This window comes from Loxodonta africana, chromosome 18 (genome assembly GCF_030014295.1).
Source record: "Loxodonta africana isolate mLoxAfr1 chromosome 18, mLoxAfr1.hap2, whole genome shotgun sequence".
Lineage (NCBI taxonomy): Eukaryota > Metazoa > Chordata > Mammalia > Proboscidea > Elephantidae > Loxodonta > Loxodonta africana.
In genome coordinates this window covers 12,025,473-12,144,433 of record NC_087359.1, presented here as the reverse complement: position 1 = coordinate 12,144,433, position 118,961 = coordinate 12,025,473, and the positions used below count along the sequence as shown (strand labels likewise).

General features: G+C 54.8%; 4 protein-coding genes and 1 long non-coding RNA gene across 12 annotated transcripts; 2 read left to right on the top strand and 3 right to left on the bottom strand.

Annotated features, from left to right (window-relative positions):
- Positions 1-4,410: 4,410 nt before the first annotated feature.
- Positions 4,411-37,133, bottom strand: CEP131 (centrosomal protein 131). 4 transcript variants are annotated; one of them, XM_064270572.1, is made up of 26 exons: positions 35,452-36,904; positions 34,621-34,812; positions 22,686-22,780; positions 22,154-22,268; positions 21,748-21,875; positions 20,044-20,157; positions 19,156-19,314; positions 18,436-18,553; positions 17,978-18,091; positions 17,728-17,878; positions 17,196-17,290; positions 16,567-16,737; positions 16,000-16,182; positions 15,448-15,573; positions 14,895-15,020; positions 14,274-14,390; positions 13,555-13,657; positions 12,280-12,481; positions 11,548-11,655; positions 11,351-11,468; positions 11,022-11,096; positions 10,518-10,660; positions 10,232-10,409; positions 9,942-10,087; positions 9,099-9,159; positions 4,411-9,007 (listed from the first exon to the last, which is right to left on the bottom strand). In XM_064270572.1, the coding sequence occupies exons 2-26, from the start codon at positions 34,795-34,797 to the stop codon at positions 8,933-8,935; spliced, it is 3,198 nt and encodes a 1,065-aa protein (XP_064126642.1). In that variant the 5' UTR covers positions 34,798-34,812; positions 35,452-36,904; the 3' UTR covers positions 4,411-8,932. The 4 variants fall into 4 exon arrangements, 3 of the variants coding, with proteins under 3 accessions (XP_064126642.1, XP_064126643.1, XP_064126641.1); XR_010318264.1 differs by having other exon boundaries at positions 4,412-6,612; positions 6,751-9,007; positions 34,621-36,904; XM_064270571.1 differs by lacking the exon at positions 35,452-36,904 and adding an exon at positions 37,049-37,133 and having other exon boundaries at positions 4,412-9,007.
- A 420-nt stretch (positions 37,134-37,553) lies between these two features.
- Positions 37,554-40,868, top strand: LOC111752596 (uncharacterized). The gene is made up of 4 exons (XR_010318263.1): positions 37,554-37,638; positions 37,947-38,041; positions 39,155-39,270; positions 40,723-40,868. It is a non-coding gene; the product is annotated as an uncharacterized LOC111752596 (long non-coding RNA).
- Positions 38,779-46,553, bottom strand: TEPSIN (TEPSIN adaptor related protein complex 4 accessory protein). 3 transcript variants are annotated; one of them, XM_023556803.2, is made up of 13 exons: positions 46,506-46,553; positions 44,496-44,568; positions 44,170-44,261; positions 43,990-44,083; positions 43,730-43,797; positions 43,385-43,463; positions 43,210-43,281; positions 42,735-42,938; positions 42,198-42,375; positions 41,803-41,916; positions 41,601-41,679; positions 40,860-40,994; positions 38,779-40,580 (listed from the first exon to the last, which is right to left on the bottom strand). In XM_023556803.2, the coding sequence occupies exons 1-13, from the start codon at positions 46,551-46,553 to the stop codon at positions 40,002-40,004; spliced, it is 1,815 nt and encodes a 604-aa protein (XP_023412571.1). In that variant the 3' UTR covers positions 38,779-40,001. The 3 variants fall into 3 exon arrangements, with proteins under 3 accessions (XP_023412571.1, XP_064126640.1, XP_010595199.1); XM_064270570.1 differs by lacking the exon at positions 44,170-44,261 and having other exon boundaries at positions 46,506-46,541; XM_010596897.3 differs by lacking the exon at positions 46,506-46,553 and having other exon boundaries at positions 44,496-44,667.
- A 310-nt stretch (positions 46,554-46,863) lies between these two features.
- NDUFAF8 (NADH:ubiquinone oxidoreductase complex assembly factor 8) lies at positions 46,864-48,033 on the top strand. Its single transcript, XM_023556807.2, has 3 exons — positions 46,864-47,001; positions 47,207-47,317; positions 47,785-48,033. The coding sequence occupies exons 1-3, from the start codon at positions 46,918-46,920 to the stop codon at positions 47,809-47,811; spliced, it is 222 nt and encodes a 73-aa protein (XP_023412575.1). The 5' UTR covers positions 46,864-46,917; the 3' UTR covers positions 47,812-48,033.
- SLC38A10 (solute carrier family 38 member 10) lies at positions 47,515-91,316 on the bottom strand. 3 transcript variants are annotated; one of them, XM_064270567.1, is made up of 17 exons: positions 90,821-91,316; positions 86,914-87,031; positions 79,995-80,040; positions 79,068-79,161; positions 78,255-78,371; positions 77,523-77,666; positions 77,310-77,434; positions 74,380-74,482; positions 73,281-73,463; positions 70,781-70,892; positions 69,373-69,479; positions 61,262-61,415; positions 58,223-58,390; positions 57,344-57,808; positions 56,350-56,469; positions 53,201-53,356; positions 47,515-53,040 (listed from the first exon to the last, which is right to left on the bottom strand). In XM_064270567.1, the coding sequence occupies exons 1-17, from the start codon at positions 90,917-90,919 to the stop codon at positions 52,088-52,090; spliced, it is 3,264 nt and encodes a 1,087-aa protein (XP_064126637.1). In that variant the 5' UTR covers positions 90,920-91,316; the 3' UTR covers positions 47,515-52,087. The 3 variants fall into 3 exon arrangements, with proteins under 3 accessions (XP_064126637.1, XP_010595198.3, XP_064126638.1); XM_010596896.3 differs by lacking the exon at positions 78,255-78,371 and having other exon boundaries at positions 90,821-91,315; XM_064270568.1 differs by lacking the exon at positions 86,914-87,031 and having other exon boundaries at positions 90,821-90,906.
- Between the last annotated feature and the right edge of the window lie 27,645 nt (positions 91,317-118,961).

Here is a 118,961-nt window from a genome sequence, read left to right as displayed (position 1 = left end):
TCCAGAGTCCGTGCTGTGTTGAATTCCTGCCTCCCTGAACGCTCCCCTCAGCCTCCTGGGATGGTCCCCTTCTTCCCCCGACCTTCAGTCCCCACCTGGTGGTCCCCATGCACCTGTGCACTGGGGGCTCCCTCTAGACCTGCGACCTTCACCCTGCCCACCTGCCATCTCCCAACTTCACCTACCCTCCTCCCTTCCCCCCAAGACTCAGCTGTGACAGCTTCTTACTTCAGGCTGCTCAGACCAAAATCCATGGCAGCAGAGCCGTTAACTGTTCCACAGGAGCCGCGCACTCCCTCCACCTGGGGCCACCCTCCCAGCTCCACAGTCCACCTGTGGCCCCAGGCTACCTCTCGCCACAGAAGTAGCCCAGAAGAGGGCCACTCAGGCCATGGTTTGTAGTGAGTGGGGTTCCTCCTCCAGCCGCTCACCAGCACCCCAGGGCTCAGGCCTCAGGGACGGAAGGGCCGCAGAGTGGACAGAGCCCCCAAGCCCCTATCACTCCATAAGGTGCCTGCCAGTCAGGATCCACTGACGGACTATTACACCCCAAATTCCCCCCACCCCCATAAGTAAAGATGGCTGCAGCCTGGACCCCCTGCTGGGCTATTACAAGTGAGAGAGGAGCTCCCCTGGGGCCATCCGCTCTTATCTGCAGGGGCAGTTTTAATCCATACATCCCACACTCTTTCACAGCCTCCTGGCTCTGCCTTCAAAGTGTGCCCCGAGCGCCCAGCCCTCCACCTTCCCCCACCATTCCGGCCACATCACCTCTCCCATGGGTGACAGCCAGAGCCTTGCAATTGGTCTCTCTGCCTCAACCCGTGACAGAGCAGCCAGGGGCTCCTTCTGAAGTGTTGTTATGAGGTGCCTCAAGCCAATCGGACTCATAGCGACCCTGTGTACAACAGAATGAAACACTGCCTGGTCCTTCACCACCCTCACAATCATTGCTTTGTTCGAGCTCATTGTTGTAGCCATCTTGTTGCAATCCATCTCACTGAGGGTCTTCCTCTTCTTCACTGACCCTCTACCAAGCATGGAGCCCTGGTGGCGCAGTGGCTTAAGAGCTCGGCTGCTAACCAAAATGTCTGCAGTTTATATTCACCAGCCGCTCCTTGGAAACCCTATGGGGCAGTTCTATTCTGTCCTATAGGGTTGCTATGAGTCGGAATCAGCTCGACAGCAATGGGCTTGTTTTTGGTTTTTTGTCTACCAAGCATGATATCCTTCTCCAGGGACTGGTTCCTCCTGATAATATGTCCAAAGTACTTAAGACAAAGTCTTGCCATCCTTGCTTCTAAGGAGCATTCTGGCTGTACTTGAAAACAGATTTGTTTGTTCTTCTGGCAGTCCAAGGTATATTCAATATTCTTCGCCAACACCACAATTCAAAGGCATCAATTCTTCTTCAGTCTTCCTTATTCATTGTACAGCTTTCACATACTTATGAGGCGATTGAAAATACTATGGCTTGGGTCAGGCGCACCTTAGTCCTCAAAGTGGACAAGTGGTATCACTTTTTAACACTTTAAAGAGGTATTTTGCAGCAGATTTGCCCAATGTAATACATCCTTTGATTTCTTGACTGCTGCTTCTGTGGGCATTGATTGTAGATCCAATTTGATGTTGCTTAGTGGTCCAATTGTGAGGATTTTTGTTTTATGTTGAGGTATAATCCACACTGAAGGCTGTGGTCTTTGATCTTCAGTAAGTACTTGGAGTCCTCTTCACTTTCAGCAAGCAAGGTCGTGTCATCTGCATATCACAGGTTGTTAATGAGTCTTCCTCCAATCCTGATGCCCCGTTCTCCTTCACAGGGTCCCACTTCTCTGATTATTTGCTCAGCATACAGATTAAATAAGTATGGTGAAAGGATACAACCCTGACGCACACCTTTCCTGATTTTAAACTACGCAGTATCCCCTTGTTCTGTTCAAATGACTGGCTCCTGGCCTATATACAGGTTCCTCATGAGTACAACTAAGTTTTCTGGAATTCCCGTTCTTTGTAATGTTATCCATAATTTGTTATGATCCAGTTGTAAGCCTTTGCCAAGTCAATGAAACACAAGTAAACATCTTTCTGGTATTCTCTGCTTTCACCCAAGATCTACCTGACATCAGCAATGCTATATCCATTGTTCCACACCCTCCTCTGAATCCAGCTTGAATTTCTGGCAGTTTCCTGTCAGTATACTGCTGCAACTATTTTTTAATTATCTTCAGCAAAATTTTACTAAAGTGTGATATTAATGATATTGTTTGATAATTTCTACATTCTGTTGGATCACCTTTCTTTGGAATGGGCACGAATATGCATCTCTTCCAGCCTGTTGGCCAGGTAGCTATCTTTCAAATTTCTTGACACAGATGAGTGAGCACTTCCAGTGCTGCATCATTTCATTGAAACATTTTCATTGGTATTCTGTAAATTCCTGGAGCCTTTTTTTTTTTTTTTTGCCAATGCCTTGAAGCTTGGACCTCTTCCTTCAGTACCATTTAATGGTTCCATGTTACCTCCTGAAATGGTTGAACATTCACCAATTTTTTCTGGGACAGTGACTTTTATGTATTCCTTCCATCTTCGTTTGATGCTTCCTGTGTTATTCAAATATTTTGCCCATAATATCCTGCAATATTGAAGGAGTCCTTCTAACCTAGAGTTGGAATTGTTGCTCTGCTCAGAACCCTCTGGAGGCTCCCCTCACCCTAACCTCTCTGACCTTGGACCCCACTCTGCTCCAGCCACTCTGTCCTCCTCACTGCTCCTCAGCCAGACACATACCTGCCTCAGGGCCTTTGCACAGCTGTCCCCTCAGAGATCGTGTAACGTGCTTCTCATCTCTGGAAGCGTTTTCTTCTAATGTCCTGTCTCATCGAGGTCACTGTTTACCTGCTTGGTTCTAACTATGCCCAGTCCTCCCTGACCTGGGCTGTTTTCCCGTAGCACTGACCGTCATCTCACACACTGACAGTCACTTATTTGTTAGCTTTATTTGGTGAGAAAGCAAACCAGCAGGACATGAGGCTCTGAGATCCCAGAGAAGGGAGCCTGAGAGGTGAGCCTGACACTGGCGTTGGTTCCTGTCAGGCATCTAACTGTTGGTAGCAGTAGCTGAGAGCCTGGGCAGTTGGGGAGGGTGTCTGGCCTCTCGTGTGCTTAGGACCTGTCAAGGAGGAGGGCTTTGGCTTCAGCTCCTAAGGGGCCACCTGCTCAGAGGACAGACGGGGCATAAATGGGTCCTCATAGAGACCGAAGCCCAGCTTCACCATCGGCCAGTCCCAGGAAATCTGCCCAATCTCTACCCTAATGGCCTCCCATGAGCAAAAGTAAACTCTCTAGAAGAGGGTCAGCAAACTACACCCTTAGGGCCAGATTCTGCCCAGTGCAGGCCAAACCTAGCCTTGCCCATTCGTTTGCATATTGTCTGTGGCTTCTTTCAAGTTAGACCACAAAAAAAAAAAAAAAAGTTGCCTTCGAGTTGATCGAGACTCATAGCAACGCTATAGGGCAGAGCAGTACTGCCCCATGGGGTTTCCAAGCTATAATCTTTATGGAAGCAGACTGCTACATATTTCTCCCACACAGCAGATGGTGGGTTTGAACCACCAACCCTTCAGTTAGCCGCCAAGCACTTAACCACTGTGCTACCAGGGCTCCTTGCTTTTGAGCTACAACCCTTAACTATAAGGCAATAGAAAGGTTGAGAGTAAAGAGAAGGACAAAGATACAGCTGCAAACACTAAGTAGAAACTGGTATATGAAACTACTACCAGACAAAGGAGATTTCAAGGCAAGAATCACTGAGAGAGATCAAGAGGGACATTCTAATGATAAAAGGGTCAACTCACCAGGAAAACACAATGATTTAAAATGTGTATGCACTTAACAGCCTCAAAATGTACAAAGCAAAAATGAGCAAGCAAAAATAAGAAAAAGACAATGCACGATCACGGCAGGAGGTTTTAACATTCCCCTGTAAGTAATTTATGGAACAAGCACAAAGGAAATCAGTAAGGATACAGAAGACTCAAAAAACACAATGAACTAACTAATAAACAAATAGAACTCTTTATCTTACTACTGCAGAATACGTTATTTTTAAATACACAGATGAAGCACTTATCAAAGTTGACCAAATACTGGGTCATGAAGCAATTCTCAAATCAAAGGATTGAAATAATGTAGGTAGAATATATTTTCTAGTTGAGTTAAATTAAAAATCAAAAACAAAAAGATAAAAGCAATACAGTTCAAAACAACCCATGGATCATAGAAATCACCATGCAAATTAGGAAATATTTCAAACCAAAGAATAATGAAAATACAATATACCAAAACTTGTGGGGGTACAGCTCAAGTTGTGCTCTGAGGGAAATTCATAGCCTTAAATGCAAATACTTGAAAGGGAAAAGTGCTGATGATGTAAGTATACTTTTCAAGAAGCTATAAAAAGTTTAAAAAATTAAACCTAAACAAAGGAGAGGGGAAGAACCCCTGGAGTGTTAAGTTCATTGTTGATTATTGGTCTCCCCCGCTAGAACAATGGAAAGGTATTTGGTCTGTTTGTTCACGGTTATATCACAAATTATATGCCTGGCACAGAACAGTTAAATAACTTGTTTGACGCTGTCACCTGGCTCAAAGAAAAGGAATGTGGATCAGAAGTGCATTCTATTTGGGAGAGGACAAAGCTCATCAAAATGGGCTGGACCATGGAGAGAGGTGGAGCAGGGGGGTTGCATTAACCCCAGGTAAAGTGAAGATCATTCAAAAGCACCTGTGACAGTGTATCAACAGGGAACTGCCAGAAATTTAGGCCGGATTCAGAAGAGGATGTGAAACCAGGGATATCATTGCTGATGTCAGATGGATCCTGGCTGAAAGCAGAGAATACCAGAAGGATGTTTACCTGTTTTTTACTGACTATACAAAGGCATTCAACTGTGTGAATCATAACAAATTATGGGTAACGTTGCAAAGAATGGGAATTCCATAACACTTAATTGTGCTCATGAGGAACCTATACATAGATCAAGAGGCAGTTAGTTGTTTGGACAGAACAAGGGGATACGGAGTGTTTTAAAGTCAGGAAAGGTATCCATCAGGGTTGTATCCTTTCACCATACCTATTCAACCTGTATGCTGAGCAAATAATCCACGAAGCTGGACTACATGAAGAGCGTGACGTCACGATTGGAGGAAGACTCAATAACAACCTTCGATATGCACATGACACAACCTTCCTTGCTGAAACTGAAGAGGACTTGAAGCACTTACTAATGAAGATCAAAGACCACAGCCTTCAGTATGGATTACATCTCAACATAAAGAAAACAAAAATCCTCACAACTGGACCAATAAGCAACATCATGATAAACGGAGAAAAGACTGAAGTTGTCAAGGATTTCATTTTATTTGGATCCACAAACACCCTTGGAAGCAGCAGTCAAGAAATCAAAAGATGCATTGCACTGGGCAAATCTGCTACAAAGGACCTCTTCAGAGTGTTGAAAAGCAAAGATGTTACGTTGAAGACTAAGGTGCGCCTGACCCAAGCCATGGTATTTTCAGTCACATCATATGCATGCGAAAGCTGTACAGTGAATAAGGAGGACCCAAGAAGAATTGATGCCTTTGAATTGTGGTGCTGGAGAATGTTGAATATACCGCGGACTGCCAAAGAACGAACAAACCTGTCTTGGAAGAAGCACAACCAGAATACTCCTTAGAAGCAAGGACGGCGAGACTGCGTCTTACATACTTTGGACATGTTGTCAGAAGGGATCAGTCCCTGGAGAAGGACATCATGCTTGGTAAAGTACACGGTCAGCAGAAAAGAGGAAGACCCTTAACGAGATGGATGACACAGTGGCTGCAACAACAGCCTCCAGCATAACGATTGTGAGCATGATGCAGGACCGGGCAGTGTTTCGTTCTGTGGTACATAGGGTCGCTCTAAGTCAGAACCAACTTGATGGCACCTAACAACAACAAAATGCCTTTTGGTCAGTAGTTTAAATTCACCATTCGCTCCTTGGAATCCCTATGGGGCGGTTCTACTCTGTACTATAGGGTCACTATGAGTTGGAATTTTTGGTAGAGTACATTTACGACCCTGTCGCAGCCTGGCTAGGTCTGACCCCTCCCCTAGGAACCGTGTCCTGCCTGGGGGCCGAGACTTGCCCCCACCCATCACCTGCCACCCACCAGCCTGGACAAGGAAGAAACCCACCCACTGCCATTGATTCTGACTCATAGCGATCCTACAGGACAGAGTAGAACTGCCCCCATAGGATTTCGAAGGCTCTAAATCTTTATGGAAGCAGACTGCCACATCTTTCTCCCACAGAGCAGCTGGTGGGTTCGAGCTGCTGACCTGTTGGTTAGCAGCCATGAGCTTTAACCACTGTGCCATGAGGGCTTCTTGGATGAGGAAGGGGCTTTGAGAGTCACTGAGCTGCTGGCAGCTGGGTTCCTCGATGGTGGAGACTCAGGGCATCTCCCTCCATGGGTCACAGACTCCTCCATGCCCCGAGGAGCACACCAGTCCTCCAGCCTCCTTATCCTTTGGGTTTCTAACCACCTGCAGCAGATGGCGCTGGAAGGCTGAGGGGGCAACAGGAGTGGCTTGGGCCCTTCCTTGGGATGCTGGGCCTAACAGCTGACCCTTAAAACACGTTGTCACACCCCCTAAACCCCAGGAAATGGGAGTGGCATCTCGATCCCCCCTTCTTTGTTGCACACCTGTACAGGTGAAGCGGCAGCCCGGCAGGGCAGTCAGGCACACCCTCTGGGTGCCCCACCAGCCCACTGGCCACTTCAGCCTTTCTGGGCCATGTGCCTCCCAGCTAGGGCGGGCAACCGCAGCAAAGGACACGTAAGCTGCCACCACCGCTGCATCGGCACCGGCCTCGGCCGCAGGCATGTTCGGGACAGAGACCCGAGAAGTGATGGGAGGCCTGAGCCCTTGACGTCAAGGCCAGTGGTCTTTATTATGATCCGTGGTAACTAAAACTGGAGTAGATACAGAAATGGAAGCCCAACCAGGTGATGAAGGGGAAGGTGTTGGGAGGGGGTGGGACAGAGTGACTGGGCACAGGAGGCGCTCAGTGTCTGTGAACGGACAAGTGCATACGTGTGTGGATGAATGAAGGGGGCGCCTGTCAATCAGGGCTCAGGAACCCCTCCCTTCCTACAGAGCCACCCCAGAGCTTGGCTGTTTTCCTGGCTGTAAAGAAGCCTCCCCTACCTGTCCCTCTCTGAAAAAGCCCCTGAAAGTCTGTCTGCTCCTCCTTCACACCTGACTTGTGAAAAATACCTCAGCTTAGTGATCCACAGCCGCTTTCTCCTAGCAGCTCCTAACAGCTTCAGATGAAAATATATTCTTGTTCAGCATCAAAATTTGTGCCAGGACAGGAAAGCCCAGTGTCTTCCAGATTTGGTTCCCTGTCCCTCCTGGGTGCCACAGCTTAAAGGATGCGAGCAGCCAGCTCCCTCCCCGGCCTCAGCTGCAAGGCCCTGCTGACCCAGACCTGCCACCCTGTCTACTCTGAGCCCCTCCGGTTTGAGGCCTCAAAAAAAAAAAATAATTAATTAATTATTATTTTTTTTGTCTCTGGGGCGGGTGCAGCCGAGGCAGGTGAGAGCAGGGAATCGAATGTGGTCAAGGAGCCCTCCCAGTGCCCCGAGCAAGGCAGGGCCCCTTCTCACCTCAGCCCAGGACTGCTAGCTATTAGGGAGAATCTGCCTTCTCCCCATCCATCATTGACAGGTGGGGAGCTGACGTGGAGGGAGGGCGCTGGGCAGGGGACCAAACACTCTGCCATACCCTGGATGGTGCTCCTGCCAGGAGGCCTGGGCCAGGAGGGAGCCTCAAGCAGGTTCAGAAAGAACCCAGCCAGCACAGGTCTGCTCACAGGATCCCAGGCCCCAGGCCGCACCCAGGGAGGCTCCTGCCTGGTCGGAGGAGACTGAGGCTCCTAGGGGCCTGAGCCCAGTTTCTGCATGACTCCAAGACCCCTGCTGCCTCATCCGGGGACTCTGCTCTCATGGACATGCCTTCTCATTTCTGTCCAGGGCCTCGACTCTTGTGGAGATGCTGTAGTGCTGACCCAGGAGGGCCACCTCCTTTCAGGCCCCAGGAGATTGTCTGATGCCCTCCCCTCTCCTGGTTTCCCTCAGAGGCCCCAGAAAAACAGGGGTCTGACCCCAAGGAGAGCCCTGCAGCTGCTGAGCAGACGGTGAGCAGAGGGGCTGGGCGTCTGAGAGGGAGGGGAGACCCCAGGGGACGCCAGCTGCTGCCCTTCAGAGCGCTGCGCTGCCCTGCCTGGAACCTCCGTGGATGGGCTGGCGCTCTGGGTAGGCCCTCTCCCCATGGGCAGGCCATCCAGTCCCCCTTTCCTGGGCTCCCTCCTGTGGCGACTCTGGACCCTGGACTCTGCAGCACCCCTCTTGCTGGGGGCCCTCAAGAGGGGACAGGGTCTCCTCGGAGGGCTGTCTGCTTACCCTGGCCAGGGGACTGTGGGCACCTGGATGGAGGGGAGCCCCTGAGCTCTGGGTTGTGGGGAGAAAAGGAGTGGGGGAAGGAATTGAGAAGAAGGCCAGGAACAAAGTCCCATCTCTCTGCTCAGAGCCTGGGGGTGAGGGGAGACAGGACGACAGGATAGGGGATGGAGGCTTGGGGTGGGGCCGGTAGGGGAGGGTGAGGAGAGGGAGGAAGGACAGCCTAGCTGTTCACATTCAGATCTTCTCTCCCGCCCCACCAGGAGTGCCAAGCACAAGGTCTGCAACAGCTACAAAACGACCTTTTACTGTTAAAATACAGCCCGGCAACCCCCCCACCCCCAGCCCAGGGTGAGTCAGAGGGGTGGGGCTTCACACAGGTAGGTGTCCATCTTCACAGAGGCTCCCACGTGAGTCCCTCAGCTCACTTGGCAGTCAGGGCCGGCTGCCTGCACTGCTTCAACAGCTCTTCCAGGTGGTCGGCCCGCTTCACCGCAGCCTGTGACACACACCACATGCACCCTCAGGCCAGGCTCCCCTCATTCCAGCACCAACCCCAGGGCGGCCGCAGCCCCAGCCCCAGGACCCACCTCGTGCTGCTTCCGGAGAGCGCTCACTGTCTCCTCCTTCCTGGCCAGGGCTGACTTTACCCTGTGGGCGAGTGGGCAGTAGGCTTCTGTGTAGTGCTGCCCTTTGCCCCCGTCCCCCCACCACCCTGCAGGCCACCTTCGACCTTCGGGTACAGCAGGGGCAGCTATGAGGCAGGGTCCTCCCAGGGGTGCAGCCCCACCTGGCCCAGGGCAGCTGGCCTCCTGAGGGACGGTGACAGGGCTGTGACCTCATAAGCGCTCCAGGCCACTGCCACAGAGCCAGCCTCGAGTCAGAACCCAGAGTCAGAGCACCCAGTGCAACCCACAGTGTTTCGTGTGAGCCTAGGGGGCAGGCCCTGCCCTGACCCTCAGAGCCGCCCGGGACCAGAGCCCAGGAGCACTGGGACAGCACGTGGGGGTGCCTGCTCACGGCCAGTCTCCCTCCAGACACACCCTGCTCCCATCCCAGGCCCTGGGGCCCCGAGGACCCCCAGCAGCTCTGGCTCTGAGAACAGGCAGAGCATTTTCCTGGCTGCTGGGGGGGAGGGCCCTCCTGATCACATGACCACCCCAGTTCCCGCCATCGCCCATGTCCTCTGCTCATCTTTGTCACCTGAGGCTCCCTGCCCCTTCCACCATTGTCCTGTCACCTCCCCAGCCCCTAGCAACCCCCTGCTCACCTGTGGTGCACTTCCCCCTCCCCTGTGGTGTGCCTCCCTCACCTGCAGCATGCCCCCCTGCAGTGCACATCCCCCTCCCCTGCAGTGTCCCCCCCCTCCCCGGCAGTGCACCCGCTCCCCTGTGGTACACCCCTCCCCCTCCCCTGCAGTGCCCCACCCTCACCTGCGGTGCACCTCCTCCAGCTCCTCCTGCTTCTCCCGTGTGAGCCGCTCCAGCTCAGCCCTGAGCCGCTGGTTCTCCTCCTCGGTGGCTGCCTGCCGGACCACCTGGGCCGGGCTGCTCTGCTCACCTGTCAGCTGCTCATTCACCTGGGCAGGGGAGGGGAGCCGTGAGGGGAGCAGTGGAGGTGTGGACGCCATGGGGCATGAACAGGGGCTGGGTGATGGGAGGCTGGGGGCGCTGTGAGTGCTGGTGGTGGTTGGGCTGTGGGGCCGCCCGGGCCATCTGCTTACCGCCCTGGCATCCTCCAGTGCCCGCTCCTTCTGCCGCAGCAGCCCCTGTAGCCGCACGGCCTCCCCCTCGGCCTCCCCGAGGCGGTCCTTCAGCTCCAAGCACCGCTCCTGGAGCCTCCGCTCTGACCGCTCCAACTCTGATAGCTCTGCTTCATACTTGTCCCGGAGGCGCTTGACTCTGCGGGGGCGGGAGGCAGGGTCAGCCCTGGGGGTGAGCGGGTGGCCCTGACCTGGAGGCCACGTGCCCCCCACACCCTCATCCTCCCCTGTCCCGATCCTGACTCACCGGCTCTCGGCGGCCCGCTCACTCTCCTCACGGGCCTGGGTCATGTCAGCCTCGAGCCGCTGAATGACCAACTCGATCTCCTTATCCCTGCCTTTCCGGATCTCCTCCTTCAGTTCTCGCTCCCGGGTCAGCAGCCACGCCTCCTGGTGGTGCGCACGGGAGGGGAGTGGGCAAAGCCGTCCACCCCCAAATCGGCATCCGCAGGGCACACTGCTGGGCCCAGTGGAAGAAGGGGAGATTCTCTCTGATCACAGAATCGGCCCCAGCTCCCACCCTGTTCACTGCATTTCCAAGATCCTTAATCCTTCAGAAGCCCACATAAAAAAAACACACTGGAGACAGCGTGCACACGTTTGCTTAGAGAACAGCACCAGGCCCCAAGAAACCCAGAGTGGAACGGAAACACACACATAGAGGCCATACTGCAGGACCTGTGTACCGCCCCCAGCCCCCACCTCCTTCCTGGCATAGCTGGTCCCCAGCCCCTGGCCTCCCAGCCCCCACCTCCTTCTTTGTGTAGCTGGCCTCCCACATCTGCCGCTCTGCCTCCAGCTGATCCTTCAGGGTCTGCAGCTCCACCTGGGGAGCAGGTGATAGCCTGTGAGTTCAAGCCCCACCAGCCAACCCTCACAGCCTGCTGCCTGTGCAGGTTGAGGGTCTGCCGAGGGGCAGGGGCCTAGCAGGCGAAGGCGGAGCCCAGGGCAGACCCCGTACGTGTCCCCCTGCATAGTGCTCCAGGCTGTGACACCCTGGAGGCGATGGCAGCCTGGTGGTGTGCCCCGATATGCTGCCCGCCCCCCACCACAGTGCCTGGCAGAGGAAGTGTGGGGGACCTGGTGCCGGTGCTCCTGCTCCTTGGCTGCCTTGTCAAACTCGGCCCGCAAGGCCTGGCCCGCTGCGGCGCTGCTCTCTTCCAGCTGCTGCCTCAGCGCCTCCAGCTCGGCGCGCTGCCTGCGGGCCAGGGAGGTCAGTGTGGCAGGCCGCGGGCAGGCTCGCCTCGCCACCCCACCCCACCCCACACACTGGGTACCTGGCTGCCTGCTGGCCCAGCCGCTCCCTCTCCTCAGCCACCTCGCCATACAGCCTGCGCCGCTGCTGCTCCAGTACCCGCTGCTCCTGCTCCAGGTGCTGCTCAAACCTGCAGGGATGGCACTGGGACACTCATGGGGTGGGGACAGAGGTGAGGTGCCATTCCGGCCACTAAGAGAACCCACCACACACTCTTCTGCCCCACCTAGGCCTGACTTCACCTGGGCACTGACAACCGTGGCCCTGACAACCATGAAGTCTGACCAGAGCTACCACGCCTGCCACAGAAACCAGTGGGTACACAGCCTGCCCAGCATTGGTGCCGCGGAGCTGCAGGCACAGTGTGATCCAGATGCCGGAGTTACTGAAGAGGGCAGGGCCTCAGAGCCCCCAGCTGGCTGGGGCTGGATCACTGATCTACCTCCAGCGTTCTGCCCCCTCCCTAGAAGGCTTTACCCCAACACTTGACTCTCCACCAGGATGCTCCAGGTCTCCAGAAAATGCAGGCCCTTACCCGGAGGCTCCAGGCCTCCAGAAAACACAGGCCCTCACTCAGAGGCTCTAGGCCTCTAGAGAACGCAGGCCCTCACCCGGAGGCTCCAGACCTCTAGAAAATGCAGGCCCTTACCCAGAGGTTCCAGGCCTCTAGAAAACGTAGGTCCTCACCCAGAGGTTCCTGGCAAACTCCAGCCCTACGGCCACCCCTCCCACCGGCCGAGCAGGATGGACGCACCGCTGTTGGGCCAGCTGGCACTCCCGCTGCCCCAGCGCCTCCTTCTCACGCTCCAGGCGCTCCCGCAGCTCCTCAGCCTGGCGTTCGCAGCGCTGAGCGGCCCTCGCATCCACCTGCAGCAGCTCCGCCTCATGCAGGCTCTTCAGCTTCTTGACCTCCTGCTTGTGCTGAGCAATCAGCTTCTGGATCTCAGGCTCCAGGCCTGGGTGGCGGAGGGGGGCTCCATGCTACAGAGGCTCAGCCTGGACCCTCGTCCTTACCTCCTGCTGTACCTCACCCCCTGCCCTTGCCCCGTGCTGCAGGGGCCTGGCCTGGACCCCCATCCTCGCCCCATGCTGCCCTGCACCTGGCCCCCCGGACCCCTCTCCCTCACCCCATGCTATACCTGGCCTCCCTGCCCTTATCCCGTCCCCTGCCCTGGCCCCATATTGCAGAGGGCCTGGCCCTGGACCCCCTGCTCTTGCCCTGCAGTGCTGTCCCACCAGCGCACAAGGCCCCAACCTCCTCCATGAGCTCCAGCCCCGAGTACAGCCAAGTGGATGAGTGTGCAGGTAGACAGGACATGGCAGACTCTGTGGCCCAGCCATGGCCCCCTGACCCTGGAGGAGTGAACCCCATGAGCCACCGTTGGGGGTTGGGGGATCCCAGGCTTCTTCCCCTGGGGCAGGCAGGCCGTGGTGCCCCCAGCCCCATCCTGTGCCTTGTTCTAACGTGAGACGGCAGTGACACTATCCGCTTGGAGGCCACTGGTGTCCCCTGAGCTCCCCTTGGGCTTGCTGCCCTGCAACCTCACGAGCTTGAGGTTGGCCCTGCAATGCCCAGGCCCCAGCCCACAGCCCCCTAGCCCCCACTGGCTTGTCCTGTGGGGCCAAGGCACCCAGCAGTCCCCGCCCTCCCAGCCTGTTTCTCCATGAGCTGGACCCACACCTGCTGGATGCTCGTCTGCTGCCAGACACGCCGGGAGAACTGACCTGCTTCCGCCCCTGCCTGGCCCCACCGGCCACCCCCAGCAAGTGGCTCTTCCCACGTGATGAATGAACCCTGCTCTGACTGATTAGGGGCTGGGACAGGCTGGACCACGGTAGCCAAGAGGGTCTGACTCCTTCACGGGGTGGGGGTTGGTGGTTGGTGGGTGTCTTCCTATACCACAAGTGTGACCAACAGCATGTCCTCTCTCTCCTGAGTTCGCCGGACCCATGGCCTCTGCCTTCCGCAGGCGAGGCCCATATCCTCTCCCTCCCGCACCGGGCCCACCAGTGCTGGGCCTGCCCCTACCCTTGACCGTGATCTCCTTAATCTTCTTGGTTTTCTCGTTGATCCACTTCTCACGGCGGACTTTCTCGGTGGCGCTCATCAGCTCTTTGAGCTTCTTGAGCTCCTGGGAGGGAGAAGACAGGAGAGTGGAAGGAATGACTTGGGAAGCCAGGAGAAAAGGTGAAACCACAGCCTCCACTCCCTCACCTTGGGGAGACTGGACTTCCGGGGCCACCTAGCAAAGTTGCAAGAGCATTCGGGCCCCCTGACGTGCACTTGGCACGTGGCCCATCCCCGCAGGAAACCCGTGAGTCCTGGGGTCAGCAGAGGGCCAGGCCCCCACACTGGGTGGCAGGACCGGGGCGGGGAGGGCTGTGCCTTTGGGAACAGCAGTCCTCAACCCTGACCCTCCACTACAGGCACTGGGGACTTTGAAAAGGCAGAGCCAGCCCACTCCCAGGGTCCTGGTCCTGGGGTCTAGGTGGGGCTCGGGCCAGTGCAGCCAGGCATGGGGAAGTGGGCCACAGGGAGTCTCCCTGGCAGAGCAGGAGTTGGCTGGGTCCCTGACCGACCAAAGCCGGGAGGGAGGAGACGTGAGAGTGGGGGTGGACGCGAGGGTGAAGTAGGCGGGGGAAAACACAGCAAGGGGGATGCGGGGTGGGACGGGGAGGATGCCGAGTGGCAAGATGTGGGGCAGGAGCGTGGACTCCAGGCCAGGTGAGGAGGCGCTGGTGGCTCACCAGCTCATGCTGCGTCTGCATCTGGGCTGCCCTCTCTTTCCACCTGTGGTCCCCCTGCCGCAGCTTGGCCACCACAGCCTCACACTTCTCCCCCAGTGCCTTCTTGTCCTCGATCAGCTGTGAGCAGGAGGTGGGGGAGGGGGTGAAGCTGCTAAGATGAGGCCCCTCCCCGAAGAGACCCCCACTGCCAGGGGACCCTGGCTTCCAGCTTGCTGAGAGACCAGCACCCCACAGAAGACCTAGCCCTGACTCTGGGCCCTCGATGGTCTGTGGACAGACCGTGGGCTGTGGGGTGGGGGACAGGTGGGCAGGTGTGGGTGGGCGGTACAGGTATGCAAGTACAGGTGAGCAAGGGCAGGTGGGCAGGTGTGCAAGTAGTTGGGGGCACAGACAGACCTGCACCCTTCTTTAGGCCCTCAGCCCCCCAGAGGAGGGGGCCCTGAGAGTGCCTGGCCCAGGGGACATCAGAGAGCCCTGGTAGGGGTGGCGGCCACAGCTGACTCAACCTAGCGGGCCTAGGCAGGTTCTAGGTTGGGGCTCACCTGGTCGAGGTGAAACAAGTTCAGGTTTACCTGGTAGTGGGCACTCACCGGGTTAAGGGGGGCCAGGTACAGGACTCACCTGGTCGATGAAGGCCAGGTGCCGCCGGATGGTGGCTTCATAGTGCTCCTGCTGCTGCCGCAGCTGCCTGCTCAACTCCTTCTCTGCCTCTTTGACCTGCCGTGCCGTGAGGGCCCGCTGCTGTGCCTGTTGTGGGGGGACGTGCTGGGGTCTGCAGGGGCCAGCAGGGAAGGCCCCTCATCGTGGCCCAACCCCAGGGCTGGGTGACCCCCTGGGTGCTCCTGAGAGGGAAAAGGTGTAGCTCTGAGCCACGGTGGCCTGCGTCCTTCATCAAGAACCAGGTGGCGGTCGGCCTCGGGAGCAGGCTGGGGGTGGCAGCGTCTAAGGGTAGTGGACAGAGCCCCTGGGGGCACAGACCCCCTTCCCCACAGGGCTCATGTCCTCTTCCCATCACGGCTGCCTCCCCCACCCAGGGCATGGCTGTCCCCCATGCCCCAGTACCACCACAGGGTCAAGGGAAAACGCTCTCAGCCATCCCTCCACTGGGCAAAGGACTGCAGACCCTGCCCTGAGTTGCCCACACCACACGCCATGCCAGCAGCGCCCACACTACCAGCGCCCGCTGCAGGAGTGCCATGGCCTGCCGCTTCTCCTCCACCTCCAGCCGCAGCCGCATCACTCCCGTGGTCCCCGTGGACCCGCGCTCCAGGCTGGCCAGCTCTGCCTGAAGCACCAGCCCCTATGGAGGGCCACGCATCAGGCAGGACCACCACCACCAGGCCCCCCTGTGACAGCCAGGAGTGCCCGGGGCTCAAGGTCCCCCTGCTCACCCCTCACAGGTGCCCCCAATGCTCCCTCCCCAGCCGCCCCTCCCAGGGAAGCTGTGAACCCAGTCTAGGGGGACACCCCGGGGAAGGCTGGGGCAAGGCACCGGGTGATACGGCCCCAAGTGACAAGGCGGTGGTGACAAGGCCACCTGGGGGGGTCATTCTTGTTCAGTGAGGGGGAATGGGCGTGGTCACCAGCCAGGTCATGCTGGCCTCTGACTTCTGGACACTGGACTCACTGCCCACACAGTGGCTTCTTGGCTGCCCTGCTCCACCCAGCACGGGGTCTCTGGGACATGAGAACTGACAGGACGCGTGAGGGGACCTGCCCAGCACACCTCCCACTGGGGGCCCATGGCTGGCCACTCCCGCGCCGACGGCTCCATTTCGTCCAGGAAGCTCAGGATGCTGTGCAGCTTGGCCTCCGAGAGCAACGTCCCATTGTCAGGGGGGCCAGCAGGCGCGCTGAGCCGCCCCAGCTTCTCCAGGTTGTCTGCAGTCAGGGAGCTGGCGGCGTCCTCCTGCGGGTGACCAGCCTTCAGGGTGCCACGCAGGTGGGGAGGGCAGCAGGGACCCAGGCCGTCCCTCCAGGAGCTCCTCGGGGTTCCCAGGGGCTGGGGGGATGGCGCAGCCTGGCTCTGGAGGGGCCTCCCCAGTGCCCAGAGCCTAGTTGCATTGCCCACAGGTACCCCTGGCTGAGAGGAGTCACCCCATCCTGGTGGCCAGTCCCTCCTTGGGGTCATTTTGAATGTCCTAACCAGAAGGGACCTTGGACAGGAAAAGAGCTGGGTAGAAAAGGGACCAGCAGAAAAGGCAGATGTCCTGGTCATCAGGCCCCTGACCCCATGAAGGACCCACTAAAGCAGTACAGCACCCCTGCTCCCCGAGCACCCCACAGAGCTCACCTCATCGATCCAGGCATACTTCTCCTTGTGGTAGGCCTGGGGCTGGGGCAGTGGCTCAGGCTCTGCCTCCAGCAGCTGCAGGGTGTCCAGCAGCTCGCTGAGGGTCACCCTAGGCTTGGTGGGGCCCGCCACCTCCAGATGCTCACTGGCCACGTCCTGGGCGTGGGTGTCCTGCAGAAGGTGGGGAGAGGCCGGCAGGCTGTCAGTGGGCAAGTGGCCCTGCGTACGATGCCGAGCAGAGCCGGGAGGGGCCCGGGGCCTTGCTCTAGACACATACGTCTGCACCCTGTGGCCACGTGAACTGCGCCTCAAAGGACAGGACCTTCCCTCCCTGGGAGCACATCTAAGACCCTCCAGGAAAGACATGGGCCTGGGCCACCACCTGACCCGGAGCTCCCAGCTCCTCCTCCACAGACGAGGCTGCTAGTACCCCAGGCTTGGGCCGTGGGAGGCCCAGAGGGATCTCAAAGTGACCTGTGGAGTCCGCTCAGCAACACTGCAGCCCAGAACAGATCAGCTGGGCAGCTCAGCTGCTCAGTCTGAGTGACCCACTGCCAGAAGTGAGTATTGGTGGATTCTAGGCCACCCTGAAACTGGAGTCAGGCTGGGAGGAGGGGCTGCTGCAAGACCTGCGGGGTGACTTCTGGAGAGGAGCGGGGTTCTGGAGACGGGTTGGAAGCTGGCTGGCCAGGCTGCTCGGGGCCTGCAGTGTGGGAGCTGGGCCCTGCAAAAAAGAACACAGCGTCACACCTTGAGGGCCACCTGGAGGACACGGCGCCCCCCACTGGAGGGTGACGTGTGGGCCCTGGGGAAGAGCCAGGCACAGCAGGAGGTGTCTCCCAGGTATGAGGTCGGGGCACTGGCTCTGAGCGTCCCCGCTGACTAGCACCTGAGGGTCACATCCAGCTCCAGAGCAAGTGGGCATGTGAGGAGGAGGAGGGCGCTGGGGGATATGCTCAACAGCAGGGGCCCTCCCTCTGTGGGGGAGACGCAGTGCAAGGCGCAGGGCAGGTCAGCTCGGGCCACAGCCCTCCTGGAGGTGGGTGGGGACAGGGGAGGGCAGGGTGCAGGCTGGCTGGTGGTGTACCCATGGTGAGCACAGGGAGCGGGGTGGCAGAGGGTGGGAGAAAGCCTGCATGGCGTGGCGTGGGCTATGCTCACCCACATTGTTGGCCTTGGCCTCGTGAAAGGCTGTGGACGCTGGTGTCAGGGGGAGCTCCTGGGCAGGCCTGGGCTTCCCCATCCCTCGGGGCTCCTGCAGTGGCCCGGCCTCAGCCTCAGCAGACTTCTGGGCATGGCTCTGCTGCAGTTCCTGGAAGGAGGGTTCTCTGAGCAGCTGCCCAGTGTGGAAGAGGGCCGCCAGGGGAGGAGTAGGCAGGGGTGTCCCTGGGGACCCGCAGGCCCCCAGCACCTGGATGGCCACCCGCCTGGCTTGGCGCGCCTTCTCCTCTCGGGCTCTCCTCCTGGCGGCCACCTTCTGCTGGTGCAGCTCCAGGATGTTCCCCTCTGCCTGCCGCTGTCGCTGCTGCAGAAGAAGCAAAGCTGCAGCAGGTCCGCTGGGCCCAGACCTGGGTCTTCAGACAACGCCCGAGGCCCCCAGAGTCTGTGGAGTCCACTGGGAAGGTGACCACCACTGGGGCCCCAAACATGCCCCAGTGAGGCCCACATGAGGACAACCTCCAAGTCTTCTCCTGGGACCCACTGAGGACCACCGCCCGGCCGAGTAGACTCTGGGCCCACAGATGAGTGTCCACATTCTGGGACACAACGGCTTCTATCAGTTGTCCTGGTCTCTGCCCGCACATGGCCCAGCCTGGGCTTCTGAGGCCCCACCCCCAGGCTGAGCCTGGGCTGGGCCCCCACGCTGACCTCTCGCTTGGATGCCAGCAGATGCTCCAGGCTGGCCGCTCCAGCTCGGCGCCGCTGCACCTGCTGGCGGTACCAGGACTGGATGGTGATGGCGGCCTGGTTCACCTGGTGAATGAACCTGTGGGAGAGCGGGCTCAGCGGCGGGCAGCGCTCTCTTCCACAGCCCCACAGCCCAGCCCCACAGAGGGGAGCTGCTGCTGCACACACCACTGGCCCAGCAGAACCAGCGCCACCAGGAGTCCCCAGGAGGAAGGAAAGTGCCATCCTCACAGGGTGCTCATGCGGCTTTACTCAGAACCGACCAGGCTGGACATGCCTAGATGTCCACCAGCTGGGAATGAGCGGGCAGCCCACCCAGTGGATGCCACTCATGGACAGAAAGGGGCCAGCTGGGCGCTTTTCTGGTCAGGAGTCCTTGGTAGTGCACATGGTGAATGCACTCAGCTGCTAACCAAAAGGTTGGAGGTTTGAGTGCACCAAGAGGTGCCTGTGAAGAAAGGGCTGGCACTCTACTTCCAAAAACTCAGCCACTGAAAACCCTGTGGAGCACAGTGCTACTCTGATACACGTGGGGTGTTCGTAAGTCAGAATCAACTCGCCAGCAACTCGTTTTATTCATCGTTGGGGTCTTTGGCCCCTCCTCCTGCCCTTGCCCCCCCCAGCCCTGTCCCCATGCTCTGAACTCCAGCCCTCCGTGTCCCCTGCCCAGAGCCCAGTCACCTCTCAGCCTCCTCCTCCGTCACCTCCTTCCTCCTGTACAGCCCCCCGGCGCCCCTGGCATTGTTCCCAGCCACGTGGCTGCTGCTAGAGATGCTCTCCTGGGGCTTCCTGAAGCTGCTGCCCTCGGCACCCTCAGTGGTGGCTGCCTTGATGATGTTGCTGACAGACACACAGACACGGGGTCACACTTACGGACCTGTCTCACCACCCCACAGAATGATCAGGCTCATCTGAGCTGCTCTAAGCCAGGGAAGCACCCAGGCAGACAGCACCCGGAGGGCACTCAGCGTGCCCTGTGAGGGCCACTGTGATCTGTGGGTTGCAGGGCCACTGACACCCAAACAGGTCCCATCTGTGGGCACCCTGAGTGAGGGAGCTCTTCAAATTTGAAAAAACAAAGAGTTTCTCAGAGTCACAGGATTCCAGAGTGGGACCATGACTCGGGGGTCCCGTGGGCATCCTTGGCTCTCGGTGGGACATACTCGACGGTCCTCTAACAGGCTTACCGTGCTGTGGCCCACAGCCCCTCCCAGCTCGAGACTCAGCCAGCAGCCTGGGCGCTGGCGCCATGACCCCAATCTCAGCTCTGCACTGGAGTAGGGCTGCCCCTGGGGCACAGGACAGAGGGGAGGGGTGCCACATGCGGGTGAGCCCCACCCCCAGCCTGGTCTATTTCCTCTCCCTCAGGAAGCCACCACTCCAGGACAGGAGGGATAGTACTGTGGGCAGGAGTCCTGAACACCAGGCCTGCGTCCTGGTGTCTACAGGCGTGTGCACACAGGCACCGGGCCCTGGTCCGGGTGTCTACAGGAGTGTGCACACATGCGCTGGGCTCAGGTCGGAGCCAGGCCATGGACGGGCCCCCTGGACGCAGGCAGCATGCCTTACTTGAGGGAGGGGGGCGTCTGGTTGGAGCTCTTGGGCGGGGGCGCCTTTTCCATGGGCGGGCAGTGGTTGTGCACCATGGTGGTGACACAGTTGCCCACAGCTCCCTTGTTGCTCCTGCCAAGAGACAAGCAGCAGCTCAGCTTTGAGGGGTGGGCACTGGAGCCCATGTCACGTCGGGCAGGCGCCAGGTGGTTGTGGACGAAGAAGTAGCCTACAGTGGCTGCTCCTGGGAGCAGGACTGGGCTGGGGAGGGAAGGGGCAGCAGGTTTGCTCCTTTGGTTATCAGCTTGTGGTGCTGTTGACTTGTTAGCTGTGTGCAGGTGTTGCTCTGATAAAAACACAAATTTTAATTTTAATTCTCGCACTAAAAGCAGGAATCCTTGGTGCTCGCAGGTGCAGACTCCCTCTCCCTCAGAGACTGTGGCTTTGAGAGGCAGCTTCCCCTGTGGGAAAGTTCTTTCTTCAAGATGCAAAGCATAAGGTCGCACCTTCTCGCCCTGTCCCCAGCTTCCTGGAGCAGGAGGACAAGCTGTGCTCATGGCTCAGGGCACTTGTGCTAGGTCTGCTTTCACCTTGGCCCCCGCAGGCCCCTCTAACCACGCTGACACAAGCTCAGCCATGGGCCCGTCAGGTGGGCCACGGGCCACGCCCTCCCCTGCCGGACGAGCTTTGGCCCTTGTGTCCTGGGTGAGCGGCCTCAGGGCTCTGCCCCACACAGCCCTGACGAGAAGCCTACCCACTGCACCTCCTGGCAGAGCCTGAGAAGCAGCTTGGGACCCCAAGTGCCACCTCCCCTCCAGAGACACCAGAGTCTGGGTCTGGAAGCTCCAGAAACTCCCATGAGCCTCCAAAGTGACCTGTGTCACCTCACAAGCTCCCCCGCCCCACACCTGAAACTTCAAGACCAAAGATGAGAGACTCAGGCCTCTGGAGGGAAAGGCTGGGGATGATGAGAGGAGGCCTGGGGGTCATCATCTGAGCCCCCCAGGCCAGAGGTCAGTTCCAGGAAGAGTCCACCCATCCTCAAACAGCGGCTCAGTCTCTGTGCAAGACACCTTGTCATGGATTGAATTGTGTCCCCCCAAAATGTCTGTCAACTTGGCTAAGCTGTGATTCCCAGTATTGTGTGGTTGTCTACCATTTTGTGATCTGATGTGATTTTCCTACGTGTTGTAAATCCTACCTCTATGATGTCAGTAAGGCAGGATTAGAAGCAGTTATGTTAATGAGGCAGGACTCAATCTACAGGATTAGGTTGTATCTTGAGTCAATCTTTTTTGAGATATAAAAGAAAGTATCGAGCAGAAAAGAGAGGGACCCCATGCCACCAAGAAAGAAGCGCCGGGAGTGAAGTGCGTCCTTTGGACCTGCTGTCCTTGTGCTGAAAATCTCCTAGACCAGGGGAAGATTGACGACAAGGACGTTCCCCTAGAGCCAACAGAGAAACCCTTCCCCTAGAGCTGGTGCCCCGAATTCTGACTTCCAGCCTCCAAAACTGTCAGGGAATAAATTTCTGCTTGTTAAAGCCATCCATTTGTGGTGTTTCTGTTACAGCAGCACTGGAAAACTAAGACATTCCACCTGGTCCCTCCTCCCTTTTCCTTGGGTAAAGAAAGCCACTCATTCATTCATTCATACACTCCAAACACCCTGGCTGGCCAGGAACCAGGCAAACACAGTCCCTGCCCCAGACATCAGCCGTACCTGTTGTTGGCAGTGAAGCTGGGAGCCAGTGTCACAGTGCACTCCCTTCTCCGCAGGCTAGCTGGTGAGTCGGGGGCACCGGAGCTCCAAGTGCCAGGTGGCAGGGTAAGCTCTTGGGGCTGGTCATCCTGTGCACACACGAGGCCACTCAGCCCCTAGCCCTGCCGCGCGTTTCACCCTTTTCTGCCACTCACGCCTCACCCACAACACAGGACGGGTGCCCAGCTTTCCACACCCGAGGTGGGGAGGATGGCCCCAGGGGCCAGAAAGTTCTTTCATTCTCCTGACACTGCATGTTACAGTGACACTTCCACCACTGGCCCTGGCATTCTGTTACGGAAGCAGGGAGAGGAGCGTGGAGATCGCCCCCTTTGCCCCCAGTCCCGGCTTGGCCTCCAGGGCTTACCAGGACATTCCATGCAGCCCCCTTCTTGCTCGGGGTGCTGCCCAAGCTGGCCAGCCTCTTTCTCCCCATGGTGCTGCTCTCAAAGAGTGCCAGGAAGTCAGGGGGCTCCACCATCCTGTGCCCAAAGAGGACAGCAAGCAGAGTGAGCAGACAGCCCAGAGGAGCTGGTTCCCAGCTCTGCTCTGACGGCCATGCCTGGCAAAGGACCCCAGCAGAGTTCCCCAAGGCTCACTGGCCACAGACACGTGGGAGCCACGTGCTTCAAACAGGGGTCACCTGCTGCCACCACCCTCTTTCCCTGTTGACAAAGAGCCGTGGGGGCCTAGCAGCTCAGAGTGGAGGAAAAAGCCCAGCTGGACGGCCTGAGTCCAGACCCACCAACCACTGCCCACGGACCCAGGACATGCCTCACCCCATTTCTGAAACTGAGAGGGGGCGAGAGGGCCTGCCGCACCTGAGCAGGGCAAGGTCTACCTGAGGGGGCCTGGGTACCTGAGGGGGCTAGGAGCTACCTAAGAGGGAGGAAGGTTACCTGAGGGTGGCGGCCCACGGCTGGTTGACTTGTGTGGCACTATTAGATCTTCGAAGGTTGTTGATAGCACGGGAGCCCCTGGGCCCTGTGGCCTCCTGCAAAAAGGGGGGCACAATCAATGAAGTGGCAAAGGTACCCGACCCTCTCCATCACCCAGGCCAGGCCCAGAAGTAGCAGGTCTAGAGGAAGGCAGTGGGCCTAGTAAGAAGACTTCTCCTGGGTCACGGACCTTTAAGCAAAAACAAGTAGCCCAACCAACATAAAACAGAAAGCAAAACCAGGAAACCAGTTGTCTTGACCAAACCAATGCCTCCTGAACCTCTTTTCTTTTTGGTGGTTTCACTGATAGTATTCAAATCTCCCCACATAAAGCTCTCCAGCCCATATTCTTAAACACACCTTTAATTTTCTTAGAGCCCTGGTGGCGCAGTGGTTAAGAGCTATGGGGAGCTAGAGCTGCTAACCAAAAAGGTTGGCAGTTCGAATCCACCAGCTGCACCTTGGAAATCCTATAGGACAGTTCTACTCTGTCCTGTAGGATCACTATGAGTTAGAATCAACTCAACAGCAACAGGGTTTGGTTTGGTTTTTTAAATTTTCTTAACATGTAATTATTTTCTGATTTATGGAAGTTTTCTGAAATTTTGAGAAACACAGAAAAGCATAAATAAGGAAATAAAACCCATCTATAACTCCAAAAATAACCACTGCTGACACTGTTTTCTACCTTTTCCATTTTTCCCCACGCCGATGGATATGCTTATATGTGGAGTCACACCACAGACACCGAGCAATCTGTTATGATTCCTTCCCCCACGTCGCTCAATAGTCTCCCCAAGTGGTAAAACAAACAGCAAGTGCACGCAGGGAAGGTCAGCTTGGCAGCAGTGTGGCTGGGCAATGGAGGCCAGGTGAGACACGGCAAGGTCCACAGGAGAGAATCTGACACGCACGTGAGCATGCACACTTTCCTAGGGAAGGGCTCACAGCTTTCTCACACTTTCCAGAAAAGGCAACAAATCATAAACTGGTTCCAGGAAGTGGTGTTCAAGCCACCTAATGCTCAGTACAGAAAGCAACGGACCAACTCCCCCAAAATGATATAGATTCAACGTGATCCCTTATCAAAATTCCAGCTGGCCGTTTTGCAGAAATTAACAAGCTGATCCTAAAATGTATACGGAAATGCAAAGATCTAGGCTAGCCAAAAGAACTTAGAAAAAGAAGAAGAAAGTTGGAAAACTGACACTTCCTGATTCCAAGTCTTACAATAAAACTATAGCAACCAAGATTAAGTAATGTTAGCTTAAGGATAGACATGTAGCTCAATCGCACAGAAGAGAATCCAAAAATAAACCCTCACGTTTACAGTCTATATATATTCCCAACCAAGGCACTAAGGCAGTTCAACGGAGAAGAGACAGTGATGCTGGGACAACTGGATGTCCACATGCAAACAAGTGAGCCAGAACCCCTACCTCACACCACATGCAAACAAGTGAACCAGAACCCCTACCTCACACCACATGCATACAAGTGAACCAGAACCCCTACCACGTACCGTAACAAAAACTAACTCACAATGGTTCATAGACCTAGATATGAGAGCTAAAACTGTAAGACTTCTAGAAGAAAACATAGGAGAAAATCTTTAAGACTTTGGGTTAGGGAAAGGTTTCTTAGACACGACATCAAAAGCAAAACCCATAAAAGAAAAAATTGATAAACTGGATTTCATCAAAATTAAAAATTTTTGTTCTTCAAAAGACACCATTTAGAAAATAAAAAGGTAAGCCACAGACTAGCAGAAAATATTAATATTTGCAGACCACATACCTGGTAAAGTATTATATCCAGGATATATAAAGAACTCTTACAATGAAAAAATAAGACAACTCAATTTTTTTTAAATAGGCAAAAAATCTGAATAGATAGTTCTCCAGAGAAGATAATATAAATGACCAAGAAGCATATGAAACTATGTTCAACATCATTAGTCATTGTTGTTGTTAGGTGCAGTCCAGTTGGTTCCGACTCATAGCAACCCTAAGTACTACAGAGCAAAACACTGCCTGGTCCTGCAGCATACTCAAAATCATTGTTATGCTTAAGCCCACTGTTGCAGCCACTGTGTCAATCCATCTTGCTGAGGATCTTCCTCTTTTACGCTGACCCTGTACTTTACCAAGCATGATGTTCTTCTCCAGGGACTGATCCCTCCTAACAACATGTCCAAAGTATGTAAGATGCAGTCTCGTCATCCTTGCTTCTAAGAAGCCTTCTGGTTGTACTTCCTCCAAGACAGATTTGTTCATTCTTTTCGCAGTCCATGGTATATTCAACATTCTTCTCCTACACCACAATTCAGAGGCGTCAATTCATTTTCGGTCTTCTTTATTCATTCTCCAGCTTTCATGTGCATAAGATGCAATTGAAAATACCATGGCTTGGGTCAGGTGCACCTTAGTCGTCAAGGTGACAACACTGCTTTCTAACACTCTAAAGAGGTCCTTTGCAGCAGATTTGCCCAATGCAATGTGTCTTTTGACTCGTTGACTGCTGCTTCCGTGGGTGTTGATTGTGGATCCAAGTAAAATGATATCCTTGACAACTTCAATCTTTTCTCCGTTTATCATGATGTTGCTTTTTGGTCCAGTAGTGAGGATTTCTGTTTTCTTTATGTTGAAGGGTAATCCATACTGAAGGCTGTGGTCTTTGATCTTCATTAGTAAGTGCTTCAAGTCCTCTTCACTTTCAGCAAGGAAGGTTGTGTCATCTGCATAACACAGGTTGTTAATGAGTCTTCCTCCAACCCTGATGCCCCATTCTTCATATAGGTCAGCTTCTAGGATTATTTGCTCAGCATGCAGATTGAATAGGTATGGTGAAAGGATACAACCCTGACACACACCTTTCCTTACTTTAAAACACTCAGTATCCCCTTGTTCTGTCCAAACAACTGCCTCTTGATCTATGTATCATGAGCACAATTAAGTATTCTGGAATTCCCATTCTTTGTAATGTTATCCATAATGTGTTATGATCCACACAGCCGAATGCCTCTGCATAGTCAATAAAACACAGGTAAACATCCTTCTGGTACTCTCTGCTTTCAGCTCAGATCCATCTGACATCAGCAATGATATCCCTGGTTCCAGGTCCTCTTCTGATTCCTCCCTGAATTTCTGGCAGTTCCCTGTTGATATACTGCTGCAGCCATTTTTGAATGATCTTCAGCAAAATTTTGCTTGTGTGTGATATTAATGATATCGTTTGATAGTTTCTGCATTCAGTTGGATCACCCTTCTTGGGAATAGGCATAAATATGGATTGCTTCCAGTTGGTTGACCAGGTAGCTGTCTCACAAATTTCTTGGCATAGATGAGTGAGCACTTCCAGTTCTGCCCCCATATGTTGAAACACCTCAGTTGATATTTTGTCAATTCCTGGAGCCTTGTTTTTCGCCAATGCCTTCAGTGCAGCTTGAACTTCTTCCTTCAGTACCATCAGTTCCTGATCATATGCCACCTCTTGAAATGGTTGAACGTTGACCAACTCTTTTTGGTATAATGACTCTGTGTATTCCTTCCATCTTCTTTTGATGCTTCTTGTGTCAGTTCATATTTTTCCCAAAGAATCCTTCAATATTGCAACTTGAGCCTTGTAATTTTTCTTCAGTTCTTTCAGCTTGAGAAATGCTGAGCGTGTTCTTCCCTTTTGGTTTTCTATCTCCAGCTCTTTGCACATGTCATTATAATACTTTGTCTTCTCGAGCCACCCTTTGAAATCTTCTGTTCAGTTTTTACTTTGTCATTTCTTCCTTTTGCTTTAGCTGCTCAACTTTCAACAGCAAGTTTCAGAGTCTCTTCTGACATCCATTTTGGTCTTTTCTTTCTTTCTTTTTAATGATCTCTTGTTTCTTTCATATATGATGTCCTTGATGTCATTCAACAACTCGTCTGGTCTTCAGTCATTAGTGTTCAACACGACAAATCTATTCTTAAGATGGTCTCTAAATTCAGCTGGGATATACTCAGGGTTGTACTTTGGCTCTCATTGACTAGTTCTAATTTTCTTCTGTTTCATCTTGAACTTGTACACGAGCAATTGATGGTCTGATCCACAGCCTGGCCCTGGCCTGGTTCTGACTGATGATACAGAGCTGTCCCATCATCTCTTCCCACAGGTGTAGTCGATTTGATTCCTGTGTATTCCATCTGGTGAGGTCCATGTGTACAGTCACTGTTTACATTGGTGAAAAAGGTATCCGCAATGAAGAAGACGTTGATCTTGCAAAATTCTATCATGTGATCTCCAGCATCATTTCTATCACTAAGGCCATATTTTCCAACTACCGATCCTTCCTCTTTGCTACCAACTTTGGCATTCCAAACCAAACACCAGTAATTATCAATGCATCCTGATTGCATGTTCGATCAATTTCAGACTGCAGAAGCTGGTAAAAAAAACCTCATTTTCTTCATCTTTGGCCTTAGTGGTTGGTGCATAAATCTGAATAATAGTCATATTACCTGGTATTCCTTATAGGCATATGGATATCATCCTATCACTGACAGAAATGTACTTCAGGATAGATCCTCAGATTTTTTTTTTTTAATTAATTTTTATTGTGCTTTAAGTGAAAGTTTACAAATCAGGTCAGTCTCTCATATAAAAAATTACATACACCTTGCTATACACTCCTAATTGCTCTCCCCCTAATGACAAAGCACAGTTCTTGCCTCCACTCTCCCTCCTCGTGTCCATTCAGGTAGCTTCTGGCCCCCTCTGCCCTCTCATCTCCCTTCAGACAGGAGATGCCAACATAGTTTTATGTGTCTACTTGATCCAAGAAGCTTGTTCTTCACCAGTATCATTTTCATCACATATGCCAGTCCAATCCCTGTCTGAAAGGTTGGTTTTGGGAATGGTTCCTGTCTTGGGCTAACAGAAGGTCTGGAGACCATGGCCTCCAGGGTCCTTCTAGTCTCAGTCTGACCATTAAGTCTGGTCTTTTCATGAGAATGTGGGGTCTGCACCCCACCGCTCTCCTGCCCCTCAGGGGTTCTCTGTTGTGTTCCCTGTCAGGGCAGTCATCAGTTGTGGCCAGGCACCATCTAGTTCTTCTGGTCTCAGGTGGATGTAGTTTCTGGCTTATGTGGTCCTTTCTGTCTCTTAGGCTCCTAATTACCTTGTCTTTGGTGTTCTTCTTTCTTCCTTGCTCCATGTGGGTTGAGACCAATTGATGCATCTTAGATGGCCACTTGGTGGCATTTAAGACCCCAGACACCACTCTCCAAAGTGGGATGCAAAATGTTTTCTTAATAAATTGTATTATGCCAATTGACTTAGATGTCCCCTGAAACCATGGTCCTCAAACCCCTGCCCCTGCTACGCTGGCCTTTGAAGCATTCAGTTTATTTAGGGAACTTCTTTGCTTTTGGTTTAGTCCAGTTGTGTTGACCCCTCCTGTATTGTGTATTGTCTTTCCCTTCACCTAAAATAGAACTTATCTACTATTTAATTAGTAAATACTTCTCTCCCTCCCTCCCCCCTCTCATAACCATCAAAGAATATCTTCTTCTCTGTTTAAACTATTTCCCCAGTTCTTGTAACAGTGGTCTTATACAATATTTGTCCTTTTGCAACTGACTAATTTCACTCAGCATAATGCCTTCCAGATTTTTCCCGGTTATGAAATGTTTCATGGATTCATCATTGTTCTTTATCGATACGTAGTATTCCATTGTGTGAATATACCATAATTTACGTATCTACTCATCTGTTGAGGGGCACCTTGGTTGCTTCCAAGTTTTCGCTATTGTAAACAGTGCTGCAATGAACATGGGTGTGCATATATCTGTTCGTGTAAAGGCTCTTATTTCTGTAGGATATATTCCAAGGAGTGGGATTGCTGGATCATATGGTAGTTCTATTTCTAGTTTTTTAAGGAAGCACCAAATCGATTTCCAAAGTGGCTGTACCATGAAATGTTCTTTTTGACGATGAATGCAAGCAACACCATTCCTCTTCAAGTTGTCATTTCCAGCATAGTTGACCATATGACTGTCCAATTCAACATGGTCAATACCAGTCCATTTCAGCTCACTAATACCCAGGATATAGATGTTTATGCATTCCATTTCATTTTTGATGATTTCCAATTTTCCTAGATTCATACTTCCTACATTCCACGTTCTGATTATTAATGGATGTTTGCAGCTGTTTCTTCTCATTTTGAGTTGTGCCACATCAGCAGATGAAGGTCCCGAAAGCTTTACTCCATCCACGTCATTAAGGTCGAGTCTACTCTGAGGAGGCAGCTCTTCCCCAGTCACCTTTTGAGTGCCTTCCAACCTGGGGGGCTCATCTTCTGGCACTATATCAGGCAGTGTTTCACTGCTATTCATAAGGTTTTCACTGGCTAATTCTTTTCACAAGTAGACTGCCAGGTCCTTCTTCCTAGTCTGTCTTAGTCTGGAAGCTCAGCTGAAACCTGTCCACCATGGTATCTAAATACCAGTGGCATAGCTTCCAGCACCACAGCAACACACAAGCTCCCATAGTACGACAAGCTGACAGACACGTGGGGGCATTAGTCATCAGAAAAATACAAGTCAGAACCCCAATGAGATACCACTGGACACCCACTACGACAGCTATCAAAAAGACAATAACAAGTATTTGCAAAGATTTGGAGAAAATGGAACCCTCATATGCTGCTTTGGAATACTTTGGAAAACAGTTTGGCAGTTTCTTAAAACATTAAACAGAGCAATTCCACTCCTAGGTATCTACTATGTTACTGTTGTTCTTAGACTTTACACAAATATTCACAGCAGTTATTCATAATAGCTAAAAAGCAGAAACAACCCAAGTGTCTATCAACTCGTGAGTGGGTAAGAAAAATGTGGTAAGCAAAATCCATTCAGTGAAATATTATTCAGCAATAAAAATGTAAAACATTGTACCTGATACAAAAGGGGAAAATCTCGAAACATTACGCTAAGTAAAAGAAACCAGACACAAGAGACCATATACTGTGTGATCCCACTTACAAGCCATTTCTAGAAAAGGCAAAACCACATAGACAGAAAGCAGCTCAGTGGCTGTCAGAATGAGGGGCCTTGGAACCTACTGATACATGTTCTGAACCTAGGCTGTGGTGATGGTTGCATAATTGTACAAATTTACTAAACATCATCAACCAGGCGCTTACAATGGGTAATTTCACAGTATGCAAAATACCATGTTAATAAAGCTGTCTTTTTTTTTTTTTTTAATTCTAAGCCAGACAAAGAAAACAAGCAAATGACAGGGGAGGGAAGGGAAGGCTCTCTTTAGAGGATGCCAAACTATAAGTGTAACTGGAACGGCAGGAACAGAAAATCACTGTTACCACCACCATAGTGACTCAAGTAAGGACTGTCACGGCATGACTGGATAAAAGACCATTGGAGGGAAGGCCTCGGAAGACATCACTCGCATGGTCTCAGAGTAACACCCAAAGAGCACCCGCCATAACAACAGGAATAATACATTTTACATGGCAGCCAGGACCTTGACTGAGTGATCAAACACCACCAACAAAGGACAGACGGATGTACACTGCAACCCCAGCAGGACAGCCTGAGAAAGATGAGATGTCACCTGTATGTACTTCCGCCAAATGGAGGCACCAGACAAACCCACGCTAGCAGAGTCTACGAGAGAGTAAAACCTTTGAAAGCCAGAACCTGTTGATGGCAGAAACCTGTCCGAGAAGAAAAACTCAAATATTTGTCACTAAAATGAACAACAGAAAAGTGGTAAGACTGTACTCTGTCAAAGGTAGAAAACTTGTGAGAACTGGAAAAACAAAGGCAGCCCTGTCGAGTTCTAGCTCTCACAGGTTTCCCTGTAGCTGTCCTGGACTCTTCACAAAGGTCAATGTCATGGGAGATCTGGAGACAAAGAGCCTGGGGAACGCTAATTTGTGAAGGAGCCTAACGATACGTGGTGTCTAAAGGAAATGGTGGTCCTGGGTGGATCCTGAATTTAAAAACACAAAAAACCCACTCTAAAGAAGGTGAGCAGGACAATTGACAACACCTAAATGTGGACGCCACTTAGTGACAGTATTTTAAAGGCCCTAATGTGATATCAGGAGCCCTGGTGGCGCAGTGGTAGAGAGCGCGGCTGCTAACCAAAAGGTTGGCAGTTTGAATCCACCATATGCTCCTTGGAAACCCTATAGGCAGTTCTACTCTGTCCTATAGGGTCACTATGAGTAAGAATCGATTCAACGGCCAGGTTTGGTTTTTTTCAGTGTGATACATTGAGGCGAGCAGGAAGATACCCTTACCCTTAGGGGACACACACTGACCTACTTACTGATAAAGCCTCGTGAGATTTCCAGTTGCGTCTCAAATGATTCAACACATTAACACAGAAAAGACAAGGCCAAGCACACATGGCAGAGCTCATCCCCACAAGGCTGGCGAGGCACGCAGGTGCTCACTGTACTAGGCGCGCAGGTGCTCACTGTACTAGGCGTGCAGGTGCTCACTGTACTAGGTGTGCACGTGCAGGTGCTCACTGTACTAGGTGCTCACTGTACTAGGCACGCAGGTGCCCACTGTACTGGGCGCGCAGGTGCCCACTGTACTGGGCGCGCAGGTGCCCTCTGTACTGGGCGCGCAGGTGCCCACTGTACTGGGCGCGCAGGTGCCCACTGTACTGGGCGCGCAGGTGCCCACTGTACTGGGCGCGCAGGTGCCCACTGTACTGGGCGCGCAGGTGCCCACTGTACTGGGCGCGCAGGTGCCCACTGTACTGGGCGTGCAGGTGCTCACTGTACTGGGCGTGCAGGTGCTACTGTACTGGACACGCAGGTGCTCACTGTACCACTCCTACAGCTTTTCTCTAGGTCTGACCGGTTTCAAAGCAAAAGCATATGCACTGTAACAGCCAAAGAAAAAGACGCCACCGTAACAGCACCTGCCCCAAACCTGTCCAGATGAACCAAAAACTTCCATGAAAAATGAAAGCACAAGATTCACACAAGAAACCTTAGCATGCTCTTACCATGAGTTCATAGTGAGAAACTTTATAACACAAAAGCCTGAAGATGTAATAGAAGAAAACGGAGACACATAGCTACACAGAAGTTACAACTGCCTGTGCCCACCCATTCACCACACAGTTGGAGAAACCACCGTGTGCTGGACAGCAGGGGGCAGCAAGACGTTTGACCTGCCCTTGGCAGCCTTCATTCTGGCCGGGAGGCAAAGAACCAAAAAGAACACAATAAACCAGAGAAAATTAAGGTATGTTAGACGCTGTGGGTGCTAGAAAAAGGGAGCAAAGTCGGGTAAGTGTGGAGCTCAGGAGTGTACGGGCGGGGAAGGAGGAGGGGAGGGCAAGGGCAGCGGGCAGCAGGCCCAGTGGGCAGGCGGATCTGCACAGAGGCAGAGGGAGAGGGATCTCAGTGCCACTGGGGCAAAAGGAACGGCACATGAGCGCTGTCCACTAGTTGGGAAGAGTTGTTTTCCAAGGGGGCCTGGGTTAACTATTCTGATACTATGTCTGTTTACTGGAACTGAATAATTTAGTAAGTGGATGGTGGGAGCCAGGTTTCTCACTGGAGTGAGAGTTTACAGACAAGCAAGAGGAGGAAGATAGAATAAGCCATGTGGTCATGGATTAGAGCTGGGGACATCAGGATGAACTCGTGTTCAGCTCAATGCAGACACACGGTGACATACAGAAATAGCTATAGGTCTATACACATGTGTAAGGGCTTATTCTGTCAGCTGAGAAGGCTACAAGCAATGACACCCCAGTAGCAATGAGCACATCTAGTACCCAGATCTTGGTTTCTAAACACCATCTGACCAAAAGGAACCAGGGCTCCCTGGAGAAATGGCCGATTCTAGGGCCTAGAGCATTGCGTAGTGTCAGAAAGTAAGGAAGTGCTTTGATGGGGGTGTGGCAAAGGGACACAGGAGCCAATGAAAGAGCTCCCAGTGGCCAAAGCTGGAGCAATCTGAACAACAAAACCACACAGTATTAGATTATAACCCAAAGCATAAAATAAATACCCAAGAGTCCATACTGACAGAAATGAATGATTGAATAAATACATGAGGGAGAACAGATTAAAAAAAAATCTCCCAACAGAACTCCAAACGAGGTGCCCTCACCAAGGTGAAGCCCAACTCCCCACCTCATGAGTGGGGACTGCGCATGGTGCCTTCCTCCCCAAGAGCAACATCACAGTGGAGAAAGTGGGTGCACATGGCCAGCACCAACATGGAGGTCTGTGCTCAAGGCCAGCACCAACATGGAAGGTCATCTGAGAGCGCGTACCCTTGATATGATGCCATGGGAAGGCATGTCACTTCTGTGCTCTTCTGCCCACAGACCCTTCACCCCATGTTACACATTGAATTGCGTCCCCCCAAAAATGCGTGTCATCTTGGGTAGTCCATGATTCCCAGTATTACGTGATTGTCCATGTTTTTTGGTATCTGATGTGATTTTCCTATGTTGTAAATTCTACCTCTATGATGTTAACGAGGTGGGATTAGCAGCAGTTATATTAATGAGGCAGGACTCAATCTACGAGATTAAGTTGTAACTTAAGTCCATCTCTTTTGAGATATGAGAGAAGCAAGCAGAGAGACGGGATCACATACCACCAAGAAACAAGAGCCAAGAGAGGCATGTCCTTTGGACCCAGGGTCCTTGTGCTGAGAAGCTCCCAGATCAGGGGGAAGACTGATGACAAGGACCTTCCCCCAGAGCCGACAGAGAGAAAAAGCCTTCCCCTAGAGCTGGCACCCTGAATTTGGACTTCCAGCCTCCCAGACTGTGCGAGAATAAATTTCTCTTTTTTAAAGCCAACCACGTGTAGTATTTCAGTTATAGTAGCACCAGATAACTAAGACACCCTGTCTACCACGAGGAAAACATCAGACAGATCCCAACTGAGGGACAGTCCATGCAATACCTGACGAGTTCTCCTCAAAACTGTCATGGTCACCAAAACCAAGGAACATCTGAGAAATGCCCCACCCCAGAGGAGCCTGAGGAGAGGCGACCTCTAAGTGTAATGGAGTCCTGGGACAGGGACAGGATGTGAGGGAAAAACTGAGGAGACCTGAATGTGGTGTGGACTTGAGTTAATGACACGTCCACATCGCCTCCCTAACCTAAGATGTCACTAAAAGGGGAGACTGGGTGTGGGCTATGGGGGCACCCTCTGTGCTGACTTTCCAACAGTTATGTAAATCTAAAGCTGTTCTGAAAAAAGTTTATTAAAAACACAGTACAAGCAAGTATCTAACTTATCTGATTAGTAAAAACCAATAAGAATTCGGAAATGTTTGCTAATGTCATCTGGCCAAGGTATACAGACAAAGGCTGTCATACCCTGTGGCCCAAGTGTCGAGTGGGACAGTCTTTATGGCAATGTTTATCACAATGTTCCATGAACGTACCCTCTGACCCAGACTGGTCCCTGGCAAACAGCAACTCGGGGAAGGGCAGCGGCCTGCCTGCCTATCTCAGCCAGCCCTGGCGGTGACCTGGGGCTCCCATCCCACCCATCCCTCACTGAGGTGGGCTGGGCAGGCAGCTTGGCCCCGAGATCATGGCCATCCTGCCACCTGCCCACCCAGCTTCCTCCAGGGCCACCAGGAGCTCATCACCTCCCACACAGGTCAACCCTATGTCTTTTGTTTAGGGCTTAAACAAATCCATACGGTGGAGGAGCGGGAGGGACAGGGTTGTGCTGAAAGAACCTAGGCTGCCCTTGGTCTCTGACCTGTAAGGCCAGCATCATCTCTGCCCCGGGCCAGCCGCAGGGATAGTGTGGAGCTGTACCAGGGTCAGATGCACCGTGAGCAACCCCGGAGGGAGGGGCCACACACTCCTGGGCGAAAACACTCACCAGCGCTTTCCTCCTGGGCTCGCTGCCTGTGGTCACAGAGACGGAGCGGGCAACGGGCTTGGTGGTGGAGGCGCTGTTGGGGCGCTGGGACATGGGTGGGGGCAGGCCGGTCAGGCTCAGGTCCATGCTGCTGGGGTTGCCCTCGGCAGGGCCGCTGGTGGCCCGGAAACCTTTCATCAAGGGCAAGACGGCCTGAGCAACAAATCAAGAGAGGCAGGGAGGTGGCCTATGAGGCCGCAGCATCCAGCATCCCCGCAGGGGCTACGTGCTCACTGCCCGGCCAGGACACGGGGGTCTGCTCCTCCATCCAGCCCCTCCTCTCCAGGGGGCAGCCTCCTTATCAGGAAAACACCAGCATGAGGCAGGACAGGAGGGTTCTAGCTATAGTTGGGCACACAGGGGCACCTCCCTGGAGGGTCCTGCCAGGCACAGCCATGTGCCACATGTGATCCCAAGAGCTCCTCCCCATCTGAGCCTCGCCTTCTTCACCTGTGACATGAGGACCACAGATGGCCTCTCCCAGGGTGTGACAAGGCTCAGACAAGGGGACACGAGGCCAGCTCATGGGGAACCCTGGCAGGCATGAGCCATTCTAACTAGGACCTGGTTCTAGTTAGAAGTTCTGCATCAAGCAACCAGTTTACCAGCCACAGAGCCTCCATCCCTACAGCCCTGCTCATTGCCATCCACAGGGTCCCCAGGTCACCTGGCCAGAGCCTCCATCCCTACAGCCCTGCTCATTGCTGCCCACAGGGTCCCTGGCTCACCTGGCCACAGAGCCTCCATCCCTACAGCCCTGCTCACTGCTGTCTACAGGGTCCCCCAGCTCACCTGGCCATAAAGCCTCTGACCCAAGAAGGTGCTCACACTCAGGATCTCCGGGATGTGGCATCCTGCTCTTTGCTTCCACAGTCCGGTCCTCTGCTGACCCCTAAGGCTCAGTCTCTGCCTCTCTCTTCTGTCCACACTCTCCTGGGCCGCCTCTGACCAGCTGGCTTCAGACACCACCCACCCGTGCCTCCACCCAGATGGGTCCTAACTGCCGGGTCACATCACCAACCCTGATGGCACTTCCACGTCAACGAGGCCAAGACATCACTCCCAAGGCCCATCTCAAACTTGTCCCCCCACCTGCCGGTACTCTCTATAACTGAGCCGAAGGGCTACTTCTCACCTGGCGCCCCCCTCCCGTACCCTATGCCTGCTCTCAGCACCTTGTCAGGGCTATCTCCAACCCATTCACTTCCTCCACCCCACAACCCTGGCCCAACCACTGTCCTGCCCACTCTGACAACTCACCGTACCCCCTCTCTCCCACATGGTAGCCAGAGCTGATCTTTATGAACTGTGTCTGAGATCACTCTAACCAGTTGCCATCATCGAGTCAACTCTGACTCATAGGGGCCCCATCCGTATCAGAGTAGAACTGTGCTCATAGGGTTTTCAGTGGTTGCCTTTTTGGAAGCAGATCTCCAGGCCTTTCTTCTGGGGCACCTCTGGGTGGACTCTAACTTCCAACCCACTGAAGACCCTCCACTGGCTTTCCAGGCCCGGCAGAAAAAAGTCCAAATTTCTAATGACCCACCTGATCAGACCCTGCCTCTCTCTTTGTCTGACCCCATCCTTTGCCCCCACCTCACGTTAGCCAAGCCAGCCTCTGTGCTGCCCCTCAAACCCAGCAACCACCGTTCTCTGTACCTGCCAGTCCCTCTGCCCGGAGGCCATTCCCTCAGACCTCAGAGGACCCATTGACTGCCCCATCCCTCTTCATTGTGTGGGACTCCCCTGTGAGAATGCAAGCCCCACAAGAGCAAGGAGTGTTACCCAACACGAGCAGGCGGGACACTGATGACCATAAGCAGGGTTCAACTCCTCTGTCCTCCAGGACTGTGATGGCCAGGGGCATCCACCCACTTATCACTTAAGACTATTCGGCTCTCTGCGTAGTGCGGCCTCCTTTAGCCTGACACCCACAGCAGGGCCGCTCTGGCCCCCTACACCCACCGGCCTCCACCTTCCAGGATGGAAATGGGCTGTCTGCCGTTTGGCCAGGTCAGTGCACTTGGCTATGCTCTATGCGTTTCCGGTGGTGCTAAAACTCCGCCCGATCTTCTCCTGGGGGCACCGGCCAACCTCGGACCGCCCAGTGAAGAGCTGGGCCCCGCTGCCCAGCTGACATGTGCAGCTGCCAGCTCTGGGGAAGTAAACACCGCGCTGGCCATGGAAACCTCCAAACCCCCACCTGGACGAGGAGGCGTCCGTCCCAGGCCCCTGGGCTAGGCAGGCGGGGGGCTCACTCGGACGGGGCAGGTCACGTCCTGCGCCTCCCTCGCCGGGCGACCCCCGCCCCCAGGCCCGGGCTCGGCTCCTGCCGAGGTCCCCGGTTCCCGCCGGTGGACTCCGTGTTCCCCCGCCCTGGCCTCCTCACCTGCGCGGCCCGGGAGCCGCGAGCCCGGACCAGGCCCCGGCCCGCACCCCGTGCCCGCGCGCCCCAGCTCGGCCTCTGCGGCCTCGGCGACAGGCGGTGGCCCAGTCGGCGGCGGCTAGCAACCAGCAGGCACCACCCACAGCGTCCGCCACGCGGCCCGCCCCCTGCCGCGCCGCGACCGGACTGGCCCTGCGGCCGCCCACTCCGGCTATCTCGCGGACTTATTGGACTGCTCCGCTGTCCTTCAGCATGCCCAGGGGCGGGAGAAGCAGCGGAGTGCTGGGGGCCGCAGAGGCGCTGGGCTGCCGATTGGACATGCAGAAGGGGCGGGCACTCTGGAGGCGGGAAAACGGGCCCGGCCCGGGCTGCCGGTTGGACGCGGCAGGAAGGGGCGGGCACTCTGGGGGCGGGGCATGGCGGCAGGCCCTGGCTGTCGATTGGACACAGCTGAAAAGGTCTGGTCAGAGGGGCGGGGCCGACGAGGCTGGGAGAATTGCAGGAGGAGGCAGCGTCGCCGGAGCTGTCCATCCGCTGAGGCCAGTCTGTAAGCACGGCTGGGACCTGCCGACTCACGACCCCGTGCAGACCTGGTACCTCTCCCCGGAGGGCAGGTGTCCCAGGGGCTGCGTGCCCTGGGGCTGGCGTGTCCCGCGGCCGAGTGTCCCAGAGTCTCGCGTGTCCGAGGCCGGCGCTCGCAAGGCAGCACCGGCCTCGAAGGCCAGGTCGAGGAGCTCTCAGCAATGGGAGCCCTTCTTACGCTCGCCCCCCGGTCCCTGGGACACTGTCCCGAAGTCCAGGGCCCGCTCCGTCCTTCCGTCCTCAGGTCTCAACACCGCGCGCTGGTTTCTCGCTCGTGTATTCTTTTTATAACCATGCTTTTTGTTTTTCCCTTCAAAAGCTTTGAGCCCGCTCAGCAGTCTCTTCTTGGGGTTGTTCTCACTTGTAACCCCACTGTCGGCCATCTGCAGGACTCCTCTCCGTCACGTCCAACAGGTAGGTCCCCAAGCGGGCACTGCACCTGCCTTCCCACACGCGGGTGGAACAGGTCCTCCACGCATCCACCGCCGCCGATGCCCGAGTTTCCCCTGCTGTCCATGTTCTTCCTTTCCTAGAAAGCCCTTCATCCCACTGCTCTCTTCAGAGCAGCTGAAATCCCATCTCCTCCATGAAGCCTTCCTGGTCTCTCCAAGTGAAAGTTATTTTTACCCTCAATATAGCAGGTTGTTCCCCCTTTTTAAAAAGATTTTTTTTTCATTTATATGCAGTAAAATTCACTTTTTGGCGTGCAGCACTGTTGACAGACACATACAGTCGCGTAACCACTAGTCAAAATGCACAACACTCTCCCACACCAAAGAAATCCCTTGCCCCACCTTTGTAGTCAAACCCTCCCTCACCCTCAACCCCTTCCTCCCGTGGGTCTGTTCCTCATCACTCTATTTCTGCCTTTTCCAAAAGAATGTTGTACAAATAGAACTGCATACCACATGGCCTCTGAGTCTAGCTTCTTTCACTTGGCATTTTGAGAGTCCCATGTGTGGTTGCCTGGTGTGGACTCACGGTGGCTTATCTTCGTCAGTGGAAGGCTGTAGGGGTTCATTTTGGGGCAGTTGTTACTAAAGTTGCTATAAACATTCACTTGTAAGCTTTGGTGTGAACATCAGTGTTCATTTTCTGGGGTAGATACATAGAAGTGGATTAAGAAAAAGGGGGTGGGAGGGCGAAAACTGTTCTCGTTGTGTAAACAACAGTGTTTATTTGCAAAGTGCTGATCCCAGAGGCCTCCTCAGGTGTTTCTGAGATGGGCTGGACACGTCTTTCAAGGCCCGTCCCTGTGACCCTGGAGAGCCGTCATGCCCCAGTGAGTGGAAATGGCTCTAACAGGGATTGACATATGTAATGGCCACAGGCCAGACTCCTCAGCCCCGGTGCACAAAACCTGCCTCCCAGCACCCACCCCACCCCACCACTGACAGAACCAGAAGTGGGGATCTGTGGCTGGTGATGACCTCCCTGCAGGGAAAGGGATTTTAGCTCAGAAATCACCACTCGAAGGAAGAACAAAGAAACTGCTTCCAAAGCCACACCAGAAATGTTTCTCTGCAGGCATGGCTGCAGGGGCCCCTCAGTGACAACAGGGGGGCTGACAGAGGTCAGCTGTCTGATGTCTGCCACCCATCCCCCACCATCGCAGGACTGCATACCCAAGCAGCCAGCTGAAGGTAAGGAGATGGGGGAGACGGAGGCAGCCCTGGGGTCTTGTTTCATTTCACATCACCTGGAACTGAGCTAATGGCCCACGCTTTGCCCTTATCCAGCCCCGGCCCACATGGAGATGCTGGGTCCTAGCCAGTGAGAGACAGGGTGGGGCCTCAAGGACTGGGGAGGTGGCCCCAGGACAGCTGGGCCTAGCCCACTCTGAGTCTGTGCTGCCACAGCACCCTGTCCCACCCTCCTACATGGACGGACGACGGCCCCCTACATGCAGCGGCTGCCAGTACCTCCCTTCTCCCGTGCTCTGGGATGGGAGGTACCAAGGACGCACCATATGTAGAAGAGACTAGCGGTGTCCCCAGGTGGGGCCGGGGGACAGTGTGACACCCACATCAGCTCACACTGCCTGCCTTGAGATAGCACAGCGTCGTGGTGTGCCCCTGCAGGGCTGTCAGGATGCACAGCCCCCCTGGGAGAAGCCATACCACCCCTCCTCTTCTGTGCCCATCCAGCTCCGGGTGGTTTGCAGCGGCACAAGGGCACCATCTAGGGTTTTATTGGTGATGTTCCCATTCCCATTCTGCTCAGGACAGTGCTTGCTCTGTAGGGGGCACTGGGGTTGGGGGGGGGGCGGCAGGAGGTCAAAGGATGGGCCGTCACCAAAGGGGACTGCTCCTCGGTGCACACAGGCGAGCCTGGGACAGGAGATCCCAGGGGTGGGCGGTCAGGACAGACAACATCACGTGTTCAAGAATGCAAAGGCCGACAGCTGTGAGGTGGGAGAAGCCTGGGCTGCTACTGTGGGGGCCAATGTCCGCGGGGCCTCAGGAGCTGAGGTCGGCAGGAGGGGCTCCCTGGCTGAAGCCCTAGCCTTCACCAGGCGGGGACAGGCTACTAACTCCATGCCCGCGAACAAGGAATTGCTGCCGTTGGCCACTGGAGCCCACAGGCAGCCTCCAGGGCCTGAGTTAGGCTCTGGGCCTCCGTCCAGGGTGTCAGACCTGACCCTTGGCTCCTGGGAACCTGCCGGGCCCATCTCAGCGTCCCTGGAACTCTCCCAGCCTGCACGTGTGTCCCTGGTGGCTGGGGTGGGCACAGGGCTGGGCTGTAGCTCCCCTGGAAGAGCAGTACCCTCAGGCAGGCACAGGGATGGACTCAGAGGCTGCAGGGATGGCTGGCTATCCGGAAAAGGTGAGGCGTCAGTCAGCAGGTCGGGAGGGCAAGCCTGGGCATGCACAGGCACTGTGGGGCTGGGCTCGGCCGGGAGCCTCCGTGGAGAGGGTTGGTGCCGGCAGGAAGCTTCAAAGTGCCTCAGGATCTGGAAATCCGGGAGAGAGAGGAGGCTGGGGCCAGGGGGTCAAGCAGAAGACAAGGCCCCAGCCCCTGAGTGCCTCTCCAAGTGCCACAACACAGAGCAGGGCCAGTTCTGGGGCACCAGTTCTGACGGCCGTCCCCCGCAGATGCCCAGGCCGTGCTGCATGCACCGCCTGCATTCTCCCTTCCACGGCCATCATGCCAGTGAGCGTGTCCTGACATCTTCGTTCTGACGACGTGACGTCCCGCAGAGCCATGCACAGGGCGACCCCCCGGTGCTCACCTTGGTGGCCTTGTTGGTCACAGGCCCGGGGCTGCCCACACTGAGTTCTTGCAGCCGTGGCCGGGCCAGGAAGAGCACGTGATCCTGGGATAGCAGGTCAGCGCCACCGATGGCGGACAGGGCACACAGGGCTCTCTGTGGGAGAGTGGGATGGGGGGGCTCGCACCACACACCTCTTCCTCCTCCCCTTCCCCAGCCGGCCTGGACAGTGAGGAGGGAGGGACCACCAGGCAGCACAGTCACTCCCAGAGGAGGACGGCCTGGTGGCTCTCTCCGGCTTCTCACTGTGGGACCAAGCACAGGGTCACCCAGGTGGCCACTGCAGACCCCACCCTGACCCCCAGCACAGAGTCTGGGGAGGCTGAGGAGTCAGGGTGGAGACGCTGCCCCTTCCCCCCCACCCCTCTGCATACACGCATGCTCTCACGCACATACATACACCCATGCCTGCACACGCGAGCATTCAGACACACACACTAGTACACACTCACACATGTACACACACACTAATACACTCACACATGTACACACACACAGAGAACATCGACACATACATATACATGCACACTTGTGCACATAAGCACTCATGTACACACACGCACATGCCCGTGTACGTAGGCACACTCACGTATACACATACACACATGTATGTACACGCACACTCACGCATGCACATCTACACACACACTTGTGCACACACAGGCATACGCCCCACTCCAGCCCTCCTCGCCAGGCCCTCACCATCTGCTCACACTCTTGGGCCCCAGCCAGGTGGCGGGTCAGCAGCTCCAGCACGGCCTCGCAGTTGAGCCGCCCACACCTGCACAGAGGGACAGCTGGGCCAGGGGCTGGCCAAGGGGTGACCACGGCCAGACCTGGGCTTCAGGGGAGCATGTGGGCCTGTGGGTGTCCCCCCTCCCCGCAGCAGGCAGTGGGTGCTCACTCCTTGAGGAAGTGCTGGATCTCCTCATGGCTCAGGAAGGCACGTGATCCCTGCATCACAGCCCTCACCAGGCTCGCCTCCTGCTGGCAGTCGCTCAGGGCCACAGCCTCAACCCTGTCAGACAGATGGACAAACAGACAGGCGGACAATCAGCTCAGGGAAGAGTCAGAGAGGAATGGCCCGTGCTAGACTGCAGACCCCTCCCTCCTCCCCAAGCTACAGTGAAATACTAGGGAAGGGCCAGGAAGTGGGGACCCAGGCAGGGAGGATCCAGGGAGGGGGAACCCAGGGAGGAGGGATCCGGAGGGGGGATCCAAGGAGGGAAGAGGGGATCTAAGTGGGACTGGACTAAAAGAGAAAGGGGCTGTCCCCTGATGCCTGGCCACGCCCCTCACCTCTCCGCCAGCTCGCCAGGCTCCCGGCCCACCCTTGAACAGCCATCACTGACACAGCCGCTACCAGAGTCAGAGGCCCTGCTCTGGCTACCATTCTCCTGGGAAGACCCTCGGGAGCTGGGGCTGCTGTCTGGCTCCTCCCAGCCGCCCCCAGGCTGCCCTGGCTGGTGTCTCACAGCTGCGAAAGACAGAAGGCAGGTCAGTCCCAGGGACCTCATACTGCCCCCTAGGCTCACAGACCCCTGGAGAGACCCGGGGACAGCCTGGGAGGAGCTGTCGCCCAGCTCAGTTGTGAGTCACCCTGTGTGGTGCTTTGGGGACAGGGCTTGGCCGACAACCCCACTGGGGATTCCCTTCATCTCTAGCCCGCCCTGGCCCAGGGGCTGTGTCTTCCTGCATGTGGGAACACTGTGGCTGTCCCATGGCTCTGATGCCCCTCCAGCCCCCAGAGGTGAAGGCCGCCCCCCTTTAAGGCTTGTCCCGCGCCGGGCCACAGGGAGGGAGAGCTAGACTCCAGCGAGGTCCCTGCCATGGTACCTCGAGTGCCTGGGCTGGCCCCTGGGAGCAGCCTCCCAGGGGAGGGGTGGCTGTGGCTGGCTGATGGTGTCACAGCGGGTTGGTAGGTGTCATCCCCCAGCGTGGACCTCTGCGCACCAGGCTGCTCATGCCCAGGACGCATGGCGTTAGCCACCACCTCTGCAGCCTTCTGGATCGTGGAGAGGAAGGCTTCCCCCACAGAGCCTGTGTCGGGAGGGGAAATAGAATGGTGCTGGTCCCTCACCTCATTCTCCGGGCATGCTGTTGCTATGGAGCACTTCTGTCCCCACCCCACCCTCCTCATGGCCCAGCAGAAGGTCAAACCCAGGTGGACAGAGAAGACGAGGGAGGTTAGCATGCCAGGGTAGAAGAGGCCAGCTGGCTGCCCCGGCCCTTCATGCCATGCCCTTGGGGGCAGCTGGGCCAGCCTGGAGCACTAGCTCCCATTCCCCAGGGGGGCAGCCACAGGACTCACCTGTACGGCCCCTCTCATGGCTGTAGCCGAAGCCCTGGAGGGTGCTGTGGGGCCGGGGCTGGGAGCCCATGCCTAGGGGAGGAGACCCTGGGTCAGCACTGTAGCCCCCCTCTGCAGCACACACGCATACTGGGGATGCAGAGCCCAGGATGGCAGGGAGGGGCATGTCACGTACCAGTGGGAGGCAGCAGCCTGGGGACTCGGGGGGCAGACAGTGGTGACACCGCATCTGAGAACAGGGCGCTGTCCAAGTCCTAAACAGGAGCCGGAGATTATTTAGGCACGCCGCACCACACCCCTGCCCCCCTGTCCCCCCACCCCTCCACGCCCTCCTCCCCCACTCTCCACAGTCCTAGAACCACCTGCACCTCCTCTGCACTGTACAGGCTGCCAACGGGGCTCTGGGGCGGGGGCAGGGGTTCCAGGCCAGGCAGAGCCCAGGGTACCCAGGTCGGGGGGAGGGAGAATGAAGCTACTGTGCAGTGTGGAGGGGAACAATGGCCCGGAGGAGGCGACTCACCTGGGCGGCCAGCCGGACCTTCTGGTACAAGCTGTTCCCGTGAAGAGGGTCGGGGGGCCCAGTGAAGACTGCAGACAGAGGAGAGGCGGTGCTCAGTCTGGCACCAGGTGCCCTGGGCACCAGGCGGGCACACTCTGGAAGCCCACCCCGGGGGGAAGCAGAGCGCGTCACCCCATCACAGCTCCACCCCCCAGTCTGGGCTGCAAGGCTGCTGCGCTTAGAGGGGGTGCTCTCAGCCCAGACGACACGCCCGCCCGCACCGGTGGCCTCCTGGATGAAGGCAGAGTTGCGCTTCAGGATGCCCCGGAAGGACGAGGAGCCATGGCTGCACAGGTAGAGCAAGATCTTCAGTACCTGGGGTTGGAAGAGCTATGTGGGCAGGCAGCCGGCAGCAGCCGCCTCCACCCTGGGCAGTTCACCCGCCTCCCCTCCCCTCCCACCTTGAGCTTCACGTGGCCCGAGCTGCTCTGCAAGCGCCTCAGGAGGTACTCCAGGAGGCACTGGCTGCTCCCCAGGGACTCGTGGGAGATGTCTGGGTGTGGGGTTAGGGAAGGAAGGCAGGCTATCCCGTCACTTCGGCCTGCTCAGCACATGCTCCCCCGAGGGCCCGTGTCATCGGAACACCACGTTCGGACCTGCCCGCACCTGACTATGGGTGCAAGCACCCGCGGAGCCCACCTCGGGGTAGCAGAAGAACCCCAGTAATCTCTGGGCCACTCAGGGCCCTGATGCCCACTCCCCCAACCCAGACACCCAGGAAGGATACTAGCAATCTCTTCAAACAAGTAGCCAGGACATGGGACGTCATCATCCGACGTGCCTTTCAGGAGGACTGGAAGCTGGAGAGAGCAAGAGGCCCTGCGTGAGGAGCCACCCACGTGGGTGAGCCCACAGCCACTGCAGGTGACGAAGCTCCGGAAACTCCTGAGACGTGCCATCCCAGTGCTTGGTGCTTTAGGGGTGCCAGCTTCCAGCTATCTCACTGTTGGCACACCCATCAGGGAAAGGATCCGGGGCAGTGGCTCTCCAAGCAGGTCGAAACAGGCACCGCAAATGGCCCCCACCCACAGCCGGGCAGCACAATTCAAAGTGCCTTTAATGCGCTGTCTATGGCCAAGCAGGAGAAACAAGCCTGGCGGCAAGCCCTTCCCACAAAAATACAGCACGCGGCTCAGTCTTTACAGAGCTTGAAGTGGCAACATTACAGAACTGCCTGGGCTGACAGACCCAATCACTCCACCTCCGCCACGGACCTCACAGAACTACCCTGCACCCAGCTTACCTTGTGTGTTTACGTTTGCCCATCAGCACAAGCGGATGTTCATTTACGGCACACACTTATCTATCAGCACCAGTACTAGTTGCCACTGAGTTGACTCTCCATTCGTGGTAAACCCACGTATCGGAATAGAAGTGTACTCCACAGTGTCTACAATGGCTGTGACCTTTCAGAACCAGGTCGCCAAGCCTTTCTTCCGAGGTCTTTCAGCACCCACTCAAAGGCCACTGCTGTAGTCGATTCTGACCCACGACCCTGTAGAATATAGTAGAACTACCCCATAGGGTTTCTAAGGCTGTAACCTTTATGGAAAAAGATTACCACATCTTTCGTGAGGATTGACTGGTGGGTTAGAACCCCAGCCTTTCGATTAGCAGCTGAGTGCTTTAACCAGTGTGCCACACACACACACTGTGGCTATTAGCAAGAAATGCACTATTTACAGGGATAGAACATCAACCTCTCATTAGCCAACGTGTCGTTCACCTGATCCTAAACACAGGAGAGTTTGGGATTGTTTAAAGCAGTGAGTACGTAGACCCCGTGGGTGCTAAGCACGTGACACGGTACAAACGGGCGCCGCTAGTATCGTGTCAGCGCACGATAACGTGTCTGGGTGATGCTAAGTGGACAAGGCAGGATGGGCCAATGCAAACACGGCTCACGTGCCAACCAGACCTGGAGAGAGCCTAGGGGGTCTGTATGTGTGGGTTCAATGCCCGCCACGTTTTTTTCTCCTTAAAGCTGTTTTAATTTGGGAAAGAAAGCAGACTTTCGCAGCCTAGAGCTCCCACTTTCCCGGCTGAGGTCCTTCAGAAAGAGATGGCTTCAACCCCAGAGCTGACACCAGAGTCGGAGTGATGCGCCTATCGGAGTGATGTGCCTGCGTTGTACACGGGGGTGTCCCAGCCTTCAGGAGAGACTCAGACCTCAGCAGGAGGCAGAACACGGGGGGCAGGAGAGGAGCTGGGAAGGGGACCGAGGCTGGGGGACCGGGAGGCTGGACACCAGGGAGGAGAGGAGGCGACAGACGGGACCGAGGCCGGAGGACCGGGAGGCTGGCCACCGGGGCAGAGGGAGACCACAGAGAGGACCGAGGCTGGGGGACCGGCAAACTGGCCACCCAGGCAGGGAGGAAGCGACAGAGAGGCCCGAGGCCGGGAGACCCGGAAGCTGGATACCAGGGCGGAGGGAGGCGACAGAGGGGACCGAGGCCAGGGGACCGGGACGCTGGACACCAGGGCAGGGAGGAGGTGACAGAGGGGACCGAGGGTGGGAGGCTGGCTGGCGGGATGGGGACTGAGGCCGGGGCCGAGGCCAGGGAGGGCCTGAGGAGGGGCTGTGCGGTGCGCGGCGGCTCCAGGCCCTGCGAGCACCGGGAGGGCGGGCCGGGCCCAGAAGCGGCGGCATGCGGTGACCCCGAGGCGGGCGGCCCGCGCGGGGAGAAAGCAGAGCAGGGGGAGGACCTGACAGACCTGACAGACTGCGGACACTCACCCGGTGCAGGAAGCTCAGGCGGTCCCGCAGCTGCGGCGCTGCCGCCATAATGCTGCCCACCTCCTGGCCACGCTGCTTCCGCCAGGCCCAGACCCGTCCAATCACCGCGCGGGGCTGGCCCAGTTGGCCAACCGCTCGCGGTGGGGCGGGCACTGGGCTGGCTTCGGTAAACAATTTGAGCATAAACCAATCCAAAGTCCCAGAGCAAGAACAGACAAGGACACAAGCCAATTGCAAGACTCTGAGAGACCAGCCGCGGCTCTGGAGGCGGTTGTGGAGGGCGAAGGTCGAAGTCTACCAATTAGAGAGCTCGGTGTAGGTCAGGGCGGAAGTGCGCTTCTCTGAGGCCGCTGGCGCCGGAAGAGGACGGACCCAAAATGGCGGCTCCCGCGGGGGCCCGGATCGGTCGTTCATGTCAGCGAAGGGAGCGGTGTGGAGTCGCGTGCGAGGCCGCCTCCGCGCTTTCCCCGAGCGCCTGGCGGCCTGCGGGACCGAGGTGAGGACTAGGCAGTGTCTTCGGAGCAGGAAGGGCCGCGCGGGGAGAAGAGCGGAGGGCGATGGGGCTACTCCCGGGCAGGAAGGGCCGCGCGCAGCGGAGGGCGGTGGGCGAAGCCGAGACCGGGAGGGACCCTGGGAGCGGGGGGCGGTGGGACGAGTCTGGCGCCGAGGACCGCCGCGACCCGCGCCCGACTCCTCTGCAGGCCGCGGCGTATGGCAGGTGCGTGCAGGCCTCCACTGCCCCGGGCAGCCGCCTGAGGAAGGACCTCTGCGCACAGGAGTTCGAGGCCTTGCGGAGGTGCTTCACCGCCGCGGTAGGTGGGCGCCGGGAGGCCCGAGAGGTCAGGAGGGAACCCGAACCGGTGGTCTGCCTGCTGCCCACCTGCCTGCCTCCCCAGGGGTTTCCACCCGGGGTTGTAGCCCTCCCTCTCATTCCTTCAGTGCTCGAGCGCCTGCTGCTGCTTTAGACGTCGGGACACCATAACAGTCAGCCAAAAAGTCCACAAAACTCTTTTGTTTTCGTGGAGTTTACGTGTTTATTAGAAGACGATGACATTAACCTGAGAAACCATCGGAGAATTAGCAGAGATGATGAGGGCGGTGGGGGGTCACCTTACCAACACCCTGGTGTTTTGGGGTTCACACAGCTGAGCCTCCTGCCACAGCCTCGTTTCTTAAGTCCAGTTTGGTCAAGGAAGACCTTTGTGGTGGGAGTTTTCTTGCTTTGGAGCCATATCTAACCTGAAAACTACCTGTGCTGACAAAGTACCTTCTCTTTCAGGCCAAGACCGTGAAGGGAGGCTGCTAGGAGGGACCAGCCCACCCAAGCTGCACAGAGCCAGGCCCAACCTTGCCAACAGCACGTGGCAGCATTTAACACTGAGGCTGAAACCTAGGCATGGAGACTTCGGCTCTCAAATGGGCCTGCGTCTCTGCAGGGAGAGCTGCAGAAAGAGGGGGAGTGGGTTTCCCAGCAAGAATGTACAACAGGGTGTGGGACAGAATAAAACATACTTGAACTAAAAGACAACCGGTACAGATTCTGTTTGACTGTGCAGGGGGCAGGGCAGGGAACAAGGATGTACCAGGAATAAAATTAGAAGTGCCACCTTAAGGGTTACAGTAATAATTGTGAGGATGGTGCAGGACTGGGCAGTGTTTCCTTCCATCGTACGTGGGGTGGTTAATCAAAACAAACTCCACGGCACCGAACAGCAGCAAACCATGAGGGGAAAAAAAATCCATGCAGTAGAGAATCCTACAGCTGACTTTCCTGGTCCCAGGAAAAGGTGGGGTCACACTTCCAGACTAACAATGGGCTATAAGGGGGACCCCTTACCCCTCCTTTTGCTACCTCCTCTTGGTATCAGGAGCCCAAGTTCATCACTGACATCTCTCTTGCCCAGTCCAGCTCCCCATCCTCTCGTTCCATGAGCTAAAAGGGAGATCAGAAGTGCAGAACCCGCCCCGGCCGTACATTTAAATAGTCTAAAGCCCACAGGCCATCGGGGTCCCAAAAATCCTGGGCACGCTGGGAACTGCTTTGAGTGGGCATCCCCTCTCATGCAGCAGCCTACTCCAGATGCCAGAGCATGGCTCACTAGGCCCAGTGAGCAGGAGTAGCCCTGCAACCCAGCGAGCCCAGGCCTGTTTTCAGGCCCTCACCTGGCCCATTTCTAAATTCTATTCCATAATCAGTCCCCTCTCCCCAGGTGTGGAGACCCTCTCGTCCTTGATCCACCTGAGGCTTTGTTCCAGGCACCTGACGCCCTTGGATCTACCCCACCAGTACTGGCACGTTTCAGAAAGCACTGGGTGCTCCCAGGACTCTGCCTGTCTCTCTGCGGACAGGTGAGAAACAAGCCAGCATGTGCCAGGCAGGCAGCGCTGTTCCAGCCTCCTGGGAGAGGAGGGGATGGTGGTACCTCCCAACAGAAAAGGGTCCAGAAAACTAGGTTAGCAGGAAAATCAAGGCAGAAATAAAATCCCACCCCAGGTAATATCCTCCTAGACAGCTGGGGGCTGTCTAGGGGGATATTACTGGGCACTGGTTCCTCCAGGGTCACTTCTAATGAAGGGCCGGAGGCACCCTGTGCTGGTGGAACGTGTCCCTGGACTCATGAACACCCAGAACCTGTGTGATCACACGGGACACGGGTCTCTGGGTGAGGCCAACCTGGGGTCGGGGGAGCGTCTTTCAGGTTGTTGTTGTTAGGTGCCGTCGAGTCAGTTCCAACTCATAGGCGACACTATGCACAACAGAACGAAACACTGCCGGGTCCTGCGCCATCCTTTCAATCGTTGTTATGCCTAAGCCCATTGTTGTAGCCACTGTGGCAATCCACCTCGTTGAGGATCTTCCTCTTTTCCGCTGACCCTGTACTCTGCCAAGCATGATGTCCCTCTCCAGGGACTGATCCCTCCTGACAACAAGTCCAAAGTATCTAAGACGCAGTCTCGCCATCCTTGCCTCTAAGGAGCATTCTGGCTGTACTTCTTCTAAGACAGATTTGTTTGTTCTTCCAGCGGTCCATGGTATATTCTATATTCTTCGCCAACACAATTCAAAGGCATCAATTCTTCGGTTTTCCTTATTCATTGCCCAGCTTTCACATGCATATAATGCGATTGAAAATACCATGGCTTGGGTCAGGCGCACCTTAGTCTTCAAGGTGACATCTTTGCTCTTCAACACTTTAAAGAGATCCTTTGTAGCAGATTTACCCAATACGATGCGTCTTTTGATTTCTTGACTGCCGCTTCTATGGCTGTGGATTGGGGATTCAAGTAAAATGAAATACAACTTCAATCTTTTCTCCGTTTATCATGATGTTGCTCATTGGTCCAATTGTGAGGATTTTTGTTTTCTTTGTTGAGGTGCAATCCATACTGAAGGCTGTGGTCTTTGATCTTCATTAGTAAGTGCTTCAAGTCCTCTTCACTTTCAGCAAGCAAGGTTGCGTCACCTACATAACGCAGGTTGTTAATGAGTCTTCCTCCAACCCTGATGCCCCGTTCTTCATATAGTCCAGCTTCTCGTATTATTTGCTCAGCATACAGATTGAATAGGTATGGTGAAAAATTACAACCCTGACACACACCTTTCCTGAATTCAAAACATTCAGTATCCCCTTGTTCTGTCCGAAAAACTGCCTCTTGATCTATGTAAAGGTTCCTCATGAGCACAATTAAGCATTCTGGAATTCCCATTCTTCACAATGTTATCCATAATTTGTTATGATCCACACAGTTGAATGCCTTTGCATAGTCAATAAAACACGGGTAAACATCCTTCTGGTATTCTCTGCTTTCAGCCAGGATTCATCTGACATCAGCAATGATATCCCTGGTTCCACGTCCTCTTCTGAAACCGGCCTGAATTTCTGGCAGTTCCCTGTCAATATACTGCTACAGCCGTTTTTGAATGATCTTCAGCAAGATTTTGCTTAAGTGTGATATTAATGATATTGTTCTATAATTTCCACATTCGGTTGGTTCCTCTTTTTTGGGAATAAGCATAAATATGTATCTCTTCCAGTCAGTTGGCCAGGAAACTGTCTTCCATATTTCTTGGCATAGACGAATGAGCACCTCCAGTGCTGCATCTGTTTGTTGAAACATTTCAATTGATATTCCATCAATTCCTGGAGCCTTGTTTTTGGCCAATGCCTTCAGAGCAGCTTGGACTTCTTCCTTCAGTACCATTGGTTCCTGATCATATGCATCTCTTGAAATGGTTGAACATCGATTAATTCTTTTTGGTATAATGACTCTGTGTATTCCTTCCATCTTCTTTTGATGCTTCTTGCGTCGTTTAATATTTTCCCCATAGAATCCTTAATTATTGCAACTCAAGGCTTGAATTTTTTCTTCAGTTCTTTCAGCCTAAGAAATGCCAAGCGTGTTCTTCCCTTTTGGTTTTCCATCTCCAGCTTTCAGACAGAAATGACAATTATTTCAGAAGGTGCAGGTGAAGAGCTGTGTGGTGAGGTTTCTGAGGAACGTCTCAAAGGCTAGTCCTCCTCACAGCTGGGCATCCTACATGTAGTCAGCACACAGCCCCCACGCCAGCCCAGCGCATAAGGTTTGGGGTGTCTCCACCAGGATAAGGGCAGGCACCCGTGCAGACACACCACCGCCTGGGGCCTCAGTGGACCTCTGCCACCGATGCGTCTCCCAGACGGCGTGTGTGACCACCAGCTTTTCTGAACCCTTAAAAAGCACCACCCTGCACCTAGGGAGGCTGTGTTTATGATGAGGTGCTGCACCCTCCTCCCAAGACAATGGACCACCGAAGAGAAAGGAAGCACCATCTCCAGTGGGGATGCCCTGGACTTGCTGCCCCTTCCTGTAGCGTGCCTACCCAACAGTGATATTGGGCGGGGAGATTTCCTGTGTTATCACCTTTATTAATGGTGTTCTCTCACCATTGCCCATCATGCTTTATGTTGGTGGGATCCTGAGCCTTTTTTCTAGGTAATTCACCTCAATACCAGCTTTACTATTTTCAGCTATCAGTGGTTTTTCTATTAGTTAAAAATAAACTCAGAACAGTTTCATTTGGGAACGCATGGGGAAGGTGGAGAGGCAGATATGAGGTCCCCCAGCAGCTCACAGCGACCCTGGGGGGCAGCAGCAGGCAGTGTTTATTGGAGGGTGCTGACCGTACTTAGAGGACTCTAGGTAAATAAGGGACGTCTGAGGAACCAGCTTTGTGGTCAGTTGGCTCTGAGAGGTCTCATGGGGCAGGGTCAGTGAGGGCGAGAGGGGCCACACTCCTGGGTGTGTGGGACTGGTCTGTCTCTGACACACAGAGGCCACCTGGAGTGGTGGGTCCCAGCTGGGGCTCAGGGTGGGAGCGGCCCTCTTCAGGCTGAAAGGACCCAGCACTATGTGGGACGTTGGAAGAACCTTCTAGTTACAGCCTCAAAGTAGGAGGCAAAGAGAAGGGCAGGCGGGGGCCACTCTGCAAATGATACCCCAGTGAGATCTGAAGACTGGGGGGACAGGGAGGAGATACTGCGCTCCCAGGTGAAGCCAGGGGAGTGAGCTGGGCAGACTCAGGCCCCGCCCTAGGGAGGCACTTACGCCTCTTCCATGGCCCCCAGCACCTGCTTCATCTGCCGGCTCCGCACCACCTGCACCGCCCCCTGCGCCGCCTGGTGCAGCTGGGCCTCCAGGGCACCGCGCAGGCCGTTGGCCCCAAGCCCCAGCAGGGGGTGCAGGCTGAGGAGGACGCCATCTTGCCCCAGGTCGGGGGCTAGACCCCGGCGCCGCCGCCGCCGCAAGTCAGCGCCTGCCTGCACCTTCAGGTCGCGGTTGGGCTTGGCCTTGTCCAGCTTCGGGGCCTCTGGGGCGGCCACCTTAGGCCCCGGCTCGGGCTCCAGCCTCAGCTCAGGCTCTTGCACGGCGGGGTTCCCTCCAGGCGCCTCTTTCCAGGCCTCCGGGTGATGGGCCTGGCCCAACAGCTGGCCCCGACCCCCGTCAGGGGCACCCCAGTGTTCGGGCGCAGACGGGGCCCAAAGGGCCGCTCCTCCCTTGGACTGGTGGGCCAGGTCGGCCACGGGCCCTGGGTCTTGCCTCACCTGCGGGGCCTCCACCCTGGCCCCAGGCACAGCGGGCTCCTTCCCAACATCAGTGCCGATAGCTGCCGCCTCCTTTCTAGGTTTCTCCCCTTCTTGGGAACCTTCGGCAAGGACTCCTCGACCTTGCCCAGGGGGATGGGGGGACACGGCGGGGTTCTGCACAGCGGGTGGCTCCTGCTCCCGTGGGGCGCCCTGCCGGCCTTTCCCAGCCTTGGCCTGGGCTGCCCGGGGCTCCATGTCTGCGCTGTCACCAGGAAGGCCAGCTGCGCCTCTTACCACAGCCCCCTGGGGCTCTCCCGCAGCCCGTGGGCCGTGTTCTTTGGGGGGTGCCGGGCGGTCTCTGGGCGCAGGTTCCACGGCCTGAGCCAGCACGTCCTGCCCCGGCTTCCGGGCGGGGGCCTCCCTCTCCTTGTCACGGGGTGCCACTGGCCTTGGCTCATCCTTTGTGTCCACTGCAAAGGAAGGTTAGTGCAGATGAGCGTGGCGCCCGACGGGAGCTGAGGGGACCCAGCTGGGGCACACAGGAACCCAGCCCCCGCCCCGCCCACACCCCCAGCCCCAGCCATTGGCTTGTCCCCCCACCCCAGCTCCACCCCTGAAGCCGGCGCCCACCCAGCCGTGGCCGCTCCTGGTGGATTTCCTTGTGCTGCTCCTCAATGACAGCCAGTAGCTTCTCCTGCTGGTCCAGGAGCCGTTTCTGCTGCACCTGCTGCTCCTTGATCACCTGCAGCAGCACCGCATGGTCCAGCAGCTCCACCTTGCCGGCGTCTGGGGGGAGGGGGACCTGCAGTCAGGGGCGGAGCTAGGACCCCCGGGGCTCCTCCCGGACATGCCCCGCCCCGTGCCTGTCCCTGTCCCTGCAAGGCTCAGGGAAGGCCGGCGCCCCAGACACAAGGAGGTCCGGGCAGGGCACCCCTCCAACTGTGCTGTGTGCTGCCCACCACGGCTAGGAAGCACCTGCGGGCTTCCAACCGCTCCAACCTGCCCACGAAAAAGTGCCCAGAGCCAAGTGGGACGAACTGCCTAAATGGCAACCCAGTCACTGGCTGGCTTGCCTATTTTTGAGCACTCGGTTGTCCTGTGACCAGTATGTAAGGAAAACGAACAAAATTGTTTTAAAAGAGTACTAACATTCAATGTGAAAAAAGTATCCCCAAAGTGAGGATGCTAAAAGCCAAGAAGAACCGTGTCTGCCTTAAGGAGCAAACGGTGAGCCCAGCCAGTGACACAGGCAGCCTCCCACACGGAGGTGTGCTGGCGTCGTTCTGGCAGGAAAGCCAGGGAGAGCAGACTGTCGGCCCTCCCCAGAACTCCCACCCACCTCGGCCTCCCCAGCGGCCAGCTCTGGGTGCAGGGGAGCTCAGTCTTGACTGTCAGCCCTCCCATACAGCTGTGAGGACAGCACAAAGCACAGGTTTTAAATCGCCAAGCTTTGGGAGACAACAGGTTAGGGCCGTCAGGTATCAAGGTTCAAATCAGAAGAACTACTGTCTTGCCACTGGGGGAGGGTGCTCCTGCTGGGGCGTCACTGTGCCAGGCCCCTATGGCACATGGCCCGCCCTCCCCATGGTGACAGATGGCCATCACCAGAGCAGGGGCTGGCATGCTCATAGTGGCTGTCACTAGGCCTCAGTGGACCCTGGCCTGGAGCCACCCCAGGGTGGTCGGTGAGTAGCTGACGAGGGACGCCTTGTGGCCAGAGGACAGGGCACGTGGCTGAGCCTACCCTGGCCCAGCCCCTGGCAGAAGCCCCAGTGTGGGAGGCACTCGGCACCATCCTCCAAGGGTCTCAGCCACCACTTCAGTGCTCTTGACCCAGTGCTGGCAGCCACGACCAGGGAACAAGGTGCAAGGACAAGGTCCCCATGCTGCTGCCCATCCCTGTCCCACCCCCAGGATGGGGTTCCAGAACATGAGGCCCGATGGCAGGGCAGCCCTGGACCTGGCGGGGGGGAGGAAGAGGCCACATCCAACCAGAAGTGACATACGGGGCAGGAGGCAGACACAGAGGGGCCCTTGCACACACACTGCCGCACAGGCCAGCACCCTGCATCGCAGAGAATGGATGCCTGAAGCCACCAGGGCCCAGGCTCCACCCACTGCCTCAATGACAGCCACACCCTGCACAGCCCTGCTAGGAAGGGACTGTGGTCAAAAGAGGGAAGGCACATTGGGGCTGGGGGCTGAGTGCGCGGCTCCAGGGTGGCCCCGGCCCATGGGCACGTGCAGGACTCCAGCAGTGACAGGGTACCTTGGCCTCTGCTGTGCCCAGGCATTTGCACCCACCACCAACCCGCCTTTTACCCTGACGCCACCCTCCATCCATACCTGCCACTATCTTTTTAATCTCGGCTGTGCAGTCCCGTTGAAAGGCACAGAGAAGAAAGACAGATTAGGAAACAGGAAAAGGCTCTTTCTCAGACAGAAAAAAGTCAAAGAATCAAACAGGTTTGATAACAAATTACAGGAATTGGAACTGATACAGCCAGAATAAAATCAGAAACACAATGCGTGCATATGACTTTTAAAGCAACTACCAGCTCAAGAAACACCCGTGCCCCTCTGCTCTGCCTCCAGCTGTTAGGCATTTGGAGGAGACTGAAGCCCTGGGCCTGTGTGTTGGAGGCTGTGTGCTCACATCTGGTTTCTGCCAAGGTGGACCGGCTGTCCTGAGGCACGTTCCATGGCAAAGAGAAAGCCTGGGTCTTATAGACCTGGGGGGTGGGCGGTGCCAACTCCTATGCAGGTGCCCCAAAGGCAGGTGCAGAGGCCTGGCCACCGTGAACCTGCTGCCAACAGGCGTGGGCAGAGAGAACGGGGCAGCGGAGAGCCTGCCACCCAGACCCCATCCCAGAGGGGACCTGCTGCGATGTCAAAGCACACACAAAACGCCCCCACCCAGTCAAGACCAAGTAGAGCTGAGGGTCCCTGAAGGAAGAACATTCCAGAATACTAGACCCCATGAAAGCACTGCTGCAGGGGCACTCGGCCGCACACCTCAGGGCTAGGCAGGGCCTGACCTGCGTGGGGAGACAGCTTGCTGTGGGTCACCAAAAAAAAGAGAGCTGGGGAATCAGGGTTCCAGTCCCAGGAGGGCTGTCCCCTGGAGATGGGGTCTCGTCTGTCTGGGCACGGGAACACAGGACCACAGGGCTTGTGGAAGCCCACAGCCAGAGGTGACCAGGGGCAGACAGGAGGGCTGGAGAGGCAGGACGACCTGTCTTCATCGAGGGAAACGCGTTCATTCGGGGACAGGTGACCACACAGTGCTCTCCTTATGGGCCGGGGGCACAGGTGGAGGGTGAGGAGGTGAGTGCCACCATGGGGGTGGCAAGATCAGAGCTGGGTCACCAGATGAGGCGTGTCCCTAAAATAAGCCCCACATTGGGTTTTGGGGAACGGAAGCCTCGCCCCCGACACCTGCTGCTTTAAATACCAGGAACATCAGGAATGCTAACCCATCTGCTTTTGGACAAAGCAAAGACGGTAATCACCAGCCCTGTGAAAGCGCAGTAAGCTTTTTTAAAAGGAAGCATGGGAGGCAGAGAATGTTCTGAGGGAGGTGTGGGACAGCAAGGCGCTGGTGGGAGAGAAGGGGCACCTGAGAGCACCTTCTCCGGAGAAAGACCCCACAGAGCAACAGCAGCCGGTGGGGGCCACTGACACCCTCTCCAGGTGTGACCTAGGGGTGACTGGCTCAGACCCTCCCCAGGGGTGACGGGGGGGCGGGCCCAGGGGCGCGAGGAGCCGGCCAGCCTCACCCTCCAGCTTGCTGCCGGCGTTGTCCTGAAGCAGGCCCTCGGCGTGCCTCTGCTCCCGAGGCTCGGCTGGCAGCCCTGCCAGGCGCTCAGGTCTCTCTGCTGGGAGGGCCACCTTCCCACCTGCAGACACAAGACCAGGACATGGATGATTCAGGACTAGTCAGAAGAAGGGTCTCAGAGGACAGGGGGCACAGGGGCAGGGGAGGCGGCAGGTGTTCCAGAAGTCCCCTCACACCCTCCCTCTCCGTCAGTGCGGTTTTCGTTCAACCTGAAGATTATCGGAGAAACAATCAAACAGTTAACCATTGCACAGACTGGTGGCGGCGCACTAGCGCTAAGTGCCTCTGCCACTCAGAAAGCAGACGCCATCCTAACCAGCTTCCGATGGCACTCAGCGGTGTCACTGCCATGCTCCCCGCCATCCCCGTGCACCCAGGCACCGGGAACAGCCCAGTACCTGACACTTAGTGGCTGAGCAAACAACCACCTGACAGATACACAGCAGCTGTCAAGGCTCCAGACTCCTGACCCCAACAGCTGTTGCCGCCACATTCCACACAGGCTGGCGAAGGAGCGCAAAGCCAGAACTGAGCCAGGAGCATCTACTCTGTCCCTTGGCCTCTCCCCTGTCCCCCCGCCTCTCACCTGTCCCCCGGCCTCTCCTCTGCCCCCCAGCCTCTCCCCATCCTCCCAGCCTCTCTCCTGTCCCCCTGGCCTCTCCCCTGTCCTCCAGTCTCACCCCTGCCCCCCAGCCTCTCCTCTGTCCTCTAGCCTCTCCCCTGTGCCCCGGCCTTTCCCCTGTCCCCTCGGCCTCTCCTCTGTCCCCCGGCCTCTCCTCTGTCCCCTCGGCCTCTCCTCTGTCCTCCCGGCCCCTCCTCTGTCCTCCCGGCCCCTCCTCTGTCCTCCCGGCCCCTCCTCTGTCCTCCCGGCCCCTCCTCTGTCCTCCCGGCCTCTCCCCAGCCCTCCCCAAGGAAGCCCCTCAGCTGACACCCACCAGGGCCACTCTGCCCTGCAGCAGGCTTCCCCAGCTCTTCTGCAGCGGGGCCCGGCGGCACGACGCGCTCTGCATTCTCCCTTCCTCTTGCGGCCAGGACCTCCTGCTCCTCCACGAGCCCTGCCTGGGGCCCTGGTTGGCCCTCCCTGTCGCTTAGCCCCAGGTCCTCATGGGCAGGCTGAATAGCTGGCTGGCTGTTGGCCTCTGGAGCCTTCTGGAGCTCCTCAGGAGGGCCAGCCACTTCCTGCAGGGCCTCTCCCCGCTCAGGTGCCCGCCTCTCCCTCTCTAAGTCCAGCAGGGGATGTGCGCCCGGCTCCATGCCTCCCAGGGCTTCCGCGCCTGCGTGTTTGGACACGCGTTCGCGCTCCTCTGGTCCTTCCAGGTCTTGGCCTTCGTCGACCACCACCTTGTCATGTGGGACAGGGGGCTCGTGACGGTGGGCCTCCCCCAGGGGCACAGCAATCCCTGAAAGAACAGAGCACTTTTAATAACCACAACCTTCACACGTAAAGCTCAGCGACGTTATTAGATTCATCACGTTGTTCGACTGTCGCCGTGAACTGTTGCTGAATTTTCCATCGCCCTTAACGGAAGCTTCACGTCCCCTCAGTGTTGTGTCTTCCCCTGAGAAGACAACGAGCAGCCCTGGGGATCTGGCTTGGGGGGAGGCCTCCTCCTGCATATCTGTATCCAGTTGAGGACACTCATTATTTCTAGAAGATTACAAGAACAGCAGCAGCAAGCAAGCAGAACAGGAACCTGAGGGAATGGGGAAGAAGATAGAAAGGACTAAGACCCAAGACTGAGCTGAGGGGAGAAAGAGGCACACCTGAGAACCCTGTCAGGGCGTCGATGCCTGCTCCCTGAGCCCCCACCCACCTTGGCCAGGGCGGTCAAGCTGTGCCTCCTCCAGCTTCTCCTTGGTGTCTCCTCGCGGGGGCATCTCCACGGGGCCCTTGATCTGGGCCTGCTCTGCCTCGTCCTTTATGCCAGGCAGTTTCAGTTCGTTGCGGGAGTCCTTGGCCACCTCCGCGACCAGGTCCTGGGCTGGAAGCACACACAGTGGGTTGAATGGCCAGTTCTCCTGGTTTCAACCACATCTCGCCAGCCAGGTGGCAGAGCCACAGCAGTTATATTTTTCCTGCTCGATCATTAGCCGCTAAGTAGCTCAGAAAACTGTCATTTTTCAAGTGTTTTCATAATAAAAATACGTCAAAACACAATTTACACCTAACCCAGCACAGGAAGTGTTCAGCCCTGTGTCATTCCAAGCCATTCCACCAGGTGGCAGCAGGAACCCACTGTTCTGAGCCTGTACTGGAGCAAGAGGTTCTCATGAGATGGGACAGTCATGTGGGACCCCGTCCATGATCATACCTTCAGTGCAGAGCGACCAGCCTGCCAAAACCTCCCCCTGCTACAAGGCCGTGTGCATGTGTGCGCGTGTGTCTGTGCGTGTGTGTGTGTGTGTGTGTGTGCACGCATATGCGTGTGTGAAAGAGAACGGAGCATGCTAAAGAAGATGCCAGTTGGGATGCTAAACTGCCAACTTCTTACTGCGGGTGGTGAAAACTGACATCAAAGGGAGACAAGAAAAAAACAGCAAAGCTGGCCACTCTGGGCCCTTCCCTCCCACGAGGGCCATGTGTCCCACGCCGGTGTCCCAAACAGAACGGGCTGGGGGCTGGCGGGCACGTGGTACCCACGGGCCTCGGAAATGTGGTAACGGCCACAGAACCGGGTCACTGTGAAGGCTGCTGGGGAGCCACCTCCACTGTGAAAGAAAACCACTTTCTACACACGAAGTAAACAGCAGAAGCTAAAGTGCTACCAGGAGAAAAACAGACTTTACAAGGCAGAGCACCTCTGGGCTCCACTCCAGAGACAATGGCGCTAGGATGGGGGTGTAGGGTGTTGGAGGGGGGGGACTGCAGGCCAGGGGCAGAGCTCGCATCCAGAGCAAGTCCATGCCTGACAGGGGCCTGTGGAATGTTCTGGAGTGAGGACTCAGCCAGCCCTGCTAGAGACAGAGTGGGTGGCTTCCAACTCCAGAAGGAAGACCAGCTGAGCCTCGGCCTGCCTGTCGCCCTGACCTGCTGGCCAAGTCTCTGGTCACAGAGAAAACACATGTAAGCAGCTATGACCTGGGGAGCTCCATGCACTGTGCCAGCAGTGGAGGGCGGGTGCCTGGCTGGCAAATGGCCCGCTGACACAGAGCAGGCTTTGGACTCTGGCCGCTCACACCTTAACCACAGCTGAGCCCAGTGACCGACTTGAATGACCCTGGAGCTGCCCACCCCAGTAGGTGACAGTGTCCATCTCCTTCACATGATCAACCCCTGGGCAATAACGGGAGCAGCCATAGGTCAGGAGGGGCCTGTTCGGTAGGTTGCAAAACTATGGAAGGGGGGCCAGGGAGGGGAAGAAAAAACACAAGAAGACAAGAAAAGGAAATCGTCACTCCATAAGGCGTCCCCGTTGCCTCTGAGCAGTCATTTTCTCAGCAGGAAACAAAATTAAATTCGTCACCAGGGTGTGGATTAGCGGTCTGTTATGCTGCTCAGGCATCTGCGAGGTGAGGAGGGCCAAGCGGAGGTGTGGTCACCACACAGTGCTGAGGCACCGTCTGGGACACCGTGGCTGTTACTGCTGGGTGAGCACGGGCGTCTTGGCTCACAGCAGCATCAGCGGCCCCGGAGTCCAGCCCCCGAATGCCCCTCATCTACTAAGCAACCCCCTTTCCCTCGTGAGCAGTGAGCCTGCAACACCTCCTGGGCTTGGTAAAACCAACAAAAACCTCACAATTAAAAAAAAAAAAAAAAACAATTAGTATCTGAAAAATGCCGTATGCCGCGGTGGCACAGCAGAGGGCGCCACATGTTACAGAGGCTCCAGGCGCTCTTTACCCTGTCAGGGACTTTTCTAGAAGACCTGGCCCACATGCAGACTCAGGAAAGCAGGAATCCCTTCAGCAGGAAGCCCGTGGTGCACAGCCCAGGTGGACCTGGTGCTCAGACCTGTGGTCACCACAGCCATGTACCCACTTGCTCTGCTGCTCCACACTCTGCCCCACGCCACTGAAGCCCCCGTCCACTGTCCCAGCTGGGCAGCCTACAGGAAACCTTCCCCCAGACCCCCATCCTGACCTATGCTGGGGTCTGCAGCCTCAGAGAGCCTCCCCCCGACCCAGCATCAACCACCCCACAGACAAGTGCAGCCACAGCTGCTCGGAAACTCGCCCACGCATCCCGCAGGACGCAGCTGCCTGGGGCAAGGGGTCCTACCACCGGCACTTTGAGGATGGCCTGCAGCAGGCGGTATACTGGCCATAACCCTACCAGGGGCACGAGACACAAGCAACACCTCACAACCCTACCAGCGGCGTGAGACACGAGCGATGCCTCACAACCCTACCAGCATCATGGGAAACGACCAACACCTCACGGAGGGCAGTAAACAGGCAGAGCATAATCACTCCCTCTGTCAAGGCAGAAATGGGCTTGACACTTACATCCTCAAAACCAAACCAAACCCGCACATGTTTACGTACCTGCTGGCACCCTGAACAGTGGGCGCCAGAACAGAAACTGTGCAGGTAGAGGCAGGAGGGGTGATAGTCCCATCTCAGCCCTGCTGCTCAGAGCACCATACACTCACGGCTGCAGGTGGACCCGAGGCTTGTCCCCACCCAGAACGCAGCCTCAGCCCCTTCCTCTGCTGTCCCCACCCAGAAGGCAGCCTCAGCCCCTTCCCCTGCTGTCCCCACCCAAAAGGCAGCCTGACAGAGAACTTCTGGCAGGCACTCAAACCGCATGTGGAAAGCGCCCCTACACCCCATGTGCCTCATGCCCCAGGGACAAGCTGTTGAACACATGGCTGCGGATCACGGGGGCAGGGGTGAGGGCCCAGTGCACGTACCTGACAGCCGGGCCGCCTCTGCCTTCTTGATGCTCTCAGCTTCCCCAAGCCGGCCGCCAGCCTCCTCTGCCAAGTCCACAGGAGCCTCTTCACGCACAGACAGGGTGGTGTATGTGCTGATGACCAGGACGCCCAGGCCGACCCAGAGCACCACCTGGGCCAGAAAACAACCAGGAGCGGGGGTCAGGGAGCCATAAGCCAGGGCTGGACTCCGAGGGTGAGGGGTGGGGTGGGGAGGGGGGCTGGACTCCCAGGGTGGGGGGCAGAGTGGGGAGGGGGGCTGGACTCCCAGGGTGGGGGGGTGGGGTGGGGGGGCTGGACTCCCAGGGTAGGGGGCAGGAATGGGAGCAGACAGCGGCCTCTGCTTTTCCCTTCTGTGAAGGAGAAGGGGCGCAGGCTGCAGCCTGGGGGACCGGGGAACAGCAGCAGGGTCCAGCCCAGCAGGGCCAGCAGCACCATCCCACAGGGCTGCATGCACCAGTGGTCACCACCAAGCCTGCTGGCACCACAGAAACATTGGGAGAAGAGCAGGGGGAGGGGCAGGGTCTCCAGGAGACTCGGGTCAAAGGAGTCTAAAGACAGAAGGTGCATGTAAAGACTAGAGAGGCCCGGCTGCAGTCATGTCTCCTGTGATGCCCGGGGGCCATCCCCGCTGCTGCTGAGGCTAGGACACCAGGGAGAGAGGAGCAACAATCTGGGGGCATCGGCAGACGGGGGGACCTACCCACGGTGGCCCCTTAGAGGAGGCAGCCCCATTGGACTGGCACTTTCCAAGCCAGGGCGAGTGACCGGCCCCCCAGCATCATCCAGATCAAATGCCATGGGCTGGCCATCTTCAGGCCAGCGAGGCGAGAACCTGTATCCCCCTGCCAGGGACCTGGACTTGAGGCCCCTCACTAATCCCACCAGCTCCAGTCCCCCCTGAGGGATCTCGTCGGGGCCACACATGCTGCCCTCAGGCATTTAATGCAGCAGAACCCACATGACACAACTCCACCTCGGCCACAGCTCTTGCTATTTTAAAGCCTGCACACACGGAACAGCCTCCTCCCGGGTGGCGTGTGTGGCCACCACAGCAGTGGGCACGACTGTCCCTGCCCTGCTCACCCAGGCCACGCGGCCCCCAGAAGCAGCAGCGTGGAGCTCTGCAGAAGGGGAACAGGTGAGCCATGTCCCCAGAGTCGGGGCCTCCCACCCCACCCTGACCTCCATGAGGCCTGAAGCCAGCACTCAGTGCCCTGTCTCAGGGTCATGCTGAGTCTCAGAACGCCGGAGCGGGAACGGTGGCATGCTGGGCCATCACACCCAGAAGATCAGCTCCCACAGGAAGAAGGTGCCCACACTCCTGAAGCTGGGCGTCGATCGGCTCAGAAAAAGCCCCCAGGAAAACGTCGCCTGGCCTCTTCCCCTCTCTGCCATCCCAGGAGCACTGAGCTGGTTTCCACTTGGGGAAGCCACGTGCTGATACCACCCCACAGCCCCAGGAGCTCCTGGCTTCAGGGAGCCCGCCCGTCCCTGGCCTTCTGGCAACAACCCTCACCCCAGAGTCCAAGAACATGCAACACACTCAGGAAGAAGGATGCAAGGCACACCATCTGAGGGGCTGAAAGGAAGAGGCTCAGACACAGGGTCTGGCCCAGAAAACAGATCCTGACTCCCCCACAGCCCCGTCCACCCAGACACCTGCACCTCAGGGCGAACCCTCCACCATGCTCCCCACAGGCAGCTAGTGTGGCAAAACACAGCTGACAGCAGGCAGCAGGAGACACCCCATATGAAAGCAGGAAAGAAGCCACCAAGCACCGGGCACTGAAGGGGCCCTCTCGATACCCCCACCTCCACCACTTAGCTGGAAGCACCCCCCTTTGCCGAGACCCGCTTGGCTTTCCAGCCCATGCTGGTGGGCGGCCCCTAGGCTCCGCAGCGCGCGCTCACCGGCTGACCGTTGCCCAGCCGAGCCTCTGAGAGTCAATCACACATTGCACCTCCACGCCCTCTCCCTCCCCTTTGAAGAACCACCACAGATCCACCAGGACCCCAGGCAGGGAGACCAGAGCAGCCCAGGCAGCAGGGGCCCTGAAATGATGCCGCACAGGGACGCAGGGACAATGTCTCCTGGCCTAGGCCTGGGGCAGTGCAGGAGCCAGGTCCACAGGGAGGCTGGTTAGCACCTACCAGAAGCACATGCTGTGAGGTGTGAGCTGGCTCCTCACTTTGGCACCAGCTAAACAGCAGCATCAATGCCCAGGTGGACCAGTCACCTGCAAACAGCTGCCCAAGTGTCTGCGGCAGCTGTGAGAACTATATCGCTGACCTGACACACACCCGCACGTTCCAAAGGCTTCTGGGGCAGTAGTGGCTCAGTGATAGAATTCTTGCCTTCTGTGAGGGAGACCTGGGTTCGATTCCCGGCCAATGCACCTCATGACCAGCCACCACACGTCTGTCTGTGGAGGCTTGTGTGTTGCTAGGATGCTGAACAGGTTTCGGCAGAGCTTCCAGACTAAGACAGACTAGGAAGGACAGCCTGGTGATCTACTACCTAAAATCGGCCAGTGAAAACTCTATGGAACACAATGGTCCAATCTGAAACTGATCATGAGTCGGAATTGTTTGAACAGCAACTAACGACAACAAACAAAATGCAGCAGTGCGCTGGGAGAACGGCTCACACAGCCGACACATCTGTCCCCGACCTGCGTGGGGACTAGTGACACTAAGTCACGGAAAGAAACTCCGCCGTCCCCTCCACCACAGTAAGAAAGCACGTGATGAGATGCAACACGCCCGCTTGGTTTTAAAACACGTGGTGGATGGGGCACAGATGTACTTTCGTGAGACCGTGTGTGTTTACGTCTGTGTACACACAGAGGTGTGTGAACACACATGCTCATCTCTACATACCGAGCCAAAAGCCCCATGAGACTGAGTGGCTGAGCACAAGCAGCAGCCCCCACGGTGTCAGGACGTGTTGGCACCCTCACCACCAGCTCCATGCAGGAGACGCAAGACGCACTGCAGACGGGAGATACAGAAAGGAGGCGGTGACATCAGCATCGGTCCCAAGTGGGCAAACCCAGGAGAAATGGTAAGTTTGGTAAGGTGAATGGGTAAAAATTAATACATAAAAATCTATACCCTCGTTCCTCAAAAAGTCAAACACGGACTCACCATAAACCAGCACCCGGTGGCTGTGGAGTCAATTCTGACTCGTGGTGCTTGCTCCACGTGTGTCAGAGTAGAACTGTGGCGACAGGGTTTTCAAATGGCTGGTTTTTCAGAGGTAGATGGCCAGGCCTTTCTTCCAAGGGGCCTCTGGGTGAACTCGAACCACCAGCTTTTTGTTGGTAATTGAGTGCTTAGCCAGGAGCACCACCCAGGGACTTCAGACTGACCGGTGGTTTTTCTAACTGGCTGTTGCTTGTACATAGGTTTTCCCACATTAATCTTACCACAGTCAGACATACATAGCATAAAATTCATCGTAACCATTTTCAAGTGTGCGACACGCTGGCACTAAGCACACTCACAATGCTGTGTAGTCTTCACCACTACCTATTTCCAAAACTTCAACACCCTAAACAGAAGCCCCGTTCCCTTAGCAGTCAGTCCGCCCCTCAAACCAAAAAGACCAAACCCGCTGCCGCCAAGTCTTGTCCCTCTGCATTTGAGGCTATAAGTTTCTTCTTTAATTTTGATAAAATATATAACAAAGCGCTTGCCACTTTAATCACTTTTAAGCATTCGTTCAGTGACATTAATTACGTTCGCCATGTTGTACGGCCATTACCACTGTCGTTTTTCAACTGTCTCTCATCCCCTTGAACGGACACCCGGTTCCCTTAGTAACTCTTCATTTCCTTCTGCCCTGCAAGCACTAATAAACCCTGGTCTCTGTGCATTTGCTTATTCTAGCATTCCATGTAAGTAAGCTCATACAACACGTGGCCTTTCATGTCTCATCTCTTCACTCAGCATGTTGTTGAGGTTCGTCCACGTTGCAGCAGGTGTCAGGACTTCATTTCTTTTCACGGCTGAATACTATTCCATTGCATGATACACCATACTTGGATTATCCATCCATCTGTTGATGGCTACTGTGAAAAGGGCTGCTATGAACATGGGTGTACACGTTATCTGTTTGAGTTCCTGCCTTCAAGTTTTTTGGGTATATACCTAGGAGTGGGATTGCTGGGTCACATGGTAGACTTACCATATGGGAAAAAAAAGAATATTTAAAACACCTTATTTACCCAAGAGGTGACCAACCAAAATCAAACCAAACCCAGTGCCACTGAGTCGATTCCGACTCATAGCAACCCTACAGGACAGAGGAGAACTGCCCCATAGTTTCCAAGGAGCGCCTGGCGGATTCGAACTGCCGGCCCTTTGGTTAGCAGCCATAGCACTTAACCACTATGCTACCAGGGTTTCCAAAGGGTGACTAGAAAGAAACAAAGAAAAAAGGACAGTGAGACAAGTGAAAATCAAAGAGTAGGATAGATGCGCTAATCCCAAACAAACCGATGATTACATTAACTGTGAATAGTGTTAAATGCTCCTATTAACAGACTGCATAAAAACAAAACAAAACCCAACTATATACTACTTACAAGAGGTACGCCTTAAATGTAAGAACACAAGAAGAACAAAAGAAAAAGGATGAAAAAAGCTGAACTGTCAAAATACTAACCCAAAAGAAAGCTGGAATAGCTAGCTATACGATGTCAGACGAGGCAGACTTTAAGGTAAGAAGCATTTCCGGCGATCACAAGGGTCACTTTGTAAGATAAAAGGTCAATTCAAGAGGAAAATATAACAATCTTAAATCTATATGCTACTAATAACAGCATCAAAATAAAAAGCAAAAACTGATACAACTAAAAGAAGAAAGAAACAAATCCACAGTTCCAGCAGGAGTTATCATGCCTTTCTCATTACTGCTAAACAAGCAGATATACAGGAAAATCACTAAGAACATACACAATCTGAAAAATCAGTTAGCAAACTCGACCTGTCAACATAGACAGGAAATTGCAGGCAACAACTGCAGACTACCTGGCCCTTGAACACTCATCAGAACAAACCACATGCTGAGCCACAGAACAAAGGACTGAAATTCTTCAGTGTGTCTGTTCTCCAATCACAGCGGAATTAAGCTTGAAATCAAGAGAAGAGATCACAAGGAAATCCCCAAACGTTTGGAAACACACTCCTAAAGAACCCACGGGTCAAAGGTGAAATCGCAGTGGGAATTAGGAAACACTGTGAAGTGAATGGTACTGTCAATTCCTCAACCTATAGTTTGATGCGATCCCAATCAAAATTCCAACAGGCTATTTGGGAGGAAGCCGACACATCAATTCTAAAATTTAGTTGGAAATGCAAAGGACCAACGAGAAGAAAGGCCATCTTGAAGGAGAATAAGGCTGGAGGACTTCTACTACCTGCATCAAGACTTACTATAAAGCAATTAAAAGAGAGCAGTCCTGGTACAAGGAAGACAAAAGAGACCACTGGGACTGTGGTGTCCCCAACATGCACACACGTACACAGCTGGATGCTTTACAGCAGTGGAAATCCTGGTGGCGTAGTGGTTAAGAGCTACGGCTGCTAACCAAAAGGTCAGCAGTTCAAATCCACCAGGTGCTCCTTGGAAACTCTATGGGGGCAGTTCTACTCTGTTCTATAGAGTCACTGAGTCGGAATCGGTTTGACAGCAATGGGTTTTTATGACCTTGAGGTAGGCAGAAATTTCTTAAGTAGGACATAGCAAAAGGACAGAGAAACTGGACTACGCTAGAATTAAGAACGTCTGCTCATCTCATGCCACCAAGAAAGTGAGGAGGCAGCACAGAGAGGGACACCATCTACAGTACACATCTCTGAGAAAGGATTCATACCTAGACTCTATTAACTCCCACAAAACAACCAGAAAAAGATAACCCAATAGGAAGATGGGCAAGGACTTGAAAAGATTCACAAAAGGACACACCCACATAGCCAATAAGCATATGAAAAGGTGCTGAGCACCATTAGTCATCTGGAAACTGCAAATTAAAAGCAAAAAGAGGCACCAGGTACTGGTCACACCCACCACAAGTGCCGAAACTGACAAGGAGAGGCCAAAGCAAGTTGGGGGCTCAGAGACCACTGAGGGACCACTGTGGAAAAACGCTCAGGAAAATCTACTAAAATGGAATATCCACAACCCCAGGACTCAACACCACCACCCCCTCCCAGCCCACTATACAGCCAACAAAACTGCACCCCCGGTGCGCCAAAGGAAACGTGCCGGGCAGCAACGTCTGTGACCCCCAAACTGGACGTCCTCTGGTCTGCCACCAAAGAATGGACTGAGGTAAGTTCACAAAACGGAATACCCTGCAGCGCTGAGGACAAACGAGGCACCATGACTTGCACTGTGTGGCTGCACGCGGATGTGGTGCTGGGAAAAGAAGCCACACACAAATGGATACATACTGTAGTATTCCACATATGTAAATATGAAGGACAGGCAAAATTATTCTAAAATATCAGACGGCAGAAGAGTGGTAACTTCTGGGGGATGGAATGACGTGGGAGCACTTGGAGAGGCTTCAGGGTGCTGGTGAGCGTCTTCTGTCTTGCCCTGGCTGGTGGTCTCAGGGGTGGGTTCACTTTGGGAAAATGTACCAAGCTGTACACACGTGAGAATCATGTGCTTTACTGGTATGTGTCCTATACTTTTAATTACGAAAACATACCAATGAGGAAAAAAGCCCAATAACCCCATGCAAAAGGGACCAAAAACACGGGCAGGCCACAGAAAAAGAAATGCAAATAGCTTTTGAACACATGGAAAAATGCTGTGCTTTACCCAAGGAAGCCAAGACTTCACCCTCAGACCGATGACTTCAGACTGAAGACTTCGCCCTTGGACCGAGGAAGTTGGGAAGCCCCAGAGCAAGAAGAGGGCCCTCATGCTTTGCGGGTGGACACCGTGATGGAACTTGGCAAATGCCATAAAAGTTACAAAGGCTCTCACGCTCTTTGACACAGGCATTCCAGCTCTAGAACCTTCTACTGAGCTATTTTTCAGCCTACAGAAATGCTCACGTGTCTGTAAGAGCCAGAGACAGGAACGTGACTTGCCCGGGGACTCAGAGAATGGCATGTCCTCCAGTGAGTACCACGACACAGCTGAGTGCAAGGTGGCTGCTCTGTGCGCAGATGTGGCACCACCTCCAAGGGCTTTGAGCAGGAGGGGCAGGGAGCTGTGCTACCATTTAATTAGATACAAAAGAGGGCAGGTGTGTGTGCACACACACCACTGTGCACAGGCGGTGGCACACTCATGCGCACTCACACACACAAAGGCTGCCACACACGTGTGCGCACCCTGGCACACACACATGCACGCACACAACTGCACACTCACATGTACACCCTGGCACACTCACATATACATACAACCAGCACACATGCACACACTGCCACACATGTGCATACCCTGGGACACTCACATGCATGCACACACCTGCACACTCACATGCACACACATGCTGACACGTGCACACACCGGCACACTCACATGCACACATACCGCCACACATGTGCACACCCTGGCACTCACATACACGTACACACCAGCACACACACATGCACACGCTGCCACACTCGTTTGCACACCTCAGCACACTCGCACGCACACATACACACCAGTCTGGCTGTGGGGACACACCAGCAATGACAGCAGTGGTGGTCTCAGGAGGGGGCTGGGAAGCGGGGAGGGGCGGTGGGATTAGCGTTAGTTTGTAGCGTGTACATGGGTAACCCAGGTGTATAAATACACTTTGGGAAAAGCTTCTAAGTACTCGGCACTCAAATGTGTGGGTGCAACACTGCCTGCCAGCTTTCTCTGGGAAACGCCCAACGAAGGCAAGCATGTTAACTGCTCTGTGCGGCCCTACAGTGCGAAGACTTAACCGTTTAACTTGCTTCAATCCAGTATTTCCCAGACCCATTGCACCAAAGGAGGCTTATCCTGCCTCCTCTGCCAACCCAGCAAATCCCTGCTGGCCCAGGCTGCCGCAGGCCCCGCACACCCCCCTGGACTGGCCTGCACTCACCTGGGCTGAGAAGGCGTTCTTGTGGACCTTCCTGTAGATGAGGGCGGGGCACACGAAGCAGATAAGGCTCCCCATCATGGCTCCCGTGAGGCCGAGCACCGTCTCCACTGGGGAAGAGGCGGAGGGGGGAGGCATGAGCGGGCGACCCACGCGGGGCTACAGCGAGCCCTGCTGCAGCCTTCTCTAGCATGCATCCCGCTCACCTCCGTGCCCAGAGAGACACGTCCTATCCTGACCACCACTGCTCGGGGGGCAAGGTGGCATCAGAACCTGCACCATGTGATGGACTTAGTGGCCTCCCTGGGAGCCCAGAGCTACCACTTCCATGAGTTCCCTCCTCATCAGGGAATGGGGATCACAGCCTCTCCCATGGGAAACCAAACAACTAAACCCCAACTCATGGCAATACCATGTGTTACAGAGTAGAACTGCTCCATAGGGTTTTCTTGACTGTAATCTTTACAGAAGCAGATTGCCAGGCTTTTCTTCTGTGGGACCACTGGGTGGACTTTAATTGCCAATTTTTATGTTAGTGGTTGAGCACAAACTGTTTGCACCACCCAGGGACCTATTTAGAGAGGCCGAAATTACAGCGCCCTAGTGGCGCAGTGGTTAAGAGCTCAGGCTGCTAAAGTGGCAGTTGGAATCCACCAACTGCTCCTTGGAAACCCTGCAGGGCAGTTCCGCTCTGTCCTGTAGGGTCGTGATAAGTCGGACTTACACAACAGTGAACAACAACTAACTAGGGAGAGGGATACTTCTCTCCACACGGCATCCAGCACTGAGCAGGCTGGCTGAGCAGACGACACTCAACCCTGTAGGGAGACTGTCTGGTGTCAGTGAGGGGGGGCCCTGATGTGCTGTAATAAGCTGGACCCGGGCTCTTCTACCCAGATCACATGCTGGCTCCAACTGAATGGGGCACAGACTGCCCACTCTCCCTGCTCTCTGGTGAACAATCTAGCAGGCACGGAAAAGTCAGGGCCTGGAGTATAGTGGCCGAGCATCCCACGGCCACAAGCCAGGAAGAGGCCCCGTGAGCTTTGTGTAGGGAGGCAGGTCCCCTGCTCCCTTCTTGGGATCTGCCACAGAGCTGGTGCCGCCTGCCAGGCTTGGGACTCTAACGGCACAAGTCACTCAGGGCCTTCAGCTCCCCCTCAGTCACATTCCACGCGGGGAGGCATCAAGGCAGGGCACGAGCTGTTTTATAATCACTGACTCCACAATCAGGCCTGTGTCCCTGCACCAGGCGTCCCTGCCCTGGCCAAGTGTAAGACTGGGGTGTCTGTTTGAATGCCAGGACATAAGGGGGCAGGGGAGGCACCACTGGGCCCCTGCATGTAAAAGTGAGAACAGGAAGCAGGGAGAAGCCAGTTGGAGCCCCACCACAGGAGCAACCCCACCTTACCATTGGGAATCAGGATTCCACCGACCATGGTTCCAAACACCACCGAGAGGGTGAGCACTTTGAAGCGGAGAGGGGGCATGTACCCTCCAGCAGCAAAGGTGCCATCCTTCTGCTGTGTGACAGAAAAGACAAACAGGTGTTAGGAGAACTGACGCCCTCAGACTTTCCCATGCAGCAGTGCCTTCAAGGGTTGGCCGAGCACACCAACAAGTCTCCGGGGAGGCCAGGGGGTTCCACCCCCCAGTGAGCGGCACTCAGAGGGGAGGACATGGCTGAGCCCACAGGACAGCAGAGAAGCACATGCTGCTCCCATACCATGTGTGGCACAGAAATTTACCACTTCATTCTAGAATGTTGCAGCAAGACCCTTTCACTTTCTCTTGTGCTTCTGGAAACCCCCACCCCAACTGAATGGACAGTGACTGAAACAGTGCCCAGTGCCCACATGCATGTGGGACCAAACATGCCCGGCACCAGGGCCGTCTGCAAATGGGCTGGGCAGCCTCCCAGCCTGGCCATGGAAGCAGCTCCGCTGGCCAGCTTCAGGGTGCAGGCAGGTCCCCCACATTCAGCTGGGCTGCTGCTGTCTCCAGCAGAGGAGTGCCCAGCAGTTAATCAGCTTTAAGGTCCAGGAAGAAGGGGGGAGGGTAAGACATGGCAGAGCGAGGCCACAAGTGCTTGGCCGTGTCCCCAGGAAGCAGCCATGGCTTCTACCACACATGTACATGGCCACATGTCCATAGCCACACGCCCATAGCCACACACCCAAGGCCACACGCCCATGGCCACACATGCACGGCCACAGCCACACACCCATGAGCTGCCAGGTGGGCCCGAATCCTGGCTCTGCTGCCACCAACACCAGCTGTGTGCCCTCAGGCAAGCTGCTCAACCCCATGCCTCAGTTCCCCAACTGTGAACATGGATACAGCTGGGCACCTCCTCACCACAGTGTGGGAAGAACTGAGTGAGTTTATACATGTTGGGTACCTGGCACAGCACCAGGCACACAGAAACCCTGGGTCTGTGAGGCCAAGTCCTCTGTGGCTTCTGTTCAAGTAGCATCTCTGTCACTTGCAACCCAGAGTCCTGATGATCACTTCACACCAGGCTCAGGAGACACTGGGCTGCAGGTGAAGAGATGCCAGCCCTGGCAGGCACCAGCCTCCAGTCACACCAAGCAGGGACGTGGGTCCATTTGAGGTCCACAGTAGAGCCCCAGTACCCTCAGGGCAGGCAGGCAGGCAGGGAGCCCGGGTACGGCAGTGTCCAGTCCGAGCAGAGCTGTGATCCCCTGCGTCTGGGCACGAGATGCTACAGTGCGCCTCTGCTGGTAACCTGGCAACAATGAGTGAACCAAGAGGGTCTTTCTGCTTCTCTCCTCAATGTGGAAATTCCTTATCAAGGGCTCCACACACTACAGTGCACAGAGCTTAGCCCCTCTCCCGGCTCAACTGTAAAAAACACCAAAGCTACACACAGGTGTGGAGAAGGGGCTTTGGCCCCAGGTACTCTTCCCATCATCAGGTCAGTCAGTCTGCTGTCGTCCCCCCCTCTTGCCTCCCACCCCTCTGCAGCTGCCAGCAGCAAGCCCTAGACTACCTGCAGCTTCTCTGGTTCAAGAACCCCAGTGTTGCAGGTAGGGGGATCCCAGAGGCGGGGCCTAATCGGCTGAAACCCTGGGCCACAATCCTGAGGGCCTCCTGCTTCTCCTGGCATTCTTTTTTCCAAAGTTGGTAAACAAAATATGTTCCTATTAAAAGATTTCATTTACCAGAAGGAGCCCTGGTGGTACAGGGGTTAAGAGGTTGGCTGCTAAACAAAAGGTCGGCAGTTCGAATCCACCAGCTGCTCCTTGGAAACCCTGTGTGGCAGTTCTACTCTGTCCTATAGGGTCACTATGAGTTGGAATCCACTCCATGGCAACAGGTTTTGTTTTTGTTTGCACCAGGAAAAGCTTCACCTGCCACTTCCCAGGAAAATAGAGAACCAACAAAACACAGCGTCATTAAGATCAGGAAATCAAGTAAGAAGGCCAGACTTAATGGTCTGACAGAGACTGGAGAAACTCCCAAAACTATGGCCCCCAGACGTTCTGTTAACCCAGAACTGAAATTGTTCCCGAAGCCCAGTCTTCAGACAAAGATTAGACAGGACTATAAAACAAAAAACAGTACACGGGAGGAACGTGCTTCTTAGTTCACTCAGATACGTGAGACCACATGGGTGACACCCTTCCAAAAGCAGGATGAGAAGGTGAGAAGGGACAGGAACTGGTCGAATGGACACAGGGAACCCCAGGGTGGAAAGGGGAGTGTGCTGTCACATTGTGTGGATTAAAACTAATATCACAAAACAATACATGTATAAATTTTTGAATGAGAAATTAACTTGAGCTGTAAACCTTTCACCCAAAGCAAAAAAAAAAAAGACTGGGAAACTCCCTTTCCAGAGCCAGGAGCTCCCTTTCCGGAGCCGGGAGCCACGTGGCCAGGCTCACCTGCTGCTCGAAGAGGAGGGTGCTGAGGGCCTGCCTGCAGGGCAGGATCATCATGGGGAAGCCGAAGGCCACGGACATGAGGAAGCCCACACGAAGCATCTCCGTCACCAGGTTGGAAGGGAAGTGCATCAGCACATTGCCAGCGATGGCCTCGGTGAAGCTGACGTAACCGAAAAATCCCACCTGGTGGGAGACAAGACACATGGGCGCCCACCCTGAGGAGGGGCCCAGAGGCCCCGCACCACGAGCTTCCTCGATGACGGGCACCATGTAGGTTGGCCGCTGGTGACACTGCCCCTCTTGAGAACTAGGAGGCCCATCTGGATGCGTCAAGACCAAAGGTCCGACATTGTGTTTCCCAAAACAAGAGGGCACGAGGACATGGAGCTGCTCACGGAAAGAGGGAGGGGCAAGTGCCCACAGACCCACAGAGCAGCTGCTCTGAGCCTGGCTTCAAGTCCCAGCCAGGGAGGTGTGCGGTGGACTGCGGGCACCGTGGGTATGACGCCGGCATCACCGATGGTCTCCACAGGCCACCTGTAACAACCTGGAGAAATGGGCCATGGAAGCACACAGCGAAGGAAGGAAGTCATAACCTCAGTGCTCACAGCTTCACTGACGGTGTACGAAAGACGACAGGGAGGAACACAAGAAGGCGGGAAGAAAAACCTTCCAAAAGGGTGATGGTAACTGTATTCTGGGCTATTTCCTTCCTCTGCTATTTCACACTTTCCAATTTCTCTTTGGTGAACACAACCCATTTCCATGGTAAAAACCACTTTAACAATGGTCTCGATGAGACAGCGACAAGGCACTAGGTAAAGCTTAACCAACGTTAGCCACCTGGGGGGAGCCCAGTGGCCTCGGGTAGAGGTGGCTGGTGTGGTGGCCCTGGATGACAGGCAGGGCTGTACAGTGGGGCTCAGGGGCAGGGCTGTACGATAGGGCTAAATGGTGAGGCTTTACGGCGGGGCTCTGGGGCAGGGCTGTGTGGCGAGGCTCAGGGGCGGGGCTATACAGTGGGGCTGTATGGTCAGGCTGTACGATGGGGCTGTATGGCAGGGCTCAGGGGCCGGGCTGTAACCAAGGAGGTCCCTACCGTGATGTAGAAGGTGGTGACCACGTTGAGAGAGGAAGCGAATATGGAGCTCATGGCCTTTACCGAGGGCTCGTCCAGGCTGTCGTAGGTGGGCAGAACCTGGCTGCAAGAGCACAAGCCATCTCACAAGGTGAGTCCAGAGAAAGACGCCCACCCCACTGCACAAGCTCGTGTCTTCTCATGCGCCACTGCATCGGGGGGCTTGGAGCTGACGCCAAGTTTTCACAACACCATTGACAGGAGAGTCGTGAAAATGCCTACTTAGAACCCCCTTCTCCGTGCCACCCTGTGTCCACAGCGTGACATACTGTGTGGGCTGGAAGGAACTGGGTCACCCACAGGCTAGGACCTGACCTAATGCCCGCAGGGAGAAACACAGCAGCGGCCAGAAGGGTGCAGGCAGGGCCCAGCACGTGCAAGGGGTGTGGGCAGACAGACGGGCGCCTGGAGAGAAGGAAAGGGTGGGTGGGGGCATGGGGGTTTGGGTGCAGCAGGGACAAGGGAGCTGCGCTAAGGGGTTGGCAAGAGGGCCCAACTGGAAGAAAGTGAAGGAAATCCTGGGTGAATGTAAGTGTGGGCGGCTGCTTTCTGGTGTGTTCTCTGGGCTACTGTCTTCTGGGTGGGCACACGACCGGGCCGGAGGTTTGGATGGGTGGGTGGGTGGGGAAGGAGACAATAACCAGCCGATAAATGGACAAGCATGTCCCCGGAGGATGCAAACGGAGAGCATGCTCCACCGCTAACATAAAGGTTGGAAGTTCAAGTCCACCCTCAGGTGCCTCGGAAGAGAGGTCTGGCTATCTGCTTTTGAAAGGTCACAGCCTTGAAAACCCTACGGAGATGTTCTATTCTGCACACGTGGGGTCGCCGTGAGTTGGAACCAACTCCACAGCAACTGGGATAATCACCAGAGTCAGATCCCAAAGCTGCCTTTAAAGAGTGAAGGGAGGAAAGGAGGGCACCCCGGCCTTAGCGGAAGGTGTGCGATGAACACAGGCGGGAGGCGGATGCACAGATGCCAGGGTCCCCTCTACCTGCACTGTGCAGACAGCCGTGGTCTGGGGCTTGAGCGCTGCTCTCTCCTCACCGGGCCGGGGGAAACCAGGCAGCTGCACCCATGCCTTTCCCCCCACCCCTGGGAGACAGCAAAGAACGGGGACAGAAACAGCTGACCTAGTGCCATGTGTCCCCAGCCCATTACTCCGGGAGAAAACAGCATCTAGATGGGCTTCAAGCACCACCATCCCCGGCCGGGGCAGAAAGTCCACACCCACCATCCCAGCGTGGGGCCCCCGGCTCACCCCCCATATGTGTCGGGAGCTCTGGCCATGGGGACTGCTGTTACTGGGGAGGAGAGAATGTGGGGAGGAACCCAGCCCCGGCCCCTGAATGCCCACATGCCCCAGGACCCTGGGCCCTCCTGGAGAGACCAGCTTTGTGGGGCTCAGTTCTGGCCAGAACAGCTGCACTACAGGAGAGAGGCACTACTCCTGCCACTGCCCCTCGCCAAGCATTCCCAGACTGCCACCCAGCAAGGCCGCCCTTCGCAACTCTGAACTCGAGTCCAATGGAGCTTCCACGCACAGCCCTGCGTGTGCTCCTCCTGCCCCTGCCGCACAGGTGGGGCGCGGCCTCTGTGTGGACGAGCCCTTCTGGGCCTCCGGTGACCCATCCCCCCACTCAGGGCACCCACTGCCATACCCCTGGGCCAGCAATGGCCAGCTTGGCCAAGTACTCAAGGCTATGAGAGACCAGAAGAGCAGGCCATGTTGGCTGGGGACACCTGTTTGCCCATGGAAATGCCTAGACAGGCCACAATGGCAGGGCCTGGCCATCCACCCCCCACACTGTGCCTTGGCACTTGGCAAATCGTCCACACATCAAGGGGCTGGGACGTGCCCTAATCCAAGGATGTTGCGCTGCCACTGCAAATGGCACAACACTGCTCTGGGACCAGGCTATGTCCTTGGGCTGGCTGCCCCTTCACAAGGCAGAACCCATGTGTGCTCACCCAGGACCCAGACCTGGCAGGCACACCGGTTACTTATACACTCACGCGCACAAACCACAAAGGCCCGCCGAGGCTGAGTTTTTAAAAGCCACGCGCAGATGGAGAGGACACCTGGTCGTAGAGGGGTGGTTACAAACACCACTCCTGCCATCGACTGTGGCAGGGGCATGAGCAGCAAGGCTGGAGCCTGTGGAAGGCACAACGCTGCGGGGAGTCGGGATGGGAACGGCGACTTTGATCTCGTACCTGGGTGTCAACGCGGCAGTGGGAACAGATCCTATCTGTCACAGGCGTTTACGACTGGCACAATGCATGTGCGTGGAGAGGAGGGGGCGGCTCTGCCAGAAACCACACACACACACACACTCACACACGCGCAGGTCTCCAAGAGCCACCCCACAGCAGTCTCAAGTCAACGTCTGTGCAATTTCCTTTTCAATATCCTCAGACAAACAGCTCGGTTCTGGCAGAACGTGGAGGGTGCTGCCTCGTCAGATGGCATGGCCGTCGCCAAGCCCTCAGCCAGCTCTGCCCATGAAGCACCTGGCACACTCAGCAACGCAGCTCACAAGTAACGCCAACTTGTCTCCTGACTAAAGCACAACTGTCTCCTTCAGCTGGGGGTGGGTCGAGGTGGAGCAGGAGGCTGCTCCTCTGACGTGTGAGGTGCAACGCAAGGAGAGAGGGGCAGGCGACCCCCATTCTGCGCCACAGCCCCACGCCCAAGAACCCTCTGCGCCTCGGATCCCTTCATGAGGACCCTCTGCACCATGGCCCCCCTCGCCAGGACCTTCCATACCGTGGCCCCCCCCACCTGAGGACCCTCCGCGGCAAGGTCCCCCCTTCACAAGCGCCCTCCACACTACGGCCCCCTGCCCAAGGACCCCCTCACCGCGGCCCGGCTGTGGCAGGTACTTACGACTGGCAGGCGAAGGACATGCCGAAGATGGGGATGCAACGGAAGACACCCTCCCAGCGCACGAAGCTGACCCGCTGCAGCCACTGCCCGCCAAAGAGGCCATGCTTGAGTGAGGACAGCACGATCTGCGAGCAGATAGGGCGACAGGGGGCCGTGCAAGATCTCAGCTATGACCCTGCCCCCACCTGGCCCCAGGGATGCCCGCAGACTCACCACAAACATGAACACCGTGTAGAAGATGAGGGCCATGGCGCTGAAGGACTGGATGGAGGCCATCATGTTCCTCTGCAGGCTGAGCGGCAGCACGATGCACAAGGACACCGCCACCAGCAGGAAGACGCGGAAGTGGCTGGTCACCTGGGAGGCGTCGGTGGGCAGAGAGACAGGTGAGGGGCTGCTGCACTGGGCTGGGCCCTACCTGCCCCAGGGAGGTGCCTGCAGTCCCGCCCACCGACAGCTGAGGATAGGCAGGTGCCTGCAGCTCCACCCACCGACAGGTGAGGACAGGCAGGTGCTCATGGTCCCGCCCACTGACAGGTGAGGACAGGCAGGTGCCCGCAGTCCTGCACACCGACAGGTGAGGACAGGCAGGTGCTTGAGGTCCCACCCACTGATAGGTAAGGACGCGCAGGTGCCCATGGTCCCGCCCACCAGACAGAGAGGACACAGGCCCAGAGAGCCAGCTACAACCAAGAACAGAAAGCCGGTGTGGCTCAAATCGGGGCCAAATGCTTCCGGAAGCTTCTCTCTCGCCTCTGTGCTGCACTGCCTCAGTCACTGACCACTTCCAGCCCCTACAGGGTCCAGCGAAGCCATGGAGTGAGACCATCCAAACCAAGGACAGGGGCCCCTAAGATATGGGGAGACCCAGACACGGGGACACCCAGACTGGAGCTGGTCTGTGTGTGCTGCACCGTGCCGTCACTGTGGGCCAATGCTGCTCACGTGGCTGCAGGGCTCCCTCCGTGAAGAGTGCTGGATGCAGGGGGAGAGGCAGGACACAGACGGAGCCAGAGGAGACGGAGCCCAGGGATATGGAGCCCGGGGAGACGCACCCCCAGCCTGAACCAGATGTGACCTTGTTGAAGAAGGAAGACTGGATGCTCTGACCCAAAAAGCTCATCACCACTCCAGACAGGTGCTTACTTTAGCCAAGCACACCAAGGGGTGGAAGTCTCTAGCGGTTAACGTGGCTGCAGCCACACGCATCTGACATCAAAGTCCCTGATCTGGAGCCGACCACCAGGTGGAGGTGCACAGAGCCCGCTGAGAGCCTGCTGAAGCACCGCCCAGGCTCACACCCCAGACCCCAGTGCCCGAGGATCCCCCAGCCCACGGGTCACGGCAGCACAAGGACGCCATGAATCCTGGGGGCCCCGGCACAACTACACGTGGGTGGCCTTGCGGGCCTGACACACCCAGCCCTGGAGGTGGACCTGCGTGGGAACCCGCGCCAGGTGGTGGCGGCCACACCTTTCTCTGCAGTCAGCCTGCACTGCGCCCTGAAGGCTCCTCTGCCTCCTCTATGTTATCTTCCCAGGACTTGCCCCCAGTAAGCCCCCGTGATTCCAGTGCCTGCAGATGCCTGATTCCCAGGACCCAGGCTGACCCCAAGGCCTAACACAGGTACTTCTCCCAGCCGCCCGCATTGCTCTCAATCCAGCGTCCATGTGGACCTGCACAAGGGCCACACTGATGAACGGCCACTCAGGTGACCACATGCACACACATAAACCACACACCTGAACACATCCTTACCTGAAACCCAAACAGCCGAGCAAAGAAGTTGGACCCCAAGTCACCGATCACAACGTAGAAAGCAATGCAGGTCCCTAGCATGAGTCCGATCATGCTGCAAGGACAGAAAGCAAGGCTTTGGTGAGATTTCAGAAGGTGCCATGATCCCCTCATGAAAAATCCTGCTCACACACTGACAGCCCAGGAGAGGACAGCACACTGGAGCCCCACCTCCACAGCCGCCCCCCGCCCAGATGTAGGACCACGCAAAGGCTGGACTGAGAGAAGGGTGTGATTTAGGAGGCTCCACAGTTTACAGGCTTGGCCACGTTTTATAGAGCTTGCTATTTTACTTGGAATGAATGTTGAACAACGCTAGACTTTTCTTTATGTGATATTATATATTTTTTTCTGCAGGAGATGTGAAAAGTTCTTTCAGGTGCTACAAAAACGTGCCGCCATGTTAGACAAGATAAAAAGAACAACCAACTGCTTTCAAAAAGGGTTGTTCTTTCTAGTTTACAATTCCCTAATTTAGAAGCCTAAAAGTGCAATTTCCCAACAATTTTTTCATCTCGTAAAACTTTACTCAAAAGGAAGAAAACTATGACACTTTCCATTTAACGCAGCGGAGTCCTGGGGCGGTGTGGCACTTCAGGAACGGCGTGGAGAGATTAACTACAACTGAGGGAGAGCTACTTTGCTGGGTGCCACCAGTTCTCCATTTTTATATTTTTCTTAGTAAGACTTAAGTAACGCTTTCCACCTTGACACTAATCATTTTAAGGATACGGTAAATTGGACTTTCAACTTTTTGGAACGTATTCTAAGTTATAAACCAATCCACACACGAAACACATCCTTCATTCTGTAGAACCCTCCAGTCTATCCTCAGCAGAAATGAAGAGGAAGGACAGAGGCCCATGTCAGGACAAGGTGCACGGTTACCTGGTCTCCACCAGCATCTTCCCTGCTTTCCCATAGGCGTGGAAGGCTAATGTAAAAGAGAAGAGAGTTAACACTCAACCCAATAGTGTGAGAGGCACATCAGCAAACACATTACTGATGAGAGCTGTGAAAGGCAACCTGACAAAAGCCTGCTGGTCTGGGATTTCACAGGTGGAAGGGGGCAGTTTTTAATTTTGGTTCCCAGGCCTTTTTTCAGATCTACCACCCACCAACGGAAGCCACATAAAACAAGAACAAAGGAAGGGAAAGTTGCAAGGCAGATTCTTTTCTCACTCCAAAACACCTTTTAAACTCACTAGGAACACACTGATGTTCACTGCAGCACTGTTCACAGTAGTCAAAAAGCGGGAACAGCCTAAACGTCCATCAAGAGATGATGGGTGAACAAAATGTGGTCCATCCACACCATGGGAATACTATCTGTTTGTCAGGAAGTACAGTCCTGATGCATGCTGCCACGTGGGTGACGCTTGAAAACACAGCGCTGAGTGACATCAGTCAGTCACAAAGGACACAGTGCATGACCCCGTTTATATGAACTATCTAAAATAGGCAAATGTGTAGACCTAGCTCATCAGTGGTTACCAGGGGTGGGGGTGGGGGGCTCAGCACGTAGGGGGCACCGAGTGTCTGTTCAGGGTGATGGCAAAACATGGGAACAGAGAGTGGTGACGGATGGACAACAGATGAACACAGTTAACGTCACTGAACTGTACACAGGAAGGTTGTTGGAATGGCAAATTTTTTGTTACGCCCACAGGTACCACGGTAAAATTAAGTCACTGTGAAAAAGCCATTTCCCATATCCAGCAGCCCCTGCCCGCCCGGGGTGGGACCACGCGGTACACTTGGCAGCCAAAGGTGGTGCAAACGCAGCCCCCCGAAAGTTCCGTCCAGCCAGGCTGACCGACCCGCTGGGGTCAGGCCAGCTGGGGCCCGGATGACCCAGAACGAGTGCTCCACCTCCATGGCCCTCACCAGAGGGACTTCCCCACACGACTCCACTCCCAGCGTGGGCTGTGATCTGCAGAGGAAAACGCGCAGCACCTCTCAAGGGCAGCACTGGAGGGTGGGCAGGGGCTCAGGCTCCGCTTTCAGGACAGGGGGCTCAATCTCGGCCTCACTGCTGATGGTGCACCCCGCCCCCACAGCTGATGGGAAGCTGCTGTCTGTCCTTCCTGACAATTCCACAACTTCTAGCAGGCAAGAAATCAGAAACTGACTTAGTAAGGTCCCTCCCAGGACCCCAGCGTTTCCCTCCAGGCCCAGCCAGGGGAAAGGGAAGTTCTGGTCCCCAGGGGGCAGCCAGGACGGTGTGTGTGACAGGATGGGAGACACAGGACCACCACATCCAGCCAGCAGCTCCCGCTTCCTGCTGCATTTCCTCCCTTCACACAGAGGGTCAGAGGCCCCGGGGAAGACTTGGAAAGCAGGAAACAAGCCGGTTTGGTGTGAACACAGCCATGAGGCAGCCCTTATAATTTTAGACACTTGGTTAGAGGGACAGCAGTGCCAAGGCAAGAGGGTTTGGTATCTGATACGGCGAAGAAAAAGAGGACACCCCAAGGGCAGCAGACGCTTCGCCTTACGGAGTGAGGGGTCACTCAGCTTTTCCTGGGCCTGTCCAGTCAGAGGAGACATGTGTCTCCCCGAGATCACCCCCTCAAGTTCACAAAGCCTTCCGCTTCACATAACCATCTACACCGAGAGATGGATCCGTACACGGAATGGTAGGGGTCAACTCCTGCCAGTGCGGAGGGGCCGTGGTCATCATCCAAAGCCACGTCCTCACCGAAGGAAGCCCCCAAGCTGCAAAGCCTCCAAAAGAGAGCAGCAGGTCAGTAGCCCTTGGAACACAACCCAGAAATCCAGTGCCCCAAATTAGAAGCGGTCGGCTTGTCAAGACAGCCTTCCTTTTCCTTCTCTAATAGATGATAAGGCTCTACAGAAAATTCCAACACTTAGCTCACCAGCCCAGGAAAGTTCCGGAACACACCTGCATCCGGGACAGGAAGGAAAACCTAAGGACCTCCAGAAGTCAGAGGTCCCAGTCAGGAGGCAGCACTTTCTTCACACAGAAAGACCACACTGGTTCCCAGGATATCACCCCAAAGTGCTGCCCTGCTGAAGGGCATGGCGTGGGCCCCGGGCTCCCTTTCTCCCCTCTTTCTCCCCTCAGGCCAGGTCTGTGTATGCATGCTCACAGACACGCCACCTCAGCAACCTTGAACCAAGTCTCAAACACAAATGCCAGCCCAGCCACCGTGGCTCTCAGTATCGTGCCTGTTCAGGGCTGAAGAGGGAGGGAGGTCGGAGCTACGGCAAGCCATGGGGCCTGCCCAACCCCCAGCATGGAACCCTAGTGCGCACTGAGGTCCGAGCCAGTGCCCTGGATGTCACCGGGTCCCCTCCTGGCCTGCCTGTCCATTCTCCCTCAGTGGCCTGAGCTCAGCTCCAGCCAGGCCACAGGGAGACAGGGTGGGCTGTGTCCAAAGGCTGGAGCACAGCCAGGGATGTTCTCCAGTCCTGCCTGCCTCGCGCCTTTCCCCAGGGACCCAGCAGCAGCCACCCTGGGCTCGGAGGGCCTGCACCGGCATCTCTCCCGCCACCCCACGGCCTGCCCTCCCCCTACCCCGACTGCTGCAAATGCAGAGTGTCCTAGGCCTGCTCCCCCTCCCCACGGTGCACAGCCCCAGCTCCCACCCTGCTACCCCACGGTGTACAGCCCCAGCACCCCCACCCCACCATCCCACAATGCACAGCCCTGGTGTCTCCACCCCACCACCCACAGCTTCTCAGCTTGTCGCCTCCAGCAGCAATAGGGTGGAGAAAGGAGGGGTGCACACACCGAGGGTGCTACTGCAGACGGGGGCACTCCAGGGAGAGAAGGATGGCCAGCTCAGACCTGGGGGCACTCTGGTACTCGACGCCTCACTGCTGCACCTAGCACAGGGTGGGCACAGCGAACCCCGCTCAACGACGAGGCTGAGGAGGGGCCGGAAAGCTTGACTTCACAACCTTTAGTCCCAAAGCCACAGACGCACACATGCTGGTCACAGCCCAGGACACAGTGGAGTGGACCAGCTTGAGATGCAGCCCCCGAAGCCTGCCCCACAGGCCCTGGAGGAGCAGGCCACCCTGCAGCCCTGGCAGAGGACTAACGCTGACTGAAACCCACCTGATGCCCGCCCAACATCCCTGCTGCAGAAGGATGGCTCCCAGCCCAAAGCGTGCCCCAGGCTTGGGCCACCACTCTCCACAGGGGCTTCGCTGGGCATCAGGACAGCTGGAGGAGGTTGTCCATTATTCTCCCCTTTGAAAACAAGGCTCAGAAAAGTCTACACAAACGCAGGCCAGGCAGGAGAGAGAGCAGCAAATAAGACAGTGACAAAAACACCCAGAGCCGGGAAAAGCACATAAAATGAGTTGATACACAAAAAACCCATCAGGGCTGTCATTCTCAAAGCTGGCAAGGTTAGGTCACTCTCCGGCAAGTGCCTGAGCACTGGCGATGGTTGGAGGCTAACCACCCTGAGATGTGACAATAACCACGAACGTTTTACACGTTAGGAAAAACCACTTGTGTCGTGGGGTGCACACGGTTTAAACAAGCCACTGCTCAAGAGGTGCCTGCCACTGGGGGAATTTCTATGCATCCTTGCGCGTCTCCCTGACCTGGACCAAGGCTGTCTGTCCAGGCCCTCGCCCCGTGCACCTGCCGACACCCACTGTCCCAGCGTCTCCCCACCAAGGCCGTCTGTCCCAGCCACTGCAGCAGGACAAGCGAGGGGCCCCTTTCAGCAGACCTCCCAGCCATGGCACACGCTCATAGTGGGCCTTCTACCCAGGAAGAGGACGGCAACGGCCAGAAAGGCCTTTCAATGACTGTGAGAGCGACAAGAGATGACCCAGAGCTTCGGCAGGGCCAGTAGGCCTGGCAGTGCTGCTGACCCACCTGTGCTCAGACCCAGCCCCTCTGAGGTCACCATCTCTTCCCATTCAGGCACGCCCTTCTGAGTAGCAGGTCCCTCTGCTGCAAGACACTGTACTGAGACGGCGCCAGGATGCAGGGCAGCCAGTGCTGGGCACCCAGGCTGGGAAACTCTACCCGAGCTCCTCTGTGGGCCCTCGTGCCCAGCATCCATGACAACCTTAGACCACATGCCTTTTCTCATCTTTCCTGCTTCTCGTGGGTACAATGAGGCTATGGTCACCCCATGTAGTTCAAGGTGGGGCCCCCACAGCCAGTGGGGGAGCTCTATCTGCCAATTTTCTTTCAATCTTTCTCATCTAGCCAAACCAGTCTGTCTCCTCAGGGTCTTTCTAAGAACAAGCAGACAGATAGCTACCCAGAAGCACTGCCACCCAGCCAAAGGTGACCCATCTTCTATCATGACACAGCCAAGCAGTTCCACGGCGCCTCGGCCACAGGAACCCTGGAGAGACCCTGCATAGGAGAGGGCTCCCTCACAGACAACAGCCCTGCCAGTGGAGGAAAGGCCCACCAGCACCCCGTCTATGGTTTCTAGGATGCATACTTCACCCCGAGCTAAGCCTGTCGCTCACGGTGCACCAAGTTTAACTGGTAGATTTCACTCCCTCAGGTGACTCCCATTATGAGGACAGGCTCATCCAGCACCATTCCCAAGGAGAAGAAAAGCACCCTTCGGCTCCAGATGTCCCCCCACGAGGTACCCCCTCAGCTCTAAAGGTCCCCTACTCAGATCCAAAGGCCTCCAACAGCTCCAAAGATCCCCCCAGCTTCAAGACCCCCCTCAGCAACAAGGACCCACCCCAGCTTCAAGGCCCCTCCTCAGCTCCAAGGGTCCTCCACAGATTCGGGCACCCCTTCAGTTCTGAAGGCCTCCCACTCAGCTCCAAGATCCTCCCTCAGCTCTGAAGCCCTCCCAGCTCCAAGGCTGCCACCTCAGCTTGAGGGCCCCCACCTCAACTCCGAAGCCTCCCCAGCTGAAGACACCCCTCAGCTCTAAGGCCCTCCAGCTCTAAGGGTGACCCCATGAACCAAGGACCCCCTCAGTCAGCTCTGAGGACCCCTCCCTGGGTCCCCCCACAGCTCTAAGCGCAGGAACAAACACTGCTATCTCGGTGCTGGTGCACAGTGCCTGAGCTGGAAGGGAGCGGGGCACCAGCCGCCAGCTCACACAGGGACAGAGCACGTATCTGGCTTGGTTTGGGGGCGCTGCACACTGTCTTTTCTCACTGTCATTGCCGAGTCACTCAGCAAGGAGGCTGGGGGCGGGAGCCACGCACAACCCTCCTGGTGGGACCCCACAACCCTGGCCACACACTGGCCACAGCGCCAAATCCTGAGAACACATACACTGCTATTTCAACACTCACACCAGATGTCCCCAATGAGGTACAGAGTCCAGGGCTCAGAGCCAGGCCGACGCAAGCAGAGAGGGAAAGTGTCTTCACACACCACCTAAGGACAGCAGGAAGGTGAGAACAGTGCCCTGATGCCAAACTACCCAGATGGTGCTCCCAACTATCCAGAAAGTGCTCCCAACTACCCAGGTAGTGCTCCAAGCTACCTAGGGAACACTCCAAACTACCCAGAGAGTACACCAAACTACCCAGGGAACACTCCAAACTACACAGAGAACACTCCAAACTACCCAGAGAGTGCTCCCAACTACCCAGAGAACACTCCAAACTAACCAGAGAATGCCCCAAACTACCCAGAGAGTGCTCCCAACTACCCAGAGAACACTCCAAACTAACCAGAGAATGCCCCAAACTACCCAGAGAGTGCTCCCAACTACCCGTGGAACGCCCCAAACTACCCAGAGAGTGCTCCCAACTACCCGTGGAACGCCCCAAACTACCCAGAGAGTGCTCCCAACTACCCAGGGAACACTCCAAACTACCCAGAGAACACTCCAAATTGAAACAAAGTGCAGCCTCCTCAGTTTGTGTTCGGCGATTAACCTAAATGGGGCCCTGGTGGCGTAGCAGTTAAGAGCTCGGATGCTAACCAAAAAGCCGACAGAATCCACCAGCCACTCCTTGGAAACCCTATAGGGCAGTTCTACTCTGTCCTATAAAGTCGCTATGAGTTGCAATCAACTCAACAGCAAGGGGTTTGTTTTATCTAACCTAAATAAAGTTGGTGTTTTGAACACCCCGGTAGCCCTATGGGAGAAAGGCCTGGCAATCTGCTTCCACAATGCTTACAGCCAAGAACACCCTATACAGCAATTCTACTCTGTTAACACATGGGGTCATCATGAGTTGGAATCAGCTAGACAACAACAGGCTTGTTTTTGTTTTTTTTTTTAACCTTCTTTTGACTAAACTATGTCAAAGGAAGAAAGAAAGAACTTAAAAAATGAAACTGCAACCAAGAGGATCAGGAAACAGTAGGGCCATGAGGAGAAGGGGTCACTTAATCCCATCTACAAGCCGGGGAACTGGTGACAAGTTCCCCAGGGGAATTAAGAGAAAGTGGGGAAAGGGCAGCAAGATTCCTTCCAGGCAGTTCCAAGGGCGAGGCCTGGGGTTCTTCAGGGCAGTTACACAAGAAGCGAGCCAACAAGGGGGACACGAGAACCAGTGTCTCTGCCTTGACTTAGGAGAAAGACTGCCTGTGGGTTTGCCTGAATAGGAGCCGGGGGATGAGGGCAGGAGGAGGGTGAAAGGCAGGCTCTCACCTTCCGAACCGCTCCGGTGCGAAGCCTATGATCATATTAATGGTTTTAAGAACTGCATTAAATTTTAACATAAGGGGAAAGAACTGCTGTCCAAGTAACTCCTTACAAACAAAGTGGGAGAAAATATAAATAAATAGAAGCAGTAAAGCCCAAACAGCCAGATCTGCAAGGCTGCGTTCCCCAGCAGCGCCCTGTGCTGCGGCCACCCCGTCCGCGCTCCTCACCCAGGCCGGCGTAGGTCCTCCGCTTGCTCAGGCTGGCGGCCTTCACCAGGAACATGCAGGACTGGTGTGTCATCCAGGCGCAGAACACCAGGAGCAGCGACCCCAGGACCATGCCGCACTGGGGGCAGAGGGAAACGGCCATGAGGCGAGACTCCAGAGGCCCACGCAGTCAGCATCAGGCACGTGGCTTTTCTTTTTTTTTTTTAATGCAGTGAAAACACAGGCACCAAAGCACGCACCAGCACAGCTTCCACGTGCACAGTCTGATGACGCCGATTGTACTTTCCGTGTTGTGTCATCAATCTCACTATCCATTTCCAAAACGCTGTTTCCCACCACCAGTAACATAAACTCCATGCCCCCAAATACAACGTTTCTGTGGCTTCTGAAAGGGCTCCCCACCCCATCTCACACCACCCCATGTAAACATAAGGCTCCAGCTGTGCTTCACGTCCCCCCACAGGTGACCACACCAGCTCTGAGAGGGTCACACGCTTCACCCAGCTACATAAAACCTGTGCGTGATTCCAAAGGAGCCAAGGACCCTGCCCTGTCCTGGCCCCTCTGTGAGTCCTGGGCATGTTTCAAACAACTAGCTTCCAAGTTCCCTGCAGACGCCCCACGGCGTACCACTCTTTAGCCACTTGGTTCAACAGCTAAGAGTGGTGAACGGTTTCTGGAAGGGAGAGATTAAAATGACATTTACACCTTCCTCATAACCTTTTTTTTTTTTTTCATAAAGTTAAACAGACACGCACCTTGTAACCCATAATGGCACTCCTAGCTATTTACCCAAGAGAAAGGAAGACGGGTGTGGCAACGCTTAGAGCAGGTTTCTCCCTAATCTCCAAAAACTGCAGAGACGACCCAAACGACCTTCAGCAGGTGAATGGGTGAACAGACTGTGAACACCCATACAAGGGCATATTACCCAGCAATAAAAGGGGTGAATTATTCACACGCAGTGATGAGCTAGCCGGCACCTCAAATGCACTGTACTGAGCGAGAGAAGCCAGACTCAAAACATCGTGTGACATTCCGGAAAAAGCAAAACTATAGGGCCAGAGAGCAGCTCCATATTGCCAGGGGCTGGAATGGGGAGCAGGGCTGAACCCAGAGCGAGAACTTAGGGACGATGCTGTTCTACATCTTCATTGTGAGGGGATCCTGTGACTGCAGGCAGACATCAAGACTCAGGACCGCACACCAAAAAGAGTGAATTTGATAGCACGTAAGTTTTTTTTAGCCACTGTTGTTGCTCGCTGCCGTCAAGTGGCTTCCCAACTCATGGTGACCCCTTCCACAATGGGATCAGACTGCTGTGATTCACAGGATTTTCACTGTCTCATTTCCAGGCCCTTCTTCCCAGTCTTAACCTGGAAGCTCTGCTGAAACCTGTTCAGCACCACAGCAACATGAAAGACTCCACTGATAGGTGGGTGGTGGCTGTGCACAAGGTGTATTTGCCAGGAATCGAACCCAGGTCTCCTACGCGGAACGAAAGAATTCTACCACTTAACCACTATGACCCCCACGTGTAAAGTAAACCTCAATAAATCTGAATTTTTTTTAACTGCCAAAACTACTTTTTAAAAAACGCCATGGCTGCCAAACAACAAAAACACACTCCCCAAAGTGCCTGCTGGGCTCATGCGGGCTCTAGTCCAAGGAGGGTAGCCGGTGAGAAAGGGGATCCACAGGGAAGAATTGAGTCCAGGGACCGCAGCCACCGCTCCCTGTGGCAGTCCAGCCTCATGCGACCTCACTGTTTCTGCTTGTGGTTCCTATGTGCACACGGGGTTCCACCCAGGGGCTGCACTCCCTGGGCCCATCTGCCTGCTCAGCTTTAGTTCCTCCAGCAGCGCTGTGGGGCCAACCATGCAGCCATGTGGCAAACATTCAAGGTCTGTGGACAACCAAATTGCCTGGGCCCAGAAACATATTTTAGCAGGTGTCCCAAACAGAAAAAAAAAACAAACCCATTGCCATCGAGTTGACTTCAACTCATAGTGACCGTATAGGACAGGGTAGAACTGCCCCATAGGGTTTCCAAGGCTGTAATCTTTACAGAAGCAGACTGCCACATCTTTCTCCCAAAGAGCAACTGGTGGGTTCGAACCACCCGGCTCTTGGATAGCAACCAAGCACTTAACCACTGCGCCGCTGCAGGGAGACGTCAAGACTCAGGGCTGCACACCGAAAAGGGTGAATTTGATAGCACGTATAGGGTCGCTATGAGTCGGAATCAACTCGACGGCACTGGGTTTGGTTTTGGGTTTTAAGCCATTGTTGTTGCTCACTGCCATTAAGTGGGTTCCCAACTCATGGTGACCCCTTGCACAATGCGATCGGGCTGCTGTGATCCACAGGATTTTTATTGCCTAATTTCCAGGCCTTTCTTCCTAGTCTTAATCTGGAAGCTCTGCTGAAGGCTGTCTCAACCAGAGCCCTATCTAAACCTGGCTACAGTGGCACTTCCAAACAGCCATCCAGGACGACAGTGGTGACCAGCCAACACTATACATCCCAGGAGGCAGTCTGCTCTGACCAGAAAGTCACAGTGCACACTAGGACACACGGTCACTCCAGAAACACCGGAGGGGGCGCCAAGCTGGAATCCCAAAAGCCACAATACAGATGCTGCCCCAGGACCCTGGAAACTGCCAGCTCAGCCTTCAGCCACCTGCTGCTGGCAAAGGCCCGGTTCTCACACTCACACATTCACCACCCAAGCCAAACGTCCAACACACAGGAACTGTGAACATGCCTCACTCAGGGCAGCTGGAAGGAAACAGTCAAAGGGGAACCTAACTTGCTGTGCAAACTTTCACCAAAAACACAATAAAATATTATTTTAATAAAATAATGATAAAATTAAACTCCTCTAGGTGCCCACTTTTAGTTCCAAAAATATCCATCTTGTTTTCATTTTTCTACCTCTTTGGTTTCATCAAATAAGACAGGTGGCAGATGGTTTCTTTATGGCCTTTCCTGTCACCTGCCCTTGCCCTGAAATCCCACTCTTCTCTCCCCACCTGCAAACAAGCCGGCTCTGGCCAGCGACTGCTCCATCGTGAAGCAGGGGAGCAGCAACTCTCCCCATAACCTACAAGATGCTCGAGAGAAATTCACTTGTTAAGACAGAGCCCAGTTAGCCACAAAGAAGCCAGGTGATATTTCTACCACCCTCCCTCTTCCAAAGTACCAAATGCCTGTGTATGTGTGGACAGCTGAAACAGAAGTCAAATAAATCCACACATCAGAAATGGTGTCTTTCTTCCATAGAGTATTTAACGTTGGAACAACGCCAATTTTCCAGCATATTAGGTTTTTTTCATTGGAGGTAAAATTTGTACGCAGCGAAACGCAAAAGAGACTGTTTACAGCTTGGTGAATTTTGACGAGTGTCATCATCTTGCGATCAACACCCTTTTTAGTTTTAAGGCCTGGAAGAAGGGCTTGAACAGTGTCCTTTTGAGTGTAAGTGCAGTAGGGCCCGAGTTTGAAAATGAATAATAATTCCGAATCCTCTAGTGTTCATTTTTGGAAGTCCGTTTTGCATTGTGACACTTTGTCCTCGAGCATAGTTTTCAATTGTGTGGAACTTTGGGGCCCTGGCTGAACTGTGCTGCCAGGCCGGATACTGGGTGAGCTGGGTGAGTTTTTCACCGCTGGAATCCCTTTTCTGATTTCCCTGAAGATTCTTGGGGAGCCAGGGTAGCACAACGCAGGGAATGCTGTCTGTTGCGCAATGCTCTTTTGGGGCGGCCACCACCCGACCCTAGTTATACCTTCTCGGAAGAGCCAGAGGCACTTTAACAGGGCGAACCCCGGGAGAGATGCTCACTCCCGCCTGGGGACGACAGCAGGCCACGGGTCCCCCCGGGCAGCCGCGCCACGCACTCACCTGTTTGAAGCAGAAGGGCATGGTGAGGACACTGACCCCCACTATGCTGTTCACTATGTTGGTGATCAGCCCCCAGTTGGAGGCGGAGGCCGCGGTCATAGTGGGGGTCTAGGGGCCCGGGACCCCCGGCGCCCGCAAGGCCTGGCTCCAGCCGGCGCCCGGGGGGTCACTGGACGGCCGGCCCTGGAGCCGCGGCCCGAGCGCCGGGTAGACGGCGGGGACGACGCGGGCGCTGCAGGCAAGGAGGGCCCTAGGAGAAACGGCGGGATGAAGCGCACCGGATGGGGGGCTGCCTGGAGGAGGCACCGAGGGACCGCGGCGGGCTCAACCTCCACAGTCCGCCGGGCCCCGCGGCCGCCTCATGGCCACCGCGCCTCGCTCTGCCTCCCAGCCCCCTCCGGGACCCCGAGCCCAGACCCAAAAGCGCCAAGAGGTGCCAGCTAGGGACACCTCAGCGCGGTTTCGCAGTCCCACAGCACACACTTCCGCCTTCCGCAGGCACCTATTCCCGGAAGTGACGGTAGGGGGCGGGGTTCGGACCGGCCACGGACCAACAAGAGGCGGCCCTGGAGGGACCAGCGTGGCGGGGGCGTGTCGAGAGGTGTGGGCGGGGCCTGGGGCGGGGTCCGGGCTGGAGTGGGCGGGGCCGGCGCTGCACCTCCAGTGGAGCTGACTTCTCAGCCGGGTTTTGGGAGCGGAAGGACCCAGGCCTCCACCAGGACTGTGGAGAGCGGGGGCTTGCTGGGCTCAAGGCTGTGCCCTGGGCAAGGGGCGCTGGGGAGCTCTAACAGTTTGAGCTGACAGCTTAACAACCCATTTGAAGGAATTACCAACTACCTTTTACAAATGAGACGCTGAGGCACAGAGAGGCTTGGTGACTGGTCTAAAGTCACACAGCTGGGATACAGGGCCTGGGGTCGGCTCCCAGGGGCCAGTGCTCTCCAGAACTGCACCCGGAGCTGATGCTGGGAGAGAGGAGGGAACCTAACAGCTAGAGCGGCAAAGGGAGTGCTGCGTGAGAGGGCAGGAGAGGGACTGACGTGGCCCGAGAAATCGAGGAGATGGCTTCTAGGTTGGACTTTGAGGGACAAATGGGAACCATTCAGGTAGAAATGGGGCTGGGGGAGGAAGTGTGAGCCGGCAGGTCTCATTTGGCGTCCCCTTGGACTTGTGCCCCCGGGCAAAAGCCCCCCTCTAACCCCTCTTGCTATGGCTCTGCTCAGAAAGAAGCAAGCGATTGGAAGCAGGCTGGAAGTACGCACAGGAGGAATCAAAGGCTCCCTGGAGAGTGGTGGTGTTTGCAGGGCATAAAGGACCTTAGTTTTCAGAGGAGAGGCTGACTCCGCAGGCACCAGGCAGGGCAACACTTAGGGACTGCTCTGCCCCACCTCGAGGCCAAAGAGGAAGAAGAGGATGTACCAGGGCTAAGAGTAACTTAAGTGCAAAGCCAAAATAAAAGGTGCCTGCAATTATTTATTTTTATGTAAATGAAATCATCCGTACATTCTATAACTTGCTTTTTATTAATTATGTAATTTTTATGAAATATCACGCACACCAGATAGGATATAGAACTGAAACATATGTTCCAACAAATAACACTAAGCACCCATTTAGCTTTAAAAACAGAATATTACCAGAAACTTAGATACTCCTTGTGGGTCCCTCCCTGATTCCACCCCTTCCTCCATCTTTCCTTCCATCCTGGGGTAACCACTCTCCAGATTTTATCAATTTACTACTTTTCTTTAAAGGTTTACCACATATGGGCATATCCCTAAACAATTATAGGGAAGACTGCTACTTATCACTTAACATTCATTTACCCCATCTTCCAAAGTAACAGGACCTTGACCTGTGTAGTGGCTGCTTAGAATAAAGAATACACTTTCCAGCCTCCCTTGCAGCTAGCAGCGGCCATGTGACTACATTCTGGCCAATGAGAAGCTAGCAGGTGCAACTTCTGGGTCAATCCTTGAACAGAGTCATGGTCTGTTCTCTCCTCTCCCGTCTTTAATCCTCTACTAGGAACAGAGAAGTGGATAGTAGGAACCTATCTTGGAGTGTGCAGGCAAGGGCGGCATTGTAGTGGAAATGGGACAACAAACCAGAAGGAGCCTGGGTCCCTGGACTGTCATGAAACAGAGCTGTCCTACTAGCCCTAGACTACCTCCCCCGGACTGCTACATGAGAGAGAAACAAACCATCTTGTTTAAGCCTCTGTTATTTTAGACTCTTGTTTCTCACAGCCAGATACAATGATGTGCTGGGATGGGACGTTTTGCACTTTTTACTTTGATACTACTGGAATTACACTGTATGTATTTTTCTGCAACTTCCTTTCTTCACTCAACTTTAGGTTTCCAAGATTCACCATGGTATTGCATCTGCTTCGAATCATTCATTTCCATTGCCCTGTGGAATTTCATAAGGAGCCCTGGTGGCTCAGTGGCTAAGCACTGCTAACTGAAAGCTCAATGGTTCAAAGCCACCAGCCACTCCACAGGAGAAAAGACATTTAAAGACCTGACAATTTGCTTCCGTAAAGATTACAGCCCTGGAAACCCTATGGGGCAGTTCTACTCTGTCCTGTAGGGTCTCTACTAGCTGGAATTGACTCCATGGCAACAGGTATGGAATTCTGTTGTTTAAATTTTGTTAGATGCTGTTGAGTCGGCTCTAGCTCATAGTGATCCTATGTATAACACAACAAAACATTGCCTGGTCCTGCACCATCCTCACAATCATAGGCATGTTGGAGCCCATTGTTGCAGAGCAGAATGTAAGTATCCATCCTCCTGCTGAAGACTCTGTAGTTGTTCCTAATCACAGTGCTGTGAATTGCTTTTATATTAATTTTCTAGCATAGTCTCTTAACTCCCACAAAATGATTGGCTGGCACTATGCAAATTAGGTGTGTAAAACTCCTGCAGGGATTGGACAGCAACTATAAAAATAAAGTGCCTGTGGCCTAACAAGGGGATTCTTCAGTTTTGCCATCGAGCTAGACTTAAAAGAGCCAATCCCACAGAGGTTGAGGGAACCTCACTACCATCAGGAAGAGCCAGGAGCAGAGCACATCCTTTGAACCCAGGGACCCTCTGCTGAGAACCTCCTAGACCCAGTAGACAGAGAACTGTAACACTGAAGGCAGCACAAAATGATACGAGACAGCAGGAGCAGCAAGAACCAGGAGACAGGTGGGAGACGACTGTGGTGGGCTCACTGACTCATGGAGCAAGAAAGCTGAGCATCTTTGAGCAGGAGGCTTTCTGGTGGAGTGGGGTACCTCCGGGCACTTATCGGCAGAGTTAAAGAGCTGTAACACTTGCCTGAGCAGGGCAGAGGCTGACACCAAGGGCTGCCTGTGGGCACAGTAGAGAAGGAGCTCAGAACTGTCCTGGCTGGCTATCCTGATTGACAAACTCTATCCTGGCTCCTGAGTTGTTCCTGCTACTTTCAAGTTGATCCTGATCCTGAATTGTAACCTGTAACTTCCCGAATAAACCCCATAACTATGAGTATGGTCAGTGAATTCTGTGTGGCCACTGAAACGAATTATCAAACCCAGCTGAGAAGTAGAGGGTGCCGTGGGAGGGATGCCTGGTGTCAGAATTGGTAGAAAGTTTGTAGAGTGGAGGTATGTCTGACCTCCACCGCATTGGAATCAGCCTTGGGCTCATGCTGATTTTCATCCCTCCTCCTGAAGTTGAAGGACTTCTGACGGTTACCACATTACACCAATTATTTGCCACCATCAACAGTGACACAGTTAACATTATTGTACATGTTTCCCTAATGTCTGTATGTTAGACTTTCTCTAGGGTAAACCCCTAGAAGTAGAAATGCAGAGTCAAGTGTATCCATACTTTTAAATTGCCAAAATTGTTCTATAAAGCACTTAAAAGAATTCTTGCTGTTTTACTTTAGAGGTTGGCAAACTCTATGTAAATAAAGTCAGATAGTAAGTATTGTCTGCTTTTCAGGCCATACATTCTCTGTCACAGCTATTCAGTCTTGTTGTTGTAGTGGGAAAGGAGTCACAGACAACATGTGAGGAAATGAGCATGTCTGTACACCAATAAAACTATTTACAAAAACAGACAATGGGCCAGATGCGACCCAAGGGCCATAGATTGTGGACCTCAGCTCTACATTGTCTCAAACATTTGGTATAATCAATTTGACCAATCTGGTGAATAAAATGGAATCTCATTATCTTATAGCCCTGTTCAGAAGTCCAGTATGAATCTCACTGGACTAAATCAAGGTGTTAGCAGGCTTCCTTTCCTTCTAGAAGTTGTAGGGGAGAGTCCATTTTTAGCTCAATGAAGTTTTTGGCAGAATTCAGGTCCCTGTTTTTCTTGCTGGCTGTAAACTGAGAGCCATTCCCAGCTTCTAGAGTCTGCCACATTCCATGGCTCAGGACTCCCTTCCTCCATTTCCAAAGCAGCAATGGTAGATTGCATACCCACACTGCACCTTTTGGACCAGCCAGGAAAGTTCCCTGATTTGAAGGATTGGTGTGATTACATTGAGCCTACCTGGATAATCCAGGATAATCTCCCCATCCGTAACCTTAATCACATATGCAAAGTCCCTTTTACCATGTAATGTAACATAGTCACAGGTTCTGAAGGCTAAGGGGTGGACATCTTTTTGGGGGGCGGGCATCATTCTGCAGCCACACTGATGGCGAGGTCTGGTTGTGCTTCTTTGGCAGGAAGAGCACGGAAGCAAGGCTGTGCTCTCATTGTGTTCTACCAAGGAGTGCACGATTTGTCCTTGGTGGTACAAACAGGTAAACTCTTGGCTACTTACCCAAAGATTGCTGGTTCAAACCCACCCAGCAGTTCCGTAGGAAAAATACCTGATGATCTGCTTTCATAAAGATAACAGCCAAGAAAACCCTACAAGGCAGCTGTACTTTGTCACACGGGATCAATATGAGTTGGAATTGACTCAACAGCACACAACAACAACAACAATGACGTTTACTGTGTTCACTGGACTCAGCAGGCTTCTCCACAGTGAAGCTGCCTCTTTCTCCTCTGTAATTGATACCTTGTGTGAAGGTACTTTGAAACTAAATATTCTGGTCTTTATCAAAGTTTGAATTTATTATTTCTTTACATCAGTGTTGATTTGTGGTTTCCCATTTTTTTCAATGGGTTATAATCTGTTACTATCATTTTTTATTTTGATGCTCAAATTGTCCCATATTTGGCTAGTGGGAGCCCCTTCATCTGGCTCCTGTGTCCTTTTGACATGTCCCTATTGTTCTTTGAGCCCTTCCTTGCTTTCTGGCCCAGGGTGCTCCAGGCTTATCTTGTACTTTCCCTGCCCCAGCTTGGAATCAATCATTTCTCCAAGGAGCCCTGGTTCCTTTCGTGGAGATGGTATTTAGAAGCCAAGCTCTGGGCTCCAGGTGTGCTCATTGCTATCAGGATGCATCTGCCCCCAGGCGCCCCCAGTGGACAGAGCTAGGCAGTGCATGTGTGTGTGTCACACATTTAAGTCTAGATTGATTTCTAAGTCTACCTGCATATATTGAGAGCCACGAGTTCATACCTACACTTGCAATTCCAGTCCAAAGCCACACGACTCATCCTAGTTTTTGCCTCTTTCATATTCATAATCCCCATCTGCACTGCTGACAGCCCCTGCCCCACTGATATTCTCACACTTCACTCAGAGTCCAAGACCCCACATGGCACCACCCCCACCTGGACACCCTCCCCACCCCTCACCCCTACACTGGCCTGCCCCTCCCAAAGTTCTTAGGACTGAGTGTGAGGAAGGGAAGGGAAGCAAAGAGGAAGAGCTGTGACCGTTGGGTCCAGCACAACCTCCATACCTGCACCCACATATCAGGGCCACCTCCAGAGCTGAAATGGCACTGTCAACTGTCCTTCTTGAGTACCAAGGCTGTGCAACCCCAGGCAAATTAATTAATCTCTCTGAGCCTGCACTGGGGCATCTACCACTGAGGTGGCAGTTCTAAGGACAACACCTTTTGGTTAAGTCACTGCAGATGACCCTTGTGGGCGCTGTCTGAAAAAGGGGAAGGCTGGGCTAGAACTTGGCTCTGCCAATCATGGGGTGCCTATACCTTGAGCAAGTCTCTCTGACCCTTCGTCTTCACACAGGCAGGGCTACTCACAGCCACCTTCCCTTCTCAGTTTTCTTGTCCATAAAATGGGGTTAATAACACTACCTGGCACATTTGTGGCGCAGATGAATGTCCCTTTCTTCCCGTGCTGGCCATGGAGTATAGCCTGGCTTACCTGGAATACACCCAGTCTCTCCTGTGTCTGGAACAGAACTGGGTTTCTCCACCACCCCCTTCCCTTCTTTCCCACCCCTTGTCCTGCCAACCCCCAAACCCCACCAAAGCACTGTTGGCACCCAGCGTCCAGTTAGGTCCATGTGGGAGCCACCAGCCCATTTCAGAGGAGAGAGCCTGGGAGGGGGCTGGACTCCAGGAGAGGTTCTTGAGAGGTAGGAAGAACTCCGGCCATGAGCTGCCCAACATGGTGACCTGGGTGGCTGAAGCCTGCCTAACGCTTGAGGTTTTCAAGTATGAACAGAGTGAAGGACACCTGTGCTGTGAGGTTGTGGGTAAAAAGGAGACCCCAGTGGGAGTGGTCCCCTTCTCTCCCTGCAGAGCATTTTACTAAGCAATCCCCCACTTTTCTACCTGTGTCGCCAACTTCTGAACTGGGGGCATGATCCAAGGCCAGTGCGGCCCCTTTGCAATGAGTCTCAGGGACCCGGATGGGTTGGGGGCGACACAGGAGCAGCTCCTGCCAGGTACCTCCTACCAAGAGGCCCCTCAGAGGAGCAAGACTTTCATCGCCCTGCAAGCCAGGGTTAAAAGTTCACCCCAACTTTGTTGTTGATTTGTCTAGAAACCTGAGGTTCCCCACCCCAACTCCTCCCTCTGTGGGCTTTCTGAGTCAGAACTGTCTTTGGGCTGTCCCCTCCCCCCCCCCCGCCCAGCACCCAGTGGCCCCAAGCCCAGGGTGGTGTTGAATGGAAGGAGGAGGCAGCCCAGGCCTAGTGGCCTCCCCAGCATTCTCCTCCCATTGTTTATATAACCCCAGAGCCATAAAACTGACAACACAGTAGATGGGGCTGGGTCTAATTATCATCCTCAAACCACAGCTGGGCTGGCAGGTCGGGTGGGGCACCACTCTCAGATGACACGCTGCAGCGGACCCCACCAACACCATCCCTCAACCAGCACCCAAGGCCACGTTGGAGGGCAGCTCCTAAAACCGTGTGTCAGGACGCCCTTCCTCCCGAGCGCCAGGTTCAGACCTCACACGCCTAGCCTTGCCTCGTGGCTGCCTGCCCGCCCGCCTTGGCCCGGACACTGGTTTTCCGGGCGGGGGCAGAAACAGCAGGCCTTAAAGAGGTATGAGAAGAGGATGGGTCCCAGCCCCTTCCCCCCGCCCTGGGCCTCTCTAAGTGTGCTGCCCAGATTATTTCATTTGCCCCTTTGGGTGGAAGGGGTCCTGGAGCAGCTCCTTTGCCCAGGCTTCCTACCCAGTGGTGGCTGTCCAGGAACACATTGGGGCTGGATGCAGAACTGGGGCCTCTCTACTGAGGGTGGGCTGAGCCGGGTGAGGCTTTGGGAGTGTCCCTGGCCTGAGCTATGAACATTGCTGGCCAAGGGATTTTCCCAGGGCTCATGTCCACCCTGGCAACCTCCAGTTCTGCCTCAAGGGGGCGAGGCCTGGAGTGTGTCATGGCCAAGATGGCAGCAAGAAAGGAGGCCAGGAGGGCCAATCTTGATGCCTGGGCCGAGCCACAGCAGCCAGCCGGGGTCTACAGGGCCTTGGATGGTTTTCAGCGGGTGACTGTTCCAACAACTGTTAGACACAGCTGTGACAACCAGGATATTGCCCCCCCTCCCCGCATCCCCTCCCCACTGGAAGAGCTGCTGACTACAGCCCTCCTCCCCACATGCTGACCATACCGGCATCCAGGGCCCCCACCCAGGCTCCATGTCCCGGAAGACTGGGAGGGTGGGAGGCCTAGAGCCCTAGGAAATCAGCCTTGGCCCAGCCATGCCAGAGGCCACCCCCACGCCCCCCCCACCCCGCCCAAGCCTGCCACACCCTTGCTGCCTGAGGAGGTCAGGGCTGGCATTCAGTGGCACTGACTCTCTGGCCCTGGCCTGACTTCCCCGGCTTGCCCACAGCTGCCCTGCCTGCTCAGGGCTCTGTCCTCCTGAGCAGGACCCGGGAGTCTCCCACCTGGCAGCTGTCAGGTGGGGAGCTGGGCCGAGACCCTACACACACTCTGCCCTGCTCCCAGCTGGCACCTAACAGGCCTGGGACCCTCCGCCGTGGTGGCCTGCAAGGGGGACAAGGGCTGACTCAGCCTGAGAATCTGGCTGGACCTCCTGCTCCCCAGGCTGCAGGGAACAGGTCTGTGTGTGTCTCCAGCACACGGGGTGGGGCCCCAACCACAGTGGGCTTTGGCCCTGAGAGTGAGCAGGGAAAGTGCAGTTCCAGCTCTGGAAGGGAGAGGGCAGCAGAGGGGCCATGGATGTGTGCCTTGCACCCAGTCTAGAGGGGGGCAGCTGCAGGCCAGGGTGGCCTGCAGGGACGTACCCATAGGTCTCCCGCCCTCCTCTCCAGCCCCTTCAGCTGGGCTGCCCATTCTGCATTGTGCCCCCTCAGGCTCCACAAGCCCTAGGACCAGGCACCCTAGGACAGGGAGCAAAGGTATTGTCTCTGCCCCCCAATAGGTGCTTCCCAAAAAGGGTGGGTCTAGACACCTTTTTTTTTTAGAAAAACTTATGGCCCGTGAGTCTTGTCCAGGCTCCAGGGAGGGTTATGACCATGGGGGCGGTGTCTACTCTGGAAAGCCAGCCCGGTCCCAGCTGGGTGGGGACTCCCAGACAGACAGCCCAGCATCAGTGTCCATGGAAAAGTCCTTTGCTCCTGGCTACAGAGCCTGCCAGGCAGGTCCTGGGGACCCCGAATGATGACTGCCTGACTTCCCTTTACTAAGTTAGGGGACAGAGCCATGACAAGGTGGATGGAGTAGGCGCAGCTGGACTCTGTCCAGGTGCCGCCCAGCAGCTGCAGGCCCCCACCCCCACCCCCACCCGCTCCTGCACCTCGACCACGGCCCTGCAGGGAGGTATGCAGGAATGTGGCATGCCTGGGCTCCGAGACCCGCACAGCTGTGCAGAGGCCGGCAGATGGAGCCGGGGGTAATTAAAGTCAGTGACAGCTGATGAATGATGGAGACAGGAGCAGGTGGGAGCACTGCCCAGCATCTCCCCAGGGATCCAGCTTCACTGCTTCAGGGAGAGGCTCAGAGCTGGGCCCCGGGGAGAGGGCAGCCTTCACAGAGACTCAGGCACCAGGCAGGAGGTGGGGCTGGGGGCAGTGGGAGAGGGGCTGCAAGAGGGGCTCCTGTTATGGACTGAATGGTATTGCCCAAAAAGATGTCAAAGTCCTAACCCTGGTACCTGTGAATGTGACCTTGTTTGGAAACAGGGTCTTTGCAGATGCTATCGGTTAAGCTCACATGAGGTCACACTGTAGTAGGTGGGTCCTAATCCAATATGACTGGTGTCCTTCAAAAGAGGAAAAGAGACTCAGAGAGACACACAGAAGGAAAACAGCCATGTGTGATGCATCTAAAAACCAAGGAACACCCTGGGATACCAGAAGCTGAGAAAGATAAGACATGGTCTTCTCCTAGAAGAGCATGACTCTGCCAACACCTGAATTGAATTATGACTTCTGGCCTCCAGAGCTGTGAGACAATTACTTTCTGTTCTTATGAACCACCCAGTTCGTGGTATTTTGTTGTGGCAGCCCTAGATAGGTCGGTGGGTGTATGCATGAATAGATGGATGAGTGAGTGGGTAGATGGATGGATAAGTGGGTGGATGGGTGGTTGGTGGAAGATGGATGGATGGATCAATGAATGGATGGGAGAGTAGATGGAAGTAAGGAGAGTTAGTGGATGGGTGGGTGGATGGATGGATGGGTGGAAAGATGGTTGGATGGGTGGGTGTATGCATGGATGGATGGATGGGTGGGTGGGTGGATGGATGGATAAATAGTTGGATGAGTGGGTGGATAGCTGGAAGGATGGATGGATGGGTGGATGGATGGGGGGATGGGGGGATGGGGGGATGGGGGATGGGGGTGGGTAAGAGGGTGTGATTTGAACTAAGGGCCCATCTGGGTGAGACCTCAAGCCCCAACCCTGTTTATTCATTTGATGAATCTTATGTCAGCCAAAAGCTTTCTATCAGTTTCTGGTAACAGAAACCAGCACTGTTATCTTCATCAAAAAGGATTAAGCTGGAAGGATACCGGGATGTCACAGTCGAAATGGGTGGCTGAAAGATTGGACTTGGAAAACATAGGAACTGCCAGGGAGGCAAGAAGCAGGAAGAGTGTTACCTGTCTTTCAGCAGGCACGGCCTGGCCAGAGCCCCCTGCGGCAGCCAAACCTCAAGGACTCTACCTGTCCCTTCTCCTAGTGACTCGGGAGTCAGTGTCCAGAGCCAGGGACAATCCCTGGAAAAGGTCTGGGCCACATGTGTGTCCTTGCTGCCAGGGCAGGGGCTTGCTGGGCATACTGCACAGCTGTGGGTGTCCCCCCACCACCAAGAAAGCACCAAGAGTAGGGTTCCCTGCAGCCAATACGCTCCACGGGGTTCCCCCAGAACACCGTGTTTGTGTCTCTCTTCCTCGGGAAGGAAGCCCTGGCAGGCAAGGCCAGCCCTCCCTGGGTTATGAGGACTTGATACATTTAGGTGCTTGACTGGGAATCAACCGGTTTGGCACGTCCTGGGCTGTGAGCTGAGGCGGCAGCTCCTTCAGGGTGAGCGCCCAGCATCAGTGGAGACAGGCCTGGGAGGGGGCATCCACCGTGTTTGGAAGCAATAGTATCACCTGGGTTAATACCCAGAGCTGGGCAAACCACAGGGAACTGGCAGAGCTACAGAGAAGACCACTGGGTCCCAGGTTCCTAGAATCCTGCTTGGGAGGGCCAGTTGCCTCAGTATGCTTCCATGCCCTTTACTAAGACCGAAGCTCGTCAATTGTACGCAGAAGGTTTTTATAACTTCAGGAGGGGGCTGGGGCAGTGGTGGCAAAGGCCCTCAAGTCACCCACTCCTTCAGAGAAGGGGTGAGATGTCCCTGTCATACCTTGTCCCCAGGTGTGATGGGAGCACTCAGCCATAATATCAGAGGAGAGTTCTGAGTTTGAGAAACAAAATCAGCTTAATGTACAAAGAACACACACTCTGAGGGGGATTTCGAAGCCCCTTCCTCTTGTGGCATTTGCAGGGCTCACTGCTGGTGGACACAGCCCTAGGCCCACATGTGGCCCCTCTGTCCTCCTCACCTCAGCCCCAGGACGCGACTCCATAGAGTGTAGGCAGCAGGTAAGAGGAGGCCAGGCGGAGCCCCTTCTCCAAGAACTTCACGCTTGCCTCCTGGCAATTCCTCTGTTTTTCTCCTACAAAGCTCACATGAGCACCCTCCCCAAAAGGGGGCCTCTTTTCCCCTCTTAGGAGCTGAGCTCAGGCTCAGGGACACTCTTTGGCCGTCTCCAGGGCCCCCGGGGTGGGGTCCCCTGGAGAGAAGTCTCCTTGGGCTGGGCCTGGACACTGGGGAGGGGGACGGAGCAAAGGCTCCTGAACAAAGACCAGGTATGGGCATAAATCCCCAGCGGGACCACATTCCTGCTCTGGAAGGTCCTGTAAAACACAGGAGAAAATTGCCCTGTCAGGCCGATGGATGAGCAGTGAATGCGGCGACCCCAGGGCCAGGCTCCACCTGTATCAAATCCCACCCCCCACTGCCCGCTTGCCTGCCTGGGGCCGGGCACCCTCAGCCTGGGCAGCCCCCGGGAGAGCCAGGTGGGGAGTGCATTTACTGGGGGGGCTTGGATCCTGACCTCCCCCCTCAACCCCACTGCCCTGCCCTGATGGACAAGGCCCAGATGTTGAGCCCAGCAGGCTGTAAAAAGGATGGAGACCAGGGCCAGCGTCAGCAGACAGCTCGAGCACCTTTTAAAAAATGTAATCTCTTTTTATTTCCCTCCTCCACCTGCCTGCCCTCCTTCTCTAGACCTCCCCCAGACCATAACCTCCCCTTCACCCTGTTCTCTCTTCCTGTGTAGCCCAGGCTGGCGGCAACCTTGGTGCCTGACCTTGGCCAGGCAGCCGGAGTGCTCAAGGACGCCCCCTCACCTTGAGGGATCTGTGCTCAGCCAACCTGAGCCAGCTGGGGGGCTAGGGGCAGAGATGACTGGGCAGTCTGGGCCCTGTGCCCAGGACACTCTCCTCCAAGATGACCCCACCGCCTGAGCCCCTGTAGCCCCAGCCTGAGACGGGACCAGCATGGGGATAGCCTGGACACCCAAGACTGGTTCCCTGAGGCTGCACATCCAAGGCAAAGGGCAGGAGGCTGTGGCAGAAGGGCCCCTCCGGCCTCCAGAGGTGGCTGGCCCGCCTTGCCGTAGCAGGTGTTCTCTCTCTCGGCCCAGGTTGTGGCTGAGCAAGGAGGCAGGCAGTTCGGGAGGCTACCATGTCCAGCTAGCGGACCCGAGCTGGGCCTGCCCCTTGCCTCTCTGCCGGTCACCCTCCCAGGCCCTGTCCAGCCCAGCCTCAGGCTCAGGGGGTCCCAGGGCCACCAGCCAGGCCATCCGCACCTCACCCCATGAGCCAACCAGGCCTGTTGAGTCCAGTGTTCCTGGCACTGACAAGTTCTGGGGGCTTCCGGGGCTCACACAGCCTGGGGCCCGTCTGGCCCCTCTGGGGTCCCAGGACAGTCCACTCACCACCTTGCTCCTGGCCTCTGGCTGCCCTCCCTAACCTGTCCATCCTCCACCCCAGCTCCCCAGGCCCTCCTGGCTGGGGTAGCTCTCTCTTCCTCCTCCTCCACTTCCTGCCCCTCCTGCCCCACCTGCCCCTCCCCCCCCCCGCCCACCCGCCCCGGCTCCTGCCCATGAATCTAGTGATTCTCACAGCCCTGGACATGCTGTAAACGGAGGGACATCCATTCAAGGCAGCTTCGGGTCGACCTGCAGAGCCCAGCAGCACCCTCTCACCTGGGCTCGGGCTCGGGCATGGAGGGTGGGCACTGGGATTGGGGTGATCCTGGTCCCTGACGCATGGGCACATGGCTCCTCCCCTCAGTTGTCTTCTGCCCCCACACACACATTGGGGGCTGAAGCACACTGTGTAATGGGGGCCCACAGCAAGTCTGGGGGTCCTGAGGGTAATAGAGTTTATAAGGGGCTAAAGAAAGCCCACCCAAGTGCCCAAGGTGCCTCACACCTGGGCAGCTCCACAGGTGGCACCCTTCCTGCCCCCTCGTTTCTGCTCTCCTCATGAGCCCAGCCAGTGGAAGGATCCCTTAGGGTTCTGATGCGAGCCCCTTAGGAGCCATTCGCACACCCTGCCCAGATCAGCCCCTCTCCCTCAGCCCCTCTCGGTCCCCTCTGGGCCTGGGCGCAATGTGCCAGATAGACGGCGGAGGCAGTAGACAGACAGCAGAGCTAGACAGGCGGTGGAGGTAGACAGATGGCAGAGCTAGGGCAGGTTCGTTTTGCTTTGTTTTGGGGCCACCGTGCTGATCCTGCACCCTGTCTCTGAAACCCTGGAGGAGGCCTTAGCTGTGTTTCACATTTTCCCTACCTCTGCTGCTAAGCACCTCCCCACCCAGTCCAGGCCCCTCCATTCCCCAATGCTTGCGCTGGCCCCTTTTATAAGTCCCTGGGTAGCAAAACCAGACTGTGTTTAGGTGCTAACTGAAAGATCGGCAGTTCAAACCCACCCAGTGGCTCCGTAGGAGAAAGGCTTGGTGATCTGCTTCTGTAAAAATCACAGTCAAGAAAACCCTATGGAATAGTTCTGGTCTGTAACATGTGGGGTCGCCATGAGTCGGAATCAGCTCAGTAGCAGTGGGTTTGGGTTTCCTTCTGTTTGGTTCATTTTTTATACTGTCCCTGGTCGATGGTCCCTTCAGAGTCCCCGGCCTTCTTTCCCCCTCCTCTTCCTCATTCGCACCTGAAATCCACAGCATTAGCGCTCGCTCCCACATGGCCAGTTCGGCCTTATGTGGGGCTGGCCCCAGCCCAGGGCCACAGACACGGAAAGCCAGCTCCAGGTCCCTGCATTAGAAGAACCTGTCTGTCCAAGGAAGTGGTCTCAGTCAGGCCTTACAGCGTCTCCAGGCAAACCAGAGGGTCACACCAACATCACCTAGGACCCACTGTCCCAGGAGAAGGCCAGGCTGCCAAGGGCTCTATAATTACAGGCACCCACGACCTCATTAGCCCTTCATTTTGGTGTGGTTTTTTAAAAAATATGACTGTTTTTTCCATTTTTCAAAAACAAGAATTCAATTAAGTTTTTCTAACCGTAATAGACAAAGAAAAATTCTGGGGAGCCAATGCGACGTTAGGGAGCTGAGGTATGGGTGGGCATATGCCGGGTTGACAATTTTGGTGGCGGGCCAGTGTCGTAACTACTCTGGGGAACCTACCGCCTCTGCTGGAAGCCCCAGGTGAGGATCTGCCTGCCCCCACTCACCTGGAGCAGTCTCGTCCAGCCATGCCCCACAACCCAGGAAGTCCTTGCTTCCTCTCCCAGGTGTCTCTGGGAATGAAACAGCTGGAACCCACAGCCCCAGGACTCACCTGCAGGGACCCCCTGCCCACTCACACCTGACTCCAACCCCTCCAAAGGAGCCTAGGGTGGGATGGTGGCTCCCTCTTCCCAAACACGCCTCTCTCACAAAATAATTCAATGCCACTTAATGGCTTGAAGTTGATGTAAAAATTACGGGAGCTTGGGGAGTGGGTGGGGTGGGGGCAGCGTAAGAAATCCTTTTGAAAATATAATTGAGTTAATGGAGCCATAACTGCTGCTCATTTTGGGGGGTAATTGGCCTGCTTTTTGTCACTCTGTCCATTTACATACTTCTGTTTTCTTTTTGTTATTGATTTTTTCTTTATAAAGTGGGCCACTTTACTGCAATTTTTAAAGCCCCAGTGATGAATAAAACCTCATCTTCCCACTCATTAAGACACAGGAATTAGCCAGCACAGCCCGACCAGTCAATTTGCTTAACAATCCCAGGCTGCCAGGTTTGGGAGTGGGGGAGGACCCAGGCCGGTGGGTAATCACTGTCCACAGGCAGCAGCAGGCCAGAGCAGCCACTGGAAGATGGTCTTGGGACTGAAGGACCCCAGGAGTTCACTGTCTCAACCTACACCAACATCAGGATCTCCTAATTAGATTGCATTATGGATTGAATGGTGTCTCCTAAAAATATGTGTTGTAAATCCTAACCTCTATGCCTGTGATTATGAGTGAGAATCGACTCGACGGCACTGGATTTGGATTTTTTTTTTTTTAATGCCTGTGATAAGGAGCCCTAGTGGTGCAGTGGTCAAGAGCTCAGCTGCCAACCAAAAAGTCAGTGGTTCAAATACACCAGCTGCTCCTTGGAAATCCTATGGGATAGTTCTACTCTGTCATAGGGTCACTCTGAGTCGGAATTGACTCAACAGCAAAGGGTTTGTATGCCTGTGGTAAGGAGCCCTGGTGGCACAGTAGTTAAGTACTCAGCTGCTGGTTCAAACCCACCAGGCGCTCTACGGGAGACAGATGTGACAGTCTGCTTCCGTTAAGATTTACAACATTGGAAACCCTATGGGAACAGTTTCACTCTGTCCTATGGGGTCACTATGAGTTGGAGTCGACTCTATGGCAATGGGTTTTAGTATGTCTGTGGTTACAGGCACATTTGGAAATGGATTGTCTTTGTTATGTTAATGGGACAGAATTTGTGTGGTGTGTATCTTGATTCAGTATCTTTGGAGATATAAAAGAGATTAAACAAGCGAGTGGAGAAGCAGAAGGGAGATGCCAAGCCAAATGAAGATCGCACAGGAGCAGAAGCTCAAAGAAACAAGGACCTTCCTCTGAGCCAGCAAAGAAAGAAAGCCTTTGTCTTTATGGAGCTGGCACCCTAAATTCAGACTTCTAGCCTCCTAAATCATGAGAAAATTAATTTTTTTTTAAGCCACTTACTTGTGGTATTTCTGTTATAGCAGCACTAATAACTAAGATAGAACTTGGTACCAAGAGTGGGGTGCTGTTTTAACAGATACCTAAAATGTGGAAACAGTTTTGGAATTGGGTCATGGATAAAGGCTGGAAGAGTTTTTAAGGTGCCCAGTAGTAAAAGCCTAAATAGCCCTGAAGAGACTGTTGATAGAATTACGGACATCAATTCTGGTAAGGGCTCAGAAGGAAGTGAGGAGAGCTATAGAGAAAGTCTCTATCATCTTATAGAATATATATGGTGCCAGCAGCAGAATGTTGCTAGAAATGTGGATGTTAAATCTGCTTCTGGTGAGGCTTTAAAAGAAAGTGATGAACACGTGATTGGACAATGGATGAAGGGTGATGCTTTTTTATGCAGTGGCAAAGAACTTGTCTGAATTATGTTCAAATATTTGATGGAAGGTAGAATTTGTAAGTGATGAACTTGAATATTTGGCTGAGGAGGTTTCTAAGCAAGATCTTAAAGGAGCGATATGGTTTCTCCTTATCACTTATAGTAAAATGTGAGAGGAAAGAGATGGACTGTGCAAAATGAAAAACAAAACTCAAAGATTTGGAAAGTTCTGTTGTACAAACTAAGGACACATGGCCTAGAGTTTACACCAAGGACATGGCTACACAACCTTTTGTTAAAGTGGTTAAGCCTATGAATGATGGATCTAACCAACCACCACAGCAGAAAACCCATCAGTTTACACTGAAGGGGACAGAGGAGGAACAAAAGGAAAGAACACTGTCTGCCTCTTGCCATTCTACAGGCAAGAAATAGGTCAAAGGAGCTACATCTACTGTCTTCCAAGAAAATAAAAGGACCATCCCTGGAGCAGCTTGGAGATCAGCAGAACTGTTGGAAGGAAGACAGGAAGCAGGGCCTTTTCAGTTTCAATGGGTGGGGCCATAGTCTCCTGGATCTCAAAGAGTAAGGACATAGCCTCCTAAGTTTCAAAGAGTCAGGTCTTTGCCAACACAGTTCTGGAGTGTGGGGCTACCGTTAAGCTGTGCCAGGGGGATGGGGCCACTGCCCAAAACTGAGGGGGTGGAGCTGCCATGCTCAAGGGGCAGAACAGGGTCTGCCCAGGCCAAGAAGGTGGGGTCACCAGTCAGATGGACTAGAAGAATGGAGCCACTGAAAGCCAAGGGACCAGAGTTGCTGCCCTGGTTGGCCTGGAAGGCAGAGCTGAACCCCAGGCCAAGGGGCCTCTACCCAGAATCCAGAGGGCATAGCCAGCACCCAGAGCCTGGAGACCAAGGCCATTACCCAGATGGTCTCAGAGAACAGAAGATTGTTTTCAAGACTTGAGAACAAAGGTAACGTGTTCTGCTGCATTTGGGACTTGCTTGGGTGCCTGTTATCCTTTCTTTCCAGCAAATTTCTCCCATTTGTAATAGAAATGTCTACCTGTGCCTATTCCACCCCTGTACGTTGGAAATAGATTACTTGTAGTCTAGGTTTCACAGGTTCATAGAAGAAGAGGAATTTTGCCCCAGGATGGAATACACCTGAAGTCTCGTCCATATTTGATTTAGATGATTCAGAAGATGAGATTTTGGACTTGGAGTGGATTTAAGACTTTTGGGATAATGTGATGGAGGGAATGTGTTTTGCATGCGGCAAGGACATAAGTTTTGGGGACCAAAAGGGTAGAATGTTATGGATTGAATTGTGTCCCCAAAAATATGTGTTGTAAATCCTAACCTCTGTGACTATGGTCGTGCTTCCTTTAGGAAATATTTTTTACGTGATGTAATCCACATGGTCCAACAATGGGCTGAAGCATAGCAATGATTGTGAGGATGGCTGCGGGATGGGGCAGTGTTTCATTCTGTTGTACATAGGATCACCATGAGTCGGAACCAACTCGATGACACCTAACAACAACAACGAAGGCCATATACATGGGGACAGTGGTGACCCAATGGTAGACCCGGGAGACCCAGATTCGATTCCCGGTTAATGTACCTCATACGCAGCCACCATCTATCTGTCATCGGAGGCTTGTGTGTTGCTATGATGCTGAACAGGTTTCAGCATAACTTCCAAACTAAGACAGATTAGGAAGAAAATCCTGGCAATCTACTTCTGAAAATCAGCCAGTGAAAACCCTATGGATCACAATGGTCTGATCCTGTTAAGCACGGAGGTTGAAGTGAGTTGGGGCCAGCTTCACGGCAGCCAACAGCAATCCATACACACTCATAGTAAATGAGTCAAATGGAAAAGTGGTATAAAAAGAAAAGTAGCATCTCCCATGAAGAAAACTGAAGGCACAAGGGAAAGATTGGTCCAAAGGACTAATGAACCACAGCTACCATGGCCTCCACCAGATCGAGTCCAGTGCAACGAGATGGTGCCCGGCCACCACCACCGACTGCTCTGACAGGGATCACAATAGAGGGTCCTGCACAGAGCTGGAGAAAAATGTAGAACAAAATTCTAACTCACAAAAAAAAACCAGACTACTAGCCTGACTGAAACCGGAGAAACCCCCAGAGTATGGCCCCCAGACACCCTTTTATCTCAGTAATGAAGTCACTCCCAAGGTTCGCCCTTCAGCCAAAGATTAGACAGGCCCATAAAACAAAACAAAACTAACAGGGCATACCAGCCCAGGGGCAAAGACTAGGAGGCAGGAGGGGATAGGAAAGCAGGTAATAGGGAACCCACGTGGAAAAGGGAGAGTGTTGACATGCCCTGGGGTTGTTAACCAATGTCATAAAAAAATATGTGTACTAACTGTTTAATGAGAAGCTAGTTTGTTCTGTAAGCCTTCATCTACAGTACAATTAAAAAAAAAAAAAGTAGGGTCTCCCCACACCCCAGACTCAGAGGTAGCTTCTGTGCCTGCTACTTCCAGCATCCTCTATGCAAATAGGTGTTTATTATGTGTGTCCTTAAAAAAAAAAAATCTTACCTCGCTATACAGACCACCTGCAACTTGTTTTTTTCTTTGTTTTCTTTAGTTTTACTTAATATCGCTTAGAGTTGATCTTCCATATTGTTATATTTAGATATAACATCCTTTTTCTTGACTTTGTAGTTATTCCTTTGCTTGTCTGTACCATAGTCTGTCTGGTGTAACTAACCATCTCAGTTTGAGGGGACTAAGGGGTTTCCTGGGACAAGGAATTTGCAGTGCTAAAACTGAGACAGCCCCTGGAAAACTGAGGCAGTTGGTCAGCCTTGGGTAGTTAGCTAATCTCTATCTGTTGGATATTTATGTTGACTCTAGTTTCTCAACAGAAGCCCTGGTGGCACAGTGGTTAAAGTGCTCGGCTGCCAACCCTTGGCTGCTAACCTGAGAGTCTGCTTCTGTAAAGATTTAGAGCCTTGGAAACCCCACGGGCCAGTTCTACCCTGTCCTATAGGGTCCCTATGAGTCGGAATCAACTCAGTTGCAATGGCTTTGGGGTTTTTTTGGAGTTTGTCAGCATTACAAAGACTGCTGCAAAGGACATCTCTTCCCATATCTGTGTGCCCTTACACAAGTATATCTACAAGATAAAATTCCTACAGGGGAAATTGCTACAGTAAAACGTCCGTGTAGTCTGCAAGTTTTGATTGGATGTTGCCGAACTGGCCAGCACAAGTGCCAACAGACATCCCCACCAAGTGGGAGAGTCTCTGTTTCTTTGTACCTTTGGCAAAACAGGACATTGTCAGCCATGTGAACCTTTGTCACTTGTTAGGTGTCTTAGTCATCTAGTGCTGCCATAACAGAAATACCACAAGTGGATGGCTTTAACAAAGAAATTTATTTTCGCACAGTCTAGTAGGTTGCAAGTCCAAATTCAGGGCACTGGCTCCAGGGGAAGGCTTTCTCTCTCTGTCTGCTCTGGAGGAAGGTCTTTGTCTTCAATCTTCCCCTGGTCGAGGAGCTTCTCAGGCTCAGGGACCCTGGGTCCAAAAGATACGCTCTGCTCCTGGCGCTACTCTCTTGGTGTTATGAGGTCCCCAACTCTCTGCTTGCTTCCCTTTCCTTTTATCTCTTGAGAGATAAAAGGTCCTGCTGGACATACCCCAGGGAAACTTCCTTTACACTGGATTAGGGAGGTGACCTGATTAAGGTTGGTGTTACAATCCCACCCTCATCCTTTCAACATAAAATTACAATCACAAGATGGCAGACAACCACACAATACCGGGAATCATGGCCTAACCAATTTGACACATATTTCTGGGGGGACTCAATTCAATCCAAGACACAAGGTGACAAATGGTTTCTTGTAGGATTTTTATTTTAATCAACTTTATTGAGGTACAACTTACATATGATGAAGGGCACCTGTTTTACGCATGCAGCTTGATGGGTTTTGGTAAATGTACATAGCTGTGTAACCACCACCACAGTCGAGACACCAAACACTTCTATCACCCAAAAGCTCTCTTGAACCTCTTTGCAATCAATCTCCCACCCAGTCTCTGGTCCTACATAACCACTGGTCTGCTTTCTGGCACTACAGATTAGTTTGGCCTTTTCTAGAATTTCCTATAAATGGAATCATGTAGCAGGTACTGGCTCAGCATAATGATTTTGTGATTCATCCATGGTGCTGCCTGGATCGATTGTCCTTTCCTTTCTCTATCTGAGCAGCCTCCCATGGTGTGGATGCACCACATTCGTAACATTCATCTGTTGTTGAACACTTGGCTTGTTCTAGGTTTGGGCCATTACTGAATAAAGCTGCTGTGAACATTTGAGTATAACTCTTTATGTGAACATGTGTTTTCATTTCTCCTGGGTAAATACCCAGGAGTGGAATGACTGGGCCATAGTGCAGGTATATATTTAGCTTTTTATGACACTGCCAAAGTGCTTCCCAAAGCACGACACCATTCTACATTCCTGCCAGCAGTGTGTGAGAGTTCCAGGTCCTCCACATCCTCTCCAACACTTGATGTTGTCCATCTTTTTAATTTTTCTCTTTCTGTTTAAGTACATAATTTTCAGCTTTCAGTACAATTCCTTTTTATACCCCAATCATGATGGCTTAGGACCCCAGAAATTAGCACCCTTAGGCTGAATCCCACTTATTTTTAGAAGTTTACAAAGGGACAGAGCCCATACACACAGGTTCATACACTCTCCCCCCTATCTTCCTTCTCTCCTGCCATGGAACACCACTTGTCTTCAAGGGCTTACTGACAAGTTGTATGGAGACAGATACCTCTGCTGCCCACCTGCAACACCAGTGTCCACACCAAGGGCCCTGCTCCCTGCTCCCCTCCTGGTCTGCATTAGTCTCCTGGGACAGCCGTAAGTAACAAAGTCCCACAAACCAAATGGCTTAAAACAAGAGAGATTTCTTCTCTCACAGTTTTGGAAGCCAGAAGTCTGAAATCAAGGTGTCCGCAAGCCTACGCTCCCTGTGAAGGCTCTAGGGGAGAATCTGCTGCACGCCTCTCTCCGGCCTCTGGTCATTACCAACAATCCTTGGCTTGTGGCTGCATCGCTCCACTCTCTGTCTCTGCCTTTACGTGGCCTTCTCCCCTGTGTGTCTGTGTCCAAATTTCCTTCTTTTTATAAGGACACCAGACACTGGATTGGGACCCACCCAACTCCAGTAGAACCTCCTCTTAACTAATTGCACCTACAAAGATGCTGTCTCCAGACAAGGTCACATTCTGAGGTTCCAGGTGGACACAACCCAGCACATGGCCCCACCTTCACTCCAGCCCCATCTGAGAAGAAACCTCTTACCTTGTGGTTCCTCTGGTAACTTTCACTTATCTGGGTCATTTTCTCAAGTTCAGGTCAGCTGCCTCCCAATAGCTACCTGATGCTGTGACAATAACATTTCAGAGTCACTTGCCCAGGGTCTCCAGCTGCTAATGGAAAGCTTGGCAGTTTGAATCCACCCAGCAGCAACACAGGAGAAAGGCCTGGTGATCTGCTCCAGGAAAGATTACAGCAGGAAAACCCCATGGGTCAGTTTTACTCTGTCACATGGGGTCGCTATGAGTCAGAATTGACTTGACAGCACCTAATAACAACAAAGCAGACCCGGAACCCCTGGGTGGTGCAGAAGGTTAAGTGCTCTGCTGCTAACCAAAGGATTGGAAGTTTGAGTCCACCCAGAGACACCTCAGGAGAAAGGCTTGGTGATCTATTTCCAAAAGATCAGCCACTGAAAACCCTATGGAGCAAGTTCTACTCTGACACATGTGCAGTCGCCCTGAGTTGGGATCAACTCAACAGCAGTGGGTTTTTAAGCTGATCCTGAGACAAGAGCACCTAGTCCTTGACAGGTGACCCCAGGACATGGGGAGGAGGGGACAGAGTGGCAGGACAGGCTAGGCAGGCACCAACACAGGAGAGTGGATGGGTGTGGGGCTTCATCCCACGGGGTCCTCTCAGAGACCCCATAAACACGGCTTGGAACTGCCCCCTAGGGAGGCACTTGTCCACCAGTGCCCACACCCCTGTGAGTGTTACCTGGTGGCACCTGTGTGCTGGGAGCCCAGCCAGCCCTCAGCCCAAAACAGGGCATGCTGGGAGCCATCCACCTCTGCAGCTGGGGCCTCTGCCCCTCCCAGGATCTTCTGGGCCCCCGTCGGTGACCCAGCCACAGAGCTGCATCGCCTAGGGGGCAGAAGGAGGTGAGTTGAGGGCACTTGCACAGCTGGGGCTCCAAAGACCTCCTTTGGGAATAACGTGCTATTTGAGGATTTGAGAAGGCTTCAAGGTAATCAACAGGGTGGGTCCACACTCTCCCAAGGTTTAGGCCTCACAGGGTCCCCTCCCCCCCAAAAAAATCTGTTGCCATCGACTTGATTTCAACTCATAGTGACCCTATACGACAGAGTAGAACTGCCCCATAGAGTTTCCAAGGAGTGCCTGGTGGATTCAAACTGCCAACCTTTTTGTTAGCAGCCGTAGCACTTAACCACTACTCCACCAGGGTTTCCAGGAAACATTATGCCACAGCGACAGGGAGCCATCAGGAGATGACCGGAACTTGAGGCAATGGCCCAGAAAAGTGGAAGTGACCAGAGGAACTGTGAGGGAAGAGGCTCCTCCTTCAATGGGGCTGGATGTGAATGCCCAGTGGGCGCCCCCCCCCGCCCCACTGCTGGAATCCCTCCCCATTGGCCTGTCTCAGGGATGCCCACCCCCTCAGGTGACCCCACTCCTACCTCTGCCTACAGCTACTTCTCACAGTCATCACCACCGCTTTGTCTCACCCCCTTGCCTGACACCTGACTCATTAAACCTCACCGCGGAGCTTCTTGGCTGAAACCTCATTTACATTTCTCCCAGAACTGAGCCGGATCCACAGGGTGTGGAAGGGCATTCTGGGAGATCCCAGGCCACCAAGATAAACACCTGGGTCCAGGCCTCAGGAGCGACCAGCGTGCAGGGGGCATCCACCTGAGCGGGGCTTTCACCGTGAGTGCCCGATTCACTCCTTTACCAAAAACAACCAAAATATTTGCAGCTCCTGCGGGGCGGCGAGGCTGGGGGAGGTGAGGTGGTTAAATGTGGGGGCGGGGCTGGATTCGGTACCAGGCCACACAACGCCCTCTGCTCCTCACTCCACTTATGCACACCCCACCAATCCTTACCTCCCCTCCCCCATCTCCAAGCTGGCAGGGAGGGGGTGCTGGCTCAGCTACTCCAGTGAAAAGGGCAGGTGGATGCACCTTCCCATCAAATAGAGGCCTTTAGGGTGAAGCAGGGCAAGGACAGCAAGAAGGATCCAGGCACAACAATTGGTCTCTATTAGACTGGAGCAACAGAGGAAAGACAGCCAGGAATAGGAGGAGGACATGGAACGCGTGGCTGGCTAATTGCCTCCATGAACATCTGCCTCCTTTACCGTGAGACCAGAAGAACTGGATGGTGCCCAGCTACCATTACTGGACATTTGATCAAAGATTCCGTAGAAGAACCCTGATCAAAAGCGGGAAAATGCAGAACAGAATTTCAAATCCTCATGGACTCCAGCCTTTCTGGAGCCATGAAGGGTGGACGAACCCCTCAAACTATTGCCCTAAGACAACCTTTAAACTTTAAAACAAAAATATCCCTAAGGTCTTCTTAAAACAAAACAATAGTTTAACTTAACTAGTAAAAAATGTCTGCCTTGAGCATTGCGATTTTTAAGATCTATCTAAAAGAATTAGTGGTGCCTGGCTCCCAACAATGACCGCCCTAACAGGGTGCACAACAGAGTCCCAGACAGAGCAAGAGAAAATGTAGAACGGGATTCAAATTCATGTAAAAAGACCAGACTTAATGGTCTGACAGAGACTGGAGAAGCCCCCAAAACTATGGCCCCGGGACGCTCTGCTAACCCAGGACTGAAACAATCTGTGAAGCCCACTCTTCAGACAAAGACTAAAAAAAAAAAAAAAAAAACAGGACAATAAAACAAAAAAATAATACACGTGAGGAATGTGCTTCCTCGTTCAATCAAATGGGCAGCTCCTGTCTAAAAGCAGGATGAGAAGGCAGGAAGGGACAAGAACTGGACAAATGGACACTGGGAACCCGGGGTGGAAAGGGGAGCACGCTGTCACATTGTGGGGATTGCAACCAATGTCACAAAACAGTATGTGCGTAAATTATTGAATGAGAAATTATCTTGAGCTGTAAACTTTCACCTAAGGCACGGTAAAAAAAAATTAAAAAGATTTATCTATATGGTATCAAATTGACAACAGCGAAGTGAAAGATTTGATTGGAAACTTAGGGGGCGGCGAGTTTATATTAATAGGGGAGGAAGAACTCAGAAAAGGAGGGTGAGAATGGTTGCACAACTTGAAGAATGCAATCAATGTTGCTGAATTGGACATGTAGAGACTGTTGAATTGATACATGTTTTGCTGTGTATTTTCTCAACAATGACAACAAAATTAATAAAATTAAAAAAAAAAAGAGAAGGATTCAGGTTAGACTGCAAGAAGCAAGCAAGCAAGATGTTGGCAAAGGAGGTTGTGGCACCTTCTTTTTTGGCCCAGGGCAGCTCTCTGTGGTCAGATGTCCCCCCACACACGTTTGGGTGGAAGCCCAAGGGCCTGATATGCAGTCCAGCCCCTTGAGGCTCCCCTGACCCTCATCAGGACTTCATGGTTCCAAGCCTCCTCCTAAGTGCTTGACACGAATTTGTTCATTAGTCCTCACAGCAAACCTATGAGCTGAATGCTGTCATTAGACCCATTTAGAGATAGGAAAGCTGAGGCACAGAGAGGCTGAGTGACTTGTCCAAGGACACACAGGTAGTCCAGAGATAGCACTTTCCACCACGGCTGAGCACCCTGTTACGGCTCTTCACAAACTGCTGGGGCTCCCCACATGGAACCCCAGTGTACCAGGACAGGGTGCTCCACCCCCGGCTCTCAGAAGTATTCATTTCCCTAACCCCTTAATTATAGTTCAATTTCCCCGGCCCTATGCTAACCAAAGGGTCGGCAATTCAAATCCACCAGGTGATCCTTGGAAACTCTAATGGGCAGTTCTACTCTGTCTTATAGGGTCGCTATGAGTCAGAATCGACTCCATGGCACTGGGTTATGTTATTTTGGGAGTCCCTGGGTGGGTGGTGCACACAGTTATCACACGTGGCTGCTAACCAAAAGTTTGGTGGTTCCAGTCCACCCAGGGGCACCTCGGAAGACAGGTCTGATGATCTACTTCCAAAAAATCAGCCATTGAAAACCCTACGGTGCACAGTTCTACTCTCACATATGTGAGATTGCCCTGAGTTCGGGTGGATTGGACAGCAACTCCATTAGTTTTTTTTTTTTTTAATGTTATTTTGTTTGTTTTTACAAAAACACATGTTTTTCAGGCAGGGTCGCTGGGACACTAGCGACCCCAAACCTATGCCTTAACTTTCTTCTCCAGCCCTTTCTAGAATCATCCGACCTAGGTTGGAAACCCTGGTGGCATAGTGGTTAAGTGCTACGGCTGCTAACCAAAAGGTCGGCAGTTTGAATCCGCCTGGCACTCCTTGGAAACTCTACCCGGCAGTTCTACTCTGTCCTGTAAGGGCACTATGAGTTGGAATCGACTTGACGGCAGTAGGTTTGGGTTTTTTTTTGGTAGTCCTTCAAACTCAAGGAGGCCTCTCGCTCACCTGGGGCACTGTGAAAACCCAGATTTCAGTGCCCCCAGCAGTGCTGGCTCAGCAAGCCGGGGTAGGGGCTCAGCACATCTGGGCTGGGGCTCAGGAGGCCTGGGTGTGGGCGCAGCAGGCCTGGGTGGGGGCTCTGCAAGCCTGGGTGGGGCTCTGCAGGTCTGGGTAGGGGCTCAGCAGTCCTGGGTGGGGCTCAGGAGGCCTGGGTGGGGGCTCAGCAGGTCTAGGTGCTCTCCTTCCTCCTCCCCCGCCCCCCCCCCCCGCCCAGTATACACCCAACAGTATCCTGGTGATGCTGATGCTAACGTATGAGGACTCAGTTTGGGAACCACACTCTAACAGGTGGTCCCTGGTTGTGCCGACACCTGTGGCCGTGGCTTCGCTCACATTTTCCGCCTGTGCTGGCGGGCCCCCTCTGGGCGCAGCCCCCCAGAGTCCTGGGGAAACTCGCTTATGCAGAAAGGCAGGTCTGCAGCTGGACCCGCCCTGCTGCTGCCCTGGCTTCTCTGCCTCGTCCTGGCCGCCTGGAGGGGAGTCGACCCCGCATCCGGCGCCCCAGGACCCTTGACACCATCCCACACTCCGAGAAAGACAACCTCACTGAGTCGGGGGTGGCCGGCTCCAGCTGCAGGGCAGGCATCTGACCCAGCCACGTGATCAGGACTGTTCTGATTGGCCAGCCTGGGCCACTTGCCCACCCACACCCGAGGGGGCGGGGCGCTGTGATTGACAGCCGAGCCAAGAGGGGCCGGTGACCCCCTTGGCCACCCGGTACCGCAGGTGTGGCCACAAGGCAGGCCTTCAACCTTGCCAGGCCCAGTTCCCACCTGGTCACGGGCTTCCTGCCGGGAGGACGGAAGGACATGATGCTTCAGTGCCGGCCCTTTCTGGCCACAGCAGGCTCTCGAACCTGCGCCTGCAGTCCGCCTGCAAGGCCTGTGGCCTCGGGGTCCCTTACCTGTTCCCTCACGCCGCTCCCTGCTGACCCCGCTAGGGTGAGGGTGCCCTCCTGCCCGCCTGGGCGCCATTTCCCAGGAGGCAGACTGGCAGCGGGTCCTGGGCTCAAGGGCAGACCACAGAGTGTCTGGGCCAGCCCTGGGAGGGCCTGCCTCTTCCAGTTATTTAAACAACCTGCGAGGACCCCCAAGGACAGAGACAGACCCAGCGCCCCGGCTGCGCTGCCCGGCTCACAGGGCAGGTCTGAAGTTTGCATAGAGCACACTGCCAGCTGAGGACCTCATCACCTGGACGCTGCGTGCTGGAGCCGGACATGGGACGACAGGTCCTGCCTCCCAATACTCCCCTCACCTTGGACAGCCCCAGAGCCGGGCAATTTCCGGTTCCCAGGAATGTGCTGGCACAGGTGGGCTGCTCAGGCCTCTCTCCTGCCCACCCTAGCCAAGCCCACCTCACCTCTGAACGGTAGACCAAGACTCAGAGACCGAGAGACTCTGACCAGACAGACCCTCTGCCCTGGACAGTGTACCCAGCACCCAGCTCCTGGACCAGGCACTGCTCCTGTCAGTGAAGGTTCCTGCATACCCCATGTGCTGGGCGGGGGTCTGGACTCAGCAAGGCCTGTCCCTGCAGGGTGGCCGGGCTCAGGGATTTGGGCACCAGCCCTCAGGAGCCCAGGGTGAGAAGATTAGCACAGGTTTGGAGCCCAGCCACACTGGCATCAGCCTTCCTGGGCCTCAAGGTCCTCCCCTGTGAAAGGGAGAGCGAAGAGGGCCTTTATCACAGGGCTGCTGAGGTGCTGGGGGAAGAGGAGGTGGGTGGTGGGCCGGGGGGCACAAGGCACTCATTCAGAGCCCCCCTCTGGCCAGGACAGGGGCTGAGCAGGATGTGGTTGGTTGGAGGCCTTTCTCTGGTCCTCGCCCCTTCCTCCCCCCTCACTCCTGAGGTCTTCCAGCCGGGGGGCGTGGGGAGG

Excerpts from the sequence above, each read along its gene's own strand:
- NDUFAF8 (XM_023556807.2), top strand. The coding sequence starts at position 46,918 with ATGTCAGCGAAGGGAGCGGTGTGGAGTCGCGTGCGAGGCCGCCTCCGC. Across the intron at positions 47,002-47,206 it reads TGGCGGCCTGCGGGACCGAG|GCCGCGGCGTATGGCAGGTG; the intron begins GTGAGGACTAGG and ends ACTCCTCTGCAG. Across the intron at positions 47,318-47,784 it reads GGAGGTGCTTCACCGCCGCG|GCCAAGACCGTGAAGGGAGG; the intron begins GTAGGTGGGCGC and ends CTTCTCTTTCAG.
- TEPSIN (XM_010596897.3), bottom strand. The coding sequence starts at position 44,667 with ATGGCACGTCTCAGGAGTTTCCGGAGCTTCGTCACCTGCAGTGGCTGT. Across the intron at positions 44,084-44,169 it reads CGGGCCACGTGAAGCTCAAG|GTACTGAAGATCTTGCTCTA; the intron begins GTGGGAGGGGAG and ends TTCCAACCCCAG. Across the intron at positions 40,581-40,859 it reads TGACCAACAAGGCCACCAAG|ATCCTGAGGCACTTTGAAGC; the intron begins GTGAGCACCGGG and ends CCGGATTTCCAG.
- SLC38A10 (XM_064270567.1), bottom strand. The coding sequence starts at position 90,919 with ATGACCGCGGCCTCCGCCTCCAACTGGGGGCTGATCACCAACATAGTG. Across the intron at positions 77,435-77,522 it reads ACACGGTGTTCATGTTTGTG|ATCGTGCTGTCCTCACTCAA; the intron begins GTGAGTCTGCGG and ends ATCTGCTCGCAG. Across the intron at positions 57,809-58,222 it reads GCTTGACCGCCCTGGCCAAG|GGATTGCTGTGCCCCTGGGG; the intron begins GTGGGTGGGGGC and ends CTGTTCTTTCAG.
- CEP131 (XM_064270571.1), bottom strand. The coding sequence starts at position 34,797 with ATGAAAGGTTTCCGGGCCACCAGCGGCCCTGCCGAGGGCAACCCCAGC. Across the intron at positions 15,574-15,999 it reads CCATGGGCCCCCAGTGGGAG|GGGCTGGTGCTTCAGGCAGA; the intron begins GTGTGCTGGGCA and ends GGCCCTCCATAG. Across the intron at positions 14,391-14,894 it reads ACCTGGCCTTCATCGACCAG|CTGATCGAGGACAAGAAGGC; the intron begins GTGAGTCCTGTA and ends TCCTGCTCACAG.